Source organism: Bidens hawaiensis, unplaced genomic scaffold (genome assembly GCF_021521415.1).
Source record: "Bidens hawaiensis isolate Kalapana, Puna unplaced genomic scaffold, B.hawaiensis_p1.1 tig00007737_1, whole genome shotgun sequence".
Classification (NCBI taxonomy): Eukaryota; Viridiplantae; Streptophyta; class Magnoliopsida; order Asterales; family Asteraceae; genus Bidens; species Bidens hawaiensis.
The window spans coordinates 264,888-409,066 of NW_027491536.1; the positions used below are offsets into that span (position 1 = coordinate 264,888).

At 35.5% G+C, this 144,179-nt stretch overlaps 9 protein-coding genes and 4 pseudogenes across 12 annotated transcripts in view; 9 read left to right on the top strand and 4 right to left on the bottom strand.

Annotated features, from left to right (window-relative positions):
• Nucleotides 1–6,766: 6,766 nt before the first annotated feature.
• On the top strand, nucleotides 6,767–7,902 carry LOC143635816 (long-chain-alcohol O-fatty-acyltransferase pseudogene; annotated as a pseudogene).
• Nucleotides 7,903–19,842: 11,940 nt separating this feature from the next.
• Nucleotides 19,843–20,940, top strand: LOC143635817 (long-chain-alcohol O-fatty-acyltransferase pseudogene; annotated as a pseudogene).
• A 14,777-nt stretch (nucleotides 20,941–35,717) lies between these two features.
• On the top strand, nucleotides 35,718–36,815 carry LOC143635847 (putative long-chain-alcohol O-fatty-acyltransferase 5; annotated as a pseudogene).
• Nucleotides 36,816–39,009: 2,194 nt separating this feature from the next.
• On the top strand, nucleotides 39,010–43,745 carry LOC143635819 (V-type proton ATPase subunit e1 pseudogene; annotated as a pseudogene). Its single transcript, XR_013154130.1, has 3 exons — nucleotides 39,010–39,098; nucleotides 41,165–41,212; nucleotides 43,548–43,745. The product of XR_013154130.1 is annotated as a V-type proton ATPase subunit e1 pseudogene (transcript).
• A 1,704-nt stretch (nucleotides 43,746–45,449) lies between these two features.
• On the bottom strand, nucleotides 45,450–49,996 carry LOC143635820 (syntaxin-52-like). The gene is made up of 6 exons (XM_077103554.1): nucleotides 49,799–49,996; nucleotides 48,755–48,973; nucleotides 47,558–47,763; nucleotides 46,371–46,471; nucleotides 46,209–46,253; nucleotides 45,450–45,582 (listed from the first exon to the last, which is right to left on the bottom strand). The coding sequence occupies exons 2-6, from the start codon at nucleotides 48,967–48,969 to the stop codon at nucleotides 45,451–45,453; spliced, it is 699 nt and encodes a 232-aa protein (XP_076959669.1). The 5' UTR covers nucleotides 48,970–48,973; nucleotides 49,799–49,996; the 3' UTR covers nucleotide 45,450.
• A 6,308-nt stretch (nucleotides 49,997–56,304) lies between these two features.
• LOC143635821 (serine/threonine-protein phosphatase PP-X isozyme 2-like) lies at nucleotides 56,305–64,793 on the top strand. Of its 3 annotated transcripts, none has more exons than XM_077103555.1 (8): nucleotides 56,305–56,463; nucleotides 60,491–60,643; nucleotides 61,326–61,388; nucleotides 61,462–61,547; nucleotides 61,900–61,975; nucleotides 62,653–62,921; nucleotides 63,960–64,038; nucleotides 64,541–64,793. In XM_077103555.1, the coding sequence occupies exons 1-8, from the start codon at nucleotides 56,323–56,325 to the stop codon at nucleotides 64,589–64,591; spliced, it is 918 nt and encodes a 305-aa protein (XP_076959670.1). In that variant the 5' UTR covers nucleotides 56,305–56,322; the 3' UTR covers nucleotides 64,592–64,793. The 3 variants fall into 3 exon arrangements, with proteins under 3 accessions (XP_076959670.1, XP_076959671.1, XP_076959673.1); XM_077103556.1 differs by having other exon boundaries at nucleotides 56,308–56,463; nucleotides 60,491–60,541; XM_077103558.1 differs by lacking the exon at nucleotides 56,305–56,463 and adding an exon at nucleotides 58,240–58,269 and having other exon boundaries at nucleotides 64,541–64,792.
• Nucleotides 64,794–67,951: 3,158 nt separating this feature from the next.
• LOC143635864 (uncharacterized) lies at nucleotides 67,952–74,132 on the top strand. Its single transcript, XM_077103590.1, has 7 exons — nucleotides 67,952–68,073; nucleotides 68,252–69,112; nucleotides 70,366–70,699; nucleotides 71,340–72,316; nucleotides 72,928–73,041; nucleotides 73,264–73,418; nucleotides 73,886–74,132. Exons 2-7 carry the CDS (start codon nucleotides 68,288–68,290, stop codon nucleotides 73,932–73,934), a joined length of 2,454 nt encoding a protein of 817 aa, XP_076959705.1. The 5' UTR covers nucleotides 67,952–68,073; nucleotides 68,252–68,287; the 3' UTR covers nucleotides 73,935–74,132.
• A 1,254-nt stretch (nucleotides 74,133–75,386) lies between these two features.
• LOC143635865 (65-kDa microtubule-associated protein 1-like) lies at nucleotides 75,387–81,140 on the bottom strand. Its single transcript, XM_077103591.1, has 10 exons — nucleotides 81,035–81,140; nucleotides 79,508–79,595; nucleotides 79,180–79,383; nucleotides 78,830–79,078; nucleotides 78,532–78,747; nucleotides 78,224–78,379; nucleotides 77,189–77,500; nucleotides 76,668–76,755; nucleotides 76,420–76,568; nucleotides 75,387–75,844 (listed from the first exon to the last, which is right to left on the bottom strand). The coding sequence occupies exons 2-10, from the start codon at nucleotides 79,577–79,579 to the stop codon at nucleotides 75,554–75,556; spliced, it is 1,737 nt and encodes a 578-aa protein (XP_076959706.1). The 5' UTR covers nucleotides 79,580–79,595; nucleotides 81,035–81,140; the 3' UTR covers nucleotides 75,387–75,553.
• Nucleotides 81,141–90,348: 9,208 nt separating this feature from the next.
• On the top strand, nucleotides 90,349–97,604 carry LOC143635822 (phosphatidate cytidylyltransferase 1-like). Its single transcript, XM_077103559.1, has 11 exons — nucleotides 90,349–90,443; nucleotides 90,544–90,797; nucleotides 91,760–91,911; nucleotides 92,581–92,722; nucleotides 93,641–93,797; nucleotides 93,897–93,944; nucleotides 94,725–94,811; nucleotides 95,050–95,178; nucleotides 95,253–95,309; nucleotides 95,423–95,506; nucleotides 97,389–97,604. Exons 1-11 carry the CDS (start codon nucleotides 90,357–90,359, stop codon nucleotides 97,473–97,475), a joined length of 1,284 nt encoding a protein of 427 aa, XP_076959674.1. The 5' UTR covers nucleotides 90,349–90,356; the 3' UTR covers nucleotides 97,476–97,604.
• Nucleotides 97,605–98,931: 1,327 nt separating this feature from the next.
• On the top strand, nucleotides 98,932–100,973 carry LOC143635823 (chitinase 2-like). Its single transcript, XM_077103560.1, has 2 exons — nucleotides 98,932–99,169; nucleotides 100,108–100,973. The coding sequence occupies exons 1-2, from the start codon at nucleotides 99,103–99,105 to the stop codon at nucleotides 100,929–100,931; spliced, it is 891 nt and encodes a 296-aa protein (XP_076959675.1). The 5' UTR covers nucleotides 98,932–99,102; the 3' UTR covers nucleotides 100,932–100,973.
• A 6,666-nt stretch (nucleotides 100,974–107,639) lies between these two features.
• Nucleotides 107,640–114,348, top strand: LOC143635848 (adenylyltransferase and sulfurtransferase MOCS3-like). The gene is made up of 12 exons (XM_077103579.1): nucleotides 107,640–107,977; nucleotides 109,787–109,879; nucleotides 110,019–110,074; nucleotides 110,217–110,281; nucleotides 110,845–110,919; nucleotides 111,079–111,157; nucleotides 111,242–111,280; nucleotides 111,370–111,473; nucleotides 112,418–112,428; nucleotides 112,501–112,619; nucleotides 112,729–112,842; nucleotides 113,939–114,348. Exons 1-12 carry the CDS (start codon nucleotides 107,710–107,712, stop codon nucleotides 114,329–114,331), a joined length of 1,416 nt encoding a protein of 471 aa, XP_076959694.1. The 5' UTR covers nucleotides 107,640–107,709; the 3' UTR covers nucleotides 114,332–114,348.
• Nucleotides 114,349–115,043: 695 nt separating this feature from the next.
• On the bottom strand, nucleotides 115,044–119,941 carry LOC143635866 (GDP-L-galactose phosphorylase 1-like). The gene is made up of 7 exons (XM_077103592.1): nucleotides 119,759–119,941; nucleotides 118,690–118,793; nucleotides 118,515–118,574; nucleotides 118,161–118,403; nucleotides 117,537–117,722; nucleotides 116,596–116,844; nucleotides 115,044–115,794 (listed from the first exon to the last, which is right to left on the bottom strand). The coding sequence occupies exons 1-7, from the start codon at nucleotides 119,880–119,882 to the stop codon at nucleotides 115,444–115,446; spliced, it is 1,317 nt and encodes a 438-aa protein (XP_076959707.1). The 5' UTR covers nucleotides 119,883–119,941; the 3' UTR covers nucleotides 115,044–115,443.
• Nucleotides 119,942–133,968: 14,027 nt separating this feature from the next.
• LOC143635867 (uncharacterized) overlaps nucleotides 133,969–144,179 on the bottom strand; it is an 11,968-nt gene continuing 1,757 nt past the window's right edge. Inside the window, exons 2-9 of the mRNA XM_077103594.1 lie at nucleotides 143,608–143,679; nucleotides 142,939–143,028; nucleotides 142,607–142,649; nucleotides 141,250–141,356; nucleotides 141,050–141,145; nucleotides 140,428–140,618; nucleotides 140,252–140,321; nucleotides 133,969–134,310 (exon numbers count right to left, since the gene is read on the bottom strand). Of these exons, the coding sequence (XP_076959709.1) occupies nucleotides 134,203–134,310; nucleotides 140,252–140,321; nucleotides 140,428–140,618; nucleotides 141,050–141,145; nucleotides 141,250–141,356; nucleotides 142,607–142,649; nucleotides 142,939–143,028; nucleotides 143,608–143,679 (777 nt within the window). The 3' untranslated portion in view covers nucleotides 133,969–134,202. The remainder of the gene's footprint in view (nucleotides 134,311–140,251; nucleotides 140,322–140,427; nucleotides 140,619–141,049; nucleotides 141,146–141,249; nucleotides 141,357–142,606; nucleotides 142,650–142,938; nucleotides 143,029–143,607; nucleotides 143,680–144,179) is intronic.

Sequence of the window (144,179 nt, forward strand, 5' to 3'; positions counted from 1 at the left end):
ATCAAGATCAATGGCTAGCATAGGGTTTACATGGTTTTCTCAACTGGAGTGGATTTTTATTTTAACATTTCCATATATATATATATATGGCAAGATACTATCCTAGTTGGGAAGTTGTTCCCACGCACCATAACACAATGTAATGTGTTGTGTAAGTATGGGTGTTCTTTGGGTTTGTTTTTCAGTTTCGGGTTTCTTGGGTAGGCTTATTCGGGTTTCAAAGTTTTAAACTAAGACCTGAAACCCAACCCATTTCTCTCACGGTTTTCGGGCCGGGTTAATGGTTACGGGTATCTAAGAAAACAACAAAAATAGTAAATGAATAATAAAAAAACTATTACATTAAAACTTACCCGAAATGTTGAGGGATCCTTCGGAGTGGGTTGCCAAGTATCGACAATAGCTTGATGCGCTTCTTGGTGATTTCCCGAAGATTATTTATTAATATAAGCGTCGGGATTTTTTTTGGAACTGGAGTATTCATACCAATGTGATATTGAAGTTGCTGATGTAGTTAAAGGTAAAGCAGAAGAAGATGATTTCTTAGTGGTGTTAACTCCTGGTAAGATGTTAAGGTACAATGTTCATAACAAGAGTTTTAAAGAGTTATATAGTTACGAAGGTATTTGAATGTGTTTCTAAAACACAATCAGGTTTGTTTGTTTTTCTTTTAAGGTATTTGAATGTGTTTTAAAATGTAAGCTTATATTTGGCACTAAATTGATGATCAAACCGGAAGGTTTAGTAAAGTTTTGTGTTTGTTTAAGGAGAAATGGAAATTTGTTTACTTGCAAAATTTATATTCCGGCTTAATTGGAAAATTTTCTGTTAGTTTGTTAGAACATGTTTGTTTATTAGTTCATGTTTTGGTGGTGGCGGTGGTGGTCAGGTAGTGGAGTTCAAAAAATAAGCCGAAAGAAGAATGAAATGAAAAGAGAGAGAGAGAGATAATGAATGATTTTGATGGAATTGGATTGCTTGTGTAATCATACATTCCATAATATTGAACAACCAAACTTATAATAATCTATTTCATTCTACTTGTCATTACTGCAAATCAAACACGGTTTTATGTATTTTCTTATACAAATATTTATGGGATGTTGTACTTAATGTGATGACCAACGGGTTTTTAGGCGGCTATTGGATTAATATAGGCCACCGTGCCTATTCTCTTTTATTTCCTTCTTGATTTTTGGTTAAAATTAACTAATATAGGTGTCGATTATATTATACATGTTTTTACAGATAGCGGGGAGAAGCATTAGGTTGACTTTGCAGCATCATAAAGGTACTCTTTCTGTCCCATTAAAAGTGTCATGGTTTGAAAAACACAAAGTTTAAGGTAGATTAAATTATTACTTTTTTTGCTTATCCAATGACAATAATGCCCTTGAAAATTAGGTCCATCAACATTGTTTATTAATACTAGTTGTGTGTGTTTAAGGGTAAACTTGAAAATTGGTTAATAAATTTTGAAAGTGAACATTTGTAACGGGACAGATAAAAAAGGAAATATGGACACTTTTAATGGGACGAGAGAAGTAAATATTAACTCAGTAAAGTCAATAAAGTCACGAACCAAGCCGGAATTTTATAATTTATAAAAAATTCTTTCAGCATTTTTTTATTTTTATTATTTTAAAAAAGTAGTTCTAAAAGTGTATAAAATCTCTTCCAATTTTTTTTTAAAAAAAATATTTTTTGGTGGTTCACAAAGTTGAAACTAAAGCTAACATATTCTTCTTTACTCGTTACGTAAATAACTAAATAACATAACCCAAAAAGGGAACATATTCTTCGATTACAGTTTTATTAGCCATAAGTAATAAAGATATATAAACAATAAATAGTCAATCAACCATCACAGGTGAGATGAGAACACATGGCTTGCGTAGTGTGTTCGTGTACATACATAATAATAATATCATATTTTTAAACAAATAGTAATTTATTCGGGTTGACCCGAGATCTAGAAATCTAATCCAAGAACTAGCACAGATTACTTCATTTCGGATTCTCGAGTTCAGGTTTTTTTTTGTCATATTATTTTAGGTTTGGGTTTTCTCGGGCCGGGTTTCGGTTAAAAGTAATAGCCCTATGTGTAAGTATACATTGTGATGTTTTCTAAATACAAATAGATTTTTCGGAAGGGAGGCGAGCGAAGTGATGCCACTTTATAGTCCATAATTTCACAAATATAAATGGTTCAGCTCAATTCTAAGCCTTTAGAGGGTTAGAGGAATCATCGATGAAAGTGTTACTTTACTTACGAAGATTGACCTGATAACCTTCTACCGACAGAGTGATGGGCGCTAATGCCTTTTCTTATCCCTACTTCTTTTACGTCGGCCTCGCCCGGGGCTGGTCATTCTGTTCATTCAAGTTCATATGCTTTCCAACGTGAAAGTAAAGGGAGTTGGTAGCATTCCCCTGGCTTTCAATTTCCAAGAAATTTGGGATAAACTAGAAGACTAACTCATTCTCCTCATAGGGCTTCAATAAGGTAGTGGTAGGAAGGCTTAGTTTCTCTAGTGGAGACCCAAGTTTGATCCACACATGTGTCACTTTGGATGGATATTGATAATGAAGGATTTGAGATAAGTCGTGCAAGGTTGTCAATTTGAATCCCGAGCGCACCCGGGTTTTTATCCCAACGTGTGTTACGCCAGAGAGTTATGCTTTTGTGGCGGCACAACGATTGCCAAGTGACAGTCGACGGTATGGTTTACGGGAAACGCCCAAACCAAACTCTGAAACCAGCGTGAGCCCGGTTAAAACAACATAGTCTGACAAGAGTGAGACAACATGGTTCTCCAAATTAAAGAGTGTGGTGGTTTAAACACAAAAAAGAAAGTCATTTTCTTAAAATGATTTACTTTCTTTATAGTAATATTTTTTTAGGTTAAACGTTTCAAAGAAACTAAGCATTTGGAATGAATCAAGGAATGCGGAATGTGCAATAAAAGTATTGGAAAAGACAGCTGAAAGTACATTTTGATAGAGCTAAAGATTATCAAGATGCTGCGAGGCAAAGACACATAACCCAGAGGGACTTTCTCGAAGGGCACGGGCAACAACAATAGATGAATCGCTCTTAAATCCCAAACATATGACCCGTTTCCTTCAAAATAAACAAAATGGAGCAAAACAACCTTATGATAGTTCGCATGGAAGTCAATTTTTAGCGCAAAAGAGGCGCGCAGACGTATGAAAAATTGTTATAATCATCCAAAGATGGGTTAACCATTCAATAAACAAGAAATCCAGGGGGGATATGGAAGAACCAAATGGCAGCGAAACGTATTAGATAAGTAGTATATCAAATAGTTAGTTTAAATGGGGTTAAAATGACCCAACCCCATTCTAATAGATTAAAGGTTGAATATTAATGCTACTTTTTTAAAACAATATCTCCACATGTTGTCGAGATAGGGTGAGCAATTGCAACGACAACCGTAGCGACGTCGTCTAGACAATTTTTTTGCGAAGACAACTGTCTATACAACATGTCATCGAGATAGCCTTTACTGACGTCTTATTTTGTATGTTGTGACGCTATCGTTTGTAGATGTCGACTAAACAATTTATTAAGGGAAGATTTTCAGAATAGCCATTTCTGACCATGGGTTTCTACAAATAGCCCAAGTAAAACGATTTCTGATCCGACTGAATTTTTGTACCTTTAAAATCGCGCCACGTGTCAACGTTTTAATGGATCCGACGGGATTTCTTAAAATTCCTTTGGGTCCGACTAAATTTTAGTGGGTCTGACTGAATTCTTCAACTTCTACATCTCAAACCCTACACCTTCATAACCAACCTCCATGTCCATCTTTTTTATTTCTTCACAAAATCAAGCAAATCAATAGTGTAAATTGCTTAGTTTTTCGAAGAGAATACAACCATAATGTTCAATTTCACTCTAGAACTCAAAATCAAAAACCTCCCGAATTGAAATGTCTATGGTTCGTCGAACAAATTAAACAGTCAGATCCGACGGAAGCATGAACTTAACCGTTAGATCCGACTGTCTTTTCCTCCGACGGTTCGTCCGGCTAATCGGTCGGCCAAATCCTTAAAACATCGGATGCGACTGAACATCATACAACGTAGCGTGTTGTGACATTCGTCAATTTCGGGTCTCGTTTGTATTCGTTTTTGTATTCGTTTATCATGTAAACCGACCCATTTTGTAAACCAAAGCTTATGATATAATCAAAATGATGGATTTTATGTTACAATATTGTTTTACACTTGTTGGGTCTTGAAAACATTCTTTTTGGTCCTTAAAACTCCTTAAAATGACTTAAACCAAACTTTGGGGACTATTATTGCCATTTACCAAAAACTTGTTTGACCATTTCAACCATCACATGCATCTTTACCCTATTTGTATGAACCATACTCTTACCATTATAAAATCAAGGCTCCATACACCATTTTGGTTGTTCATCTTCTCCAAAATCTCTCTCAAATCCAAGTATTCATCTTCAACATTTTGTTATTTTGATTTCTTAAGGTCAACTAACTATAGTCTTTCATTTTAACTTGTTCATCTAATATTACTAACACTTGAATATGGTGGTACAACATATATATAATACACACCCCTTGTTTCCTTTATTTGTTACTTCACCGACTCCGGTTGGTTAAGTTTCGAATGTCATAAGGTAAGGCTTCATGGAGGACTTTGTGTTCTTGATATATATTTACACACACATAACTTATTATACATATCACTTATGACTAACTTCTAACCCTTTTTAGTTTGTTCATCTTATTTACAAGTTCCATGGTGTGGGTTTGTATAAGACTAACCTCGGTTTAACCGAAACTAGTCCAAACCGGAAACCGAACTTTTGTTTACTAGTTTTGTTAAAATAGTTGTTTAAACATGTTTATTGCTAGATTTGAGTTTCAAAAATCATTTTTACAAGTTCTTTGATATTAAGCATATGGAATCCATCTATGAACTCGTTGGGAGATGGAAACCGAACTAAACCGAAACTTTTGCTTAAAAGACTTGTAGTTAACTTTTAAGTTGTAAAATTTAAGTTTTCTTCATTTATAAACCAATATACAAGTTCTATGATATTTGGGCATGTAGAAACCATCTATGAAATATTTGTGAGATGGAGACCGAACCAAACCGAATTATACTGACTTTTACTTGCTTAAGACACACAAGTGTGTTTTTAGCTATCAAGACTTGTATATTTCTTTAAAAATAGTTTACAAACTGATTTTAATTATTTTCTTAAGTACTTGGAATTGTTGAATCCAACTTGATCTCATCACATAGTTTGGACCGACAAAACCAAACACTCGCTTAACGTGCGTTGTTAGTTCTAAACAATAGATCTACATACTTGGTTAAGTGTTAGTATATTTTAATGAGTTATCTCATAACAATTAATATGTTGGAAAGTTGACTTTGGGTTTGACCATTTGTCAAGACCCGAACCGACAACCCAAACACTCGTTAAAAACCCGTTTTAGTATCTTTGTCCCAACGGAACTTGCATTTTAGCATTTTTCCCACCTTATTACTTAACATTGGTTAAGTAAATATTAAGGTTAGATACTTTAACCCGGTTTTGAGCAAACACACATTTTTAAAGGGTTATTATTATAAATTCTTAAATAGTTACATTTTAAACCTTGAACTTTAAATTGTTTACTTTTTGCAACAATTATTTTATTTAAAGATCTTCAAGACAACCTTCTAAATCCAAGACTTTCTTTTATTTAGGCCTCATACGTTAACTCGTCGTTCCAGCAAATCTACAAATAATCAATCTTTCAAGTTTATTACTTGAATGTGAGTAATTTCATACCTCGTTTTCTATATTTTGTTTTGGGGTGACATTTCATACTTATTCAAATCAAATGATTTATACTTGAGTCTTAAACCACAAACGTTGTTGTATACTTTACTTGAATAATTGCTCGATTTGGTGTTCAATGCTTATATGCCTATGTGTTTATCGCTTTCGGTCGGTGGAATCTATAAATCCTAGACTACTTGGCATCCCCTTGTAGCAAGGTGTCGTTAACGTAATGAAATTAACGATATTCTATTAAATCCTAGACTACTTGGAAATCCCTTGTAGCTAGGTGGCGCTAACGTAATTCTATTAGCGATTGTCAATTTATCCAAGTTTATAGCTATTATTTATGGTTTTGTATACTAGTTTTGTGGCTTTTCATATTATATATCTATTGTTCAAACTTATGAATTGCTCACCAACCTTTGTGTTAACAACTTTATTTTATGAAATGTTACAGGTTTGCATCTAGGTTGATTATGGAGTTCGGTGAAGAAAATGACACAAATACCGTTAGGATATTAGCAAAAATGAACAATATTTGATTTGCTATATTTTGCTATATTTTGTTGTATTTGACTTATGAATATTTGGTTATGTGACATTTTCGATGTTGTGAAATAAAATGAGTTTGTTAAATATTGTCGCTTTAAATAGTGTCACGCGCTTATGGGCAAATCGTTACACCTCGGCATGTTCCGCCGCCTTTGGTCGGGGTGTGAAACGCGTCGTGATAGCTAGGCTACAAATTCCATCGGATCAGGTATTGTTCGGTCGGATCCAACGGAATAATGTGGTTATTTTGGGAATTAGTTTTGGTCTTGGGGCTAGAATTGGAAAAGTTTGGTCAATAATGGCTATTTTAGAAATTTTCCCACATACTAGAAGGATGCCTTAAATTTCATCTACCGCCTTCATTTCCCTCATTACAATTCCTATTTTAAAAGGACATGCTTGCATGAATTAAAGTATTGCAAGTGTACATTAACTTTCTACCAAATGGAAGACAGCATAGAACTCAAAGCCTTCATCAAAGTATGGTTTCTTGCCATCTCCTCCATCTGCTACTGCTATTTGCTTCAGGCTCGGGTCTCTCATGGCGTCCCAAGGTTACTCTTTCTTCTCCCCATCATCACCGCCTTCTTCGTCCTCCAACTATCACTCTCCACCATCCATCTAGCCTTCCCCGCGTTCTTCTTCCTCGTATGGCTTGGTAACTTCAAACTATTACTCTTTGCCTTCAACCGCGGCCCTTTATATTCCAAACCGCGTTTACCACTCCTTACTTTCATCTCCATTGCTTTGTTTCCAATCAATCCTAAACATTCCAATAATAAAATGCCAAATTCACTCCCATTTTCATTACCTAAACCGATTATTTTGGCGATTAAAGCAATGATTCTCGTTATGATTGTACATGTTTATCACTTCAAAAATAACCTCCACTGGACAGTGATGACAATTCTCCACTTTTCGCATATGTACGTTGCTTTAGAGTTGGGTTTTGCCCTCACTGCCTTTTGTGTCAAGCTTTGTCTAGGCTTTGGCTTTGAGATCGAACCACAATTCAATGAACCTTACCTGGCTACATCACTTCAGGATTTCTGGGGCCGTCGGTGGAACCTTATGGCATCCAACATCCTCAGGGCTACCGTGTACAATCCAATTCGCCAGATCATCTGGCCACAAACTCTTAGTGGCCCGATGCTGATATTTTTGTGACTTTTATGGTGTCAGGGCTCATGCATGAGCTCATGTATTTATACTTGACTCGTGTTGAACCAACATGGGAGGTGACTTGGTTTTTTGTTTTGCATGGGGTGTGTACGGCCATTGAGGTGGCTGTCAAGAAGGCAGTAAATGGTAGGTTTTTGTTACATAGAGTGGTGTCAGGGCTGCTTATGTGGGTGTTTTTGTTAGTGACTAGTAGTTGGTTTCTCTGCCCACAATTATTTAGAAATGGTGTGGATGTCAAGGTCATAAATGAAACCTCAACTTTATTAGAATTATTGGGTCTAAATGTTAGTGCAATGTGATAAGCGTGTCAAACTTGTTTTTCTTTAGAGTTATTGGTTTTTAATTAATACTTCAAATTTTTACTCATTGACTGATAACACTCTCAACTAATTTATCATGTATGAATGCCACATCAATAAAACATGTGACATCGGCAATAGCACCTAGTGTCGTAGAACTTGTCGATGATATGGTCAATATGAGAAACATGGAGTGATTATTGTCGATGATAACACTCTCAGAACCTTTGTAGGGAATGGTAACGTGAACCAGGTAACATCTGATGTCATGTGTGCAATAGCTCCTAGTGTCGTAGAACTTGTTATAGTGGGGTACTGACTAACGATCAATAGCATTTGAATTTTTATATGTACCTTTTCAAAATAATCAAAAGTAAACATAACAAATCAATGTGAGAACCAAGGTCCGGTTGCCTTTTAAAAAGAAATAAATAAAGGTTGATGATCAATTGTTAAAATAAATAAAATTATTTTTCAGTTTTATATTGTTTTTCTAATACTTTGCCTTTTATTTGTGGCTGGTGAGATCTTTGTTTTGGGCTTGGCTTCGGACCTGGTAGCTTGTCTCTGGTGGGCTGGTGTCTTAGTGGGCTTAGCTTGGAAAAGAAGTTTTGTGGTGTCGGTGGCTCTCCTTCAGTATAAATCATTGAATGTTTCCTGGTGTCTCAATACAACACACATCAAGAAAACCCTATCTCTGTTCATTCGGGTTTACAACCTCTAAATCTTTTTTATTCTCTTTGTTTGTCTTCAATCACATATTGTTGGTTGTCTTTGTTTATTAAGTTTTGTATTCTTGGATCTGGTTCAATAATAAGATCAGAATTTAAGTTTTTGACATGGCATCAGAGCTATGGCTCGGTACCTCTCGTTAATTCCGCTGCTGTGATTATTCTATTTGATTGAGGAATCTTTGCTCGTTTTGGGTTTGCTCCTCCTAAATCTGCACTATACAGATTTTGAGTTACCAGCAATCTTCTGCTCAGACTGTTAATTAGGGCATATCAATTCGTAATCTGCAAGGCGTTGTGGGCACTATCAAATCTGCTAGAGGATTGGTGGCTTTCAAAAATCCCGGTGAGATCTTTTCATATCTTTTATTTTCTGTTGGCAATAGGCTTTGATGTTGATAGGTTAGTCGGACCAGTTTATTTGTGACCTTGTTTTTCTCTGTGCGTGTTCGTGAGTGTTTGCTCGATTATTTGATCTTTTGTTTGTTAAATGGGTGATTCCGGTAGTTCTAGTGTTACCGAGATTAGTAAATTAGATGCTAGTGATCCCTTGCATCTTCACGCAAGTGATTCTAGCACATAACTGTGGTACATATCAAGTTGAAGGGATTAGAGAATTACACTGTCTGGGCAAATGCCATGCTTCTTGCCCTACAAGTTAAAAATAAAATTGGTTTTATTGATGGATCTTGTAAAAGATCAACTAATAATGAGATTCTTGCTAAACAATGGGATCGGTGTAATTCTGTGGTTCTTTCATGGATTCTTAATTCTATTTCCGAAGAGTTGTATTTAGGACAAGTTTTTTCTAAATTTGCTCGTGATGTGTGGGAAGAATTAAAGGAAACATATGATAAAGTTGATGGTTCAGTCGTGTTTAGTTTATATCAAAAAATTAATTCAGTTAATCAAAATGGTAGTACTGTGTCAGATTATTATCATAGGCTTAATACTATGTGGAAACAGTTTGATGCTATGGTTAAATTGCCTTCTTGTAGTTGCAATGCTTCTGGAAAATTCAATGATTTTAATCACCTTATAAAACTTATGCAATTTTTGATGGGCCTTGATGATACTTATCAGTTTGTTAGAACTTCTTTGTTAACTACAGATCCTTTACCTACTATTAACCTGCTTTCTCTATTGTGTCTAGGGAGGAATCCCATAGAAATTCTAGTGAGACTTCAAAAACTCAAACCCAGACCCAAAATATGGGTTTCTTTCCTAAAACTAATAAGTCTTTTGATTAAAAAAAAATCAGCAGAGGGCCCAACCCTAACCTTAAGTGCACTCATTGTAATAAGGTTGGACACACTGTTGAAAGATGTTTTGAAATTGTTGGATACCCCCAAGGACCCAGAACTAGAGGGGGTCAACCATATAGTCAATCTAATAAACCTGTTGTCTCTAATAATGTTGTTCAACATAAGAATGATCAATCAGGTGGTAGTTCAGCCACTTTTCTTACTCCTGATCAAGTGTCCAAACTGTTGAATTTGTTAAATGAAAAATCTGGAGAAGAAACTTCTGGTTCTCGTGTAGGAGGTAAACCTTTTGGGTCCTTTTCTGCTAGTAGTTTTGGTGATAGAATTTTTTTTTTTGCTAGTAAGTTTCCATCTTTGAGTAACTCTGGATGGATTGTCAATTCAGGTGCCAACCAGCACATGGTAAAATCTGATAAAAATGTGTTTGATCAATTAGACGTGTCTGAATTTAATGTAACTGTTAGACATCCAAATGGTTCAGATGCAGTAGTGACTAAAATTGGCAGTATAAAATTGAGTGAAACTGTTATTTTAACTGATGTGCTTGTGGTCCCTGAGTATCATGTGAATTTATTATCTGTTCATAAGCTTGCTAAGGATAGTAAAATTAAAGTTATATTTGATGAAAATTATTGTTATCTCAGGATTTACTCACAAGGAGAATCCTGGTGACTGGTAATCAAGTTGATGGACTGTATTTTTGTGGTGATGGTTCTAGTTCTTTTAAGGTGTGCTTAAGTAATTTTGATACATTAAATATGTGGCATACTAGACTAGGACATCCTTCTGATAATGTTTTAAATGTCTTACAAACTGATTTGAAGTTTAATTTTCAAAAAAGTGATTATCCATGTGAAGTCTATCACATGGCTAAACAGCAAAGAGAACCCCTTCCTTTGAGCGATCACCAATCTAAACATATAGGTGATCTTATACATGTGGATGTTTGGGGTCCTTATAGAGTTAAAAGTAGGGAAGGCTATATATTTTTCCTAACTATTGTTGATGATTATACAAGAGCCGTATGGATTTTCTTAATGAAAAGCAAAGATGAAGTTTTCTTTAATATTGAGACTTTTGTCAACCTGTTAAAAACTCAGTTTGATAAAACAGTTAAGATTATCAGAAGTGATAATGGATCTGAATTTGTTAATAGTCATATTCAGAATTTTATTTTTTTAGAGACAAGGGCATCATTCATCATACCTCTTGTACATATACTCCACAACAAAATGGTGTTGTGGAGAGAAAACATAGGCATTTGTTTGAATGTTGCTAGATCACTTTTGTTTCAAGGGAATGTTCCCCTTTCTTTTTGGTCTGGATGCGTTTTAACTGCTTCTTATCTTATTAACAGGACACCATCCTCAGTGTTAGAAGGCAAAACCCCCTATGAGTTTTTTTTTGGTTTTAAACCCTCGTTGTTGCATTTAAGGAACTTTGGTTGCTTATGTTTTAGTACTGTTTTAAATGTTCATGATAAATTTGATAGTAGGTCTGAAAAATGTGTTTTCATAGGTTATTCCTATCAAAAAAAAGGGCTATAAGTTATGGAGTTTAAATAATAAAAAGGTTATTTTTTCAAGAGACGTAAAGTTTTATGAAAATATTTTTCCTTTTAAAAATAGTAACTCAAAAAAAACTTTTGAAAATTATGAATCTGTTTCTGTTAACAATTTAAATTTTTTTGATCTATTTGATGAAGATGTTTCCAAATGTTCCTTAAATGATCTAAATCCCGATGATGATGCGGGGGTGCACATTGATCACTCTAGTGAGGATCAGCAACCTAGTAGCAACTCAAGGACTTTAGATGAAACTGAGACTGATGTTTCATAATCTAGTAGTTCTAGAGATGGAACTAGTGAGGTAGATCCACCTGGAGTTGAAAGTGAGAATGTCAGCTCTTCTCTTCTAAGGGTATCCCTAATCAACCTCCTCTTAGAAAATCTTCTAGGAGCTCTATGTTACCTAAAAAACTTAGTGATTTTGTTGTTGAAGGGAAATTTAAGTATGGTTTTGAAAAGGTGGTCAATTACTCTAATTTATCTGTTGAGAATTTTTCTTTTGTGTCTAGCCTCAACAAAACTGTTGAGCCTAGAAATTACTATGAAGCTTCAACAGACTCTAATTGGGTTAATGCTATGAATGATGAAATGAATGCTCTTTATACTAATAATACTTGGGAACTTGTTGAGTTGCCTAGTGACAAAAAAGCTATAGGTTGTAGATGGGTTTATAAAATAAAATACAAGTCTAATGGTGAAATTGATCGATATAAGGCTCGTTTAGTTGCTAAAGGTTACAACCAAAGAGAAGGAGTTGATTTTGATGAGACCTTCTCGCCGGTTGTTAAAATGGTTACCGTTAGGTGTGTTATAAGTTTGGATGTTGAAAATAATTGGTCTTTGTTTCAGTTAGATGTTAATAATGCTTTTCTGTATGGTGAGTTGCATGAAGATGTCTATATGAAATTACTTGATGGTTATTTTTCAAAAGATGATACTCGTGTGTGTGAGCTTGTTAAATCTCTACATGGCTTAAAACAAGCACCACGAATGTGGAATGCTAAACTTGTGTCTGCTTTGCTAAAAATGGGATTTACCCGGTCTATTTGTGACTATTCCATGTTTATTAAGTCTGAAAAATCTGTGATTGTTATCTTACTTGTTTATGTTGATGATATAGTGGTGACAGGAAATGATGTTGCTGCCATTGATGAAGTTAAACAAATGTTAAAATCAAATTTTATGATTAAAGATTTGGGTCCCCTTAAATTAAATATCTTCTAGGTATTGAAGTTGTTAAGTCAGACCAAGGGATTTGTTTGTCTCAACGAAAATATTGCATGGAGTTGTTAGCTGAGTATGGCATGAGTGCAGGCAAACCAGTTAACACTCCTATAGAACAAAATTATGTTGTCACAAATATGTGTGAAAAAGATAAGTCTTTTTTAACAAATGTCGCTGGGTATCAAAAATTAATTGGGAAATTAATATACCTTTCTCATACAAGACCTGATATTTGCTATGCTGTTCAATTTTTAAGTCAATATATGCATAAACCGTCTAATGCACATTTGCAGATAGCTTTAAGATTGTTGAGATACTTAAAGAAAGCTCCTGGTTTGGGAGTTTTATTCAAAAAAAGGGGATCTTTTAATATTACCGGGTACTCTGATTCTGATTGGGCTAAATGCCTAGATACTCGACGATCTGTAACAGGTTTTTGTATTTTCCTTGGTAGATCACTTGTGTCATGGAAAAGCAAGAAGCAGTTGGTTGTTTCTCGGTCATCCGCTGAAGCTGAGTATAGGGCTATGTGTGCTTGTACTGAAGAAATAGTTTGGATCAAGAACTTGTTAAAGGAGTTAACAGTCAATATTGATCTTCCTGTATCCTTACATTGTGATAATAATGCAGCTATATCAATAGCTGCAAATCCTGTTTTTCACAATCGAACAAAACATTTTGAGGTTGACTTGTTTTTCCTGCGTGAAAGAATATCATCTGGAGTTATTAAAACTGTATCTATAAGATCCGACAAGCAATTGGCGGACATGTTTACTAAAGGTCTTTTGGTAAGTCAGCACGCCGTTATGTTACAAAACTTGGGTTTGTTTAATATATTTGGATATAAAACTGAGGGGGGGTGTTAAAATAAATAAAATTATTTTTCAGTTTTATATTGTTTTTCTAATACTTTGCCTTTTATTTTTGGCTGGTGAGATCTTTGTTTTGGGCTTGGCTTCGGACCTGGTAGATTGTCTCTGGTGGGCTGGGCTGGGCTGGGCTGGGCTGGTGTCTTAGTGGGCTTAGCTTGGAAAAGAAGTTTTATGGTGTCGGTGGCTCTCCTTCAATATATATCATCGAATGTTTCCTGGTGTCTCAATACAACACACATCAAGAAAACCCTATCTCTGTTCATTCGGGTTTACAACCTCTGAATCTTTTTTATTCTCTTTGTTTGTCTTCAATACATATTGTTGGTTGTCTTTGTTTATTAAGTTTTGTATTCTTGGATCTGGTTCAATAATAAGATCAGAATTTAAGGTTTTGACATCAATTAATCCCAGATTTCTTACCGACTACCACCGGTTAATGGGTAGATTACCAATTAATCCTCGCCTAGATCCGATATTTACAACACTGGTAGCACACCCGAATTTGGAATCCATGACTCTATCTACTAACATGTATATGAAAGATTCTAAACAAGTCCATAAGCAGATGAAGCCCAAGTCGAATTATTGTCGAAATATGTGAATGCCAAACATTAGACATATCATGAGATCCAATAGGAAGACCGGGCCGTGTAAAAAAAGGATTAGAAACAGTTACATTCGAAGAATCTAAAGGATTAACACTTGTGTTATGAACGATATTGACTCAAGCCCAATTGAAGTAAATACCACTACAAGGGCCCCATCAAGCAATCGGGTAAAACCGCCTGATGTGCGTGTGATATATATGTTTTTATTAAATATTTTTCACACTTTGTCGGGTTTTAAAAATGGGTTTTCACTTAAACTTAATAAAACACACACAAATGGCAAGTGTACCAATCGTGTAAGTAATATAGTCGCGGTAAGAACCGAGTATCAATCCGTGGACACGTAAATTTCAATATTAAATCCTTCATTTTATAATAACCGTAAGAAATATCTTAAAAGTTTTAGTTTTTAAAAGTAATTTTTAAAGTGACTTATAACAATAATATAAAGCAAGCAAAAATATGATAATGGAAAGATTCAAGATTTAAAAGCTATCACCTTAACTTTAAATCCACTTGACTTCTTATGATGGTAAACTCAAATATATGGCAAATTCACTATTTTAATTTGTTTATGGAAAAGAGTAGTCACTAGTTATAGATAACTATTCCTTTGATTTTTTGGAAAACTAGTATGAATTATACAAACTAATCACCTCAAATCATAATTGTAAGTGAACCTTTATGTTGAAATTTAAGGATATAGATTATCATTCAATTACGAAACTCAAATCTAACAACTGTTCGGAAAGATTACATGAAAAACACCTAATCCACCTATGGTTGATTAAAGTAGAAAAAGTTCAAGTATTCCTTTAATTTATGAATTTTCAACCCAAGTGTAATATCAAAATAGTTGTGTTAACAAAATACTTATAATATTACTTAACAAGAATATCAGTTCATAACAAATATTCAATCTTTTCAAATCTAAACATGAGGATATGTGTTTAACCAATTTTCATGTTAATATGCAAGAATTATTTTAACTATTTCTAGATTAAAAGTTATAAAGTTGCAAGAACAACATTTATAAATAAATGATAAAATCAAGAGTCTTTCAACATAACAAGACATACCATTTATAATTCTTGTATATTTATTTCAATTGTTTAAACACAATATTTCATCAACGGATAACCAAGAATTAATCATTATTTCAACATAAAATTACCATATATTATTTCAAACCATCAAAAGTTATCAAGTCTCATCATAAGTTAAGGTGATATGAAGAGTTTAGCTCATGATAATAATGAAATATACATCAAAATAAAAGAACAAAACATTCATAATTGACTTTAAGATAATCTAACCCAAGAACCAAGCTAGATGATTATGTGAATGCTAGAACTCCTTCTTGATGTTGTATGGATCTTAAGAGCTTCTTACTTTCAATATTCTGGAATTATGGTGATAAGGGAGTGTTTTTGTGTATGTAATTCGGGGTGTCTAGAAGAGAACACAAAAGGCCAATTTATAGGCAAACTGTTGCAGGAGGCACAGGGTATGCCAAATTCGGCACAGCCCATGCTGGTCCCCAAATCTCTGACAGAATATCTTTTGTACTTGAAGCATGTGCACACATTTGACCATCAGGGTCTGCCAATTCAAGCACGGGTTGTGTGAACCCTTGTTGGCAGACAATAGTACTTTTTGCTTCCATCATGTAAGCATCGAGTTGTGCCAAAGTGGGCACATGGTTGTGATTGACCTTGCTAGATGACAAATTGTACTTTTCTATTTGTTAAGGTAGACATCAGGTTGTGCCTGAATGAGCGCATGGTTGTGCCTGACTATGCATTGGGCTGTGTCTTTCTGGGCATGGGGCATCCTTTGCGCTGGAAGTTCATTTCATCGCCATTTCTTCTAGAAAATTGCTCGTTTCTCTTTTATTAGCTCGTTTATCCCTGGAAATTCAAATTAAACAAGTTAAGTATCCATTCTAACTAAAATTCCCAAGAAATACCATAGATTGGAGCTTTTTTGATGTATAAAAGATGTATAATTTTGTTTACATCACCGCCCCTAAAACAAACACCTAGGCTCAAACCGGTGACCTCTAATGAAAAGTATAAGTTAAATAAATGAATAAATAAAAATAAATTTGACACTATTGTAATTTGGGGTTTAAACGTTCGACTTGTTTTGAGTTACGATAGCTTAAGCTTGGCTCGTTTTTATTTATTAATTAACTTATATACATTTTTAATTATTTTTTTATATTTTGAAGAAACTATAAACAAGCCTAAGCTCATATCAAGGTTGAATAGTACCTTAAACGAGCCGAAGCTTAGCCTGAGCTCATTTTTGTAGTGAGAAATTAATACGTAGAAGTATAAAAGAGGTAGAACATAAAAGATACACATGACTCGTTAAGGCTCGACGAGCCTTAACGAACTTCTCATATGAGACTGGAGCTCAGGCTTAACTGCTGAATGAACTTTATTTTAGGCTCATGCTCAAAAAAGCTCGGTTCGTTTCAAGCTTTATATCAAGTCGGACACGAGTAGCTCCCGAACAGCTTAGGATCATTTGCAGCCTAGGTGTTTGGTTTATGGTAATAAAGGACGAGAGAATGAAATGGATATGAGAATGAAATGAAATGGGAATGGTAATAAAGGTCAGATTATTTGCTAAATTACTAGGCTATTTTTTGTCAATAAAACATAAACAGACTAATTCCTTAAATACTAGGCTATTTTTTCCGGATTCTTTTTGACCCAGCTAAAACATAAATAGACTCTTGGCACATTTTTCAGATTTTTTTTGGGACAAGTTTACTTGATAATGTTTTCAAAATATCATATAAAGAAAAGTAAAAAAATTCACCCCACCAAAAGCGTTTGCCGTCGAGTCTAGGATGGGGTCGATCATATAGTACCAGCAACGTGAGGTAAAATCAGAGTCTTAATAAATGTGCAACATCATTAATCATATCATTATATCCAGGGACGGAACTACAGGGGGCCAGGAGGGTCCGTTGACCACCCAAGTAGTTCTTACACGGGACATCATCCATTTAGTAGATCTTTGTAATTTGACCCTTGAGATTACTAGTTAAGAGTAAGAATAGTTAAATCATCTAAAGTAAACAGGAAGATATTTAGTTCGCCGGAATTTTTTGAAGAAGGCGTAGTAGAGGAGTTTCAGGGGTTATTTGAAGACAGGGATATTATGGCCTTATCACTAGGTTAGTTTGGTTTTATCTTTTTCTTCTTCATTTAAATCCAACCAATAGAATTAAATCTAATGTCTACTGTGTGCACACAGACTTTAAAGATGTATTTCTATTAAAAAAAAACTTGATTTTCATAAGTGAGTTGTAGTTTATTTAATTTAACGTTTTCAATTAATTAAATTAATACCTTAGCTTTCTATTTGGACCGGTCATAAGATAATGCACACATATTAATATGTTTATGTTGACCCTCCATTAAAAAATTTCTGGTTCCGTCACTGATATTTATATCAAATTGTGCAGTTTCAACTCTCGAGGGAAAGGCTAGTGATTCTTTGCGTCTAGTTTTGGTGTAGCAGCTATATTTCGATTTATCCTAAGGCACCATTTGGATGTTGCTTATGCATTTGAAACCCCTGTTAGGAGAGGTAAAATCATAATTTTTGGTTTATCCATGTTATTAATATAATACATGGACCAATTAATATAAATAATTGTTTCGCTAATATATAGCATACCAAAAACAGTTGGCAAAAATAATTGTTTTGCTTATGTTACACAATTGGAAGAAGAAAAGGACCACCTAAAGCAACATGTGGAGAAGCTTGGACGAAGGCAGAGCGCGCTCAAATTTTCGACGAAACAGATAAATTTACACTATGTATAAAAATTTTCTAACAAGAACAAGTAAATTCACACTATGTTTCGTACCTGAAAATATCATTATTATGTTGTTTGAAATTTGTTTGGTTTATTTTTCTTTGATGGTGAAAGGTCAGGTGTATTTAGAGGTTAGTTGTTGACTGACATTTATTGTTTGAACTACAAATCTGTCAAACAATAAAATCTAATGAATGAAAACATATTTTTGTTGGTTTTTGTGTGTAAATCAGCAATAACCCGAAAAATATGAAAACAAATGAACATGACATATAATAATAATAATGTCTTATTAATAAAAAAGGGTGTTAAAAACTAGAGGCACTATATAAACTTCACGTCTAATAATTTAATAACATTAATTTTGTATATATGAAATGAAATGTATTACTTAAATTATAGACCCATGTTTTATAAACATAAATATGCTACATAAGCAATTCATGTTATTAAAAACAAAATGGGTTAAATACGTTAGAAAAAGGCTCGATAGAAAAAAAAAATATGTTGAAAGTTAGGACTGCCCTCATATATATCTTTAGTTGGCATTAGCGTTAATTGCTCTGAGTTTAAGTTATTAGAATCCAATTTCCTTTAATCAACTGATACCTTCTTTTCTATATTTTAGTTTTTTTTCTTTTTTCACTCAGAAATAAAATATAGAAAATAAGCATATGGAATGAATAGTAAGTTTCAATATGGACTAAAAAACAACTCATCTTTGTATTATTCTAGAGTTTTAGAGATAAAGATAAAGCTAAGAATCTAATATGAACGTCTTACCCCGTTTAAGAGGTTGTGATGTAAGATTTGTGGTTACTTTTGGGTAGCTGGTGAACATCCTTTAAATTTTGTTCCTAGCTTGCCAATTTGCTAACTCTATATGGCAGAGTATCTCTCACTGGTGTGGTTTCCTTTCGATCTATGTTTTTAGTACAAAGGACGTTTTGGAGGTGCACAAGTTTCTAAATTTTTCGAAGGATTTGGCCAAGGTAGTTAATGTGACCGTTCTTACTACTCTTTGGTGCTTATGGAAGTCTTGGAATGATTTGGTTTTCACCGACCATCCTATGGGTTCGGAATCAATCTAAGATACTCTCGATTACTTGCAGTGTCGATTCAACATCTTTGGTGGCCTAAATAATACCTAAAAACGAGGCATTGTTGTAAAAAAGTTATCTTGCTTTTACTCCAAATAATTAAGATGTTGTCATTACTTTTAGACGTAGTTACTTATATCTTTCTAGACCTAATTCGGTTTAAACGACAAATTATAAATGTATAATTAATAGTTTTGTTTTGAAATTTGGAGCCTTAAGATATGGTGACTAGCTAAAACCCTAGCTTTATGTTGCTGTCTGGCACTGATTAGTTGGGAGGATCGGTGAAACTTTAGATTATGTAATATGGGTGGGTAGTTTGGGTTCTTTATATGCTTTTAATTCTTTAAATCCACAAAAGGAAATATCCCTTGTCTATTTTGGTCAATTTTACTCTTTACTATAATAGTAACCATTTTTCAATGGGAATTGACTAAACCTACAAAGTAGTACAACTGTTGTATGTTGTATACAGATGTGAACATGCATGCCAATTAGGCTATGTGAAGGGGCTACAACACGGGACGATTTAAGTCATGTGACGCTCAGTTAATAAAGAGTGGTTTTTGTTTCAGATATGTAATGATGTTGTAGCCATATATATATATCACATATATAATAATATAATAAACATAAACACACAAATAGGCGACAAGAAATCATCGCCCCCACACATTTTGCCCCTTGTCGTTGGGGAACGGCGTTCAAAAAAAAAATCACCCCTTTTTTTCCTTATTTTGTCGCCCCACTACGGGCGCCCTTATAGCCTTAATTAAAATCCCATTTAAGAGGACTACATGCATGAATACTTTCCACCAAGTTAACAAATGGAAGACAACAAAGAACTCAAAACCTTCATCAACTTATGGTTCATTGCCATCTCCTCCATCTTGTACTGCTACTTCATTCCATCTCGGATCCCGCATGGCGTCCCGAGGTTACTCGCTCTTCTCCCCATCATCACCATCTTCTCCATCCTCCCATTCCTAATCTCCACCGTCCATTTCGCCTTCCCTGCGTTCTTCTTCCTCGTATGGCTCGGTAACTTCAAACTCTTACTCTTCGCCTTCTACCATGGCCCTTTATCTTCCAAACCACGGTTACCACTCCTCACTTTCATCTGCATTGCCCTGCTTCCGATCAATCCTAAACAGATTGATCGGAAGCAGAACAGCATCACGAATACAGTTTCATCCCATAACTGGATTACGTTGATGCTGAAAGCTATGATTCTCACGGTGGTGATCATATATGTTTATCCATACAAAGATAACCTACACTGGACGGTTATCACAGTTCTCTACTTTACACACATGCACATTGGTTTCGAGTTAGGTTTTGCCATCACTGCGTTATTAGCAAACGTTATTCTAGGATTCGGATTTGAAATTGAACCGCAGTTCAATGAACCTTTTCTGGCATCATCTCTCCAGGATTTCTGGGGCCACAAGTGGAACCTTGTGGCCTCCGGTATCCTCAGGGATACTGTGTATAACCCAGTTCGGGTTATCTCAAACCGAGCTTTTGGTACCTTTTGGAGCCAGCAATTGGCGATTATTATGACTTTTGTCGTGTCGGGAATAATGCACGAGCTGATGTTTTTCTATTTGATGCGTATTAAGCCGACGTGGGAGGTGACGTGGTTTTTGTACTGCATGGGGTGTGTGTGGCTGCTGAGGTGGCGGTCAAGAAGGCGGTTAATGGCAGGTTTCGGTTACATAGAATGGTGGCGTGGCTGCTTGGGGCGACGTTCTTGCTTGTGACTGGTGCCCGGTTGTTCTTCGCAGAACCAATTAAACACGGTTTGGATGTGAAGATTATAAACGAATCGTTCGTCTTGTTAAGATTATTCGAGTCTGGATAATCGAGTGATCGAAAATGTGATCAAGTTTATGTTTTATGTGTAATATTAATTACCCTCTTAGTAATAATCATATTAATTAAAAGCTAGAAAGAAATGTTATGGGTCTTTAATGTTTCAGTAACTGCATCTAGTTTTTGTATCATGTTTGTTGAGTACAATAAGTTGAGTAAACTACGGTGTTCGTACCGTGTTTGATCATAGTAACGATTTTAATTCATTTTTTCTACCTTGAATTAGGGGTGTGCAAAAAACCGAAAAAACTGAACCAAAATAAAAACCGACGGTTTGGTTTTATGTTTTTGAAAAAACCATACTAACGGTTCAGTTTTGGTTTTGCGTGTAAAAAAAAACCGAAAATCTGAACCGAACCGAGTTCCTAAATTTTTACTTTTTTATATTTTATATTAAGTAATTTATAAGTATTTAATGAATATTTAACTCAAATATTTTTTAATAAATGTATAATAGTCTATTATTTTACAATTAACAAAATTATTTATACCTAAATTCATTATTTTTTGCTTACTTTTTTTTTCAGCCTAAAATATTCAAGCTCAAATGGCAAAAACCGTAAAAACTTAAACGAAAACCAAAAAACCGAAACCGAACAGTTTCAAAAACTCCAAAACCCGAAGTTTTGGTTTTATCTAAAAATCACACCGAACTGCACAACGCACACCTCAACCTCGAATCTTTGTGGTTTTCGAATTTTGTTACTTTTCAGTTTAGATGATCAATTGTTAATTTTTGTTAATATTTGTCAAGGAGGGATACAATCATACAATCCCTCAAGTCATGTGGCTTTGCCTTGTCACGTCTAGTTATTGTATCGGTAGCTTTGTTTGTTCTTGAAGCAATATTGCGTGCGGTCGTTTAAATAATCGTAGGTGAAACGTCAAGAAATGGTACGGTCGAGTCACCAATCAAACAATAAGGAACGGTTTGGATGCCAAGATCATAAACGAATCTTCGATTCAGTTGAAAATATCTAGCTAGTCGGTCAAATAATAGTAGTGTAATATTGTGATCGATCAGAATGTCATGTAGTAACTAATAATCGCGAGAACTTTTTTTATTTATTGTGTGTAAATAGTTCTCTTAATGACAATTATATTAACTATATATGAACTATTGGTTTAGTGATATGATGTCTTTTATGGGTTCAAATTAATCTTTTCAAGTGTCACGTAAAGAGATGGAAATTCTGTTATTAAAAAATGTAACAATCATATTAACTAAAAGGATAAGTTAGACAAAGATTGGAAAGAACAATAAGAGTGGGTTTATATTATGTAATTGAGAGATTAAAGGATATTGTTGATAGTTTTTTTTTTTTTTACCTTTTTCAATCAAATTATTCAAAGGTGAATTTTGTGGCTGACAATCAGTGTCACACTTATCTTTGGTAGGTTGAACATATTTAATTTCTTAGTATATCTGCAACCCTTTCCATTAGATTAGTCAGATCTTAGGCCACCATATTCTTCTTATTGATTTGCATATATGGGGACCATAACTTCATAATTCTTTATTACTTAATCGGGTATACCTAGGGTTTTCAATTTATTACACGGGCTTGTTCACACGACACGACATGACACGAGTACTCTTTGAGTACACTCAACTCCCCAGTCAGCCGTTTATGGTCCACCTAACGACTTTTGCAACCTTGTTTTAAACATAATTTATTGTCTTTAAAGCTTTAAAACCCATTAAAAGATTAACACCCTAAGTTTCAAGTTTGGAAGCTAGAAGTATAACCTAGATTGATTTACCAAGTAACATAAATATAACTAAGCATTCGCGATGTTCACCTAGAAGTTTAAACGAAAACAAGTTGAGACACTATCAAGCCGTTTATCTCAAATTAGAATCCAACAAGACGAATCTAGAAAAATCTGACTTTGATGCTAGCTGTTTGAAACTCAAAATAACGCATAAAACGTTTATAACCAAAACAATGCCAGTAATTACAAACAATACACGTTAAACTAATGGCAAAAAAGCAGTTTAATACACTAACTAAACCCTATCTATCATAAGAAAATTAACCAAACATAATAACAAAGAAATTAAATACCCTCACTATCATATTTTTCATTACAAGTTACTTAGCTAAAGTTCTCATGTTTTTGTGATCTTATAGGCCCACCAGCAAGGTATTTCTATACTACTATTTTCTTTCATTTTTATATCATTTTATCTTTTTTTAGTAAGTGTCTCACCGGAAGCAACATCTCTATCCAGGGATAGAGGTAAGGTCTGTCTATATCTCACCTTTCCTGAACCGTACAAGATAGCTTTAACTATACGTGGAATATGTTGGGTATGATTGTTGTTGTATAGGCCCCCCAGCAAACCATCTTTTGGAACGATATATCATCTAGTGTTGGTAGCTCAACAACAAAAAATTAACCAGTCCCTCTAATTTTGATTGTGATGTTATGTATGCCAACTTCCTAAGAAACAAAATAATAATTGAACACCATTACTATTAATTGGACCATCAATTCACTTAATTGTTCATAAACACGTGAAAACCATTTGATGATTATTGTAGATAAGCTTTTCTTCTCATGATGATTAAGTATTTGTTTAAACTCATTTTCCGTATCCTATCAAATACCAACACAACTTAATGTGACATAATTACAATAAAGATTTTCATGCATCTCATAAATAATTAATATGTAAATACCAATACCTAAAATAAACCGATCATTCATCAACCAGTCGTGGACCTTTTGAATAGAGTTCAGAAATTGGGGATAGTAACTTATCGGCCCATAAGAACCGAAACTCTGCGTTTAGTAGGATTGGGTTTGCTATCTAAAAGGGAGTTGCGGCGTAGCTTGTTGCCCGCTTACCTGCCACTTCGTTATAAATCGTTTGGTTGTTTTTAATGAAAAATAATTTGATTTAAAATCAATTAGCCTAACGAGATAGAACCTCGTTTCATGGCTATGTGGTACGCATTCCACTCACTATTTTGCACCATTCGTCACGTCAACGTTTCCTTTATCATTCACCCCCACCACTCAGCCTACCCATCATTCTCCATTCCTCTTTTTTTTATATTTTTATAATTGTAAGAGAGAGAGAGAGAGAGAGAGAGAGAGAGAGAATGGTAGATCTGTTGAAGTCAACGTACTACCGAACCGTCTTTTAATTATATATGTGGCTTGCGGTACAAGGATGGAGTCTTGGAGTGCAAGTAAAGTTAACCGAAGGGTTATAGATAATTATCAAGCTTGGTTTATTATCTTAATTGTTTTTATTGTATTAGTCTAAACGAATATATGTTTATCTATATTTATCAATTCATGATAAGGGTTTTAATCAAGTTCCGAGTTATTTTTTTGTTTAATAGAATTCAAGAGTTTATTCCAACATGATTAATCATTTTACTCAAATACGTTTATATCCATTGATCACTATTCACTCACCACTCATTTTCATCATGCCGCGTGCGAAATGGAAAGAAGGTACGCGGAGTTACATAGTTACATTTTTTGCAACTCTGTGTCACGCAGGGCCATTTTTTTTCCACCATTATCGGATACCCGATAGCCTAATATGTTTTGAATTCTCATGAGGTGTCATTCGGGTTTCCATATTTAGTTATAAACGGATAGAAATATATCCAAGAACATGGTACATGTGACAACTGCCCAAATCCGACCCGACCCAGGTACCCGTTTTCGGATCCGTTTTTAAGATTTAAAAATTTATTATAATCTTTATATATATTACTAATAATAATTCCTTTCCGCCGTCCCGCCCCTTCTTCTCTCTTGTCGCTGTCCCGCCCCTTCTTCTCTCTTGTCGCCGTCCCGCCCCTCTGTTTAACCCTTAAGCCTTGAACCTCTTTTCTCTTAACTCTTTGCTTGTCCTTTGGTTCTTCCCGCCTAAGGATGTCTGCGCAGCTCCACGCGCCAGACTCCTTACAAGGAAGCCTGCGTGAAGACCAGCCGTTCCTGCGATTCGCGAGGCGAACTGTTCCCGCGGCGCGCTAAGAATTGTAGTTCTTCCCGCGGCGCGCTAAGGATTGTAGTTCTTCCCGCGGCGCGCTAAGGATTGAAGTTCTTCCCGCAGCGCGCGAAGGATTTTTCTGTCTGCCTTCGCCCTCGCGCACTTAAGCCTTCTCGCGCTAGACACTTAAGTCTTTTCTCCAGTTTAAGCCAGCCTGTATGCTTTTGAAATATCTTATCTTCTGTGCTATACCTGCCAAGGTATGGGCACAGTAGGCCAGATCTGACATCTGTCCGAAAAGTCACTTTCGGCGCAGCTTGCTTACCAACCCTCTTGGTTGTTAGAAAAAGTAACTGGCATAATCTTTTAAAATCTTCTTTTCCATGTCTTGAACAGTACTTTGACTGACCCCTCCCATGCTATGAACAGTAACCTGTCAGCCTTCCCCATCCCCTGCAGCTGCCACCATATCTCTTGCTTTTGATATCTTTTGCTTTGATTTGATAAGATCTTTTTCCCCAATTCAAGGGATGTGTTCCCTAGGGTTTTCCTATAAATAAAACTAATTTCTTGGATAATTAAGCACTACACTCAAACACTTAAACACTCCCCAAAATCTTTCTCCTTTACTCTCAGCCGAAGATCCTCAGCGACGCCTCCAACTCCCCTCTTTGCAATCCGTCTTCTCTTCTTTTCTGCCAGAAATCTCGGTAAATAAATATATATATATTTTTTTAGATAATTTGTTTAAGTGACTTACATATATTCAAGACATAAAAACCAATCGTTAAACCAATGACCTCTTATTTATAGGTTAACTTTCGCTTGTTTAAAAGTTGGTTCTTGCATTATCTTTCAACGCACCTTTTACAGGTGAGTAATCTCGTACCTAATCCCCTTTTATTTTTAACGTTTTGGGATGTTCATGTGTTCGTACAACTTGAGTCTTAAACTTGTTTATGAAATTATGAGCGCAAAACCCGTGTGTTATGGACGTTTACTAGTGTTGTATATTTGTATGTGTTGATCATTAACCGCTTTGATCGGCCTATTCCGAAGTTTTCATGGATCCATTAGATGAACACGGGAGACCTATTGTTACGATTTTTTTTTGGTTTGTTTGCACATACACGAATGATTATTTGTTTTTGCTCGATTTGGAGCACGCTATGAACTATGAGCTATGATCTATTTAGGCTTGATCACAATCTGTTTACACACTATGTTGAACACCAGTTATACACATGTTGCGCGCTGTGCCTTGTTATTATCTATTTATATCTATTAAACTTGATTTCTCACCGACACGCAAGTGTTGACGTTTTATTTTAACACATGTTCAGGTTTGCTGTAGCTGCTTTTGGAAACTCGAGGACACGTAGGATGTTTTCTTTTACTTTGGACCTAGTTTAAAATATAACAAGACAAATTTATGTATTTGAATATTATGAGTTATGATATGTGAATTATGTTACTTTATGGTGTGTTATGCGCATGCGCAATGAAATGTATTTATTAAATATTGACATCCAAATAGTGTCACGAGTAATGAAACAATTCGTAGCGCCCCGATGTATAATCCGCCATCGGTCGGGGTGTTACAGATTGGTATCAGAGCTCCTTGACTTTAGGATTAGGTGGTTAGACGTAACGACCTAGTATACCTAAGAGTCCCTTCTCGCGCATGAGAAAAATCTCATGATTGCGCGCTAAATTGTTAATTACTCGATATTTATAAAATATGCTTGCGCATACGCAGCACATGATTTCATGTTTTATCCGCGATCTTTCGATTTTTATTGTTAAATTTCAATTCGTTTCTTTACTTACATATTCGTTTGTTGTTGGGACTTAACATTGAAAATCCGAAAAGTCATGGTGATACATGAATAGTTGATTTTCAATCCCCATTAACTTTATGTTCTAAAATTGGAGATTTGAAAAGTCATGGTGATACATGAATTGTCAACCTCCAATATTCATTTACTCGTATATTTTAAAATTGGAGATTTGAAAAGTCATGGTGATACATGAATTGTCAACCTCCAATACTCATTTACTCGTATATTTTAAATTGAAGATTTGAAAAGTCATGGTGATGCATGAATTGTCGATTTTCAATTCGAATTCATTACTTGTATTAAGTTTGCCTTTAAATTCATATTTTACTTCAAAATTAGATAGCATTTAACTCCGCGAAACAAGCTTTACAATGATGTACTTTGCGCTAAAACGATTTCCCATACCAAGATATTAACAAAAACTAAAACTTTTATAGAATGCCTCCGCTATCAGCTCGCCGTCATCAGAGGAGAGAAGCCTCGCGCAGACGTATGCAGCGTCGTTCCCAGGAAATGGCCGCCGCAATAGCCCAAGCCTTAAATCAAAATAATACCAACCCCTCCGGATACAATATTAAGTCCTTTAATGCGGGTAACCCTCCGAAATTCACAGGGCTCGAAGGAGCCACCGTAATGCTCCAATGGCTCGAGAAAATTGAGAACACCTTCCTCCATACCCATTGCCCTCCAGACCGACGCACCTTATACGCCTCAAGTGTCCTGGAATCAAGGGCGCTTACATGGTGGAACGGAGTAGCTCACGCGCGTGGCGCTGAGGCTGCTTCTAGCATGCTCTGGGAAGAATTCAAGGATCTTTTGACTCGAGAATTCTGCCCTCCCAACGAAGTAAAGCGCCTTGAGGAGGAATTTTGGAACTTGAAACAGTACAGTGGCGAAGCGCGCGAGTACGCTACGCGTTTTCACGAACTAAGTTTGCTTGTCCCGCACCTAGTTACCCCTTCCCGCCGCGCCATCGAAAAGTTTCTTGGGGGTCTCCCCATGGAAATTCAAGATTCTGTATGGGCCAGGAACCCAGTAACCCTCTCTGACGCCATCGAGTTGGCCGCTGTGCTCAGCGACAACCATGTCAGGGCAGGAACCCTGTTCCTGCGGGGAGCCGAGAAGACCAAACTCACCAAGACTGTCCCAGAACCAACAGAAACCAAGCCAGAACCCTCAAACCGTAACAACCTCAAACGCAGGCACAAACCCAACCATCAAGCCTACGCGCTTACCAACCCGCTCATTGTCCAGCAACCCGCCTACCAACCTCCAGTACACGCTCCTAACCCACTGTCAACCTACCCAACACCCCCTGTAGTCCATAACTATGCCTTAACCAATTCCGCGCTCCCTGCCCCGTCAACTAAGAAACCTTACACAGGAAACCAACCCTTTTGCCCAACCTGTAAACTTCATCACCCAACTCAAGCCCCGTGTTGACAATGCAACCGATGTGGCCGTATTGGTCACACTGCTGAGTACTGTAGAGTCCTTCCCGCCAACCCAATCGCGCAAACACCCCCAACCTACCCGCAAAACCTACAATCAACATACCATAATCCACGACCCAGGTCGTGCTATAACTGCGGTGACCCCAGTCATTTCCGGAACGCGTGCCCGAGACTGCAAGTACAAATTACGCAAGCTAATCCGGTTAACCAAATTTCAAACCAAGTGGCGCGCGGACGAGCTTTTAATATAACCGCGCACCAAGCGCAAGCGAATAATGACGTGGTTAATGGTACATTTTTACTTAACGGACAATATGCATCTATACTTTTTGATACTGGCGCCGATAGGAGTTTTATTTCTCGCGCATTTGAACAAAAACTTGCGCGACCGCGAATAAACTTAAACGGAAACTTTACAGTTGAAATGGCTAACGGTGAAACAATTATAATAAACTCCGTGATCAAAGATTGCACGCTTAACCTTAATGAACACGATTTTCTAATCGACCTCATTCCCATGCCTCTTGGAAGTTTTGATGTTATTATTGGTATGGACTGGCTCTCGCAAAATCGCGCCGAAGTAATCTGCGCCAAGAAATTGATTCGCATTCCTCGGGAAAATGGTCAAGATCTTCATATCTACGGCGAGAAACCATCTAACGGTCTTAAACTTATGTCATGCACTGAAGCCCGAAGACTTTTACGAAAGAAATGTGTCGCGTTCTTAGCTCATGTGGTCAAACCCGATGAAGGAAAGAAGAAACTTCATGAAATCCCCATCGTGCGTGACTTTCCTGAAGTCTTTCCCGAAGATCTTTCTGGTTTACCTCCCGCTCGGGAAGTCGAGTTTCGTGTTGATCTTGTTCCTGGTGCATCCCCCGTAGCCAAATCTCCTTATCGACTTGCACCCGCTGAAATGCAAGAATTAGCAAGTCAACTTCAAGAGTTGACCGATAAAGGATTCATTCGCCCTAGCTCCTCGCCGTGGGGTGCTCCGGTTTTGTTCGTTAAAAAGAAAGATGGTTCGTTTCGCATGTGTATCGATTACCGCGAGCTGAACAAGCTCACCATTAAGAACCGGTACCCCTTACCGCGTATTGACGACCTCTTTGACCAACTCCAAGGTGCCTCTTGTTTCTCCAAAATTGATCTCCGTTCTGGCTATCACCAGTTGCGTATCCGTGAAGAAGATATTCCCAAAACTGCCTTTCGAACCCGCTACGGTCATTTTGAATTCTTGGTCATGCCCTTCGGTTTAACCAACGCACCCGCTGTCTTCATGGATCTAATGAACCGGGTGTGTAGGCCTTTCTTGGACCAATTCGTGATCGTGTTTATCGATGACGTTCTGGTATATTCCAAAACCAAGGCCGAGCATGAACAACACCTTCTGTTGGTGTTGCAAAAGCTTCGAACTGAACAACTCCATGCCAAACTCTCCAAGTGTGAGTTTTGGTCTAACGAAGTACAGTTTCTTGGTCATGTTGTAAACAAGATGGGTATTCATGTCGACCCATCCAAAATTGAAGCAATCAAGAACTGGATTACACCGACCACTCCTACCGAAATCCGTTCCTTTTTGGGCTTAGCTGGTTACTACCGGCGATTCATTTCGAACTTCTCAAAAATCGCCTTGCCTTTAACAGCATTAACGCGCAAAGGCAAACCGTATATTTGGAGCTCGAAGCAAGAAGAAGCCTTTCAAACGCTCAAGCGAAAGTTGTGCGAAGCTCCTGTTCTAACGTTACCAGAGGGTACTGACGACCTTGTCGTTTATTGTGATGCCTCCAACCAAGGTCTCGGTTGTGTACTTATGCAACGAGGCAAGGTTATCGCTTACGCGTCAAAGCAACTCAAAATTCATGAAAAGAATTATACGACTCACGACCTCGAACTTGGTGCAGTTGTATTTGCCTTAAAAATCTGGAGACACTACCTCTATGGTACTAAGTGCATCATTTACACCGACCATAAAAGCCTTCAGCACATTTTTGATCAAAAGGAACTTAACATGAGACAACGCCGATGGAACGAAATCATCAGCGATTACGATTGTGAGATCCGATATCACCCTGGAAAGGCTAATGTGGTAGCCGATGCGCTCAGCCGCAAACCCAGTCAACTCAACTGTATTTTGCCGCGCACGCAGCTTCACTTCGCGCCGATCCAAAGCAATCTTGAATCGCGCATTCGCGACGCGCAGCGCGCATCGATCAGCAAAGGCAACCTACGCGCCGAGTTAGCGTGTGGTGCGGAAGCGCATCTAGTCCCTAACCTGAATGGAACTCTCTGTTATCTCAATCGCATCTGGATTCCCAATGATGAGATTCTTCGCACTGACATACTGAGTGAAGCGCACAAAACTCGATATTCCATTCATCCTGGCGCTGACAAAATGTACAAAGATTTGCGCCTTACTTATTGGTGGCCCGGTATGAAAAAGGATATTGCTGTGTTCGTAGCTAAATGCCTAACTTGTTCTAAGGTAAAAGCTGAACATCAACGCCCATCTGGTTTGCTCGAACAACCAGAAATTCCTACGTGGAAATGGGAAAGTATAGCAATGGACTTTATCACCAAGTTACCCTCGACCGCAAGCAAACATGATAGCATTTGGGTAATAGTGGATCGATTGACCAAGTCTGCCCACTTTCTGCCCATTCGTGAAACCTACCGTGTTGAACAACTTGCGCATCTATATGTCAAAGAAATTGTCTGCCGTCATGGTACTCCCTTGAGCATCATATCCGATCGCGATGGCCGTTTTATATCTCGCTTTTGGAAATCTCTCCAATCTGCGTTAGGAACTCGTTTGGACATGAGTACTGCATATCATCCTCAGACTGACGGACAGTCTGAGTGAACCATCCAAACCCTTGAGGATATGCTTCGATCTTGTGTTCTTGATTTTGGAGGTAATTGGGATTCACACCTACCTCTGATCGAGTTCTCTTATAATAACAGCTATCATTCCAGCATCGGTATGGCCCCATTTGAAGCACTTTACGTTCGAAAGTGCCGCTCACCGATTTGTTGGAACGAAGTGGGTGAAGTTCAAATCACAGGACCCGAACTAGTTCAAGAGGCAACCGATAAAATCGCCAAGATCCGTGATCATCTGCTGACTGCCAGAAGCCGACAGAAGAGTTACGCAGATCGCAGGCGGAAGCCTCTCGAATTTCTAGTTGGTGATCTTGTTCTCCTCAAAGTGTCGCCCTGGAAGGGTGTTGTCCGCTTTGGGAAGAAAGGTAAGCTTGCACCTCGTTATGTTGGTCCGTTCAAGATTCTTGCGAGAGTGGGAAAGGTTGCCTACAAACTGGACCTGCCGCCCGCGCTCAGCAATGTGCATCCAACGTTCCATGTATCCAATCTCAAGAAATGTTTAGCTGACGAGAACCTCCACATACCACTTGATGAAGTTCAAGTTGATGAGTCTATGCATTTCGTTAAGAAGCCTGTTGAGATTATGGATCGCGAGGTGAAGCAAACCAAGCGCAGTCGCATCCCTATTGTCAAGGTTCGCTGGGAGTCCAAGCGCGGAGCCGAGTTCACTTGGGAAAGGGAAGATCAAATGAAGATCAAATACCCGCACCTTTTCTCTGCGCATCCTACTTCGAGATAAATTTCGGGACGAAATTTCTTAAAGTAGGGGAGACTGTGACAACTGCCCAAATCCGACCCGACCCAGGTACCCGTTTTCGGATCCGTTTTTAAGATTTAAAAATTTATTATAATCTTTATATATATTACTAATAATAATTCCTTTCCGCCGTCCCGCCCCTTCTTCTCTCTTGTCGCCGTCCCGCCCCTTCTTCTCTCTTGTCGCCGTCCCGCCCCTCTGTTTAACCCTTAAGCCTTGAACCTCTTTTCTCTTAACTCTTTTCTTGTCCTTTGGTTCTTCCCGCCTAAGGATGTCTGCGCAGCTCCACGCGTCAGACTCCTTACAAGGAAGCCTGCGTGAAGACCAGCCGTTCCTGCGATTCGCGAGGCGAACTGTTCCCGCGGCGCGCTAAGAATTGTAGTTCTTCCCGCGGCGCGCTAAGGATTGTAGTTCTTCCCGCGGCGCGCTAAGGATTGAAGTTCTTCCCGCGGCGCGCGAAGGATTTTTCTGTCTGCCTTCGCCCTCGCGCACTTAAGCCTTCTCGCGCTAGACACTTAAGTCTTTTCTCCAGTTTAAGCCAGCCTGTATGCTTTTGAAATATCTTATCTTCTGTGCTATACCTGCCAAGGTATGGGCACAGTAGGCCAGATCTGACATCTGTCCGAAAAGTCACTTTCGGCGCAGCTTGCTTACCAACCCTCTTGGTTGTTAGAAAAAGTAACTGGCATAATCTTTTAAAATCTTCTTTTCCATGTCTTGAACAGTACTTTGACTGACCCCTCCCATGCTATGAACAGTAACCTGTCAGCCTTCCCCATCCCCTGCAGCTGCCACCATATCTCTTGCTTTTGATATCTTTTGCTTTGATTTGATAAGATCTTTTTCCCCAATTCAAGGGATGTGTTCCCTAGGGTTTTCCTATAAATAAAACTAATTTCTTGGATAATTAAGCACTACACTCAAACACTTAAACACTCCCCAAAATCTTTCTCCTTTACTCTCAGCCGAAGATCCTCAGCGACGCCTCCAACTCCCCTCTTTGCAATCCGTCTTCTCTTCTTTTCTGCCCAGAAATCTCGGTAAATAAATATATATATTTTTTTTTAGATAATTTGTTTAAGTGACTTACATATATTCAAGACATAAAAACCAATCGTTAAACCAATGACCTCTTATTTATAGGTTAACTTTCGCTTGTTTAAAAGTTGGTTCTTGCATTATCTTTCAACGCACCTTTTACAGGTGAGTAATCTCGTACCTAATCCCCTTTTATTTTTAACGTTTTGGGATGTTCATGTGTTCGTACAACTTGAGTCTTAAACTTGTTTATGAAATTATGAGCGCAAAACCCGTGTGTTATGGACGTTTACTAGTGTTGTATATTTGTATGTGTTGATCATTAACCGCTTTGATCGGCCTATTCCGAAGTTTTCATGGATCTATTAGATGAACACGGGAGACCTATTGTTACGATTTTTTTTTGGTTTGTTTGCACATACACGAATGATTATTTGTTTTTGCTCGATTTGGAGCACGCTATGAACTATGAGCTATGATCTATTTAGGCTTGATCACAATCTGTTTACACACTATGTTGAACACCAGTTATACACATGTTGCGCGCAGTGCCTTGTTATTATCTATTTATATCTATTAAACTTGATTTCTCACCGACACGCAAGTGTTGACGTTTTATTTTAACACATGTTCAGGTTTGCTGTAGCTGCTTTTGGAAACTCGAGGACACGTAGGATGTTTTCTTTTACTTTGGACCTAGTTTAAAATATAACAAGACAAATTTATGTATTTGAATATTATGAGTTATGATATGTGAATTATGTTACTTTATGGTGTGTTATGCGCATGCGCAATGAAATGTATTTATTAAATATTGACACCCAAATAGTGTCACGAGTAATGAAACAATTCGTAGCGCCCTGATGTATAATCCGCCATCGGTCGGGGTGTTACAGTACATAATTAATGTTCTTTGAATTTAAAGAACAAAACTTAAGACTTTTCTAAAGAAGATAAAAAGACAACGATAATAAGCATCACGTCATCTCTCACATCAGCACTCAAACTATCGATTATATGATTTGTTTTCCGAAAACAAATGATTTATTAGATAATGACATTAATTGATTGACATTAATTGATTGTAGCTCTAAAATATCAGTTTGAAATTCGGAAAAAAAACTAACTAAACGGAAGGGTGTCCAAAGAGAAAAAAACATGACAAAAGGTGGGGCTGGTGACAAGAATGTTTTGATGTGGGATTATTATCGGCCGACTGGTGGAATTTGATTGCACATGTTGTGCACAAAGAACACACTTGTGCAATCAAATTGTTATCGTAAGTAGAATAGGAGATCAATATTGTAATTATGTTGAAACGGTTATGATGAAACGTTGTGCCGGTGGTAGGGTTTATATTCCCCTTCATCGATCATCGACAATCATTACAGACAAGTCATTTTAATCAAAGAATTCGTTTGTGTATCATCATTGTGTTATTGTTCCATATTCAATTGAAGATTTGTAATTTGATTGCTGATCACCAACATATTAGGTGTCCGACCACATTTAGCACATCAATCCAACTATCTCAGGTAGCTGGATCCAACTTTTTTCCCTTTAACACCACTCCGTTGCCACGTGTGGCAGCACGAGATGAGATCATGCATCTGAGATAGCTAGATTGAACTTCATATTTCCAATCATTCCAAGCTCACGGGTGTACTTGTCTCCTCTGAAGAGATTCCCGATATAAATATGATTTGAAAGCATGCAGTTGATGGAAAGAAAATCTTTTAAGCACTATACTCACTAGGGATGAGATCGGTATCGATTCCGAAAATGCAAATCTTTGATACCATTATCAAAATCTTCGGTTCGGTACCGGTTCCGGAACGGCACCGGCATTGAATGTAAAAAGTTCGGGAAATACCGATACCAAAATTCAAAACTTTAGTACCAATTCGGTACTGACGGTAGCAAATCGGTATCGATACCAATCCTTACCAAATTTATTTATCCTTAACACTCACTATTTGCATCTTCAAACAGTATCTCTTCAAATCCTTACCACGTATCTTGTGCTACCACGTGGTGGAGTGGAGTTGAAGGTAATAAACTTGGATCTAGCTGTCTGAGATAGTTGGATTGATGTGCTAAATGTGGTCTATAAAACTTTAGCCTAACCTAAACACTATAGTTTTAAATTTATAAACCTAGACTCTTCTAATGCTAGACCACTAGACAGGCAAGTGTATCTATCGACTGTAGTAAAGCCTCATGAAGTCCGAGTGTCAAACCTAGAGGAAACTAGCCACACCTAAACTAGACTCTGACAACTAACTAATTAAACTACAACCTAGACGAACTCAACGATAACCTAGACGAACTCAAAGATAAGAGAAGCACTACCTAGGTATAAAATCTTACTTGTGAATCTTGGATCTCTCTCAGCTGTGAAAACTATGACGGAACCGGGATTTAAAATACGACACCCTTAGACAACTAGTGGATCCCTAATCATTCTCTGGGTGTCACCTAAGGGCTGGTGACATATTACGATAATACTTCTAGTGCCCTGTTGACTTTCGACTTTGCCGCTTCTCCTAAAATGGGAACCCGCTAACTTTCATGATTTTATTAGGTATATCTTAATAATACTTTCAGAAACAACCTTTCGAGATCGGTTGAGCCTATCAACACACCACAAATTTAGTGTGTATTTTCTATTTTTATATGTTATATAACAATAGTGTTAGAAAACCAATCTTAAATTTTTCTATCATCATTTTAGATGATTAGCTATACCAAGATAAGTAGATAACCATAGATGTATCATACGCTCAAATAAAAGGAATTTTAGGTAATGTTTTTGAAACACATATATAAAATGGACAATACATTATATAACTTGTTAACCATCCCATTGCAATTCTTTCATAGCCAATTCCCAATAATCAAATCAAACATAACAAACTAACCATTTCAATTGCATGCAATGGCAACTAACAACTTCATCATCTACATATCATCAATAACACTATCATTATCCTATTGCTACTACATATCATCAAAAATCCCTAAAGGCATTTACAGATTCATCTCAATAATCCCCATACTCTACTTATTTACCATTTTACCCCTCCGCTTCGCCACCACCTTCCCAACCGCGGTCACCTTCGCCTTCACCACATGGCTCACAAACTTCAAACTCATTCGCTTCGCCTTCGACCTTGACCACTCTCCATTCCACCCTTCCATTTCACTCATCCAATTCATCACCTACACTTCCTTACCAATCAAAACCGGAGTTGTAAGCGTTTCGTCCCCTAAGCGATTGCGATTTCAATTAGTTTGCCAAATATTGGTTCTAGCCATCCTTGTAAAGATATTATTAACCTATGGTGATATAGTTCATTTAAGGATCACATCATTTATATATGGATGGATATTATTTTTATTAATCGAAGTTGTGGCCGCGGTGTCCAACGCTCTTTTATTCGTGTTAACGGGACTCGAACTCGAGCCATCATCCGATCATCCATACCTTGCTACATCTTTACAAAACTTTTGGGCTAGGTGGAACATGTTGGTAACAAATACATTGCGTTACACTATATACAAACCTGTTGTGTTATTATTTTGTAACTATAAGTGGGCCCCACTCGTGGGGGTATTATCGTCATTTCTTGTTTCGGGTTAATGCATGAGCTTTTTGTTTATCAGTTGTCACGTGCGGGGCCCACGTGGCAGATGACGTTGTTTTTTATGATTCATGGATTGTGTGTGGTGGTGGAGAAGGTTGTGAAGAGGGTTAATGGTGGACGGTGGCGGGCCCCGAAGGTTGTGGCGACGGTGTTGACGGTGGGGTTTGTCGTGGTCACAGGTGTTTTGTTGTTTATTCCGCCGTTTATTAAGGGTCGTGTTGATGTGAAAATGCTTCAGAAGTATAAGGCATTTTCCGGTCGTATTAAATCCAAATTAAGCTAGTGCCGCAGCTTTTTATCCATTAGTCTTTTGTATCTTAAACAGTACCTCTTTTTTAATATTTAATAGAAGATAATCTAGATATTGATATTCATTGATGTGTAATAAAATTGAGTAGATTACTGAATTTTTATTTTAATAAATAAATAAAATAATTATTTTGAGAAATTTGTATTGTTGGCTAACCTTTGATGCTTATATGTTATCTCTTACGAAATGTATCATGTATTATTTTCGTTGTGTAAGGAATTGTCTATACGTTGTTGTAACATATTAAAATAATGAAATATTTAAAAGAATAAAATAATCATATGATTAGCAACACGTTTGTGATGAAAGAACAAAATATTTATATTTTCAACCTTAAAGTTTTATTAAAGGTTTATACTTACACTCTCGTTTTAATGTTTTTTTTTTCTTTTTTAACAACACTCGTATATTGTTGAAGCAAATTCTCGTGTGGCTATCGCTATCGCTAATTGATGTAACTCAATGGTGTGGTGTCGTTTCCCCTTTTCTCGGGTCAATGTGAAATTGCAACTATAGAAAACATGTTAGACAGACCACGATGCATAAGTCGGTAATTTTATATTAATTATAAGTATATGAATATACGAGTATAAAGTGTACGTGTAGAGAAATATTTTATAGGGACTATAATGATATGATAGTCTTACTTGTGTATATACATTTCAACAGCAAAAGCTTGTTGTTGAAATGTGAACAATGTTCGGGTTTGAACATGATGAATCGGGTCTGAAAGTGGGTAAACTCTACAATCGTGATAGGTGTTATTAATTAGTAGTACTAACTATCTATCGTTCGTGTAAGTAAACACATGTTCAGTGTGTCCGTGTTGAAGTAAAGGAACAAACAATAGTATACTAATCATAGTCGAAACGAAAACAAAGAAAAATAAACGAGGAGGCTAACCTAATAATGATAAGGTGGTACTTAACTTATTATTTGTATTACATAAAATTAATCTATATGTACACATAATTATGTGAATAACATTTACCATGTTGAATAACATTTACCATAAAATTAATCACTGTTAAAATAGTCGCCAAATCTTCTATCTAAAGTTGCAATCGTCCAAATTTGGATGCAGAAATGCTATCAAGGTTCATATTTTCTTCGTGTTTGTGTTTTTTCCTCGTTATTCCTCTTATTTTTATATTTACCATGTCCGAGTAATCTCAGAATACATTCAACTTTCCAGTCAGCTGCCTACAATCCGCCTAGTGATTAGTGACTTTTGCAACCTTCTTAATCATAAAAACCAAAAGCCACCTCAGCAAATTGCTTTTGATCTAAGCTTAGAGGTGTAGAAACCGATTATTTTCAGGAACTGGAACCGAGTAGGAACTGGTTTCGGGTATGATCAACAAAAGTCAAAACTGGGTCGGGTAAGAACCGATTCCAGGTATAGTCGGGTATTTGACCGGGCTTTTTTCGGGTTTTGGGTAGGGGAGAAATCCTATACTAGGTCCTACCCGAGGTTCAAGTACGGGTAGAAACTAGTTCCGAGTCAGGTCCGAAACCGGGTATTTTGTGCACCTCTACAGCTCTACTATCTGAGCTTATCTCAAAATCTCACACACTATTTTACACTAAAGCCCAATTAAAGTTATTGGGCCATAATAACAAAACCCGTTTAATATCCATATCGGGTCGGGTATTCAAAAGGTAGTTAATAATTAGTTAAAAATCTGTTTCAACGGATCTCCGTACAACAATATTATCATCGCCGGTGACCGGATATCAGGTTCGTTATATTTCCATCAACAATATTAGTATTATTATTATTATCATCTCCATTTAATAATCCGTTAAATATATATATATATATAGGGTTTGGATCAAATACAAATGAAATTAACGTGCTAAACGTGAAAGTCAACTAGAGTAATTATATATACAAGTAGAGTAATTATGTAATTACATCATAGAGTAATTATCGTAGAGTAATTACATAATTACTCTACTTGTATATATAATTACTCTACTTGATTCTCACGTTTAGCACGTTAATTTCATTTGTACGTTAACCTTCCCCCATATATATATATATATATATATATATATATATTAAAATATTTGTTGTTCTGATTATAATTCATTTTGTGATTTGTTAGATTTATTTAACATCGGATTTGATTGGTGAGATTGATCTAACAAACCATGGGGTTTTGTAATAACAACCCTGAGTTTCGTTGCCATCGGGATCATTGCGTGTTTGTGCGCGCGAATTTGCTGCAATAAAGGACCTTATGCGAATCTGTATGTGTTATAGTTTTGGTGAATGTTTGTTGTTGTTTGGTATGCGTATATATGATTCCATTACATATTGTTATGCTTTATTATTGTTATTAGTTGTCACGAAGCCAGCGTGAGCCTGGTTAAGACAACATAGTTCTAAAAGAAAGTCGTCATCTTCAAAAAAAAAAGTTGTTGCCAATGTTGCACGGATTGGAAATGGAATTAGTGTTTGAATTTTTTCCGTTATTTATAGGAGAGAGATGAAACTGTTTTGGTTTCTAGGCAATATCCTAGCATCGTTGTAGACTATGTCAGTGTGTGTCTGGTGAGTTGGACAATTCCAGTGAGTTCCGTCATTTCAAATGGAGGAACCACTATGAAACATACAGGATCCGCCATTGTAAATGGCGGATCGTTAACGGTGCAAAGTGGTTCCTCCATTTTGAAATGGCGGGACACAGAGGAATTGTTCAGCTCATCATACATACACTCTGACATAGTCTGCAACGATGTTAGGATATCGCCTAGAAACCAAAATGATTTCATCTCTCTCCTATAAACCATTGAAGCATTTTATTATATCGTATTTTCTAAAAAAAGTCATTAGTTTTCAATCGATATATGTTCGGTTGAAATCAGAGAGTTTGATCTTGTTTTTGAGTTTTTGAAAACTTTGACATGAAATAAGGGATACTGTAGACATGTCTTAACTTACTCAAATTCTGTAGGATTGATCTATCTTCTTAGTGAAGCAAATTTCATTCTAAAAAGTTTTATATTACTATTTAATAACATATTACAGGAGTAGGGTTGTAAACGAACCGAACATTGGTGGGAAGTTCGTTTATGTTTGTTCGCTTAATAACCGAACGAACATGAACAAGTATTTTCGTTCGATCAACTAAATGAACGAACACGAACAGAACTGTGTTCGTTCATTTATGTTCGTGAACGTTCGATAATGTCTTTGGTTGTGTTCATTTACGTCATTTATGAACATTAACTTGTGCTTTTTTATTGTTGCTCATTAATTATGTGGTTAATTTATATCTGAAATTAACATATGAATATGAATGTAAGAAAAAAACACCTATGAAGAAACACTAACCGGACCCCGGGCAGATTACTGGTAACCTGGGGGGTTGGAGAGATGTTTCCCACGAGGGGTTAGACCCTTGGAAGATGGTTCTTCTGATAACCTGCAAAACAGACACCGTGAGCTCGTCACTGAGAAGGGGGGGGTTCCTCCTTGTGACCACCCTCCGGCGTGAGAATCAGACTAGATTGCTCTTTAAATATAAAAGTATATTAAGAGATTGCTAGAGCAGATATCAGGTATAATATGATGATAATGTAGTAAGGTATGATAAGATGAGATGGTCATACCATTTGGGGTATTTATAGCCGAAGGTAGGTTTCCAAGGAGGTATGGCCGGCTGCTACAGTGTTCCTGTTCATCAACAGTAGCCTACGCACGTGCCCTGCTGGTAGTTGGTGGGTAGGCAGCGGCTGATAGTGACCAGGCCTGCTGTGTACTATTCCCTTTCCACCAACTGCCGGCTACGCACGTGGTATGACAGTAGTTGGTGAGTAGGCAGCGGCTAATAGTGATACAGTACAGGAGCATGCTGCTTGCCATACTGTATCAGTGAGCTGTCGTATCTCTGATCAGATCTTTCGCCCATACCTCGTCAGGTACAGTAAAAGATCCTTCAGTATACGGACTGGCTTATTTGGGCGGGAGTATTCCCCCTCCCGCCTCTGTGCGGGATTGCTCCCGGCTTTGCTCATTCCTTCAGGTGACACTGAATGATCGAGAGCTAAGTACCTTGTGCGTGTAGCCATGCTGCGCGGGTGGCCTTCCCTCATGGCTTGTATCCGAGGCTGCGGGAACAGGCGGAGTCCTTCACCATGGGAGGCATTTCCTGCGGGAACAGCTTGCGTACTGCGCGTAAGGACGTCACGTCTCTGAGCATGGTTGGTCCTGCGGATCCAGTTGGTCTCTGCGCAGACTTCCCTGTTTAAGGTGAGTCTTGCGGGTCCAACTGGGCTCTGCTGGGACCTACCTCTTCAATAACTTTGTGCAGGTTCCACCTTACATTGGTGATTACTGCCACTATATGCTGCTGGATGATGTAAGTTTTTCTCTTTATTCTTATGCAATTTGTCATCTTAATTACATGACTAGAGGATATTCTACTTATGCTAGAAGTATGAATACATATGACCACAAGAAATAGAATAATGCGTTTTTATGCGAGTTAGAACATTGCCCAAAATTCAGTTTTTGGGATAGCTGCATATAAGGGTAATCATTTTACCGGGGTAAAAAACATCAAAGTCTCAAAAATTGACAAATATTCAATTTTGTTTACCTTACATTGAAGGCTTTGACCAATAATGAGGTGGAGGTTGACGCCTCGGTAACTTTGACCAATTTGACCTTTTGTAATGTGATTCATGGAAACAGATTTTTAACTTTGACCAATTTGACCTTTTTTAATGTCTGTAACTTTGACCATATTTACTTCTATCTGACTGAAAAGTGAAAAGCAGTTTAACTAATTAATAATTACCTTCAATTGAAGATTTTTACAGTTTAATGGATTTTCTAGGGTCAAAAAGTTGGTTGCCAATTTAAAATTTGACAAAATCTGTTATCTTTTTATGCAATTTAGAGTATATAAATTATGAAACGAACAACGCTAAACTGCATAAGAGATCAATCTTGCACCTGCATACTCCTTGGTTGAAATTTTAACATAGTTTTCTATCTTTGTTTCAAAGATACAAATGTATGATAAATCAGTCTGGGATTCAATGATATTTAAAATTTATCAAACTACACTGTGCTTATATGTATGTCCCATGTATAAGCATATAAATCTAGATACTAAATGATAATAGAATGAAACGAGTAAACTGCGGTTTTCATCCCTGTGGTTTGTCCAAATTTTCGGTTTTAGTCTAATAGTTTTAAATTTGCGATTGTCGTCCATGTGGTTTCATTTTACTTGCAATTAAACCTGACTCCGCTAACCCCGTTAAGTCTATTCGTTAAATCCATTAGCATGCCATTCACGTGAGGGGCACTTTTGCCCCCCCCCCCCCCCCACAAAAAAAAAAATACACCCCAGCCCCTCACATGATGGGGCTTGCGAATTAGGACTTAGGTTATTTGGAAAGAATAGGGACAAAATCGCCCCTCACGTGAATGGCTCGTTGATGGATTTAATGACCAGACTTAACGGGTTTAGTGGGGTCGGGTTTAACTGCAAGTAAAATGAAACCACAAGGACGAAAATTGCAAATTTGAAACCATTGGACTAAAACTGCAGATTTGGACAAACCACAGGGATGAAAACTGCAATTTACTCGAATGAACTGATTTCATAGTTTATGAATTAAACACTTCAATAATATCTGTTTTACTTTACTTCAAATAAGAAGCATTCAATACATATGCAATTTTCAGTGGAAAACTACGAGAATCGCATAATAATTTGTACGCGTTTCTTTAATCGTGATGCATAAGTCGGTTATCTAAACGCATAACCGCCTCTTTTTCTCTCTTACAACTGTTTATGCGATTCTTACTATTAGTTACTTAAAATTAGTTTTGTATTAAACGCACCTTGTGATGGTTTACTTAAAATTTGGTTACGTATATAGAGAAAAGATAGAATACAATAATTGCTTAATGTACATTAGGTACAAGTATACTTATATTCATGAAATACATCCATGAAATCACATCACAAGATCTCGAAATCGTCAATACATATCCAATCAATCATTGGTTCACCGAAATAAACAGTTTGGATCGTTAATCGATCATTTTTATACTTTTCTTCACGAAAACCGTTTTGAGCGTTTAAGTAAAAGGGTTTTTGGTTGTGTTTAAACAATTAAAATTTTAAATTGACTTACTTATTATGATTTGGGTTGTGCATAAAAAATTTGTTTATAGAAATAAGCTTAAATGCGTTTAATAGTGTTCATTTTAAACATTAAAAATACATATTTTCAAAAACATATATAAAAAAATTAAAAATTTCGGGCCTAGCGGGGCGATCGGGTTGAGGGCCGTCGACCACCCTAACCAATATCCAAGCCGACCATGTAAAGGAGGTGAGTCCCTCATTCTAGTCTTCTTTTGATTGTTATGGTTTCCATTTGTTCGTTTGAAAAATGTCGCTTCTGTTTTCACTGAACCAGCTAGCTGCGACCAGTAGGCTTTTGTTTTCACTGAACCGGGCTTTTGTTTGGCTGAGCGTTTTAGTTTTTTTGCCTTTGAGCGTTTTTTTTTTGCCTTTGAACGTGATTCACGCACCTATTGTACGTTAAGCAATTATTGTACAATAACCTCACCCGACGTATATATCTACTCTCTATATATAATTCTCTCAGACACACAATAGTCTAAATTATTATTAAGAAAAAATAATATTTTTTTGTTATTTTTGGCAGGTGGGCAATTGTTTATCTTGCACAAATGAACCCACTCATTGTTCCAATTTTGAGTGAAGAAGAATGAAGCAACATAATAAATAAAATGCAGTAACAAGTAACAACCTTGTTGGTCTTTTAGCATTTGTGAGTTAAAAGATGGGATGGATCTGAATTTATTGAAGAGTGAATTTTTTGAATTTATTTAATTCAAAGTATAAAGATTGGTATGAACTGCAAACATCTTTGCATTTTAATTCTCTTGTTATTTGTTATGAGGATTTAAATGTAGTATTCTTGTTCAGTTTTGAACTTGTGGAATAAAGGAATCTGATTTTTTGCAAGATTTTGTTATTTTGTTTTTGGTTTTTTTTTCCGCGTATTAGTAAATGAAAGATATTTTTAACTAATTAATCTAAATAGAATACTTAAAACTATAATAGGGGGGTAAACCCGTGCTTCACTACGGGTTACTCTTGTTAAGCGACTTTATCACCCGTCCTCATCGTTTTTTTATCCTAGTAGTTGGTGGGCAACCATGTATCAAGGAAAATAGAAAAAGAATAATATTTGCTTGAAATCAAAATAGAACTCAACACTGGTTTTAAAAAGAATAATATTTGCTTCTGTTTCACTTAATGGGGCTAGAATTGACTCGTGAGCTTTTGTTTTCACATAATGGGGCTATCAGGAACTTGTGGGATGATTAAGGAGGTGATTCCTCATTCTAGTCTTCATTTACTCGTTTGGGCTTCTATTTGTTCCTTTGGGCTTCTATTTGTTCGTTTGAAAAGTGTTGCTTATGTTTTTACTCAAGGGGGCTAGAAGCGACTTGTGAACTTTTATTTTCACATAACGGGGCTATCAAGAACTTGTGAGATGATTAAGGAGGTGAGTCTCTCATTCTAGTCTTCATTTACTCGTGGTTTTCATTTGTTCGTTTGGGCTTATATTTGTTCGTTTGACAAGTGTCGCTTCTGTTTTCACTTAACGGGGCTAGCAACGCCTGGTGGGCTTTTGTTTTCACTGAATGGGGCCATCTGAGACTCGTTGGATGATTAAGAAGGTGAGTCCCTCATTCTAGTCTCTTTTTTATTCGTTGTGGTTTTCAGCCGTTTGATTGGGCTTCCATTTGTTTGTTTGAAAAGTGACTTTTGTGTTTTCTCTTAACGGGGCTAACGTCAATGGGTGGACTTTTGTTTTCACTAAATGGGACGGGACTATCTGGGACTCATGAGATGATTAAGGAGGCGAGTCCCTCGTTCTAGTCTTCATTTACTCATGATTTCCACAAGTTTTCTAAATACAAAACCTATACTCTTACTTATGTCGAATAAACCAACTCAGGAAATATAAACTAAACAAGCATACATATCAACTGATACACGAACGCAACAATAAAGAAATGGTTTTTAGTGGAACGACATCGCCTCTATATACAACCAGATAAGCTTTATTAAAAACCCAGAAACGACGTCTCTCACATATGCTATACGTGTCATGAAATAAAGCTTTTCTAATTTCTTCGTTCCGTTAGTTGATTTTACATAGCAGTCTAGAAGTACACGAGGCGCTGCCTCAAGTCCCTGATGCATTTTCTTGAGCGCCGAGCACCTCAGACGCGCCTTTTTACAACTAAGGTCATTGGTAACACAAATATTTAAGATCGTTCATTAAAAGGGCTTATCTCTCTCGCAAATAATCAATTTAAATAATCGACTCGCAAACACCTACAAACATATAAACAGTTTAAAATAACCAATGCAAAGTAAGTCCGCACAAAATGTTGTTTAATTGGAACACGAGTGTTATGGTACAAAGAAAGGTCAAATGTGGAAAACAAAAGATGACGGTTTGAGAAGCTTGTCTCGGACATGACATATAGATATATATAGCAACTGTTACCTGTGTTTTTTTTATCACATCACAAGTATTTTAGAATCATATATATAGCAACGACTAGCCCAACGATCCCGATAACAGATAACAACATGCATAAGCATGAGCAGCCACCCTTGGTGCGTTTATTCAGAATCGCCAGGTTCTTCTGCAATCTCTGTTTAAAAACATAAAAAGAAACATAAAAAAGGTGAGAAAATGGACGGGTCAGTCAGGTTGTTTGAGAGGTCAAAATGGGAACCCTTTTAGGGCAGGGTCAAAATAAGTTGGGTTGGCCCGTCCAGGGCAGTCTCCGTCAATCCCTTAAAATTCAAGGCTCGGGACGAACATAAAGATGGGCACTGGTTGATGCCATGGCAACCACCAAATCCAATGCAACATACACAAATTAGGTAAAAAGGATAAAATAATAATTTACAAGTTTCAAATGCTCTTCTCTCAAGAATTTATATATTTATATTAAAAAAATATATATTATTTGTCACATAAGTTGTTGAATGGCATAAAGACCTGCAACTAGTTAACCAGCATGTTATTTGTTGCTATAATCTATAACATAATGTAAATGCACCTAATATAAAGTTGGCTGCTCATATCAAGAAAAAAGTTTATTTAGGTTTTGAACAGTCAGTTAGCCCTAACATATAACCGAACTGAGCAACTACTTTTGCAAAAAAAAACGGGGGGGGGGGGGGGGGGGGGGGGGGGGGAGGTAACATTCTAAACTGTCAATAAGACTTGTCATATTTTTCCTAATATCATGAAAGTTAACAAAAGTGTTACCTTGAGTCGAGAATTTGTGACATCCACGTGTTCATCAAGGTCATCCTGCGTAACAAAAATAGCAAAGCAAAAGTTTTTAATATCACTGATGCTGCATTCTACGAACTCTTAATAAGCGGCTTAGAGTAGCATATATGTATAGGTTTAAGAAAAGTGACGTACAATGAGCCTAGTGTGCAAATCAAGTTCCTCATTGACTGCCAGTGCAATATGTTTCGTACTTAGCACTGTCTCCTCCAGTTTTTCTAGGCCTTCATCTTGCTCTGTAACTCAAAATAACATGATTCTTACCACATAATAAAGAGGGTTGACTTTTTTAGTATATGTTTATGTGAAAACGGGCTAATTTTGGCTTCATCTTCATGCCCACGAGTCGAGCAGATGAAATTTAAAAAGTTAACTATGAGAGAAACAAGTCAAATGGATTGAGCAGGTTACTTTAAACTACACAATGACATAATCAAGTGTTTACAACCTTTGAACTTGTTTTGTTAGAGAAAATGAAACGCTGGTGTAATAATAGTGTTTACAAACATACTTAGTATAATAAGTATAAAATAAGTAAATAACAGAAATATAATAGTGGGTTGACCCACCCCATTGTAACCAGTTGTTTAACTTTCATGACCCACACGTTATGCCCTGTTTAGCTATAAGGTTATAAATCAGCCCATTTTCAATATTTCAATTGCTGTATTTACATGTAAAACAAGTTTAGAAGGGAAACGGGTTACAAGTAATCCATGACATAATAGTGTGTTTATAACCTTCGAAATTGTTATACTGAAAAAAATGAATCACTATTGTAAATTGTAATAATAGCGTTTGTAATCATATTTAGTATAAGTAATTAAAAAAGGTTCAAAAATGAAAATGTCAACCCAACCCAACCCGCTCCGGTCCGTCTCAAAACTATGCCCATTTTGCACCAAATCCTGTTTTGACATGTTATTTAACGAACCCACTTATAACAGTTGAGGTGGGTTACAAGAATCCATGACATAATGACATAATCAAGTGTTCATGACCTTTACAATTTTACCAGAAAATTGGCTCATTACTATATTAATAGAGTATAATCATATTCTGTACCATAAAACCTTAAAAAACTCAAAATTAAGACAAATATCAAGGAGCTAACCCATCCCGACCAAGTTTGACCTACCTTAAATTTATGCCGGTCTCCCACCAAACCTATTTTGAGTTTTGACCTATTATTTAGCACATATGGCCTTCCCGTTTTGCTATTGATCGCAATGAGGTTTCAAATATCACTCATATTAAATGTTTTTAACAGTTAATGTACACGTAAACCAGGTCTTCAAAAGTAATCACAAATAATAACTTGCCTCTCATAACTTGTCTTTGAAGGCTAACAATGCCAGAGTTGTCCAAACCAGTTGTCCTGCTAATCACATCAACTGGCTTAGTGTCTGGCCCGAGTAGACTGTCCCTGTTGGCAAAGTTTGACATGTTCAATGTCGAGGCCATCTGTGTAACCTTTGTTCTCATATTTGTTAGCATATCTCTACGTCGATTCATCTCTTTCTCTGTTCTGCAAATAACAGAGAAATTGTTCCCAATGTTCAGGGATAATTCTATAAGAACTACAACAAAAAGAATAACTAGTTATAGAAAATCATCTATTGAGATCTATGGTGATTATATTATCGCTCGCAAATTAGTCGATGAATGCTGGTCTAATAAGGCATAAACTTTGGATGCAATGCAATATGATTAAGCACGATGCAATGCAATATGTAACTCAAAATCAACCCTTCCCCTAGAGTATTGAACATAAATGTTCATCTGAAAAGTCAAGAGTTGATGGTTACTTTGCATGATATAATTGGAAAATGGGATTAGATTCTTTTAATTCTACTCGTTTAGTTTACCCCAGAAACTATATGTAGTGTATACTTCATAGTGTTTTCTATAAGCAATTAAACAAGCATGAGCACATCATAACATCGTTAGCTGCCAATGGTTTTATCAGGCTACAAATATAGCCAAATATAAAATAACTACACAGAACGTACTCAACGTAGGTATTAGGTGCTGCAGATTAATTAACTTAAAAGTTTCATAAAATGTATAGCAATGACAAAAAGAGAACTTCTTTCTAACCCAAGTACATGGACAAACTAGCTCATCAACCCAAGCATATCAAAAGAAGGACAATGTACAGAATTTAGATAAACTGCAAAAACTCACTAACCAGAAGACAAACTACTAAAAATCTCCATAGCTAGACATATAAAACTAAGAACTGATGAGAGGAAATAAGAGTATTTTCAACATCTCAAGTTAAACTATTGAAGTCATAACTACTTATCTAGCCAACCATACACTAATAGCATATAGCCAATTGCTTCTGAGATCACCTACTTAATTGACCCCATACAAAAGTATAAAATGGGAAATTTTCTAAATATATTACTAAGAAAACCGATGAAAGCATATACCGGGACCATGGGACATAAACATAGACGAATACACATTGTACAATGCATACAAGTAACAAGTATGAACAGTCAAATACTTACAATGGCTGTTTAGCAGGAAGCTTTGTAAGAAGAGACTGTAAGCTATCAAGCCTGGTTCCCAAAATAGTAATTTTTCTGCGTATAGCAGATGAATGGCGCTGTGCTTCAGGCCCTAAGCCATATGAGCTCCTTGCGGATATCATGCTGCTGATATCATCGGAAAGTTTACAGGCTTCATTATATTCCCTCACCCAAGGATCCGCAGATGAAGCCATTAATCTGCAAGACAAACAACAGATTGCATGACACATAATTAGGTAAAACATATCAAGTCACTCCTAAAAAATACAATCTCCTACTGATACGTTTGTGTATAACTATATATTTATATCGTTTATAATTAGTAAATTAAAATGCAAAGCAATTCTAAAATCTCAAAGAACACATCAATTAATAGGCCTGTAAACAACTGACACGAACAAGGGCATGTTCATGTGCGTTCATTAAACTTTAACCAAGCACAATCACAAACACGAACAGTTAATCGAACAAATATTTATGTTCATGTTCATTCGTTAAGAAAACGAATATGCCCGTGTTCGTTCGTTAAAATTCTAAATGAACAATTCACGAATGTATACGAACATAATTGAACAAACGTAAACATAAACGAACACACTTGAATGAACATAAACGAACAAATATAAAACATTAAGTACATGATTCATCTCCAATAAAACACATCTAGTTTCATCCATAAATCCAAAATACACATCTAAACTATAAAACTACAAAGTTAAATGAACATAAACGAACGCACATAAATTAGCAAACATAAACGAACACACATATATAAACTAATCAAAAACACATCAATTAGACAATTAATATAATTAATATGAAAATTAGTTCTATAACATTCTAACAAAAGAAACATTGTGAATTTCACAATCTACGAACTAAATCTAAAATTTAGAGAAATTAGGGCACCGATAACGTCGTTGACGAACAATTACAATCATGCATGCATCTGCTTTTATTAATAAGATCTACGATTACGAACGAGTCATAATAGTAATTAAACGAATTACTATCAGTAATTACCTCAATCGATCTGTGATTCGAACAGTGAGATTGAGATAAGTAACGAGTATTGACGAATAATAATAATAATAATAGCAGATCTAATAGCGGATTTGAAAGCTGACGATAAATAATAATAATAATAATAATAATAATAATAATAATAATAATAATTTGTGGTAGGAATACCGTTAACCGGCGAGTTTGTCGTCGTCTTCTCGTCGCCGTTGATATCACACACACACGAAATATAATAATAATAATAATAATAATAATAATAATAAAAGTTTCCAGATTAAAAGTTGGTAGTTATAAGGTGGAGTACATGTTTTAATGCAAGAGGTACAATTATTTGAGGCGTTATTGTATGGATTTTAAATTATTATGGGATAAATGTTTAAAAAAATTGGAGTCGCAAAACGACGCCGTGCTGACTGGAATGGATGGATGATTTGATGGGCGGTGCATGCGTGTCACACACCTGTTCTTTTTGGCTCTGTCCGATTTGGCGCTACCAAAATTAACAATTATGACATTTTCGCGTTTTATTAATTTAAAAGATGAAATAATAAGATCATGCGTACTAAAACCTTTAGACGTTTTATGTCATGTGGTCAGATGTTCGGTCAATTTTAAGAGTTTTATAAAAAGGTAGTGTTGTCAAAAATCTCCGTCAATAATTACTCGATTATTTATTTTCTATTTTACATTTTCTATATTTTCTAATTAAAATTAAACAAATATATAAATTTTAAGGGTTAAACTGTAAAATAGTAATATATTGGTTTTCCATATCTTCATCGTTTTGTATCTTTCCAGAAGATACTTTATTCTTCTGATTTTTTTTATGTGTTCTATATGATTGTTTCTAGATATGAAATTGTTTCCAACTCTGACGTGAACTATCTCCGGTGGCAGTGTTGCCTACATCTTCTCTGGCAGCTTCTACACCTTCTCCAACGGCTCTTTTTGAAAAGTGATTCAGGTTCAACATTGTCTACACAACGTTCACAACTAAAACTCACCTCAAAATGCGGGAGGGGTGTTCCCTAACGTTTTGGGCAAAAACACGCACCCACAACGCTGACTACGGATGGTCTAATGCAATCAAGATTTAAGTTTAATAAAATCTTTTGAAATATTGTTCTTAACAAATGATACTTGTAGAACTTAAGAAGTATAAATTACTTATTGTTCTAAGGGGGTGTTTGGGATTGTTTATTTTCATCAACTTATAACTTTTTGAAAAGTAAGTGCATTCGCATCCAATCCCCTATCTTCAAATCCAAACTTACATTAAAAATCACTATATTTTTTCTCTCATTTTTAATTAAATAATATTTTTTATACATTTATCAATATATTTTCTGTTATTTTACTCACAGTCACTTCCAATTAATATTAAAAAAATTATAGAGCGCTACATAAACTTTTCAAATATAAAAATCATTGCATTACCTCTCTTCTTCACGCACAACCTACACCACTCTCTAAATTATAAAACATCCCTCACAAAATTTGATGTATTGAATGAGAATGCTCTAATAAGGTGTTTGGGATTTTTATTGGTGTGAGACGGAAAAGTTAATAAGTTACATTTTTGTAGCTTATTAACTTAATAAAAATTTATAATTATAAGGAGTTTTAAAAAGGAATCTCAAACACCCCCCTAAATAGTATAGTGTTTCCCTTACAAAAATGAAGTAGTGGATTTAAATCCTTGCAAACTCATAATTTAAGGAACTGTAAGATGAAAATTTTGTTGTTCAACAAAAAGTAGAACTTAACAAGTGGTAATCAGAACTTATCAGGTGGTAATCATGTTGGTCGACTAAACTATGGTTATGATCTTCTACAAACGAATATATTGTATACTACCAAAAATTTGTTGTTCTTTTGTAAAATTCAAAGATCCCGTTATACAATAAAAAGATGAAGGTTCTTCATGGGATTATTATGACAGTTTGTTGGTGTGTTTAGAAGGTGAGTCACAATATCATTTTTAAAAGTAAAGAGTTTATGGCGGGTAAGGTGATCGAAGACATTAAAAGTTTGACATTTCTTTGTATAAAAAATAGATCTTCGTTTAAGTCTTTAAGTTGAATCGACTAGTATAATTTCTCTTTTTGATTGTTCTATGTTGTCGTTGTCGTGTTGGCCTAACGTCTTGCTAGTTTGTCGTGTTTAATGAAAGTTGATATTCGAAAAACAATATATATATATATATATATATGTGTGGGGGGGACGGTTCATGCGAGAAATGAAATTAGAGTGAGAAACGCGAGAAGTAGATCTCAACCATTGATGATATGTAATCAATGGTGTAAAATATAAATGGCATTTGTGTAAATACCAAGATCTCAGTATAACTTGTTTTAATATAAAAAGGGTAAAAAGGTCTTAATAATGTAGGCTAAATAATGGAAACGTTAATATTATCTTCGCCTTCCCCTTTTTGTGCCTTAATCACCAAATCGCATCTGCCAAAATCATCTTCAAAGCAACAACGATTCACGAAATCTTCAATCATTACGAGATATTCAGTAGCTAGGGTATGAATTTTTGTACTTAAATCAGGTTTTTTATTGTTCAATCGATTTAGAACTACTATTTCGTAGTATTTCGTAGACTATTACAGTACCCTACACAATGTTGTGGATGATAAATTATACTTTATAACTATTATTATGTTAATATATTTTTTTGGTGGAAGTCTCCATACACAAAACATGGAGCATGTGTAGGGTGCATCTTTGATGGCGTTTGTTAATTATAATGTCAGGTTTATACAAGGATGTATATATTTGATAATATTGGTGTTTGTTGTCTAGGGTTACTCCATTTGTTGTTATTGAATTTAACAACACATAGGAGTTAACAATTGTATATATGGGGAGATTATATATTTAGGTGTTGCATATAAAATTATAAATAATATGGGATATTCGGTGTATGCTTAGTTATTGTGTAGTTTGTTATTTGTGTAGGTTGTTGACTAGGCACTATGTATGCTTACGTAGTTAATGTGTTTACCATTTTTTTGTGGAGAGTTAATGAGCATGTTGTGTAAGTAATTTGTTTCCTATGTAGGAGTGACTGTGGTTATTGTGTATGTAGTTTGTTTACTATATACTAAGCTTCTTGTGTATGCAGTTTTTTTACTATATAGGTTTACTAAGCTTCTTGTGTATGCAATTTGTTTATTGCGTACGTTTATTTAGGTAATGTGTAGATTGTTTTTTGTGTAGGCTTGTTGTCTGGGCTTGTGGTATGTGTAGACTTTTTTTGTGTGTGTGTAGGCTTCTTGTGGTATGTGTTGGCTTGTTTTTTGTGTGCGCTTATTAGGGGTTATGTTTTTTGTGTAGGTTTGGTAATTGCAATTGAAAATGTTTTTTTGTTAATATTTATGTGTTATTGGTTATTGTGTATGAGCTTTGTATGGTGTATGGTTTGTTGTAAAGATATTGAACTTGTGTAGGCTTTATATGAATCATGTTAAAGATATAGAACTTGTGTAGGCTTTATATGAATTATGTTAAAGATATAGAACTTGTGTAGGCTTTATATGATTTATGTAGGTGTTTTTTAGAGCACGTGTACGGGTTATTATTATTATTACAGTGTAGGATGGGCTATTGAAATTATGTAGGTTTATAAAATTTGTCATGTTTTAGTATTAATATCGTTGTTTGATGTGTATGATATAATGGTTAATGTGTATGACATTTTGATTTTTTGTTACTTTGTTTTCAGGTGTAGTATATAATGTCTTTGTTGTTGTATAACGTGTTTGTTGCAATTGGAAGTGTTTTTAGTTTTCATGCCTAGCTGTGTATGTGTATGTGTATGTGTATGTGTATGTGTATGTGTATGTGTATGTGTATGTGTATGTGTATGTGTATGTGTATGTGTATGTGTATGGTTTGTGTATGTCTTTTAAGTTGTTACCTCTATAGATAATAAATGATTGTTTATTTTTATAATATATGTGTAGGATGCAATGCTTTTGTGTAGTAAATCATAAATTTTGTGTTGTATTAATTTGTTTATTGGATAATGACGTCTAGCAAGCCCAAGCGTAATGACACCAGCCCACGCCTCCTGGCCAGCTCGGTTGGTGCACCAGAACATGAAATGGGAAAACAAGTTAGGTTTAAATATGTTTATTATAATAATAAATATTCTTTAGTTAAAGTGCTAAATATTGTTACAAAAAGATTTTATTATTATAATTATAAATTATTTAATAGGCCCATATAACTCGTTACTGATAAAGAATCACACAAATTGACTCATTCATTAGTAAATGTGCCAGAAGTGCTATCTATATTTTTCAGTTTTCAATGTATTATTGCTGAAGTAAGAGTTGTTGTACTTTAATTTGGGCTACAGTGATGGAAGAAGCAGTTCACTATATGATACAAGGATCCCATTAGCAGCTAATTTACGTGGCTTGGGAGAACTCGACATATTTGTTATTAAGGTTCCGCAGGTCGATTAATCGAAACCAGTTTTGATTTGTGGACATCTTTTGTGGTTGTCGTCGCCTTGTATATTTTACTATAATTTATAAGTTGAGTTTTGTTTTTCTTTTGTGAAACTGTTATCCAATATACGAGTTATGTTCATGTAAAAGTCGTTAATAGTCTCACAGTTGACGAACTTGATTCATATATTGTAAGATATCATAAAAATTTTCAATTGAGTGTTTAAAATAATATCTTTGTTTGATAATTTGATATTACACACTTTATGTGTCACAATTGATATCAGACCTATATTAATAAAAAATAATCAATTTGATAAGTAGATTTGATTGAATTAGTTGACACAGTTGAATTCAAGAACATTATATGTATTATATATATGAAATTTAAATTACAAAAAAAATGATAATACGGATAATGACACAATTGAATTTGATAAAATAAAAAGATAAAGAATTCAATATAGTTCATCTGGACATATAGTCCAATATTGAAAACAAATAAAAAAATAAATCATTTGTAACTCCCCCATTTTTTATGATTTGCCAAATATGAATAAAATAATCTTTTACTATTATACCCTTAGCATTAAATAAATGATAAAACAAAAGAAAAAATGTGATTTGTTGGATTCATTTCTCGCACTTCTCACACTAAGAAACACTTCTGAAATGAACTTAATCCTATGTGTGTGTGTGTGTATATAATATTGCTTAAACCTATAAGATAAGATTAGAAAAGTCATTAAATTATATAAAAACCGTTAATGAACAAACAAACATTAGCAAACATAAACGAACATTAACAACACCTTATCAAGCATTCACAAACACAATTGAACGAGATCTTGTGTTCGTGTTCGCTCACTTAACAAACGAACGAATGAACATAAACTAACTTTTCACCAAACAGTTCACATAACATTCGATTCGTTTATAACACATCAGCCTAGGGATGTAAAACGAACCAAACAAAACCTTGTTCATGTTCGATTGTTAAAGAAATGAACGTGTTCACGAAGGGTTCACGAACACAGATAAAATCGACGGAGCCTAAAGATTGATGTATTAATTAATGTGAATGATGAGAAAGGAAATGTGAACAATGTAAAAACAATATGACAATATGATTTCCAATTTTATGCTAGGGAAATAGAGTAAAGAAAGATAACATAAATAAATGTAAAAAAAACTTTAATGAATAACACATACAAACAAACATGAATGAACGTTCACGAACACGATTGAACGAACATGGGCTTTGTCTGCAAACGAGCCAAACCACTCATGAGCTATTCGAGATCGGCTCGTTCAAAAGCTCGATCGATTGAGCCTAAAAGTAAGCTCGTTTAATAAACGGGCCCAAGTTTCACTTATTGAGCTATAGCCGACTCGCGAGCCTAAACGAGTCTCTTATTTATATAATTTTTAAAATACATATTTAATAATTATTAACTAATATATATAGTTACAAAAAAAATAGATAAAAATAACTATATAATATATATTATTTTATATATAAAGTTATAGTAATAGAAAAAAATATAAAAAGTAATTATAAATATTAACGAGCTAATCATGAGAATCAAATAGACTAATTATATATATAAAGTAATTATGTAATTACATTATAGAGTAATTACTTGTATATATAATTAATTTACTTAATTATCACAATTAGCACGTTAATTCATTTGTACGTTAACTTTCCCCAGAGAAAGTAAATGATATTTCATAAACGAGCCAAACTTGAGCTTTGAAAAGAGAGCTCGAGCTCAGCTCGACTCGACTCGACTCGACTCGTTTGCACCCTTAGCTAAGTTTATATTCATTTGTTTAACTACTCGAACAAAAAGAAATTTCTCACCAAACAATTAACGAACGCTGTTCAGCTCCTACTAGCGTCCACAAAAATCAGTAGTCATACAAAAATCAGAGAGCACACAGTCCACCAATCCACCATATCTGTAAATTGACTAGCGGCCAATCGGAGAACCTGCATCACCGTCACTGTACTACAAACCCTAAGTGAGTGGTCCGGTGAGTTATTAATATTAATATGTCAGAGCTAGACCGGCAAATCGAGCAGCTGAAGAAGTGCGAGGCGCTAAAGGAGTCTGAAGTGAAGGCTCTATGTTTAAAAGCTATGGAGATACTCGTTGAAGAAAGCAACGTCCAACGAGTTGATGCTCCTGTTACTGTAGGTTTATGCTTCATTTTAGTTTTGTTATATGATATGTAACTAGACGGGTGCCCGCGCGATGCTGCGAGAAACACGGCTTTGGTAATCATATTACATGTTTATGTGTGTTCGTTGTTAAGTTTAAAACTGGTCATGGTTTGATTTCACGATTGATTTTTTTCTTTAACCTTTGGCCAACCGATTTCATTTTTCAACGGGTTTTGGCTCATGGTTTAATTTAAAAGCCATTAGAAGCAAACCGCAAACACTCATACATAAAATGATATTTTTTAACTGAAAAACTATAGCAATATGATACTCAAATTAAAGATAATAAAATGCTCGTTTTTATGGTGCAATGCTTTATAAAAAATATTAACGTATAAAAAAGTTATGGTCGTTCAAATTTCGTGGGTGAAGTTGGGTTAAAAGTGATAATAAAAAGAGTATATAGATAAAAGATTAAGGTTCATAGTCGTAAGTATCATTTAAATTTACAAAAAGTGATTAAAGTTAAGGGGCAAAAATTGTAAGTATCTTTAATGAATTGAAAATGCACGTGATAATATCATTTAAAAGACAATATTGCCCTTTTCAACATGCTTTGTTAGGTTGTAACTTATGTATTAACTATTGTAATTTACTTAAAATTAAACGTCTTAATTTGCCCATGTTTGCCTCATTATATATAGGATAGATTATGTTTATCAGTTTATGTATTTAGCTGCATACAAGTTAGGGTTTATGGAATTGATTTTATTAGCTGGAACTATGTTTATTTAGGTTGATTAATAACCGAACACTTGACCGGTTGACCGAAACTGAACCGAAAATTGGTTAGTTAGTTAGTTGTGAGAAAATTAAACGAACCGAATCATTCATATTTTTTATATATTTTATATATTTCTAGCTTTATTCCGTAGCTTTATTTTTATATATTTCATACACATGTACTTAGAGCCGAGGGTCTCTCTGGAAGCCACCTCTTTATTCCTTTGGATAGAGGTACGGTGTGCCTACATCCCACCCTCCCCAGACCCTACTTATAGCTTTGCTGTCGGTGGGATTTTACTGGGCATGATTGATTGATTGATTGATTATATATTTCTAGCTTTTATACCTCCTTTTCATGTATTTATACATCCGTTTCATGTATAGATACATTCATTTCGTGTATTTCTAAGCAAAACTTTTAGCCGAACCGTTAACAGAAACTGAACAGAAAACCGACGAAACTGATCCGAAATTAAACGAAACTTGAATTAACTGAAAATTGGTTATCGGTTTATTGTGTACCCTCAGTTAACCGAAATTAATCGAAAATCGGTTAGTTAGTTGTGAGAAAATTAACCGAACCGTATAATTCATATTTTCATATATTTCTAGCTTTTATACCTCATTTTCATGTATTTATAGTTTTATGCCTCCATTTCATGTATATATACATCCATTTCGTGTATTTCTAAGCAAAAATTTTAGCCGAACAGTTAACAGAAACTGAACAGAAAACCGATGAAACCGAACCGGAATTAAACGAAAACTGAAAATTGGTTATCATTTCTGTGTATACCCTCCCCTTGGTTAGCCAAAATTAACCGAACCGAATCATTGATATTTTCATATATTTTAGCTTCTATACTTCCATTTCATGTATTTATACCTTCATTTCATGTGTATATATACCTCCATTTCATGTATTCTAAGCAAAATTTTAGGCTAGGTTTGGTTTTGGTTATTAACTAAAATTAATTAACCGAATTGATCTCGGTGGATGATTTTGCAAAAACCGAAAGCAACGCGCAACAAGTCGATGCTCCTGTTACTGTAGGTTTACGCTTAATCTATTAGTTTCTAGATTTAAGCTTGATATTTGCTGCTAAATGATATGTATGTAGCTGCATAGAAGTTAAGGTTGCTGAGTTAGGGTTTATGCAACTGTGGCAAAATTGGATGGAGTTGATAGTTCATTGATTTCATTAGCTGGAATTATGTTTATTTAGGGTGATCAATAAACGAAACCGAACCGAACCGAAATTAACTGAAGACCGATTAACCAAAAAATCGGTTATTTTTTTTTTTGTACCCTCGGTTGACCGAAATTAACCGAACTGGACCGTTCATATATTCATATAATTCTAGTTTTTATACCTCCATTTCATGTATTTCTAAGCAAAAAATTTAGGCTAGGTTTTGGTTAACCGAAATTAACCGAATCGAATTTGGTGGATGAATTTGCAACCAACTTTCGGTTTTTGGTGGAGTGGAAAAACCGAACTGATATATGTCTACTTTCTAGGTTTATGTACACCGTTTGCTATGGATTTTGTTATGTTTGATTATTGTTGCTAAATGATGTGTAATTATGTACGTAGCTGCGTAGAAGTTTGTGTAATTGAGTTATGGTTTTGTGAACTGTGTGTGCTTGATTGTGGAAGTGTGACAAAATTGGGTGGGGTTAATAGTTCATTAATTTTATTAGCTGGAATAAATGAATAATGTTTCGGATTATATGTTGAATTTACAAAGTGAAAATTTGTACTAGGGCTTTGATTCTGAAGGATACACTGGGAATTATTTGTAGCTTTGAGTCCACCAAGAATTATCAGTTTGAAAAAAATTGGGTACTGTGTGAGCTAAGAAGCAATTGTTCATCTTCTCAAATCAAGTAGGGTTTGTAGTGAAGTTAGTTACATGCTCTGTTAATGTTGACTGTTAGTTGACTTTTGACTGTGATGTTTAGGTGTCACAAATGGTTATCATTAATGTTTTAGACTGTTAGTTTACTTGACTGTATAGCTATGGCGTGCATCACAGTTATAGTGCATCAGTGAATCTACTTGTTATTTGGAAATCATGAAATGTTAGGCCAGATAGGAATATTTGTAATTGGTTAACAAACTGGGATTTAGGGTAGTTAAGTATGTGTACATATTTTACACTTATCATACGCAGAGGTATATTAGTTTCTATTAGTTTTTTGGTTCTCTAGGTGCTGACAAGAAAGATAAAACTCACACAGCTGAGTGCAGAAGGACATGTATTTCTCCAAACATAGGCGACACCTGTCATACAACCAGGGCTAAAAAATACACTAAAGTAAACTTCTATTTATAAGTTGGAATCCTATTTGATGATTATATACAGAAGAGAAACAAAATGCCATACAAAAGGAATATCTCTTGGCTCATAGATGTGTTTTCACATAGACAGCAGCCACAATGCAAGAGAGTGAAGTCACAAAGAATGACGTTCATGAGAACATTGAAGTGATAAAAAATCAAGTTGCTGATGTGGATCCAAAGGTCAATGGCAGCAGAAAGCACATGAATTTTGGGAAGTTGACGTGTCAGGGAATTTGTCGTTGAAGATTGATATAGGGTCTAAGATGAGGATAAATCATGTTAATTTCCCTCATCCCTAAAATGCCATTGAAACTTGATTAACAAATGCCCCTTATTGTGTCAGTAAGTTTACTCGAAAAGCATAGTTGCATGACATGGTAATGTAACTATTTTCTTCATCGATCATGGTTTCATATATCTAGTACTTTAAAGAGAAGACGGGGATCGAAAGTCTAGGGCTTCAAAAGACTTGTTTATTGTGTATTTCTTTATGCGCTTTGAGCCGGGGGTCTTGCTAGGAGCAGCCTCTCTATCCCATAGGATACGGGTAAGGTGTGCTTCCATTTAAACCCTTCCCAGACCCTACTCTATGAGTGGGATTTTATTGGGTTTGGTTGATTGATTTAATGTTTTTTTCGTGTTCTTCAATTGGTTGTAATACCATAAAAGTTTTGACTTATCTGCCTTTGATTGAGTTACATATATACTGATTGGTGGCAATGTTGCTGATTGCATTATTTCCCCTGAAATGAGTTGTATATTTTAGTAGTCCATAAGACCGCATGGAATGAGCTTAAAGAAGTTCAAATCACGTTATTACTCGCTACCATCTCTTGTTGCTTGTTTATATCTTTCTCAAGTTACTTTTTAACTGTTCTTAATTTTGTAATACCTGTCCAATTGTCATTTTTTTGTTTTTATAGATATGTGGGGACATACATGGACAGTTCTATGACATGAAGGAGCTATTTAAAGTAGGTGGTGATTGCCCAAAGACTAATTACCTGTTTCTTGGAGATTTTGTTGACAGAGGGTTTTACTCTGTAGAGACCTTTTTGCTTTTACTTGCCTTGAAGGTAAATTTTGTATCTTAATAAATTTCATTATCACAAAAATAGCAAATATTGCAAGATAAAAAATGTATGAGGCATGTTAGGAAGTTATATAATATTTCGTTTTACACAATGCAAAAATTGATGACGTGATGTACCTATATTTGTTCACGAGTTGTCTAAATATATGCTGCAGGCTAGTTATAATTTCTAGTGCACTTACTTTTTTTTTCGTCTCTCTCCATTTGTATCTCTGATACTACCCTTTATTTGGCTCTGATGTTTTATTAACTTCCATATATGGTTCTATTTTTATGCAAGTTTAGTATAGTCATATTACACAACTCGGTCACGCCACATACATAAATATATGTTATAAACAGAACACATTTTTATATACTTCAAAATATACATACTCTCATAACCATCAACCATCACTAACCACCTATTTTTTCTCTCCCACAAGCCTGCAACCAATGAAAAAGGTTACAGCTAATTTGTAAATAGAAGGCATGGATATTTATATCTTTCTTAAATATTAAATAAAAAGGCAGCTTATAACAATAGCTCTAAGGGTTTAGTTTTAGGTTAATAGAGCTAGGATTTAGTACTGATCTGTCTGTTCTCATTTTCTGTATGATTGCAATTTATATTTTGAAATTATATATATTTTATGCATTCTCTGACGAGGCACTGTTGTAATCAGGTAAGGTATCCTGATCGAATAACGTTGATCAGAGGAAATCATGAGAGTCGTCAGATCACACAGGTAACCTATTGGATATGATTAATGGATTAATATGTTGAATTCTTTTAAAGCTTACCGCTACTCCATATGCTAGGTATATGGTTTCTATGATGAGTGCCTGAGGAAATATGGTTCTGTCAATGTTTGGAGATATTGTACCGATATATTTGATTACCTAAGGTTTGATAATTTCTTTCAACTGTTTTCTTTTGTAATTAGAATCATGAGATTCAGTTTTCTTGAATAGAGCAATTTAGGAAGTTGTAACTAGAGTTATTTTGTCCCGACTTCTAAATTGGTACTTGTTAATTCAACTTAAATTATATTCATTTGAGTTAAAATATAACCCGAGTTGACCCTTTTTTCACACACACAAAAAAAGGGTTGCAGTTTATCTCCTTTTTCACAAACAAATCTATTGTCAGATGTCGTAGATTCCCACTCTTGTTGCTTCACTACACTTTGTAGTTAATTGATGATAATTGATAACCTTATATCACTTACATTACCTGAACTGTGACATTTTGTACAGTTTGTCTGCTTTGATTGAGAACAAAATATTTTCAGTTCATGGCGGCCTCTCTCCAAACATCAACACATTAGACCAGGTTTGAGAAACTAGTTTAATGTCCTCTGAAACATTTTGTTTTTAATCCTCTACTCTAATTTATTAAGAGGCCAATTTCATTTATATACATGCACACACATGCATATATGAATACATATATAGGGATGTGTTTGTTTCAGAACCAAGAATAACGTTGAGAACTGCAAGAACCGCATAATGCACTTGTAACTTTTGCTTTAAGTATGATACAGAAGGTGGTTATATCCCATTATTTCAATAAACCATCAATGCACTATGTACAAGTGCTTTATGCGGTTTTTGTAGTTTTAACATTGGTTACAAAAAGAACATAAATCCCCCCCCCCCAAACACACACACGTAAATGTTCAAAGTTTCACAAGCACACATATTATATCCTTCTAAAGTTTTCAAATCAAACATCATATTACCCGTTCCATAATATATAAAGTACAAACAGTTACTTATAAATGTCTATTTCATCCAACAAATATGCTTTGAAATGATTCATGGTAATACGGTTTCCTATTTGTTTATTCAGCGAAATAGACTGTTATAACTTTTATGTAACTGAGTTTATTTTATTTTTAATGGAATGAGTAAATATGATATTTTTAGTTTTGTAAAAGAGTTAATTTTGATTTATATAATTTAGAAGGTTATATATGAAATTTTGTAACAACGCTTTTTTTTTTCTAGATTCGGACAATTGATCGAAAGCAAGAAGTACCACATGACGGTGCCATGTGCGACCTTCTGTGGTCTGATCCCGAGGACATTGTGGATGGGTGGGGTTTGAGTCCCCGTGGTGCCGGTTTCTTGTTTGGTGGCAGTGTTGTTACATCTTTTAACCACACTAATAATATTGATTACATTTGTCGCGCACATCAGTTGGTAATGGAAGGTTTTAAATGGATGTTCAACAACCAAATAGTTACAGTCTGGTCAGCCCCAAATTACTGTTACAGGTGAATTTTATATTCTAGTTTACTACCATTGTTATTTGTTTGATAAAAAATCATTTTTTTCTAATCAATGGAGGTAACACGATGTATGGGTTGGGTGAAAACTAAAAACAAATCAGTTTCAGTACCAGTTAAAATCAGGGGAATGGCCGGGCCGAGCCTGAGCTCGCTGCTTGTTTCAAGCTTTATTTCTAAAGCGCAAGCTCGGCTTGGGCTTGGCTCGTTTATTATTTATCAGTTACTTTATATAGATTTTCAGTTATATTATAATATTATATACTTTTATAATTAAAAAATATATGTGTGTGTGTGTGTATATATATATAACATTAACGTAAGGTTAATGTAAAAAACAATAGTTTTGTGAGAAGAATAAGAATAGATCTAGGCCCTTAGATCTAGGATCTAGTGGTTGAGATTTGTAGTTTCTAAAAAACATATAGTTTCCTATTTACATGGTATAGTGTCCTATTTAGGTGGTGTGGTTTATTTTAAAGCCTTCTCACACTTCTCACAAAACAATTGTTTTTTATTTGAACCCTCTTCTATAACATTATATGTATTATTTGATTACTTTTATCATATTTTTATCTATAATAATAGATATTATATAAATACATAAATAGTAGGCTCGTTCAGGCTTGCAAGCCAGCTTGAGCTCGATAAGTAAAGCTCGGGCTTGTGTAAGCTTGGCGCCGTGGCTAGATTTGAGCGTTTAGTGAGCCAATATCGAGTAGCTCACGAGCGACTTGGCTCCTCTACACCCCTGGTTAAAACGGGCCAGGTTGGGGTGCAGCTGCTTTTTGCCCATTTTCTAAAATTACCAGTGTGCTAATCATGATTACAAAAACAATTTATTACAGTAATGATTTAAATGTTGGGACTAAATGATATTACGTTGGTATTTTATGTAAAAAAAGATTTATTTTTATTTTTTTGTTTGGCTCGTTTGGGATGAAAGATAACCCAAATTGGTCCGTTTATAAGTAAATGAGTTGAAATTGTCGTCTGTACTAATTAAGATTTTAATATGTGGTTCAGGTGTGGTAATGTAGCTGCCATTCTTGAGCTGGATGAGAATCTCAATAAACAGTTTCGAGTATTTAAAGCAGCTCCACAGGTTTGTTATTAAGATCTATTCCTAAATCTCTTTACTAAATTATATTGTTATCATAAAACATATATATATTTTTTTGTAACTCGTCTTTGTGGTTACTGGTTTATATGGTATTAGGTTTTCATCTATAAGTTTTTGAAATTACACCAATCGTCAGTGTAATTTCAAAAACTTAAGGGTGGAAATCGTAGTTTCATATAAAACACAGGGATATGTATGTTACACATATATATATAACATGGGGTATTTTGGTCACTAAACAAAAGGTTTAACACAATATTTAAAAGATCTTAGGCAAAAATACAAATAAAAGAATTAACTTTTGGATTAAAGTGACAATTTTGGCCAAATCACATGGAATGAACATAATATTTTCTTATTTATTTTTTTTATTTATATAATTTTTTTTCCCTCATAATTTGGTTTATTCAAATCAACTCAAATTCGAATAACCGACCCCTAAATTTTGTTGGGATGAAATAAATTTTGGCGGTTTTGAATGCAGGATTCAAGAGGAGCTCCAGCTAAAAGACCACCACCGGATTACTTTCTATGATAACGGATTCCATAAATTTACCAAGGTGAGGACTGCATACTTAACAACGACGATATATTTTGGTCATGACACCGAACAATCAAGTGGTTGATTTGCACGTTGGCTCATGGTTACGCTGCTATAGTGGGTGCACCGCGGTTCATTACAACCGTATTGGGCGCCTGTTATATCTTTCGGTCCCAGTTCTTACACTCTTGTGGTGTTCATCTCATGAGTGTTATGGTCTACATTGTTGATGTGTGTGTTAGATTGTATTGTGTAAGTAGTGCATGTACACAAGGTGTAGTTACACCATCAAACCGCCAAAAGCCGCTACAAATTGAATTTGGTGGTACCAACAACTTTAGGAGAGTGAATCTTATTAGTTGTGAAGGTGACTTGTGGATCTTATAATTGTTCTTTGTTCAAAACACTTTTTTTTTTTATTTTTTTCTAACTAGTTACTCGATTCGTCTAATTGTGTTTATGTAATGTTCAAGTTGTAAATGGCGATGAGAATCGCAAAAATGATATTTTTAGGGTCAAAATATATGTATTATATACACGCTAATAAATTGTGTATCCGATTTCATTTTATACTATAATACGTGACGTATTTTTATTTACCACGGAATTACAGTAGCTAACAATGTAAAGAGTTATTATTCGTTTAAACAACGTACAATAACAGTAACATGCCATGTTATAGTACACTACATACAGCAATTAATAAACCTGTAACAAAAGTCAAAAGAAGCACAGTTGATGATTTCCTGGGCATTTGGTAACACCATTCAATTGTAATATTATTACCTAAAATAAATAAATCATGATCATAGAATCTCGATAGCTATATTAATAAACCTAAAATGTATTATTACACCTAAAAGAAGAAATCACATTCAGAGACCCAAAAAACAATTTTAGGTTTGTGATTTAGGTATCTAATTTCATCTATAACCTCTAATACTAAGTTGTATTTTAAGTTTTAAAACTTTTATTTTTCAACATTTTCTTTTCTCTCTTTTATATGTATTATATATAGTAACACACACACATATATATATATATATATTATATTTTTTATTATATATATATATATTTCTTTCTTCTAGAAACGCGTTTACTATGACGTACTTGGTACGCAAATATGTAAAGAATTCTTCATAACATGAACATATTACTTGGTCTCTCTCTTTATATATATGTTGGTATACATGTGAACCATCCTATATCTCTTTATATATATCCACACGTCCTCTTGTCTACCTCACTCTTGTCTACCCTTGCTAATTAACTTAACATGAGGTTTTTAATATTTCTAGTGTTGTTTTTAAATTTCACCCAAATAATCCAAGTCCGCAGTCCTGTATTTGAACATCCCAACCGTTACCTTGATGGTAACTTCTCAAGAAACAACATCTACGGGTGTAGTGTGTGTTAGATTGTATTGTGTAAGTAGCTTACTTGTGCATGTACACAAGGTGTAATTACACCATCAAACCGCCAAAAGCCGCTACAAATTGAATTTGGTGGTACCAAAAACTTTAGGAGAGTGAATCTTAGTTGTGAAGGTGACTTATGGATCTTATAATTGTTCTTTGTTCAAATCACTTTTTTATTTTTTTTTTCTAACTATTTACTCGATTCGTCTAATTGTGTTCACGTAATGTTCAAGTTGTAAATTAAGACGAAAAAGGGTCAAAAAGTATATGTGTTATATACTCGCTAATAAATTGTGTATCTGATTTCATTTTATTCTATTAAACGTGACATATTATTTATTTATTCATGTATAGTTGTATACACATTTTCGTTTATCAAGTTTCATTTGTTTTTTATATTTTATTAAAAATGAGTTAGATTTGTAAATTTCGTAATATTTTTTTAGTGAAGTAGAAACGTCTCAACACATAAAAATATTATTTAAAATGGTTAGATTAGGAACTTGTATGATTAATTGCTTTTTCAACAATTTTCTACTAAATATATTAATTTTTAATGTTTTAGGCTTTTTTAGCAATTTAACAATAGATCAAATGAATTTAGTTGTGGGTGACGATAGGGCTCAAACTTCATCATAAAAATAATATAGGCGAAGCAGGTGACTTAAATTTGAAATGATGGCTGCAAAGTGTATCTATCAATTGAGTATATAAGTGCTAAAAGTACTTAACTCGTTTTGAGTTGTTTATATGATTTCTTTGAACAAAGTTTTGAGCTACCATCGATACATGAGTGACTCTTCCTGAGATAGGATGTCAGTCATTTATATTGATTTTAACGTTTCATGACACATCTAGAAACACCATCAAAGAAAAAAAAAACACCAATGTGAAAAAAAAACCATTGAATTAAGTTTCAAACAAACAACCATAAGATCTCAAACAATCACACTAGAAAGCCAATATCATTAAAAAGAACATATATAATGGTTGTAAAGGTAAATATAATACAAATAAGTTAACTAAATTAAAAATAATAAATTACGTAACACACACAATACGTAAATAATTAAACAATAACCATCTATTTTTACTGTAGTATAGTGGTATGAAGCATAATAAGTTATTAAATGGAGAACTCATAATCATGTTTGATCCTCACGGACAATAATTTGGGGAGTGGATAGGTGGTTTAAATGTTTAATGAAGTAAGACCGAGATCTTTGTGATCTCAGATTCAATCCTAAGGGCGTCCAGATTTTATCACCAGAGTGTCTTCGGGTGAGTGGGTTTTCCAGGAACATGAGATAACTTGGAGCAGTGACGTAGCTTTGTTGGGGCCAGGGGTGGCCCCGGCCCCCTCCGTTTTTTCGCTCGGTAGTTTAAAGTTATTCTTTTTCGGTCGAAATTTTTTATACATAGTGTAAATTTACCCGTTTCTGACCGAAATTTTGAGCCCTGCCCCCTCCGTTTTTAGCTCGGTAGTGTAAATGTATTCTTTTTTTGCCTGAAAATTATTATACATAGTGAAAATTTACCCGTTTTCGACTGAAATTTTGAGCCCGGCCTTCGTTTTTTCGCTTGACAGTGTAAATTTATCTTTTTTCACCCGAAAATTTTTATACATGGTTTAAATTCACCCGTTTTCGACCAAAATTTTGAGGCCGCCCCCCTCTAGTGTATGAATTTTTTTATACATATTAAGTCCGCCCCTCCCTCGACGTTTATGTCCAAGCTTCGCCACTAACTTGGAGACACTTAATGACTCCTCCGTATGTCTGGATTCTGCCAGCTAGCAATGATCCTTTACCATTTAGTCACCCTGTTTAAAGTACCTCGGCAATTATCTGTTCGTCAGCCCTGTTAAAAAAATATAAAAAAAATGAACAATAATCAAAATTTATTATTAAATTAAACGAAAAATATAACCCCTCTTGAATTTGTGGCTCCACAATACATCTCTCTTCCGTTCATCCATCACCTGTACTCATAAGTTTTCTTTTATATTTAGCCCCAAAACACCTGCCCCGAAGACCCGACTATCAAACCCGATAATAGGTATATTATTATTATTAATTATTATTATTATTATTATTATTATTATTATTATTTCTAATTCTAATTCTATATCATTTAATCAATCATTCTTTCTTCCAAAACCCTTCGTCACCTACTCGCTAGGGTTTCGTTCTTCGTTAACCGTTCTAATGGCGTCTAATCTCCACCGTTTGTACAGGTTTTCAACCGCGAATCGAAGCTTCGTACGCAGCCGATGGACGATTCGGTTGTTTCGGACCGTCCGGATGGATCAGATAGTTTACGCGAGAAGCAGCCGTTACAGAACGGTGATTTTGTTGATAGTTTGAGTCGTAATTCGGTTGTTTCGGACTGTCTGGATCGGTCGGATACCGAGAGCTTACGTGAGAAGCTGCTGTTGGAGACCGGTGATTTGGTTGATAGTTTGAGTCGTAATTCGGTTGTTTCGGACTGTCCGGATCAGCCGGTTACGAGATCCGAGAGTGAGAGTTTGTGCGAGAAGTGGTTGTTAGAGAATGGTGAGTTTGTTGATAATTTGAGTCATAATTCGGTTGTTTCGGACCGTGTGGATCGATCCGATACCAAGAGTTTATGTGAGAAGCGGCCGTTGGAGAACGGTGATTTGGTGGATAATCGTAATTCGGTTGTTTTGGACGGTCCAGATCGATCGGAGAGTTTACGCGAGAAGCGGTCGTTAGAGAATGGATTTGATGATAATTTGAGTCATAATTTGAGTAATAAGAAGGTGAAAACTGGTAATGAGGATGTGAAATTGGCGAGTGAGGTGAAGAGAGTGGCGGAGATAGTGTTGGTGTTGGCGACGCTTGGGAAGATGAGAGGCGGACGGAAGCCGAGTGCGGTAGAGGTGGAGATGATGGCGGAGGCGAGGGAGAAGTTGGCGGATGTGTCTAAGGAGTTTGCGCCGAAGGATGTGTTTCCGAGGGAGGCGTTCGGGACGGTTATGGAGGAGTTAGGGTTGAGTAGGTTGAAGGAGCAGAAGTTAGGGATTCGGTCGCAGAAGTTGTCGATTGTTGAAAGGTTGCAGGCTGCAAAGCAAAAGGTGAGGGTTTAATGTAATTATTAATTTAATGCATTTGCAGGTTGTTAATTGTTGGATTTAGGAGGTTATTGAAGTCATTTTACCTGTATTGGTGCATTTCATAGGTCATATTTTGGCAAGTTAAGAATGATTAGGGTTGTTACTATGTGCAAGCTACCTCTAAAATATAAGAATATACATGTTTATAGCCTTCTTTTTATATATACTTATTTACTGTGATAATTCCATAGCCCATAGGTCATATTTTTGGTAAGGTTAGAATCATTAGGGATGCTTTTGGGACGGTTATTGAGGGTCTAGGTTTAGTAGGTTGAGGGACCAGGTCTCAGAAGTTGTCTTATGTTGAGAGATTGTAGGCTACAAAGCAGTAAGGGTTTAATATAGCAATCAGAATCAGTAGTTCAGTTGAATTTGCAGGTTTCTAATTGTTGGATTTAGGAGGTTGTTGAAGTCATTTTACCTGTTTTGATGTGTTTCAGTTGATGTGAATATTCATGAATTGAATTGTTAATTTTATGCGTGAAACTTTGGATTCTGCTTTATACGTTAGGGTTTTTGCTATGTGAGAGCTACCTTCGAAACATAAGAATTAACATTAGCTACGTCTTGAACATAAGAATTAGCATGTTTCTTGTTTTATTACTATGTATGCCTATTTGCAGTGTAATTTCATGGTCATATTTTAGGTAAGTTTAGAATCATTAGAGATGCTTTTGGGACGTTTATTGATGATCTAGGGTTGAGTAGGTTGAGAGATCAGAAGTTAGAGATTCGGTCGGAGAAGTTATCGATTGTTGAGAGGTTTTAGACTGCAAAGAAGAAGACGGGGGGTTTGATATAGCAGTCAGCGGTTTAGTTGAATTTGCAGTTTTTTAGTTGTTGGATTTAGGAGGTTGTTAGTTTCATGTTTGGATTTCAAGTGTTAGTTTTTTGGCTGGATTCCTGCTTCTACTTTAATATTTTTTTAAAAGTATATCAATATATTATTCAATAGTATACACCACCTCGGCCTCAATCATTAGGGTTGTTACCATGTTAGGGCTACCTTAAAAACATTAGAGTTAACATGTTTATTGCTGTATCTGTATATTTCCTTATTTGCACTGATAATTCTATAGGTCAAATGGCCAATTAGATGAAAATTTTTGAGGTGTTTCATATTATTTTATGTTTCGATTTTTGCTTTTTACAGGCAGTTTCCATTGCATGTTTTTTTACTTATAAATACTAATTTGTTTTGGATTTTCACTCAGATGGAAAAGGCTGAGGTACTTCATGGTAATATGTATACACCACCTCCACTGCAATCAAACTTAACTGGGCCCACAGAAAGCCGTGGGCCTTCCAGTGCTGGTCGTATATTTCCATCAGATAAAGCAAATCGTGCACCAGTATCTTCTGGAACTTTCCAGAACCCTTCAAATGTGGCTCATGCTTCTGCTACCAACTCAAGAACTTTACCTTATCAGTTACCCACGAGTGAGGTAAGACCTGGGGTGTCAAGTACCTTACCTGCGTCTCGGGCTGATAGATCACATTTCAGAATAGATGGTGGAGCGAATGGTTCTTATACATCACATTCCCAAGGTACTGTTTTTTTTAATATAACTTTGGTGATATGTAGGATTGTGTATGGGGCGGTCCCATCCCAAATTTGCCTTTGACTGGAAACCATTACAAGCTCGGTGTTTTGTTGTTTTGATGTTGAGAAGTTTGAATAAAAAAACAGCACTGCCTCATCCTCAATAAATAAAAGCTTTTAGAAAAAAAACTTGTTTGGTGCCAATTTTGTGAAAAAAAAAACTGTGTTGAGAACCAACTTGAAAACCAGTTTATCATTTTCTTTTCTTTTATATATGTAATGGGAGATTCTTCTTTTTTCATTTTAAGTTTGATTTGATGCTCTCCCTGCTCCATAAATTATTGTCGTCAAACAGCTACAGGATGCCATATTTATCCTTAATGCATTTAAGATATCATTGATCATATGACTCATTTACTTGACTTTAAAGATAAGATTTTTCAAGAGTAAAATGGACTATTAGTATTTAATATACCAATTTTGAACATGAACAGTTATTTTGGCACACTTTAAAACTGAATTTTTTACTATAATTTTGGGACGGGAGAGTATTTTTTATTGCTTGCATGTTATAAACGATAATAGGAGTTTGCTTTTGCTTTTGCTTTTGCTTTATCTTTATTTATATCCACCCACAAAATGCAGGAAATTTGGCTGGAGACGCAGGGAAAACTCCAGCATGGTCTATGCAGCCTCAATCTAAACCATCTATTAAACCTGATGTTTCATCTAAAGCACCACATAATCCTACAAATATAAGTCAACACCGTATGAACTACAGTCAACCTCCTGCTGTTGACACCCACACAGAAATCAGTAAAATTGTTCACAAGTTACTACATCCGCATGCATTAGACCGCCCCACATGGACCCCACCTTCTAGGGATTACATGAACAAACCTTTGGCTTGTCAACTCTGCAAAGTTATCATGACTGAGGTGGATGCTGCACTTGTTTGTGATGCATGTGAACGAGGGTATCATCTAAAATGTTTAAATTGTAACCCTAAAGCTATCCCACGAGGCGAATGGCAAGAATGGCATTGTGCAAAGTGTTTGACTATAAGTAATGGAAAGCCGTTACCCCCTAAATATGGTCGCGTTATGAGAAACATAAACACACCAAAATTATCTTCTAGCCCCGTCAAGGTTCAACCATCTTTAGACAAGAAACCTATGCCATCGGATGTGATTGCAAACGGTAACTCCTTTTCACAAAGTGGGTCTGGTGGGACCACAAGTAATGATAGTAAATTGACGGAAACACCCCTTAATGAAAACCAACAATATGGAACGGGCAACTTGGTTGAAAATAGGATTTTATCTAATGTTTCTGAAGCTTCTTCCAATGAGAAAACGTTAGATGCTGGTGTTAATGGTGTAATTACGGAGGACGGACAAAGTGAAACTGTAAAAAAGGGTGAAATTTCAAATGAGGTTGGTGAGCATGTGGGTCCTACATCAAGTAGCATGAATGAAGTTGAGTGGGTTGGAGGTGCAATAAAAGAAATTGATGGGAAAACATATTACGATTCTTGCCGTGTTAATGGAAATGCATATAAAGTGAAGGATTATGCTGTTTTTAGCTATTTTGGCAACAGATATCTTCCAAATAAACTACAGGTAAGCAACTATACCATTTTTAATTTTTTATTCATACCGTAGTACTCTAATTCTTGAGATTTTAGCTAGTTAAAAAACATTTTTTATATAATCAGTTCTGTTTGACAATGGTGGTATTTAGTTTTGTAAACGAATCAAACGTTCAGTGAACTGTTTGGCAGGAAGTTCGTTTATGCACGTTCATGTAGCAAACAAACATGAACATAACTTTTTGTTTATTTAATTAAACGAACGAACATGAACACGTCTTGTTTGTTCATTTACGTTCGTTTATGTCTGTCAATTTATATCCATTCATTTATGTTCTAGTTCGTTTAAGTAGTGGTTCAAATATATATATTATTAAATTAATAAATTATTATTAATCCAATTTGAAATTCATATCTGAAATACCCTAATGTACCTTTGAACTAGCATGTAAAATGTAATGGTATATTAGACTTTAACTTGGGAATACGTTTACTTTTGGTAGGCGTTCGTTTATGTTTATGTTAACGAACGAACATGAACAAGTTAATCTGTTCGTATAAGTGTTCGATTGTTCGTGTTCGTTTTTGTTTTATTAGAGTTTATAGGCCCAGTGGTATTTATATAAGAATGGTTTGCTGCAGGCAATGTGGGAAGATAGCAAGACAAAAGAGAAGTGGGTTACTGTCACTCGCTGTTTTTTTCCTGATGATTTACCTGAGGGCGTTGGTCGTCCGTGTGCCCCTGAAAGCAGTGAGGTAATATTTTTCTAATAAGATTCAATTTAATTTTTTCTTGAAAATGTAAGTGATATTAATATCAGATAAAAACGGTGACATGGGATAAGTTTTTCGATGACCTATGGCACCATTTTTACATGGTATAGAACATCACTTACGCACAATAGTAAACTTATCTCAACTGTCGAGTAATTTTCATTCTTTATTTAAAAAAAAATTTGTTTATGTTGCTTGTTGTAGGTGTATGACTCCAATCATGAAACCACACTAGTGGCTGGCTTGATTCACGGCCCATGTGAAGTTCTTCCTCCAAGCAAGTTCGTTGAAGAAAGTGACCTGCGAAATCGGTCGACGTCAAAAGCCGGTGAAAGCCCAAAACCACTTTTTCTTTGCAAGTATGTTTCATTTATCTTTATTCTAATCGCTCTATTAGACCGCTCGATTATATACCCTAAACATCGACACTATTTAGTCAAAAAAAGCATCTTCCATATTCTTGGAATATGCTTTCAACTTACATTGAAAGTTAAAACTATTAATACCAAGTAATATATACTTACACATCTATTTTTATTTTTGAACTAATATATTATATTTAAACAATTAAATAATAATATTTTACTTCTTTTAGTACTTTTGGTTTTTTAAAGTTTATTACTTTGATTAACCTAATAACAATTATAAGTGAACAAAAAACATTAGGAAACATAATCAACATGGTAGTCATTTAAAGATCCCAACGTGATTTTTTTGTCCGTTTTATAAATTAGTTTTTACTTTTGAATATTCGATAAACATGTAATCTTTCAAAAATTTCGTATGATGAATATAGTGTTCTTAATAAACATATTTGTTTCTGCAGGTGGTTTTATGATGAAACAAAACGTTTATTTCGTGACGTTACCTGCTAATGTAACTCATAGGGACCCGCTGACCCGGAAATTTTTTTTGCTGGTTGGAAGTTACTTATTTTTATAAGAAAAATTACGGGTCTGTTTTTTTTGGCTTATTTTTTTTAATTGATATGTTTTTAAGTACATTGATAGATATGTATCGTGTTATAAATCATCTAATGCTCTGGAAATTGAATATTTGTGTGTTTCATCTGTAGCGTGTTTGTTTAGTTGCAATTATGGTAAATTTAGAATTTTAGTAGCCGATAGAATTTGATCTATAATTAATTGTCGATTTTAGTTGTCAAGTTACGTGTTATTATTACGAAGTATTTTTTAGTTGTTGATGTGGCATCTTCGTTAATTTAATTCAATACCGGTTTTGGCTCTGGGTTATTAACTGGTTTTAGCTTCCGAGCCTGTTTTTTTCTCTCTTTTTTCTGCTTTTGAAACTGGTATCAAAAACCTTTACTCTCACTGAGAAGGAAAATATTAGTGTTAGTTAAGTACGTATATGCATATATCATGTTAGTCAATTACAAATATATAACTTTGATAAAAGAAGCGCGTGTTGTAAATTTCTCGCCTTCCGCCTTAAGACAACTGTTGCCGCATTTAGAATTTGTTTCATATTCATTCCTTCATGACTGAACTGAAGTCTATGTGTTGGTACTTGTGTTGAATATTAGAAGCGGTAAAACATATGAGGGTGTTGTGCAACATCAAAACGGGTTCATGACGAACAACAGGTTCTTAAAATAGAGATCAAATGGGGTTGGATCAATATAAGTTCACATGTAATAAATAGTGGCAATAGGGTACACAAATTGGTGGCAGTCGTAGCAGCAATGATGGTGATACTGTCCTAAGTCGTAGCAGCAATGATGATGATAGTGTTCTAATTGTGACGCATGAATTTAGGTGTGCAAAATGAGCTGAGCTGAGCTTATCGCGAGCTCCGATCGATAAAAAGCTATGAGAAACTCATTTAGACTTGTCGAGCATTAACAAGGCTCCTTGTGTATGTTCAAGCCTTACCTCTTTTTAACTTCTATGTATTAGTTACACATTGTACAAGTTGAGATTTAGTTTGTTCAAGGTATAGTACACGAGCATGAGCTTAGCATAGGCTCGTTTAAGGTTTCTCTCAAAATATATAAAAACAATTAAAATAATATATACTAAATAAGCCATGTTCGAGCTTGGAAAAACCACTCACGAGCCGAGCTTGAGCTTTAGAAAAAGAGCTCGAAATGAGTTGAGCTCAAGCCTGGTCAAGATCGGGCTCGAGATGGCTTGTTTGCACCCCTAGGCATGAGTGTCGATGGATCAACCAAAGACCACTTAAATTTTATACAAACGAATTAACGAGTCGAAAACTCTCTTTTAAGTTATTTTAGGGTATCTGGGTTGCTTAATAAAACTAATTACTTTCGGTTACAACCCGACATTAAGCAAATAATCGTTTTAATAAGCAATCCCAAACACCCCGATTAAGCAAAACGATAAAACAAATAGCACAACAGCAATTACTAGAAACTAATATAATGCAACCAAGGTATAGCATTTTTAATCTAGTTACATGAAATCACGAGTATAACCCTAAAGACATTTTTTTTACACGTACCCGGTTCACCTCAAGGTGTAACGGGCGCCGGCTCAGTACCCGACACACGTGAAGCAGCATCCTCTTTTGATATGGCCACGTAGTTGGAAGGTGCAATCGGTCTAGCATTGTCCCGTTTTCCTGACCTAGCTCCAGTTTGGTTCATAGTCAATCGTCGGTTAGGGGTTCCATTTGCTGCACCACCGTTAACACGTGGTCCCACCGCTTTCTTTGTGCTGCTAAGAGGTCGAGCCGGGTTTGGTTTTGACCCGAAGATGGCTTCTTGTTCTGTGTTTAGTTGTTCGTTGAACTTCTTTTGGTCCTGTAAAGATAAAAACGATAAAGCCAGTTTAACGGTTCGTGTAGTGTAAAACGTAGGGGTGTACGTGGTGTGGTTCGGTGCAGTTTTCAGCCAAAACTAAACCGAAAGCCAAAGCTTCGGTTTTGGAGTTTTTGAAACCGTCAGTTTTGGTTTTTCAGTTTCGGTTTTCGGTTTTGTTTCGGTTCGGTTTTTTCGGTTTTTGCCATTTTGAGCTTGAAAATTTTAGGCCGAAAATAAATTTGGCAAAAAATAATAAATTTAGGTATAAATAATTATGTTAATTGTAAAATAATAGACTATTATACATTTGACCAAAAATATTTGAGTTACATATTTACTAAATTCTTATAAATTACTTAATATAAAAATATAAAAAGCACAAAAATTTAGGAATTCGGTTCGGTTCGTTTTTTCAGTTTTTATTACAGGCAAAACCAAAACCGAACCGTTAGTTCGGTTTTTACAAAAACAACCAAATCGTCAGTTTTTGTTTTGGTTCGGTTTTTTCGGTTTGGATTTTTCGGTTTCGGATCGTTTTCCCTAGTAAAAGGTAAACATGAATAGATTTTTCAAACCTTCATCCTTCGTTTCTCTTCTTCTCTTTCGTGTCTGAGCAACGCATACTCGTCCAGCATGGCAAGAAGTGGAACACCATCGTATTCGAAAGTAAGTCCGTGTTCTTCTTCCCATACTCGAGTTTTAGCAACCAATGAGTCAACAAGAGCTGCATATACATTTTAAAAAATTGTGTCATCAATAATACATATAAATTTAGTACAAATCAATTACATGTTTCCAAAATCTGAAAATATTGCGTATTTACCTGGAATTTTGTTGACCAAAATTCTGGCTTTCTCGGCCCGTTTGAGATTCAAGTGTGCACCTCTGCTTGCATTATACCTGTTGTTATCCTGTCGTAAAAAAGTCAAAACTTTGAACATAACTAACAAAATAATTCTATGAAAAACATGCAATTCTGATTAAAAAAACAAAACTAATATTTTGGAAGGTATATGATTTGCAATGTAGCATAATTTTAGCTATCATGCCATACTAAACTAATGGTTTTTAATATGAGTCAACATGGAATGGTTTAGGCACCAAAAATGAAAATTTTGGTTTCTCCATTTCATTAAACTAATAAGGTCGGGTTTCTTTGTTCTCGGTTTTTTGGGCTCGGGCCATTTTAACTCAACAAGAAAAAATTCAAATTTATGGGCTCGGGGATTAATGACATATATATAGAAAAAACAATTATTTATTTTAAAAGGAAAATAAGTACGAAAGCCTTAAAAATAATTAGCTAATTTAGATATGGAGAGAGAGAGAGAGAGAGACTAGTACCCGACTGTAATCGTCAAGCCAACTTTCTTCTTCACATGCTGACATCCATTTTTCAACTTTATCCAAAATATCTTTCCTACTAATTGCCTCTTCTTTTGCTTTAATAATCTGATTATCCATGCCAGCTAACAGTTCAGAAGGCTCAACAGTCCCAGAATCAATAAGGGCCAAAATTTTCTCCCTAGCAGCCTCTGTGTCGATTTCTATGTGGGCCCGTGCAAATATTTCTTCAAGCTCGCCTTGTCTCTTAAACGCGATCTCTTTCATTCTGCTACCTTTAAGCTTATCTAGCCTTTCAACTTCCAGTTTAGCCTAGAAACACACGAACACATGACAAGTGTTCAATGTGATTACAAAACTGTGTTCTTACAAAAATAACATAAATTAAAATTAAAAAAAACTGTTTGCATTAGTGCATGCACTAAAAATACGCTTTTGGTGATTTTTGACCCATCTGATGTGTTTTAGCTAAATTTGTTATTTTACCCTTTTCACGCACAAGACATAAAATGGTTTGGGGTGTAAAATAGCAGAGCTGAGCACAAGCTCGACTAGGCTTGAGCTCAGCTCGTTTTGACTTACTAGAGCTCGAGCTTGGCACGTTTCAAGCTCTTTTTATAAAGCTTGAGCTTGGCTCGTGAGTTATTATTTCAAGCACAGGATCGGCTCGTTTATAATTTATTAATTAATTTATATACTTTTTTTTATTATTTTAATATATTTGAGAAAATCCTTAAACAAGCCAAAGCTCGGCTTGAGTTTGGTTGTGCAATGTACCTTAAACGAGCCAAAGCTCTGTGCAATGTAAAATTAATACATAAAAGTCCAAAAAAAGTAAAACTTAAAAATACACAAGGCTTGACGTGCCTAAACGAGCTTCCCATAGAAGGCTCGAACTCGAGCTCAATAACTAAACGAGCTTTATTTGAGGCTCGAGCTCTACTCGTTTCAAGTATCTTATTGATTAGAGCTCGAGTAGCTCGCGAGTGGCTCAAAATTTCCACAATATATATTCTAAATTAGTGCATATGATACCTGTTCAATTAAATCTAAAGCAAGAGCCCCTGGGACAGTTACTTCATCCACCGAAGCCGATATGTTACACGTAACATGATCAAAACAGCTACGCTCTTCTTTAGAAGTATCCATCAAGTTCCAAAGATCAATCAACTGAGTTGCCAACTCTTGAAGCTGCAGAATTGGAAAACAATTAGAATACATAAACAAGATGCTACAAAACACCTACATATAGTTAAATAAATTCACTAAGTTGTAATGTTATGATAAAAACTATAAATTTCTGCTTAGATTTTCTTAAAAGAAAAAAAAAGTGAATGTTTTACCTTCTTTAAACGTTTATTTTTATCTTCTTCTAAAGCTTCAACAGTCTTAGCAAGAGTAGCTAGAGTGTCGTTGCTTATGCTTTTAGACTGCATACCAGTTGCATCATTTAAGCTTGGATGAACTTCAGTCACCGTGCTGTAGAAATCAATTCCAAGAACCGCACATAAATCATGTATAGTGCTAACAAATTCCAAAACCTTATCCAATCTATCACTCTGCCAAATAAAACAACAAATCAACCAACATTAGTGTTTTCTTCAATTAATTGGTTGTTAAAATATATAGGTCAAACTGTACTTTCTCTTTTTGGAGTTCTTGCAGCCGGTCATTATACTCATCCAGTTTCTTCAACGATAAGTCAGACTCATCAACTTTTGGGCTTCCTGATTGTTGATTACCACCTGCAATTTCTCCACTTATTTTTTGGATGTTTGTTTGAACATTTATAAACTCTTTTATCCTTTCTTCCTTTTGCCTCAATAATTGTTCCAATGCTGGTGCAATTGCAGCAAGCTGTTTCTTTATTGTTCCTGATGTCTTCTGAGGCTGCATATCAAACCAATTATAATTAACAGTTCATTTTTATAGTTGCAAAAAACTAAAAAATAAAAATAGTGCGTCTCTAGTGAAGGTCACGAGTAACTTACTACTCCAACAAATGTTTTCTCTCCAAGGGATGCAAGAAGAGTTGATAGTTCACGTTTAGCATCTGCCAGTGCCTGAATAAGATGTGACCTTGACTTTGCAGCTTGGTCAACTTTCCTCTTATACACGTCTAAACATTCTTGTTCTAGCTGAAGAAGCATCTTATCTCTTTCCTCATCGTTTTCGCCTACTTCGTCCCAAATTTTCTGAATTAACATGGAAAAGTTAAGCATTATATAAAGTTAAAAACATTATCAGTCACTTCACTCTAATTCAGATTATGTGAGTGAAAGCGTAATCTGTGAAACTACATTTGGAATTATATATCACCTGTAACTGATGCAGTAACATCCCACAGTTTGTTTCTCCAATAAAAGGATTTTGTACATCCAGCTCTGCCATTTGGTGTCAATCCAACCTAGCCCAAGTCAACAGTTAGCAATCAAAATTTATTTAAACTATCAATGTAAATAATGCTTAACTTATTGACTGTAAATAATTTACAGTTGCATGGCATTCATTCTATATGACTGTCTAGTATTATAACAATGTGTAATTCTCTTCAAAAGCTTAGAGCTGTGTAAATCACTTGATTAGTACACAAACACAGTGGATAGACAACATAAATATCTACAAAACTGTCATATTCGCATTGCCCAAGCTCAACTAGAAAAAACCGCTAGAATAAAAATTTTCAAAACATTCACAGTATTACATTTTAAAAAAATGCAGGACATCAATTTCTAGTCATATGAACCATAAAAACAATTCATTAAACCCTGTTTCATTGAAAGAAAATCAAAAGTTCATTTCGAATCAAAACAATCTCCATTGCAGAAAGAAAAAAGATCAAGTATTTCAACAATCTAGATCTCAGTTAACTGATTAAGTGCAAAATAACATAGAGTTTCAATAATCCAATCCCTTACCTAAGCCTGTATAATACACAAATGCACACCAATTTATAACTAACAGAGAATAAATTTGAAAACTATAGTTACTTTTAAGTTTCAACGGTCACGGATCTCAAACAAACGAACACTAGATTAGGTTATAACTAACACACAACAAATTCAAGAACTACAATTACGTTTCAACTTCAAAAGTCACAAATCTCAAACGAACCCCAATTACTCTTCGACGCAACAAAGAACAGTGCTTACTCGATGCATATCAAATGTGAAATGTGCAAAATAATAACACCTGCATTTATAAAATTGATAGTAAATTCTTACAGAAATTGAACACTAGATTAGGTTATAACTAACACAGTAACACACAACAAATTTGAAAACTACAGTTACTCCTTAACTTCTAGGTCACAGATCTCGGAACAAACACCGATTTCACGTCGAGTCACAGTGCACTCAATGCATATCAAATGTGTATAATAATAATAATAACTGCATTAATGAAATTAATAACAAATTCTAACAGAAATTGAACACTAGGTAAGGTTACTTCTTAATTTATAGTTCATAGATCTCGAACAAACACCGGTTACACTAATTCACGTCCAGTCACAGTGCACTGAATGTATATCAATTGCATACAAAAACAAGTGCATTTGTAAGCATTTGTAAAATTAATAACAAATTCTTATAGAAACTGAACACTAGATTAGGTTATAACTAACACGCAACAAATTCGAGTCACAGTGCACTCAATGCGTATCAAATGTGTACAATTAGTCAATTACAGCTGCACTTATGAAATTAATGACATATACTTACGGAAATCGAACAAAATTGAAGAGTAGATTAGGTTACAACACCGATTTCACGTAATGTATCAATCAAATGCGTATAATAATAATAATGATAAGTGCGTTAATGAAATTGATAAACGAATACTTACAGAGATTGAATAGTTAATTAGGTTATGATGAAGCTTTTGTTCGTCTGGTTCGTATTGTGTGTGTGTAGATGAAGATGATGACTGAGTACTGACTGACTGACGGTGTTTAATGATATTATTATTATTATGAAAAATTCCCAAAATGTACTCTTTTTATTTTTATTGAAAGATTCTAAATATCTACTCCACAATTAAAATTTCCTTTTTTTGTCCATTTACTAACTTGTTTTCGGCTCTACATTAGACGTCATGTTTCTTAACTCGTCGTCTCCCCTTCATATTAGATCATAATTCGTCGTCTCCCCTTCATATTAGATCATAATTCGTCGTCTCCCCGTCATATTTAGCTCAAAACTCATGGCCTTCACTCCATGTTAGCTCAATACTCATTGCATCCACCTTGTGTTAGCTAAAAGAAAAATTATACCTTATTATTACTAAAGACATGGATTCAAAACTTAATTTAAAAATATTTGAATATTTTAAATTTTATTGGTTTTTAAGTTCTTGTATTTTGGATTTTGGATAATAATATGATTTAGAAAAGTCATGCATACCATCAAATTATTTTATGTGTACCTTTCTTAGATATATATTTATAAATAACAAAATATATTAGATTTATTTTTTTAGTTAACACAGTGGGGAAGCGACGAGTTTTGAGCTAACACGGAGGGGAGAAGGTGCATTTTGAGCTAACATGATGGGGAGTCAACGGGTTATGAACTAATATGGAAGGAGACGGCGAGTTAAGAAACATATCTTCTTGATTTTCTAACATATACCTGAATACGAGTTAATAAAAGGAAAAAGGAGGTATTTGAATTTTGAAGAGACGTATTTAGAATCTATTTAAAAATAAGACATTTTGGGAATTTTTTCTATTATTATTGTTATTATTATTATTATTTGTTATTATATTGTTTGTTATTATATGTGCACCCGTGTTTTCTGGATTATTTACGAAAGTGATATTGCAGAGTGTGGTGAAATGACTTTTTTGCCCTTGAGGGGAAGAGTTGTGGACTTTTATTGACGTCCGTGATTGCCGGTGTGGATAAGAAATATAACCGGAAACTAATAAGCAATAATGGCATAGGTTTTTCTAAAGGTATGGTGACAATGTGACATATTTAACGTGTTTAAAAGTGGGTGTAATTGGGTTGACGTGTTTAATTAAGCGGGTAATGTTTGGGTTGATATATTTATAGAGGTGCATAAATCGGGTTTTTCTAATACCCTTATCAGGTTCGGGTCCGAGTATTGTCTCTAAAAACCTACTCTATGCACCTGATTCGGGTCGGTATAGATACGAGTACTCTAAAACCGGGTATCTGAATACCCAATTTCCAAGTATGAAAAACACTATTTTCAGGGTTTTTTTTGGGATAGATTGAGTTTTATAAAGGGTTGCACTTTTTAGGGTGTTTTTCGGGTATTTTTAAGGAATTTCGCATAATTTTGGGTATTAATTGGGTATTTCAAAAACCTAATTTCAGGTATTGGAAAAACTTGGTTCCGAGTATGGAACCGGTTCTAATTTTCAGGTATTAGTGGGTATAAATCGGGTTCGGTCCCATATGTGTGTTTTGGTACTGAAATGCATACCCTTTTTGTACCCTGCGGGAGGGTGGGGTACGAATTCGGGTAGTAAAACCCGGGTATAAAAAACCCAGTTTTAGGTTTTTTTTCAAACCCCGATTCCGGATTCAGGTTTTTTTGCACCTCTAGTTAAATATGTCGAACCACTAATCCATTTATGGCATTTTCAACATGTTTTTACAACCTTCTAACCCTCTCAGGGCTGGCCTAGACATCCCAGGACACAAATTTTATATTTTTAGTATATATATGTACAAACTTTTTTAAAACATTAACAAGTGAATCTGGAACAAAAAACTTGTAAAAACATAACTAATAAATTAACAATTACTATGTTTATGTTTGATTGGGCTAAAAATATATATAAAAGCTGGTGTAGTAATTTAGTAATTAGTCTGTTTATGTTTAATTGACTCAAAAATTTTGAAATCGTTTTTTTTATACATAAGGATCATTAATCATACTTGTACTGGGCATCGAAATCTCAAGAGCGGTCTTGAGCCCGATTAACAAAGTTATGACTGATAGCCCATTAACCTATGAATCGTTTGTTACGTTAGCTAAATAGGTTATATGAGCCGTGTGTTGTTACATTATTTTAGACTTTTAGATAGTCTTGATTTAAATATTGTGTCTAGTTTGTCTATTACGTTTCCATCATTGTAATAATAGTCGCCACAAACCATAAGAATGTTTTGCTTTTGCGTAAAAATTATTAAAAATTAATAAATATTTTGTTTGACACCTTGTATTAGTAAAAAATATAAAATCATTGTGTAGTGATTGGATGCGGGGACACAACTAGATTTAGGGGCAAAAGTCTTATTATTATAAACTTTTTATATGGCAAAGATTCACATGCTCAATCATACCTTTTAAATAGTTTTAATTATGAATTATTCTATAAAAGAGTAATCAAATTTTAAGATTGTTTTAATCTAGTAATTCATAAATTATTTGTTTCAATTAGGTCACTAAAGTTTCTTTATTTTTTAACTAATCCTATATATTTTAATTGAATAACAGGTTTTGTAGGGTTTTTAAAATTTATTTTTAAATAGTTTAACACTCAAAATACTTTTTTAAAAATTGACAGAATTGGTAAGAATTGAGAAAAAACCTTAATTGTGGAAAAATGTAAAAAAAAAAGTTAAAAAAAATTGATTTTTTTTTGGCAATTTTTTTTGCACTTTTCCGTTATTATTATTTTTTTGCATTTTACACAATTTAAAAATTATTTTTCTCAATTTTCAAAAAAAAATTTTTGCAATGTCAAACTATTTAAAAAAAAACCTACATGTAGGGGTGAGCAAGATAAGGGTCGGACTCTTGAAACCTGGTTACCCGACTCGCAAAACCCTTAATTAGACCCAAATATATAATATGGGTCGAGTAAAGGGTATTTAAATTTCACCTTAAAGGGTAAAAGGGTTTCAAGGGTCCGACCCTTTTTCAAACCATTGACCCTTTTACTAGTTTCTAGATAGATACACTTGAGATTCGCGATTAATCTGAAATTTATGAGAGATTTGTATTTCATATATGATTTATCCGAAATTTCCCAATTACTAAGAAAAATAAAAATAGAGGGTCATACTACTGATTGGAAACATATATATGGGAATCACTGAATTGTTCTCTATATGTAATTTGTAAATGTGAATATTATATGCAAAAGTTCAAATTCAAATGGATGATTAACTTTCAAACTTTAAAGTTAGACTTTACTATGTTATTAAATGAAAGTATAATTGTTCTAAGATTCATATATTAAAGTCATAAATGAGATATGATTACTGCCTAAAAGGGTAAAGGGTACGGGTAGGGTATTAAGTAAAAGGGTAGGGTCTTACCCTTTGAACAACCCTACCTACATGACATGCTATACAGGTAAAATATCTATGATTAGAACAAAAAGAAAATTTTAGTAATCTGATTTGAACAAAATATTTTATGAGTATCCCTTTTAATTAATACATTATATATTTCCCTTAAAAATTTATAGCTCGTAAATGAAGATGGAAGAAAAAAAAAACAAATCTCACTTAATTTTAGGACTGAATGTGTTTCTTGGGAAAAACGATTATAACCAATGTTTTCACAACCAAATCAATCATCAAATCCACCGTTTGATAATTCACTTGCTCGTCATTCCGACCAATAATCTAGACTCAAAAGGTCTCATGTTTAAATTTGACAACTAAAAACCCTTACAAAAGTTAGCAAAAAAATATATATTTGAAATTTGTCCAACTGCTGAACCGCTGGTTGGTTAGGTTCCTGATCCACAAGGACGAAGCCATAGAGGGGTCAAGAGGGTCTCCTGACCGACTGACCCCCGACCATAATAATGTATTGGATTTCTTATATATATAATCTATAATTTTTCTAAAAAAGCAGGTATTTCATGTTAACCTATCGAAAAAAGTTCTGATTCCGTCACTGTTAATCCAAAAATGAATAAACATTGGTCGGGACTTGGGACCATGTATATATTTTCTTAAAAGGAATAACTAAAAGTGAAATAAGTATTAAAATAAAACAGAAGAAAGACAAAAACATGACAAGAGTCGAAAGCTAATATATCGACTAACATTCTTCCTAAATCCTTAACCGGAGTTTAACTAGAGTTAAAGTGAGCCTGTTTCATTTGCATGTAGCCAATCCAGTGGGACATGTCGTACAGATGTTCATCACATGCAATCTGGACTCATTCTCATAATCATCAATCATTTAATCATAAACCTATGTCATATCCATCCATGCAATAATATATTAATTGCTGTATATATAAAAAAGTCCTTTTGTTTAAAAAAGTAGACAAATTACATTATAGTTTATCAAGTTTCTTTTTAATTTATCATTCTTAACAACTATTCACAATTAACAACACATATTTATATAAAAATGTATGTTAATAATTCAAAACGGGTCATCAGGCATTAACTACGTGAACGTCGGAGTGGCCGGACTCAATCCGTATAAACATTTTCATAAACCAGGGTGACCGGCTCAAATATTTAGGACAAAAACGAGTTATTTACACTACATAACAAATTTTCAGAAGAAAACGCATAAATCTACACTGCTTAGCAAAAAAAACGGGGGTGAGCGAAGCTACCCCGGGCCGCAAGCTTCCTCCTTGAGTCTACGTCAGTATACCTAAGACCAAGACTTATGACGAAACGTCTATAGGCTCCCACACATCATTTTTGTGTGTAGCGAAGTTGATGCTTCTTCTAGACATATATGTGCATGCTCGTGCCCGTCATGTCATGTCAAACAAGATTATAAATATTGTTTTGAACATTTTGTTTATTTTGTATGTGATTGCATGTGTGGAGGGTCATCTCCATTAGGAGTGTAACCAAGCTGAGACGAGTCTCATAATTTTTAGGTGATATCTACAAAATGATCATGGGGTTGAGTTTTGTAAAACAATATTAATCACAAAATTCAGAGATGTCACTGGTTTAAAACTAGTGGGATCTCGGCAAAAAAAAAGCTCCTGTGAATTTCTTGTAGGAACTTGAAGAGATATCTACTCTCCGACTAGCATACGTTCTTATGTTTGAATGGGCAGGGGGGGCACGCTTGTATAGACCTTACTAGAGTTTCCCCTTTGTCGGGCTTAGGGATACTGGGTTTGTTGTTAGGCAGGTTATGTTCAAGACGCATCAGGAAAAAATGCTAAGCATGAGAAAACATATGCCGAGAATCAACACGTCTTCATTCTCTTTGCTTTTGCTGCATTTGGGCCCCTTGCCCCGAAGCTATTACGTTTCTTAAAAGATTTCAACTGGTCATGCACAGTATCGACGCTTTGTTTTCAATATGATCGGATTTGTCATTCAAAAAGGGGTGGCAGCGCAACTTGTTACCTACTTACCTACCTCTCTATTATAATTGGATAATTTTGTTTAATATATGAACCATACGTTACATAGGTGATTTCTCCTCTTAACTCTTATCTAAAATAAATATTTTACTAGATAGCATTTTAATATTATATTATTATCAAAAGAGGCATAAATCTACGGCCACATTTAACCTTGTGATCATGTTTTCTTTTGGAAATAGATGATACGATTATAACGTGATACCAACTCGTACTTTTTTATCAAAAAAGAACATTATAAATTTAATGCCAACTCACGTTATATTTATATATTTGCCCCTTTTAATGGTACGTTCATGCTTCTAATGTGTTCTTGTATATCCTAACAAAGATGGAAAAATTCAGCATCCGTTTTATATACTCCCTCCGTCCCATTTTAAGTGTCCTAATTTGAATTTTCAATTCTTTCTTGTTTAACTTTGACCGACAATATATTTGGTTGTGTTATATAATACTTGATGAAAATTATATCAATGTAAAATACATTTAAACCCAATCCATTCATATATTTTACATCAAGTATTATATAACAAACAAAAATATTGTCGGTCAAAGTTAAACAAGAAAGACTTGAAAAATTAAATTATGACACTTAAAATGGGACGGAGGGAGTAATTCTTTTGTTCCAATAATGGTATGTTTAAAATACGGGAAAATCTTCAAATAGTCTAGTTTGACTCAAAATTTTCAGAAATAGCCCATGTTTTACAAAAATCCTCAAAATAGGCTAAAAATCATGTCGGATTGGTATAGCCTATCAAATGTTGACATGTATTCAAATTCTCCGGTGGATCCGACTTTTTTTTTAAGTTATTCGACGGATTCGTATTCTAGGCAACGTAATAATAAACAGTCGGATCCGACGGTTCAGTTCATGCTTCCGTCAGATCTGACTGGTTAATTTGTCCGTCGAATCCTAGATTTTCAATTAATTTGAAGGTTTTTTATTTTGAGTTCTAGAGTGAAATACAACACTATGGTTGTGTTCTCCTCGAAAAACTAAACGATTTACGCTATAGATTTGTTCGATTTTGTGATCATATAAGAAAGATAAAGATGGAGGTTGATTATGGAGGGTTAGTGTTTAAAAGGTAGAAAGTGAAGAAGGACGGTGTTGAAATTCCTTTGGAACCGAGGGATTTTCAGGCCATTTTGGGAATTTTTATAGAGCATTGGCTATTTATGAAAATTTTAGGTCATATTAGACTATGTTAGGGATTTTCCTAGGCGTGTTATGGTCTTAAGCACGTCGTCTTTTAGTATCAACGCATGCTTATATCTCAATCTCTTAACTTTCATATAAACAAAGGTTATAGTCTTATAGACTTATAGTTCTTAAATTTTCTTTTATAATTAGTCTTACACCATTTATATATGTTGATCGCTAGTATTGTTATCATTTCTCATAACGTATTTTACTTTACTCAGTTCCACATCCATTTTTAAACGTGTTCTATGTCGACTAAGTTATCCCTTTGACGTATTTCTTTTTCAACCTTCTTTCGTCAAAGACATATATGCTTACTCGATAATATAAAGCATCCTACAATCTTCGTAACATGCTAACTGATGCCAGATTGCTAAATCATCAAACTATCAAACTCGAATCATGTAATTCTCAGATTGGACTAACCAACATAATTGTTTTGGTTGGTTTGTTTCAAAGATTTATGAACATACCTTAAGTTTTAATTCACTTATGGTTTATGAGTCATTTGTATTACAAGTTAAAGACTTGTACTCTTTAACCAGAGACAGATTGAGTAGGTAAAGGAACAATATGCCACGAATCTTGGGACTTTTGTTTACTTCCATCAAATTTATATATGTAGCTGGATAACATATTTTCTTAAATAATTGAAATTAGGTTAGACTCCATCATTCTTCATTATTGGTACATGAAACTTAAAACTGCGTTATAGTCATAAATATAAAATAGTTAGACGAGTTATATTCATGTATGACACTTGTATTAAGCGCGCAATTTATAACCTGTTAAACACATTAAGACATGAATTGTCAGCCAGGGGGAGGGGGGGGGGGGTTGATCATTAGAACCGAGGAACACGATTTTCTAGTCAAAAGATGAACCACGGTTGTGGACACGCGTGTCTAAATTAGGAGCCATGACCGTAGCATATCATGAAGGAACAAATTAGGAGAACAAAAATAGATTAACGAATACAAACCCACACTTAAATGAATCACATCCATGGTCTAGTAAAAAAACATGTATCCACAACCGATGAGTTCTCGAATTCTCTCATTATGAAGCAGTGGCGAAGCTTGGACAAGAACGCCTGAGGGAAAAGGACTCAAAATGTATTAAAAAAATCATAACCGGGGGGGGGGGGGGGGGGGGTCAGACTCAAATTTTCGGTCTAAAACGAGTAAACTTACACTATATATGTATAAAGATTTTCAGGCGTAAAATGGTAAATTTACACCAATGCACAAAGAAATAGGAGGGGCCCGCCCATGTTAAGACATGAGTTTTCTCGTGATCACACCTTTAACATTGTGTTTAAATGTGTTATAATATATAGTTAAAAACTTTATGCTTGGCCATCAACACAATGACAAATAATGACGAAAACCTATACTACTTTATGTATCATAAATTTATTACCATTAATGACATATGAATTTAAATCAAGGCTCATATTATTCAAAAAACATACGTACGTAGAGATTGAAGCGGTTAGGGTTAATTTGCATGCATATGCTCGTCATCTTGTTCTTGAATTCATGAGTAAGATCTCTTATATATTTCATTAATAACTTTTTACAGGATATTTATGTTTTTCCTCAAAATTGGATCAATGTAACGTTTAATTTCTTCATAACCCGAAGCATATATCCGTGATCGTTAATATCAGTGTAGGTTTTATGTTTTCGTGTTAAATAATATTCATCAAACAATTTCAATTTATTATTCGTTAATACAAACAAATATTATTGTTGAATACGTACATGCAATATTTTCACAAATTTGCTTGTTTACCATTTGATAGAGTTTAACTATTAATCCCAGTAAATGTTGTAATATTGTGAATATTATATAGCTTTAGGGTTTTGTATCTTTGGGCGCCATCGGGATTATCGATCAAGAAGAAAGATTGATGGGTTTGTTGAGATCAACGACGATGGGGAGATTATGATTAACACGTGTTAGGCTCTGATACCATAAAAGTGTGTATGGTATTATAATTTTGATGATATATAGTTGTGTACCATTAAAAAGAAACAAATATGCAAAACCCTGAAGCAAATTACATTGGGCTTAATGTTAAGTGCACTAACATTGCAACTTGCTTTCGCATTTTTTATCGTACATGTTCACATATATATATCGGTTATAGAAGGTTAGTTACACGAGGATGAAAAATAGATAATCTTACATGTGATAGAAGAGAACAATGTCCTTCGTTTTGTAACACCAAGGTACAATAAGTTACATTATAGTGCATCGGCTATGGACAAGAGAGACGAGTATCCATATAAAATGCCCTAACTAAAATATCACCAACACATATTGGATGTGTTGAATGTGGATCCCCGCCCCGCCGGGGGGGGGGGGGGGGTTATAATTTTCATCACATTAATGAAAGTTCATTTTATAAACCATAGTGTTTATAATTTACTTGTTGTCTTGCTTTATGAAAGTATGCAGTATATATGTTTGAAGCCTTGAACTTGCTTATATACATCCCTAGACTTAACCTTAACAAGAAGCTCATTTCCATTTTTAACATTTTTCTTGTATGCTTCTTAAGGTGCCACAAACATTTGATTTCTGCATCAAAGTAACATTCAGCAAAAATGAACGTAAAATTAATGGACAAAAGTCTTCAAAGCCCTCGATCACCTTCAACTATCCGATCTCGGCATAGGAAAAAATCAACTGAGGTTTGTTCATGATAAATATGCATAATAATATATCCAAACCATATACACTTATATGACTTGCATATATTTACTTTGTTTTCTTTTGGGATGATATATATAGGCTTTTCCAAATGTAGTGAAGTTAAGTGACAATAATTTGCTCCTCAATGACCAAAACAAATACAAATCGATGTGGGTTCGAACATATTCGTCCGTTTGGATGCTTTTGTGCTTCATGTTGGTTGTCTACTTGGGTCATATTTATCTATGGGGTATGATCGTCGTTATCCAAATATTAATGACGAGCGAGCTATTTAACTTGCTTAGACGAGCCCACGAAGCTAAGCAGCTTCCGGGATTCAGACTTCTCAACTGGTAACAATGCTAACTATATTGGATTATCATATGGAGTTTTAATCACTTCAATGGGATGTTTTAACTTTTACGTTGCTTATTAAAAAGTTTATCTGCAATAAAAAAGGATCTAGCAGTGCAACTTGTTGCCCGTTTGCCTTCTATTTCGATGTGTGTATGTGTGTGTGTGTATGTATATATATATATATTATGCTTACAATTTAATATTTCACATGTGCATTGCAGCATTGGTTTTTATTAATCGCAACTATCATCTTTTGGTCGTTGTCAGTCCCAACTAACGAATTGGCAAATAAAGATCCCACCTTTTATTGTCTGCGACTAACAGAATTCCAACGTAGTTAGTTGCAGGTCGCCTGAAAAACGTTTTTGCCCTGAAAACTTACATTTTTTCCTAAAAACTCAAAATTTACGTCTCAAACATCTTTGTAACCCTTGGATTGGACCTTTAGTAACCTTTTTCTAGTAAAAGCCCCAGTTATTGAGGTCGCCGGAACTCTAGAACCGTCATCGGAATCGGTTGGTGTGTGCTCAAGCGGTGGTGGTTGGTTGGTGGTGAGTCACTTGGGGGTGGTGGTGGTGTTCTGGTTGTGTTCTTGTTGAATTTTCCGGCAAAAAAAATGACTTTTCCAACCAAAAGTGTTTTTCCAGCGACCTGCAACTCTGCAAGTAACGCACTAGGATTCTGTTAGTCGCGAACTGTTGGGAACAAATATGTTAAAAGATGGGACTGACAACAACCAAAAGATAATAGTTGGGATTAATAAAAACCAAAATACCTATTTCAAAGTCTAAACTGATTATTCATGGTATACTAAAATTACAAGTTTACCCTTACAATGAAATAGTCGTTTTTCGATAAGTTGTTTAAATAAGCAATCCCAAAAACGTTGTGAATGTAAAGTTGGGTCGTGTTTAGTTTTTGCTGTCGTGGATAATGAAATAGCAATGTGGTGTCACAGGCACTTCTTCTTCACCGCAATGTTGTTCGTGTACGGTCGCATGCTTGGTCAACAGTTAATGCATGCTGTAACTCCTGATAAATTCTTCTACAAGCTCGCAATGCGTTTTATGAAGTATCAAATGGTTATCTGTTATTTCTTATATATTGCAGGTACATTTCAAGTAGTAATATATTCATTGTTTACACCTCTATTATGTATTGTTGTTAAATTATCAATGTTTTGAAGTATATATATATATACATGGACTAGTTTGATAATGTAGTTACAAGCAATCTCATTAGAGAAAAAAATGGCACATAAGTGAGAAACCGACCGCCATCATGTGTGGGCCTTTGGTGAACTGTTCGTGAATGGTTCGGCGGGCAGTTCGTTTATTTAATAAAGGAACGAGCATGAACAAAAAAATTGTGTTTGTTTAATTAAACGAACGATCATGAACACATGTACACTCATTTATTTATGTTCGTTTATGTCTGTTTTTTATATTTGTTTTAATAGAAAACAATTAATTATTGTCTAGATAAGTCATCTACTTAAAGGTTTTATATTTGTTAATTTGTGTTCATTTAAGTGTTTTCATTTATGTTCGTTTGTGTTCATTTACATTTGTTCATATATGTTCATTTAGATTTTAAACAAACGTATATAAACGAACACAAAGTTCATTGTTTAAATAAACGAACATGAACATAAATATTTATTCGATTAACTGTTCTTGTTCGTTCGATTCGTTTACAGGCTTTCATTATTCACATTGATGAATACATCGGTCTCAAAGTGTTTTTATACGCTAATATGATATTGTCTATTCATTACAGGGTTCATGTGGTTCATTCTGACACTAAAGAAAAAAATGTACAAGTATCAGTTTAGTCAGTATGCATGGACTCACATGATTTTGATAGTAGTATTTACACAGTCTTCCTTCACTGCTGCCAATATCTTTGAAGGGTTATTCTGGTAAATATGATTCATCAATTTATTCAAATTTATATATTTAATATTGTTTTTAAAGGTAAAATATTTTTATGCAGATTTATATTATAGGTAAGAAACTTTGTTAATAACCATACAAATTACAAATATTTACTAGTGAACTTTTCAAGTAAAATGATTTAAGGGAATCTGACCCGGGTACGTTGTCAAAGTGAGAGTTGGCAGGCGATGCGCTAGTAACTTTGACCATGTTGACTTTTCTTTCTGATGTAGCGATGATTTGGCCTATAGAAACCAATTAATTAACAATATTACCTTCAGTAATCTTTTTTTTTAAGTTCATTACATTTCTTATATTTATAGATCATGGTGATGATAATAATAATAATAATAATAATAATAATAATAATAATAATAATAAAGTATGTTACCTAAAACTAGGGCTGGCAAAATGTGACCCGTTGGGTTGTATTAAAATGTATATAATGGCTCAGAATTGGTCAAACTAAAAAAAGAAAATGACTGAAACGGATCAAAACGGGTTGACATTTCTCGAGTTTTTTTTTTAATATGGAACGAAAAAAACGGAGTAAACTTTTTAGTACTTTTACTTTTTTTAGTTTTTGATTAATATTTCAAGTTGTGATTTTTTTATTATTTTTTTTGAATTTTTTAATGAGGTGTTTTGAAATGGGTCAAAATGGGTTGAGATTTCAGAAACCCCTCGTTAACATAATAAAAAAAATAATTAAAAAATTATAACTCGAAATATAAATCAAAAACTTAAAAAGTAAAAATACCAAAAAATTTCTCCGTTTTTCTCGTTCCATTAAAATTTGCCATATGAAAATTCCCTCAGCTGGTTTATGACTTATGTTTTTTATCTTATTTTTTTCCAAATTTTTATTTGCATGTTTATATATATATTGAATGTTCATGCAGGTTTCTCCTCCCGGCATCGCTTATTTCAACTAACGATGTAGCCGCGTATTTCTTTGGATTTTTCTTTGGGAGGACACCTCTTATCAAGATTTCTCCTAGGAAAACATGGGAAGGCTTTATAGGAGCGTCCGTTACGACAGTTATTGCAGCATTTTTTGTAAGATTATATTTCAACTTAAAAGTCAAGTTCATTATTTTTAAGATCAGAAGTTATTACTTTGTTATTCTAAAGATTTAATATAAATTTTTTATGTAGCTTGCAAATGTTTTGGGTCATTACCAGTGGATGACATGCCCAAGAAGAGTAAGTTTATATACTTCGTGTTATGTTTTTATCGCACAACGGTCAAACAAGTTAAACGGGACAAATAGGCTGTTCATAGATAGTTTTTTACTGAAATACTTTAGTTTTTGTAAACAATATTTGCAGGGCCGTCTCCAAAAATCGTTAAAATTTTTTGGGCCGAAGGCGAAAATTTTTTGGGCCTCATATAAGCTGAGAAATTGGGCTTAAACAAATATATTTTCTTTCATAGATATATATATATATAATAAATATTTCAATAAAAAAATTTGGGGGGTGTCGGGCCAGGGGCCCTGCATATTTGACAGACTAACTGCTGATAAAAAAAAGTTTAAAAAATATTTAACAAAAAGTTTTCGGGTCAACTCGACCTCGCCCGGCCCATTTTGTCACCTATATTACAGTAGGTTGTTCATAGATGGATTTTTTACTGAAATAGTTTAGTTTTTATAAATCATATTTGCAGGGCCGTCTCCAAGAATCGTTATAATTTTTTGGGCCGAAGGTGGAAAAAAACTGGGCCTTATATGAGTTGAGTAATTGGGCTTAAACATTAAGAACATATTTTTTTCATAAAAATAAACAATTAATATTTTATAAAAAGTTCAGGGGCTGTCGGGCTGGGGGCCGTCAACCACCCGGCCCTGCATATTTGACAAACTAATTGCTGATAAAAAAGTTTAAAAAAACATTGAACAAAAAGTTTGCGGGTCAACTTGACCTGGCCCGGCCCATTTTGCCACCTAAATTACAGTATCTTATTATGAGGCTGCTATGCAGGATTTTTCAACAGGTTGGCTTGAATGTGATCCAGGCCCATATTTTAAGCCAGAAATATTTGAGTTACCCAAAGAGATATCTCAAGTGGTATGTGTTAAATCCCTCATAATAATAATAATAATAATAATAATAATAAAATAACAACTAGATGCAAATAATATGGTAACTTGTTTTAATATTATTATATTATTATTATTATATATCTCAAGTGGTATGTGTTAAATCCCTCATATTTTAAAAAATAAATAATAAATAATAATAATAAAATAACAACTAGATGCAAATAATATGGTAACTTTTATTAAAACATTGCATATGCATGCAGCTACCATGGAAAGAAATAACAGTTTTACCAGTGCAGTGGCATGCTTTATGCCTTGGTTTATTTGCATCGGTTATAGCACCATTCGGAGGCTTTTTCGCAAGCGGGTTCAAACGAGCCTTTAAAATTAAGGTGTGTGTCGGTTTTCATCGTTTAAATTAAAAAAAATCATTTTTTTGTATTAATATGCTGTTATTTTTTTTAAGGATTTTGGTGGCAGTATTCCAGGACATGGTGGATTTACCGACCGAATGGACTGTCAGGTAATGTAGTTACTAGTGAGTTGATTTCGATCATATTTTATTTCAAACGAGTTGAAATAAAAATATATAAAATGCATAACTCGTTTTTTTTTTTTTTTAAATAATGCTTGCAGATGGTTATGGCTGTTTTTGCTTACATCTACCATCAGTCTTTTGTTATTCCACAATATTATCCGGTTGAGATTCTTTTCGAACAGGTATGTTATTTTCCGTGTGTAAGATACTACTTGAATTGCTCATTTAATATTTTCATTTGCGAATTCCGCTTAGTTATTTCAATAGAAAAAAAATTATATGATTTTAATTTCTAAGTTGTGTTTTTTTTGGGGGGGTGGGGGGGGGGGGGTTAAAGTTAAAAATACTACCGTTTGAATATGTAATATTTCTGAAGTTTCAAAAACAAAGAAATAGCGATACAAGAAACGGGTCAAACATGTTGAAATTGTCATGCATAATCTGTTTAACAGACGGAAACACAAAAATGATTTTTTTATGCATAAAACGTACGAAATCATATTATCAAAATTAATTAACTTTTATATATAATCATATCAAACACTAACACTAACCACTTGCAATGAATTAAGACATAAGTGTTGATGTTAACCATTTTTAAAAATTAATACCAACTATCCTGACCGACCCCTTATTTAAAAAAGCGCGCCTTATGCGAGCCATCACTCCAACAATGTGACTATGTGAGGCGCAATGTAAATACTTGAGCCTCGCGTACGTGATATGTGATTTTTAATAATAATACTGACCTGTATGACTGTAAATGAACTGAACGTTTGGTGAATTGTTCGTGAACCATTCAACGGGAAGTTCGTTTATGTTCGTTTATTTATTAAACGAACGAACATGAACACATGTTTCGTTCGTTCATTTATGCTCATGAACGTTTGTTTATGTCTGTTTATTTATCTGGAAAATAATTAAATATTATCTGCATAAGTCATCTACTTAAAAGTTTTATATTCGTTAATGTGTTCATTTAAATGTTTTCATTTATGTTCGTTTATGTTTGTTTGTGTTCATTTACATTTGTTCATATATGTTCATTTAAATCCTCTTATCTTTGTTCAGCTATGTTCGTTTAGATTTTAAACAAAAGAACATAAACAAACACAAATGTTCATTTTTTTAAGGAAAATTGGTTTTTATTGGTCCCAACTATTTTATTTTTGTCGGCGCTGGTCCCAACTATCATTTTGGCTGGCAACGGTCCCAACTTTCACATACGTTGAATCCACCAGTCCGCGACTAACGGAGTACTAACTCCGTTAGGTAAAATCTGATGTGTCGTCCTAGTTGTTAAAAGCCTGATGACATGGGCATCCTACGTGGACCGCCTGTGTATTATAACCAACGTTTTATACTTAAACATTATACAAACATAAATTCCGTTAGTCGAGAATTTGGGGATATAGGGTTGTATAATCTGGGAATTTATGTTTGTATAATGTTTAAGTATAAAACGTTGGTTATAATACACAGCCGGTTCACGTAGGATGCCCATGCCATCAGGCTTTGACAACTAGGACGACACATCAGATTTTACCTAACGGAGTTAGTACTCCGTTAGTCGCGGACTGGTGGATTCAACGTATGTGAAAGTTGGGACCGTTGCCAGCCAAAATGATAGTTGGGACCAACGCCGGCAAAAATAAAATAGTTGGGATCAATAAAAACCAATTTTCCTTTTTTTAAATAAACGAACATGAGCAATAAATAAATATTTGTTCAATTAAGTGTTCGTGTTTGTTTAAAGTTAAATGAACGAACCCGAACATGCCCTTGTTCGTGTTCGTTCAATTCATTTACAGTCTTTCATTATTCACATTGATGAATACATGAGTCTCAATCTCTAGGCTCTGCCAATTTTATTTGTGTTCGTGAATCATTAATGAACACATTTATTTCCTTAATGAACAAACATGAGCATAAAATCTCGTACGTTCGTGAACACGAAAAAGGCCTTATTCATGTTCGTTCGGTTCGTTTACAGCCCTACTCACCCGTCTAATGGATTTTATTGTTAACTTAATATTAATATACCAATTATGTTTTATGCAATAGATATTAAGAAGTCTTAATTTGGAGGATCAAGAGTTACTTGTCACAAAACTGAAGGAAGTAATGGATGCAAGAAACCTCCAACACTAATTAATATATTGGTTATGTGAAGCATCAACTCAACAAACAATTTATACATTAATAGTTATACTATTTGTTCATTCTTTTATTAATTTTGTCTTTTATTATAGATTTGTAATTGGTGTAGATTGCAACATTGTTACACCCTAATCATATTTAGGGTCACATTAAAACTTTTATATATCGTCACAATTATATTATTGTGAGATAATGCTGGTGATTGAAAAGCTAGAACAATTAATGATATGTTTTGATTAATACGTCTTTTCAAGAAAACTGTTTTTAGTAGGGTTTTCGAATCGATCATGTAACGTTTTAAGGTCGTATCGAGCCAATACCCACCACCCTATATTGGTTTTAAATAATCTCAATTATGTCTTATTGGCAAATATTTCAATTTAACACTTGGCCGATGGTGGTCCCAACTAAAGGTGTATTTGTTTACAACAGTTCGCGACTAACAGAACCCTAACACCTTTAGTTGCAAATCTCCAGAAAAACGATTTTGTTGGAAAACTTGCATTTTTCGTTGGAAAACTCAACTTGAACACCACCACAACCAACTGAGTCAACACTAACCAATTGCCGCCACCACTTGAACACCACCAAGTGACTCTGACGTTGGTTTTATGGTTTCGACGACCTCAATAACTAAGACTTTTACTAGAAAAATATTCATAAAGGTCCGATCTAAGGTTACAATGAGGTTTCGGTTGAAACGATTATAATTTTCCGACAAAAAATGTGTTTTTTTTTGCCAAAAACGTTTTTCCAGTGATATGCAAGTAACGGTGTTAGGGTTCTGTTAGTCAAGGACCGTTGTAAACAAATACACCTTTAGTTGAGACCACCACCAAACTATTATTTGCCAATAAGGCATAATTGTGATTATTTAAAACTAATTTTCCAAAAAAATAATATGCATTAAAACTGAGTCTAAACTTGTGTGTATTGTTGACGGTGATAATTAACTTGATTACAAATAACTTCTATTTATATCACTTTAATCCTTAACCAATACAAATCCATATTAGACCTAAACTAAAAGAAAAATTAACTCAAAAAACTCTAGGTTTATTAGTAAAACATTTATTTACACAAGACTTACTATTACACATTAGTCCTCTTATCTCATTTTACCATAAAGTCTACATTAAAATTTATGAATATGTTATTGTTTATGTATATAAAAATGTATGATGCATCATTCTAAAATCTAATATTTTTTATCAAGTTAAAAAAAATGTAACCAAAACATCACTTGGATTCCTCTTTGCCGTCCAACAGATTCATTGCAAGTAATGATATTATTACTATTTTAATAAGTTACAAAATCTTGAAATTAAAATACTTGTTTGATTCATAAAACTGTATCTATCATAAGTTAAACAGTCCATTCATAATGGTTAAAAACTTAAAATTGTTTCTCTTGAAACATGATGTATCCAAAGTTTAAACTCTATGATTTTGTCACAACTAGGCTTTTAACTTAGACAATAAATACAGTTTTTTAATTCTTTGTGATTGTCAAAAAAACTTTCATTGTAATAATCTAATTTTCATATATAAGTATTTGGTGATTAATGTTACATATTATCCCATCAACCATCTTTCATTAGTATTGATAGAACATAAAATGGCTATGGTTGTTCGCGGGTTTTCCGTTTACGTCATCGCTATCGTACTCTCTTTACAACTTTGTGGTAAGTTATAGTGATAAGCAAATAGTACCGGTATCTTTCCAAATTTTTGCCTTCAGTACTGGTACCGAACTGATATCGTAACAAATATTTCCGGTACCGGTATCCATATTTGAGGATTTTCGATACCGGTATTTTCCATACATGTACCAGTATCGAGCTCATCCATAACAATAAGTTACATGTTTTCACAAATACACCTCTAACTTTCTTCTAATTGAGTTTAATAGTTTCAATATTGTTGTGAACTTGTTCACAATAAATAAAAATTTAAAGTGTCCAAAATATAGCAACTATAAACATTGTTACTATTTAGTGATTATTGTTTTCTTCCATCATAAATCAATCATCATAATTCAAAACAAATTTAGAAAATTGAAATAACATAAACACATGTATCTATTATTTTGTGATACAATCCATCCCGTGTGGCGTAGTGGTAGAAGGTTAGATTCGTCAGTGGAGACCAAAATTCGATCATCACTTGTGTTACTTTTGATGGATTATGGGCTTATGGCCATGGGCGAAGCTTCTTTAGGGCCCTGGTAGCCCCAGCCCCCTTTTTTTCGCAGTAGTGTAAATTGACCATTTTTCGCCCGAAAATTTTGTATACGTAGTGTAAATTTACCCGTTTTTTGCCCAAAATTTGGGCCCGGCTCCCCTCGTTTATGGTTTTTTTACATTTTGAGTCCCCCCTCCCACACACACACGAACTCGTCCAAGCTTCGCCACTGCTTATGGCAGTATGGAGCTGAGCTAGGCCTTGTGCAAGACTGTCAGGTCAAATCCCGAGACCACCAGGATGTTCGTCCCACCGTGTGTTATGCCAGAGAGTTATGCTCTAGTGGCGGCACAACGACTTAAGCGTTTTATCTTCATGTGGCGGCACAAAAACTGTTTACATAACTAGTGTGATACTATGATATGCATTTTTCTTGTAGATGGAAAGGTGATGATGGAATACATCGACGCAACCGGAAAACCGGTTACTTTCGACGAGGTTCCAATCGAAGACGGCGTCGATTTTCACTTTATTCTCAGTTTCGCTATAGACGCCGACGACGTTGGAACCCCCCAAAACGGCATTTTCAAGCCGTACTGGTCCTCGGGCTTAACCGCGGACTCAGTCACAGCAATAAAATCAAAACACCCTAATGTAAAAGCACTAGCAAGCCTCTCGGGTTGGAGTCTCGGGTCCACCACACTCCGTTGGTACAACCCGAAAAACAACGACTTATGGGTCTCAAACGCGTTCACTTCGCCCAAAAAAATAATCGAAACATATCACCTAGACGGAATTGATATCGACTACGAGAATTTCCCTAAACATAACGAGAGTTTTAGTTATTGCGTCGGCGAACTCATCACTTACTTAAAAAACCAAAGTGTAATAACCGTCGCAACGATTGCACCATACCGGTTAACAACTATACCTTATGTACAACTATTTAACACGTATGGCAATGTGATCGATTACGTTAATCATCAATTTTATACGGATAAAGTACGAACAACGAAAGCTTACATAGAGGATTTTCGACTAAGGACGACGCAGTTTGACAACGTGAAGGTGTTACCGAGCTATGAAATCGACGGTAGAGGCATTCAGGGAGACGCATTTTTTGACGCGTTACGAATTTTGGTGGAAAATGGATTTGATATCAATGGAATAATGTTGTATTCTGCTGATGCATCTGCTTGTACTAATTCTACTAGTAGGTTTTATTATGAGCAAAAATCACAAGAGTTCTTGTTGAATTTATGATATCTTTTAAGTTTTTATATCTTTGTTGTATGTTCATTTAAATATATTATTATTATTACTACTACTACGATATATAAATAAGAGCTTTGGTGTCACAATGCCCTGTCAGACCAATTGGTGGCACTATATTAGTTCGTGAAATTTGGCCTTTCTTTAGTTTTTGTTTTATTTAGTTAAGTTACCATAACAAACGTAATTGAAACCAGCCAAACGTCAATTTTTGTTTAAGTTCCAGTACCATAACGAAGCCAACGGAATTCGCATAGACTCGTCGCCTTAACGCTCGGATTTTACCAATACATAAGTTTACCGACCCCCCTCCCAAATTGGCCATTGATCCACCTCATTTTTGTCTTTTTTTTTGTTTTTAAGCTCCGGTTCCATAACAAACGTAATCGAAACCGGCCGAATTCATGTCGAGTTACCGCCTCAATGCCTAACTGCTAACGTTTGGATTTTACCACTGCACGGGTTTGCAGACCAAATAAACATCATTTAAATACTTTGTTTCTTTATATGACAATCTTTTTATATGTTAATTTGACAAATTAAGTTTTTGGGTGTTAACGCTCAAATTTAATAACAATGCCTATACCGTCACGAACGTAACCGATACCGATCGAATCCACATCGACTCACCGTCATAAAGCTCGGATTTACCAACGCCTGTCTCATATGAAAAAACTAGTTATGTAACATAATTATGTATCACAGTAAAAGGATACACATCCCATTGGTGCACTATATCTGGTATACTAGGCTTGCTAAGGTATGTTCTTTGTTAATATGTTGTGTTATAAATTCAGTTTTAAGTTATTATTAGAGTAGGAAATACTTGTAGCACCCCACCTCGGAAGGGTGACGTGTCAGTGTCACTATCATATATATCGAAACATAAGACATAAGTTTAACGTTAATAGTACAGAGCCTTAGGGTTACTTATTTATTACACTTTTAATGGTTTTTAGTATATTCTACTTGTTTTAGTTTCATATTTTTATTTATAGGTTTCAAAAAACAGCGAGCTAAAATAATTAAGTAATCAAGTCTCATGATGTTTATATATGCTATTATTTGTATTATTTTTATTTTTATTTTAATTGTGTTAAATATAATAGATAGAAGATAAAAGAAAATTAATAATAGTAAGAAAATAAATATCAAGAATAACTCCTTGGAATTGTAACTCACATTGTAATTAACTTTATTATTTGTAATACTCCTTTTAGACGAAATACAAATTTTGTCTTTTAAACATACATGATTTACGGATCGGGTCATTTAAAATGTTTACTTTCAGGCGGTGTTCTTTACATGCTATGTTTATTTAATTTTCGTTTTTTAGGCTAACTGTCATCCAATTACTCCGTTAAGTTGATGCACGTGAGTAATATGCAAACATGTTAAAGACATTTGGGTATGATTGATCTGGTGTTTTATCGTGGTCTGAGAGAGAGAGAGAGAGAGGGAGGGAGGGAGGGAGAATTGACATGTTAAAAGACCAGAAAGCCCTAACATGTTACTCACGTGCATCAACTTATCGAATGAATGAGATGTTAGCTTAAATGACGAAAATCAAATAAACATAGCATATAAAGAACGTCGTTTGAAAATAAACAATTTAGAAGACCTGATCCGTAAATCATATAGTTTAAAGGACAAAATTTGTATTTTATTCTTCTTTTTAAGGTAATAAATATCATCTCAAGAATAAATGTGCACACATGCAAGAAAAAAAAGAATAGAGATTTAGGTGGGCCTTTGGACGCACGGCAAATCAAAGAAAAAATAATTTTTTATTATATAAAGACAATGCCAAATGGTTCTAAATGAGGTTAAGGGTTTGACAATAATATTATTTTGATGGCAGCAGCAGTTTTATTGGGACGGCTGCTGTTCAAGGTTTGGAGGCATCGAAAGAGAGTTTATGAGAGGCTGTTGACACAAAATAATTGTGTGGGCAAGAGATTGAAGGTTTGGAACGTTAAACGAGTCGCATAACTGTTATCGCGAGTTTTGCTATTGGAATTAACTGTGTTTCGTTTATGATTATAAGTAGCTAAATCAATTGAACTATCTACTGTATTTTGTTGAACAATGATTGATTCACGAGTGTTTCGGGTTGATTAATGAGCATATGATTGAATTTTTATTGTCAATATTATATTTTTGTGATTTTATTTTGTGAATGTTATTGTGATTGTATGTGAATTGATGACTCGTGTGATATTGTTTTGCATGAATTTGTTTCGTGTCTCTTAGGGTTGTGTGTTAAACCGTTAACTTTGTGATTTCGGTTTATGGTCATAGTTAGCCATATGATTCATTGTATAGTTATGTTTATCCTAGTGGTTCATCTCCTTTTAGTCAGACTAAGACATTAGCAGTCGGTTTATCTTGTTGGCCTTGATAATTTAGTTGACCGCCTTTTTACCTTGATCGGTTGTCTAGTTTTGATTAGGTTAATTTGTAAAGCGAGTTATATATCATAATTAAAATTGAATTGCCCCTTGTTCCCTAGGTTTGTTAGGATTACGAAGCCTTAAAGGAGTTTGTGATATTGAGACTAAGTAATTTATCATTAGGGTACTTAGGAATTCCATCATAATCATCTACTACTTTCTAGTTGTTTTAGGGGCTTTTAGTGATACTACCATGGAAATCTAGTTGCCCTTAGTTGTGTTTAGATAGTATATCTATAGAACCCTGTTTTATGTGTCCGTTGTTACCCGAGTCTTGTTAATTTTCATTAGGGTACCCTAGCTAGACGGTTCGTCTTTGTCATTGTGAGAGTTTCATTAGTTCCATTAAGTTTTCATTTTAAATTAATTTTGTCATTTTAGAAACTAATATTTAAATAAACAACAATTAAATTATTTAGTTAAGACTTGGAAGAGGTTTAATAACCCGAGCCACCACACGTGTCCTTTGTACACAAGTTGTCACGTAATTCCTTAATCGTTGATTTGACATATGATCTAACAACTAACTAGAAAAAGTACAATACAAAGAAAATAAAAGTACATGTGTCCTATGGTACCACATAACCTTTTAATGATCTACTTTATCATCAATCTTTTAATAATCTACTTTATCATCAATGGCTTTGAGTTCATGTTACTACATGAACCAACCTTTTGATGATCTACTTTATCATCAATGCCTTTAAGTTCATGTTTTTAGTGATTTGATTTCTTACTAGTGACAATTTATATATGATAAACTGCAAAGAATAAATTGCGAATATTGTACATTGGTTTGTTCGAAATTGCTATTTTGAACTTTACGGTTTAAATTTTACGATTTCAACCCATAATCTTTTATTTTCGTTGCAACCAACTCTACCTTATATTTGTAGTAAAAAAACAACTTAAAATTATAGCTTTGACACCCTCCAAATTTTAAAACTAAAAACACTTAATCATGTACACACATGCAATGTCCAGATACAAAATCACAAACCAAAGTATAATAATTATTATAATATACATTTACATTCCTATTTCCATAAAGTACTATCAAGCTTTATCAAGCTTCATACATGACAAAAAAATAAATAAAATAAAAGTTATTCAAGTTATTCATTTTGTGTTTTTAAAATCTCCTTTTAAAATCTCCGGTCTTACCACCATCACCGTCGTCGGAACCCTTCTTGAAACTCTCTTTGACGGACTTGACGTCGCCTTTGCCCGTTGCTGATTCCATGAAACCATCTTCCGCCTTATCCACCGCCTGGCTAGCGACTCCTTCATTCGCCTTTTCTTCCAGCTTTCTGAATTCTTCTAAAGTTGAGGGTGCTCTCTCGTGATTTATCGACTCGTCGACATGGTTTTCGTGGCTTGTTTCATGGCTGTATCCCTTACATCATATTCAATACATCTCATTAGCTTGTAATTTCAATACTAGCATAAAACAACACTGTATTACCAAATTATGAACTTTGTACATGATTAAGATTAATAATAATAGAATGTTTACAAAAACTACACTCGTTTTAATCAAAGAGAGCTAAACGTAGAATAATAATTAAAGATCCAAGAATATAAGATAAAAAGTTATGATTAGATTAACTTGTTTTATTTATTATTTAAAGTTAAATAACTTTAGATTTATTTTAAAAACACATATCACGTAACTATTTGCGTGTGTCGAATTTTGAGTTTAATATAAACGGGTTGACACGATTCGATTTTGTCATGCAATTATTATTATTATCTATGTGTGATGAACTTTTAAGTTTAATAGAATCGGGTTGACACGAGTTTGTCATCCAAAATACATGTGCTCATAACTTCATATTGTTGACTTAATTGTATTTTGTTTCTATAGCGCCTTTAAAAGTCTATTCAAAGATCCAAACCTAGGCTTGGTGCGCATGGGCGTCGCACAACTTAGTTAGGGCCGGATGGGCCCACCCCTTAGTTTTTTTTGCTTGTGTAAATTTATAATTTTTCGATCGAAAATTTGATACATGGTGTAAATTTACTTGTTTTGTATTTGAAAACAAAATTTTAAGCTCAACACCTCTCGTTCATAATTATTTTGAGTCTGGCCCCTTGACTATATATTCAAGCTCCGCCACTGTTAAAGCACAAGGTTTATATATCCAAGCTTCACCAACAGTGGCGAAGTGGTTTTGGACACCGCTTTAGTTTGGGACACAAATTTTTTAAAATATTTTTTCTTATATATAACAAACCTAATAATAAAATGTTAAACCACAAAATCAGGTAAAAAAATATCAAAAGAAAAGTCATATAGTAATTTAGCAATTAGTCTATAGTTTATGTGTAATTAGATAAAAAAAAAGTTAGAAATAAAATCTCTGTCTCTACCTTCTAATAAAAAACTACAAGTAATTGATAAAAAACTACAAGTTTTATCACTTGTAGCTCTCAAGTTAAACCTCACATTCTTTAACAAATTTATAATAGTAAAATAATAGTTACAATTTTTAAAATTTATGTTTCAAAATTTGTTAATTGAATATTTACTTCCTATTTTTATTCAAAAAATTGCGGTGTTACTTTAAAATTGTTTTAAAGACTATTATACAACGGCTGTATTAATAGTGTTTAGCGGGTTTATTATTTATTGTATAGTGATTATTTATTATTAAATATTAAAGAACTAGCCGTGTTATACACGGATCTCAAACTAGTAAATTTATATAAGGCTCATTTCTCATTTCTTATTATCGTCATGGGGCACTAGAAACCTCGAAGACGACTGACTAGATCATAATATGATGATGGAATTACCTTACGAAAAAGAGAGCGCGGAGGTGGCGCCACCAAGTAAGGCGTGGCAGCCGGCGGCCGAACCGAGGAGGTGTAGAGAAGGTAGAGAAGGTGGCGACGTCCCATGCCGGAGAAGTGAGATAACAACGTACGGTGGTCGGACTATTATTTATGGAAGCTTCAAAGGCTGCGCATATCATGAAGAGTAGTGGGCAGTTGACACGTCACCTTTGTTAAACCATGTGTATAACCCTATTTGGTCACACGTAGCAGTCACATCTTTATGTTCACAACTTCACACTGAAAAAAATGAGCATATTATTCATATATATGATATATCATATCATTTATCCCTTCAAATGGCAATACCTTATTTTTTTTTTCAAAGATTAGAAAATATTCTAATTTTTGCTAAAAGGCATACAATATAAATTGTTATAGGCAGTGATGATGATGAGTTTGATCTTTTACTTGATATAGACTAGGTAAAACTGGTAAAACTCGCCGCGTTGTGGTGACATGAGTTTAATTGATATATGTTAAGCTTGTTATGAGTTATGACCTCGCACTAAATTCAAAAAGTAAATATGTAACGCCAATAATAGTATCGGCACACATACAACTTATTATCAAAGAGGCACGAATTCAATTGGTTCGTTATAGTATTTGCACGGAAGCCAAAACAATATTTAAAACAAAATGATAACAAAGAAAATACATCTTTAAGATCAAGAACATATTTGGGATTTAGTTTAAAAAATATTTATTAGCTTATTCAAAAAGCCTTTTTGAAAAAACAGGATTTAGGGCTTTTAAAAAACTGTTTTTTAACGCTTTTCAAAAAGTTAAAATAAAAAAGATTTTTATGATTGTAAAACACATTTTAACTTATTGAGTCTTTTAAAACACCAATAAGCCAATAAAAATTTTCCAAACCCAAACCCAAACCCAAACCCAAACATGCTCCAATCCATGGGAAAAACATACTGGATCCGTCACTGATTCCGCCCCCCACTGTCACTCCGTCCGCTATAACAAATCCCGATAAGAGTGCACAAAATACCTAGTTTCGGACCCGACCCGGAACTGGTTTCTACCTGTACCCAACCCGGTATTAGATTTCTCCCTGGAGCCGTACCTGGAACTGGAACCGAAAATACCCGGTCAAAACCGGATCCTACCTGAAACCCGAATAAAAGCCGGTCAAGTACCTGACTATATCCGACCTGATTTTGACTTTTATTGACCATACCTAGAACCGGTTTCTATCCAGTTCCGAGTGAAAAAACCCAATTTGTGCACCTTATCACCGAGAGTTCGGTTGGTTAAACAGCGTTACAAAAACCGGAAAGACACGGTTCATGCATTTTAGCAAAAGGCGCCAAGAGACGATATTATTAAAAAATATAGTTAAAAAAATAAATTATAACTTTTCTAAATTAGGGTTTATGAGTTTATCATCATCATATTATTAATATTATTCAACTCTGCCGCCAAAACCCCCAAATTCTCTCACACTCATAATCAAACTCAACCAAATGGAATCCAACGGAGAAATTGCTGCTGCTGGTGACGTATTACTCCGTGAACTGGAGTCGTTAAAGCACTCCAAACGAGACATCGAGGCTCGAATATCCGCCATCGAAGCTCAGCTTAAACAAATACAATCAAAATCGGAAAATAATAATAAAGAAGATGATGAATCTTCATCTGCTGCCGTTAGTGTTAACGGAGGTCATGGTTTGACTCCGGATAATATTTATAGATACAGCCGTCAGCTGTTACTACCGTCCTTTGGTGTTCAAGGTTTGCTTATATATATTGTGGTTCACAATTTATATTATATTGTCGTTATAGGCTAAGAAGTTAATGCGGAAAGCTATCGGATAATTCAGTACATACTCCGTCCTACTCTTAACAAATTAACCTTCTGAAATTTGCAAAACACTAACGGTCTTAGCAAGTACTAACTGATTAAGACTTAAAACACTAATATCGTATATATTGGTCAAATATCGATCCAGTTTCGGTCAATATCAATACGCTGATATTATTAGTACCGATATTAAGACCGATGTTTTACCAAGGGATAGATAACTGATATATCGGCGATATTGACTGCATAGGTTATAGGAGTTCGTGTTTGTTTGTTTAACTTTAAACGAACACGAACACTTATCGAAAACATATTTTGTGTTCGTTTTTGTTTATTTAAAGAATGGGCATGTTTGTTTATGTTCATTTGTTTAAATTATAAACGAACAATTCACGAACATAACTAAACAAAAATAAACAAACATAAATGAACATATATGAACAAATGTAAATAAACACAAACAAACATAAACGAACATATATAAACACGCTTAAATGAACATAAATGAACAGATATAAAACCATTAAGTCATTAATTAGATGACTCTTTAAGATACTATTTAATTATTTTTTATTAATATGTAAACGAACATAAATAAGCGGACATAAATGAAAATAAATGAACGAGCAAAACATGCGTTCTTGTTCGTTTGTTTAATTAAACGAACACAAATACTTGTTCATGTTTGTTCGTTTATTAAATAAATGAACATATATGAAATTCCCGCCGAACGGTTTACCGGATGTTTGGTTCGTTTACAAGCCTAGTTATAGCAGTGTGTAAAATCATTGGATTTATGCGTTTACTTATGTGGTTTTATTGTTAAAGTTCATCATATTCACATTAACTAGGTAACGAAACTACCGAGACGCGAATTTGGTTGGTATCAGTTAAGTTTGTAACGGCACCAATACCAAACAGTTAAAATAATTCTCTAGAAGCCCAAAACAGTGTCGACTCATTGCTCATGATTAAAGCAATACGAATTCGGTTGAAATCGGTTAGGTTTGTTACGGTATTGGCAGTAAGCCCAAAAATAAATTAGTAAACCCAGATAGAAGTAGTGGCACTCGTATAGCCTGTAATAATAAAAAACATTTTAAAGAACGGTTATTCGGTTGGTTAAACTTGGGCGTTGCGGCGGCGAGTCGACACGAATTTGGTCGGTATCGGTTAGGTTTGTAACGGTAGTTCGGTATCAACACTAAATCAAAAAAATAAATTTGTAAATGCCCAAAAAAGTATGACACGTGTGCAACATATGATCAGAGCAACATGAATTCAGTTGGGTATCGGTTAGGTTCGTTATGGGACTGGCATTAAATAAAAAAATGAATTTGTAAACGCCCAAAACAATATGACACATGTACTATAACTTATGATCAAGGCAATACAAATTTGGTCGGTATTGGTTAGGCTCATTATGGTACTAAAACTAAACTTAAAAGGGTAAATTAGTAAAAACCTAGAATAGTAGTGACACACGCGCGTATAGCCTAATGTTAAAGAAAAAAACATATTTAAAACCACCTTTATTCGCTCGGTAAGCTCGGCGTTGCGGCGGCGAGTTGACACAAATTTAGTCGGTATTGGTTTAAGTTTGTAACAATACAGAAACTAAACCTACAAAATAATCACATCAAGTTAATATATTTGAAACAAAAAAACTAATAAAATATACAAAAATTGGATTGTGGCACCGACATCACCTTATAAACTTATGTATAATTTGTTTGCAGGACAGTCGAATCTCATAAAATCGTCGATTTTAGTAATTGGAGCTGGTGGTTTGGGATCACCTGCTCTGTTATATCTAGCAGCCTGTGGTGTAGGTGAGATATCTGTTTTTATTTTTAATTGATTTCAATCTATAGAGTTTATTGATACCAATGACAACGGATATATGTGTGGAAATAAAAACAATTTAGGCTATTGGATAGTTAGATTAATAATTTAGTTAAATCTTGACAGGTAGGCTTGGTATGGTGGATCATGATGTTGTTGAGCTAAATAATCTGCACAGGCAGGTATGTTAATACTACTTTCTCCATTACATTTGTTAGTACCATTGTTCCTTATTAGTGGTGTACATCGTCTTTTAGACGCGTGTTCTTTGTATTGTGCTACCAAACATGATGTCACTTTACTAAATTTGTTAAAGTATTTCAGATTATTCATGGTGAAGCATACATAGGTCGGTCTAAAGTAGAATCTGCTGCTGCAACCTGCCGTTTGTATGTTCTTTCTTTCTTTGCGGTTTTCGTCCTTGTGGTTTGTCCAAATATGCGGTTTTAGTCAAATGGTTTCAAATTTGCGATTTTCGTCCCTGTAGTTTCATTTCACTTGCAATTAAACTCGATCCCACTAACCCTGTTAAGTCTGGTCGTAAAACCCGTCAGCGTGCCCCTCACGTGAGGGGCAGTTTTGTCTTTTTTCAACCCAAATAAACCCTCGTCCTAATTGGCAAGAACCCTCACGTGAGGGGCTGGGGTGTATTTAGGGGGAAAAAAGGACAAAACTACCCCTAATTTGAAGGTCACGTTGATGGTCTAACGACCAGACTTAACGGGGTTAGTGGGATTGGGTTTAATTGCAAGTGAAATGAAACCACAGGGATGAAAATCACAAATTTGAAACTACTGGACTAAAATCGCAGATTTGGACAAACCACAAGGACCAAAACCGCAGTTTATTCATTTTTTTTATTATTTTCATTTCTTGTTAAATATAGCCAAGAATATAGGCTGTGTGAGGCTAGTTATTAATGTTTTGCATGTATTGTAAATTTATGTATCAGAATTAATTCCACGATTGAAATAGTGGAACACAAAGAGGCTTTACGCACATCAAATGCTTTAGAGATTGTCAGCAAGTAAGTATCCTTCTTACACGGAGCTAACAAAATGCAATATATTTGTGTTTAAGTTCTTTAACGTTCCGATTAAAAAAAAATCTTTAATATTACTTTCACCTTTTATTAATCTTTTATCGCGTAACTCTTTAATGAATTCCATAACCGTTAATCTTTTAGATACGACATTGTAATAGACGCCACCGATAATGCTCCCAGCCGATATTTGATCAGTGATTGCTGTGTTTTACTGGGAAAGGTGTGTACTTTCAAGGTTCAATACATTCAAAGTCACATTATTTGAAAAATATTTAATGTTAATGTGCAATGATTATTTGTGCAGCCGCTTGTATCAGGTGCTGCACTCGGTTTGGAAGGACAGGTACAAAGTACATAATATTTGAAATATTGATACTTGTTTTATGTTTGTATATATAACTGCATCTGTATATTTTTTTAACTGATTTGTAGCTTGCGGTTTATAATTACAATGGATGTCCGTGTTATCGATGCCTTTTTCCAACTCCACCGCCTACAACAGCGTGTCAAAGGTGCTCCGACAGTGGTGTTCTTAGGTAAGCTAAAATTCTGGCTGAGCTGTTTTTGAGGATCATAAGTTGTTACATTTTTTCGTTTTGTCTCAAAAAAGTTGCCCGCTTTTAAATATGGACCAGTGTTTCTCTTAATCGTCCTTTAGTTATAAATGGATCAATTTGGTTTTGTCTATTATAAATATATCAAAACCGTTGGATCTAGTTAAAGTGGAAACGAGGCAAATGGGTTGAAGTTTATTATTTAATCCATACAGCCTCGTAAGCTGTTGATGGAAGATTAATATTGTAAAATTGCATAAAAATGGTAACCAAATTCTGTACAATTTTTATATTTGCTCACAAAAAGCTTAAACTTTTAAACCCTTATAACGAAACACTTCAAACTTTCGAAATTTTGATTTGATGTATGCTCACCGGTTACCTGGTCAACACGATGACTAGTCAGCTGACGTGGCACTTGAAATCTGGTGAAAATGACAAAAGCTCTTTACTTTCTTTCCATATGTGAACTGGCTCTTATTGTAAATAGAGGTGCACAAACCGGTTCAAAACTCAAAATCGGTTTTGGTTAAAACCGTTTGGTTTGGTCAACAAAAGTCGAAACCGGTTTATGATCGGTTTCGGTTCGGTTTGAAACCGGTTTCTTACTATGTTACGATTGGTTTCGGTTTGGGTTTTGACTGGTTTTTGCCCGGTTCAGTTCGGTTAACCGGTTTTGGTGGAGAAAATTACAAACCGGTTCCGAACCTGCGGTTTTGATCGGTTCCAAACCGGTTTCTACATAATCGGTTCAGTTTCGGTTCGATTAACCGGTTGTTTGTCCACCTCTAATGTAAACACTGTTTTGTAATCACAACATGGTCATAATTTATAGTAAAACACAAATAATATGTTTACCGAAAACAACTTAAAATATAATCAAGAGATGATATTTCCAGTCTTTTATCATGTTATCTTTACTTTAGATTGCATTTTAGTTTGCTTTTTTATTTTTAAAATATCACTTGATTTGCATATAATAATCTTGCTACCCTCCATATCCTCACAGTTCCTGGTGTTATTGGTTGTCTTCAAGCCCTCGAGGCTATCAAGTTGGCAAGCTTAGTTGGCGAGCCACTTTCTGGAAGGATGCTTCTTTTTGATGCACTATCAGCCAGAATCCGCATTGTAAGTTATCTTCGCAGTTACAAATACTATTCTTTAATTATCTTGTACATCTGAATATCCGATGAGAAGGGGTTTAACTTTTCTAATTGGTAGTTTGTTACTTTTTTAGGTAAAGATTAGGGGACGGTCATTACAGTGTGAAGCTTGTGGAGAAAGTCCAATGACGCGAGAGCAGTTTCAACAGTTTGATTATGAGAAATTCACTCAGTCACCGTTAACTGTGGTTTGTTTTCTTATCCCATAAATCTTCCTAATTGTTTTGGTTCATATTACAACCACTAAACAAGTAGTTCAAATATATAAAAGTGTTTTCAATTTATAAAATCCCGGAAGATCATTCTATTAAAAAATTCGAGATTTTTTTTTTATAAATATAAACTTTCATATATTAAATAAAAGGATCCAATTACAATAGAGAGGTGGATAAGCGGGCAACAAGCTGCGCTGCCACCCTCTTTTGAATGGCAAACCCGATCATACTGAAAACAAAGTTATAGTTCTTTGGCATTGATAAGTTACTGTGCACAAGCATTTAACTTTCTTCATTACGGCCATTGGGTTACTGAAACTACTTTATAGGCCACCCGTATATGTCTTTAGGTTCATTTGTCGTATCAATATTGGTCAAAATGCATGGACGAAAATACCCTTAAAATCCTGGGAAAGATTAAAAATATCTCTGATAGTGATAACATTTATCCTTTTGAAATAATGTCATTTCTGCTATCATACATGACAAGATTAATTGTTTATATAAAACGGGATTACTCTATAGAATAGTAACCAAGTTTTGAAACTGTTCCAATCATGTCATTCATAAAATGTTTTGTTCCAATTAGGTCACTAAAGTTTCCTTTTTGTTCTAATTTTAAATATTTGACCCGGATAGCAGATTATGTAGGTTTTTTTATTTCTAAATAGTTTGACATTGCAAATTATTTTTAAAAAAATTGAGAAAAATAATTTTTAAATTGCGAAAAAAATTAAAAAATTGCAAAAAAAGAAACTGATGTTTTTTGCAATTTTTTTTCTCAATTTATACTAATTTTGTCAATTTTTTTAAAATATTTTGCAATGTCAACTATTTAATAATAAAAAAACCTACATAACCTGCTATCCAGGTAAAATATCTATGATTGAGACCTTATTGGAACAGTTTCAAAACTTTGTTACTATTTTATAGAGTAATCAAAAAACAAATTATTATTTTTTTCGCATAAAAACGTAATTTCTGTCAGCCCAACCCAACCCGACCCGTTTCTATCTGCAACCATGACTCTTTTATCTTGTATATATTATATAACTCAAATTATTTACAGGCTCCTTTAAAGTTGAAACTGCTAACACCAGACTCTAGAATAAGCAGCAAGGAATACGACGAGGTTATTAAAAAAGGCTCACCACACGTGCTAATCGACGTACGACCATCTCACCACTACAAGATCATTTCCCTTCCCAAATCCATAAACATACCACTTGCAAATTTGGAGTCTCGGTTACCCGAGGTCACATCTGAATTGAAATTTGTGCAAGAAAGCAATGGGACCGTTGATGGTTTGGATGCCGGTTTGTATGTAGTATGCAGAAGAGGTAATGATTCACAAAGAGCTGTTCAGTTGCTGCATAATAAGGGGTTTACTTTTGCGAAGGATATTGTTGGCGGGTTGGAAGCATGGGCGCGTGACGTGGATCAGAAGTTTCCGACTTATTAATATGTTTGTAACATGGTGTGACAGAATACGTTTTTGTGTGCTTACTGTGAGTTAGATCTTGGTTGAAGTGTGTTTTGGCTGACTCATTTAGATAAACAAGTAAGATGGGTTTTGTCACCGAATCTGGAATACAATTACCATCTCTCTTCGCCTTAAAAGTGCGCCATAGGCAAACGTAGGGGTGCAAACGAGCCGAGTCCGAGCTCGGCTTGTTTAACTTACACAGAGCCCGAGCTCGAGCTCGGCTCGTTTCGAGCTCTATTTTCAAAGCTTGAGCCCTCCTAGTCATCGAGGCCTGGCGCTTGCCTTGACGGCCGGGTGAGTTGTTACACACTCCTTAGCGAGTCCGGGCACGACGGGGCTCTCACCCTCTGTGGCGCCCCCTTCCAGGGGACTTGGGCCCGGTACTACAATTCGAACGACGAAGCCGTCCGATTTTCAAGCTGGGTTGTTCCCGGTTCGCTTGAGCTCGGCTCGTTTGCTATTTATCAATTATTTTTTATATATTTACAATTATTTTTATATATTTTTTTCTATTATAATTTTATGTACAAAACAATATATATTATTTAGTTATTTTTATTTATTAATTTTCATAACATAATATATATTATTATTAAATGTATGTTTTAAAAATTATATAAATAACATGCTTGTTTAGGCTCGTGAGCTGACTCGAGCTCGATAAGTGAAGCACGGGATCGCTTATTAAACGAGCTAAGTTTTAGGCCAAATCGAGCTTTTTAACAAGCCGATCTCGAGCAACTCAGCTTGTTTGCACCCCTAGGCAAAAGCGATGAATTGCGTCACTTACCCATTGAAACGTTTTTCTCGTTGCGTAATTTGTCACACAAGTTTTTTCTTTTACAACCATATTACCGAATCTGGGTATACTGATGTACTTTGTTAAACATGCTCTTTTCATTTAAAAAATACATTATAAAACATAATCAAAATAAAGAATAAAACATCAAATCTTTAGCACAATCACACAAGTATTTTACAAAACATAACACAAGCTCCAATCAACACACGAAACGTGTTGTTATTTAAGGAGTTATACATAAACTTTACGACACGAAACACTCGTTTTCAAAATACCTAAACTACCCCTAGTGCTGAACCAGACATTCTTGCTTCCCGGCAACAATGGCCGTCTGGTGGGGTCCGTTCTTAAGCGCATCAACGTCTTCAATATCTTGTTCATCTTCATCACACAAGCTCACATTCTCGGTAACAACACACGAGATGGCTTCAAAGATGATGGCTAGCACTTCCTGGAACCGGGCCTCAGAGAGTGACACCTCAACAAGAAGACGCCACGCGTTGTCCTCGCTGGCGCCGTCGTAGTCTTGTTTACGTTTCAACACCATGTGTCCGCTGATCTCCCAAACCGCAGGGTTCACTTGCGTGTCTAGAAGCTCGGGACTTACTTCTCCTAAAGCTTGTTTCTCGGCATAGCACTGCATGCCAATTATTTACAATAAAACATTAGAAAATTTGGAAACACACAAGAGTTGGCAAGAGTCGGGCGGTTGGGTAACAGGTATGGGTCGAAACGGGCTGGTTTGACACACAAACACTCTTTTGTCCATTTTAAATATATTTATGGATAAGTAATTCATTAATAGTGTAGGGAGGTCAATCGTGTCGGGGTTGGCGGGTTAAATTGTGGAACCTAAATGTGACCCATATTTTTATTCGGGTCAAATACTCGGACAAACATAAGTTGTGTCAGGCCAATCACGACTCGTTTAACTGAAATATTATGATTTTTTTTAACCCAAAAAAGCGAGCAAACACTTTGGTAGTAATTAAAAGAAAAAAAATAAAAGTTTTGGTGACAAATCATTTTTCAAGGTAAACCGAAAAATCTTAGTCGTTTATGAAAAAAAAAATTTCTTTTTGAAAAAGTAAAAAATAAAAAAATTCGCAATGTAAAGTGGTTAATGGGACCACACGTTTTTTATACGGGTCAACCTAAACACGACCCCTTTTTCAACACGTTACATCTACCAACCTAAAACTGATAGTTTTCATGTCGTGTTCGGGTCGTTTAACACATGGGTTAGGGTCAAAGGACATAATGTGATAGAGTTTTTAAACGTAAAGGATGTTTTCTGTCATTTCTTTTGCTAAAGGATGTCCACTGAAAAAACGATTAAACATAAAGGACGTCTTTTGCCATTTTGTCTTCTTTTTATTTTAACCGTTAAAAATGAAAATTGACCCGTTAATAAGTAGTGGATGCCAAGTGTATCTACCTGAGGTAATAGAAACATGCGGGTCCCAGAATCTGAGATGAGAAGATTATAAGGTATATTGTTGTCTTGGAGGCAAATGCAGGAATCACTGACGGCATTTGATAGCTCTTCAAGTGAGTATCCGCCTTCGAAGACGAGGCCTCTAACAGGGTACTTGAGAATCTCGGAAATTACAACCCCGCCTTTGAAGTCGGTAATCTTTCTAGTGGGAGCTTTCTCGATTGGAAACGGGACAGCAAGATAATAAGCCTGAAATGTGGAAACATAGCATAAATATAAAATATATTTTGAGGGCGTTTTCATTTAGCTTTAAACGAACACGAATGCTTAATCAAACGAATATTTAAGCTTTTGTTCGTTTATGTTCGTTTAACATAATTGAACAAAGATAAATGAACATAAATGAACAAATGTAAATGAACACAAATTAACAAATACAAAACTTTTAAGTAGATAACTTATCCAAAAAAAAAAAATTAATTATTTTCTATTAACACATAAACGAACATTCATGAACATAAATGAACGAACGGAAGATGTGTTCATGTTTGTTCGTTTAATTAAACGAACACAAATTTTTTGTTCGTGTTCGTTTGTTTATTAAATAAACGAACTTTCCGCCAAACGGTTCACGAACAGTTCACTGAACGTTCGGTTCGTTTACAGGCCTACTTGAGATACATGTAAGGCTATGGAACTTTATAAAATATATTTAGAGGGTGTTTTGGCAGTGTTGTAGAACTCGTTAGGCGCTAGTGAGCCAACAGGGTACTGACTAGCAATCAATCGGGATTAAACATATAAAAACATAAAAACTGTCATACTGATTAATCCCGATTTTACAACACTGTGTTTTGGATTGCTTATTAAACAGCTTCTCTACATTTAGAGTTTAAACACTCAAAATACACATGAAAATGAAGATCAAAATAGAGTTGAACCTGAAAATGAAGATGATTGATGGTAGCAAAAGCACCGAGACTATTGTAACCCAAACGGAAGTATGGATTCCCAGCTTCTGATGCCATGTAAAGCGCAAGCAACAAACTTTCATGGTCAATTCTTTGAGGCAGACACTCGAGAATCTGAGGAATCAAAAGCACGTGTCCGTATTCAATTGGACTCACCTATAAATTACAAAAAAAGAAAAATTAAAATTAAAACAATTATTCAACAAATAACATCAACATGTGGCGCACATAGGGGTGGCAAATGTGACCCATTGAGTTGTATTAAAATGTATATAATGGGTCAGAATGGGTCAAACTAAAAATGAATATTATTGAAACGGATTGACAATTCTTCAAGGTTTTTTTTTATTGAAACGAGAAAAACGGAAAAAAAAATTAGTATTTTTACATTTTTAGTTTTTGATTTATATTTCAAGTTATAATTTTTTAGTTATTTTTTTTGAATTTTTTAATGAGGGGTTTTTGAAATGGGTCAAAAAAATTTAACCCATTTTGACCCATTATATACATTTTAATACAACCCATGGGTCACATTTGCCACCCCTAAGCGCACATGAATCTACTTTAATGTATAACATGATTAAGAAAATTTACATTAATGGCAACGACACTCGGGGAGCTTTCAACATCAACAGGAGCATTTGGATAGAACTCAACTTCACCGTCTTTGCTTGCTTCAAACTGAAACAAAATCTCTTCTTGTCCAACTTTAGTGAAGTTGAACTTGCTCCCATCAAACGGCTGAAGAACTTTATCCACTCGGAACTCAGTTGGACGCTTTTTGAGGTGGCGGCCCTCATTTAACTGAGCGATAAATCCATAATCTCCTGGAATCACCTGTTCATTCATACGTTAACTAGCTAATTAATAACTAATATGCAACAAAATTTAGCATGTTTGATTATTTCCGCAATCCTATTATCAAAGATTCAAGAAATTGATATCTACCTTAGTAGAGCAGGCGGTAACATCATAGCGAAACAGGCCCCTCTCGGCACGATCCTCCCACTTTAAATATAAAAACAAGAAACAATATCATTAGCTTAACGCGATAGTCGAATAATCGAATTATTAAGACAGAAGCTGATTTTGAATAATAATAATAATAATAATAATATATTACCTCTCCAAGGAGAAGAGAATCCAAGAAAGCAAAAGGCGGATCCTTTTTGTCACTGGATTCAACCTTGTCATATTTTTGAAAAGCATACAGAGGTAGCTTTGCACCTGTATCAAAACAATTAAACAAACCGCATCAAGACCAATAAACAATTCACATCAAAACGCATATTTAGGGGTGAGTATAAACCGAACTAACCAAACTGAAACCGAATTAACTGAAAAAACGGAACCGACGAAATAACCGATGGTTAATTTTTTGTTTTTGAAAATTAAAACTGAATTTTCGGTTAGATATATATCTGTAACTGAAAATAACCAAACCGAAGCAATAACCGGCAGTTAATTTTTTGACGCTTTGGAAAATCGATTTTTTGGTTAGCCATATATCTATAACCGAAAATAACCAAATCGAAGCAATAACCAACAGTTAATTTTTTGATTTTACAAAAAATTCATTTTTCAGTTCTGTTTCGGTTAAACATATATCATCTATAGGCAACAGTTAATTTTTTGGTCCGGTTTCGGTTAAACATATATCTATAACCGATAAAATCAAGCCAAGGCAATAACTGACAGTTAACTTTTTGAATCTTTGAAAAACCGATTATTTTCTTTGTTTTCGGTTAACCATATATCTATAACCAAAAATAACTAGATCAAAGCAATAACCAACACTTCATTTTTTGATTTTTTGAAAAATTCATTTTTCAGTTCGGTTTCGGTTAAACATATATCTATAACCAAGTAACCAAGAGTTAACCTTTTGATTTTTTGGAAATCATTTTTCGGTTTGGTTCGGTTAACCATATACCTATAACCGATAAAACCAAGCCGAACCAATAACCTATAGTTAACCTTCTGATTTTTTTCTAAAAACCGATTTTCTGTTCGTTTTCGGTTAACCATATATCTATAACCAAACCGAACGGATAACCAAAAACCGATTGGTTCGTAAACTAGATTAACCCGATAACTTTGGTTTCGGTTAAAACTAACCTAACCCAACCATGCACACCCCTAAGAATTAAAAAAAAAACTGAAAATAAAAGGTAAGGCATTTTAATAAACACCTGGTAGGCAACAATCTCTCATACAATTCCGCCCACACCCAACCACAACACCACCGCCTTCCTCCGTCTCTTCCTTCTGGTAATTCGAAACAACAGTAGGAACCCTTTTAATTCTCAGCATCATTTTCACTCACTCACAAATCACAACACTACCAAATTTTTTTTTATATATATCTATAATAATAATAATAATAATAATAATAATAATAATAATAATAATAATAATCTAAAACCACCTATGCTACAACGAGAACGAAAGGAAAACACCACCGGCAAGAAAGAGGAGATCAGATGGACACCCGCCTTCAGACGGCAAAGCTCCACGTCCGCCGTGCGTACAAGGGTTGCTTTCAATTGTTGTTGTTATAGCAGCAACGCCACCCTTGCCACGGACATGTACGAACGGTGATCTGTGTATAGCCGTGATGTCTACAACTTGTTGGACAAGGGTTTTACCCCAAACAAACTACGTGCAATGTAATGTAAGATTATTTGACGATGGGATTAATATGAGTGGTGTTGGTGTGAATTCGTTTGCAATTTAAGGATCACAACAATGTGTATACGTCGTTTTCGGAGATATATGTATAACGATTCTTGAATTGGTTTTTAGTTAAAGCAAAAGGGATAGTTATTTACGGTGTATTAATAATTCTATATAGTTTCTATGGGCTATACAAGGGAGGCTTGGAGGGTGTGTGAGCCGCATAATCGGTCAAAGCACATAAGTTTCGGGGGCACAAACTTTTTTATTCATATCACATATATATGTTTTTTGGTGTTAAAAACAAAGTTATTTGCAATTGTTTATGATATAATTACATGCTCAGAATGGTTTCTGCTTATAATAAATTGGTCGATAATTAGCAATGTTGTAAAAGTAGCATTACAAGGCCGAGTACTCTCCGAGTACTCGCTACAATGTATGTCACCGAGGCGAGTTTCTGTATATCCGCATAGTTACTAAGAATCAGTCAAATGTGTCAACCTCAGCCAGAATCACATCTTATCGGTGAACTTGGACCGATTTTGACTCAAAAAAATAAAACATAATTGTTATTTCAATAATATTAAAAAACAAATATCATTTTTTTAATTAATGATTAGTAATTTTTAGAATATTTTATATTTAAGAATGTATTTATTTAATTTATATTGATATTCACCTATTTTGTTATAAATATTAGTAAACTTATGATATTTGATATATATATATATATAGTAACCAAATATTAGTTTTCTTTATATTTACCATGTCCGATTACTCCCCGAGTACTCCGAGTACTCCCTCCAAGGGGGTCGGCCGCCTAGGGACCGCCTGGCGACTTTTGCAACATTGATAATTAGCGAATAAAACTTATTCATTAAGGCCTACGGACCTTTTTATTTTGGCTCGGCCGAGGTATATAAATTCTCGGAGATGGCCCTAGGCTATACGAGTCGTATAGTCCTCACATGACTAACTAATCATGTACGAAGGATAGCTTTTTCAGTCTATACGGGTTGTATAGCCCCTATACGAGCCGTATAAGTTTCAAACACCTGACACTCTCCAACATAGAATGACAAAATGTTGCAACTATACGAGTCGTATAGGCGCATATGGTGTTCAAATAACCTATATGGCGTGAGAATAATCTATGCCTAAAAAAATATAGTTTTATACAATAGTACTAAGAATTTGGTTTATTGATAAGAGGTAGGTTCTCTATAAGTGAAGGCGTAGACAATTCCTATTTAGACAAATTTGAAGGATATATGGGTGTAAGAACAAGGATGAATCAGGGCTTTAATCTCAGGTTCAAACCCGACAGAGGTGATGGTATACGGATTCCATCTGGTTCCCGTGCATTAGGAGGGTACGGCCTCACGGCGATCGATAAGTCGGCCTTGGACATAGCCCCAAAAGGTTAGGTTTACAGGTGATGTTTTCTTCCGTTCAAGGAAAAAAATAATGCAAATATAATAATTATGGAGGAGAAATGAATATCTGGGATGGAGGCTTGTTTGGTCTCAAGTGTGAATCCGATCCAAACCGGGTTTTACTATAGTATGACTTTAAGTAATGGGTTTCCTTGAAACACGAGATGGTAGTCTTGAGCTACCAAATACTATTTATGATGGCGAGCATATAAAGTCACCTTTTGTCATTAACTTATCACATATATCCTAGTTTTAGTTATAAAAAAAACTTGTTAATTATTCAAGTGTAGTCTTATAGACTTGTCTAGATGATGTTTAAGATAAGGTTATACATATAAAAATGAGAAAGTGTATATTTATATATTGTTTTAAATTTAATACATATTTTTCCTCTCTCTCACTATATACAATTTTCTTCATAGATTTTATATATATATATATAAGTGTTATATAAATTATTTGGTTCTATATTAACCGCCTTAGTATTGTCTTCTTATTCATATTTAACTTTGTCACGTTTTATAAATTATTTTACGTGTATTTTAAGTATATTTATAACTTACAAGAGATATATATCACATTCATATTCAATTATTATTATTATATATATTAGACTAAGTTGTAATTAACTTTTTTACAAAGAAATAAAGAAGTCTAAAAAAAATGATAAGATATTTCATTATAAAAAAATAAAAAAAGAACATCGTATATAAAATTAGCATTAATGAAACACGTTTTTGTATTAGAGTTTCAAAAGAGATGGATGAAAACTCTATGAATCCTTGAAGGTTTGATGAATATGTGAGAATAAATTACTATTCATAATTTTTTCTTGGCTTTATCATCTTAGACCTATAAATATCGTTTATTGAATTTTACAGCTTCTACACTCAAAAGTGTATATAAGTTGATTTAATAAAAAACGTATTTCATAAAAGATATAAATATAAATACCCGTATTTTATATTTGTTGACCGTTCATAAAGAAAAAGTTATTTGATTAAGATGGATAAATATGTTTTTATTACACTTATATACATATATTTTAATTAAAAATTTTAATTTATTAGAATAAATAAATTGGATATCTACCTATCCAGTAATTCCATCCTCGTGTATTTTTATTCTTTCAAATAAAGATGTGGCCTATAATACTTCATATTTTCTTGAAGTTTAATAGTGATGGGCACATCCAATTGAAAAGTTGGCTCTCATATATGGAGACTAGAGAGAAGCTTCATAGTTCATACATGTATATTTTTAAACTTAAACTATAATAACTATAATAACCACACAAATGCGAAGAAAACTGACACAATTCGCATAGACTCAATGTCTTAACGTCCGATACCGACAACCCTTGGTTTTATCAACGCTCGAGTTTACCGACCGACACCACCTCACTGGTCCACTTAGTTTTTATATATTTTGTTTCCCTTTTTAGCTTCGGTACCATAACGAACGTAGCCGAAACTGTCCAAATTCATGTCTAGTTACCGCCTCAATGTCCGGGTTTACTGACTGAAGAGGTAGGTCCCAGCAGAGCCCAGTTGGACCCGCAAGACTCACCTTAAACAGGGACGTCTGCGCAGAAACCAACTGGATCCGCAGGACCAACCATGCTCAGAGACGTGACGTCCTTACGCGCAGTACGCAAGCTGGTCCCGCAGGAAATGCCTCCCAATGGTGAAGGACTCCGCCTGTCCCCGCAACCTCGGATACAAGCCATTAGGGAAGGCCACCCGCGCAGCAAGGCTACACGCACAAGGCACTTAGCTCTCAATCGTTCAGTGTCACCTGAAGGAATGAGCGAAGCCGGGAACAATCCCGCACAAGGGCGGGAGGGGGAATACTCCCGCCCAAATAAGCCAGTCCGTACGATACGGGAAGATATTCTGTACTGTACCTGACGAGGTATGGGAAAAAGATCTGACTAAAGATACGACAGCTTATAGACAACAGTATGGCGAGCAGCATGCTCCTACACTGTATGTCACTAGTAGCCGCTGCCTACTCACCAACTCTTGTCATACCACGTGCGTAGCTGGCAGTTGGTGGAAAAGGAATAGTATACAGCAGGCCTGGTCGCTATCAGCCGCTACCTACCCACCAACTACCAGCAGGGCACGTGCGTAGGCTACTGTTGGTGGAACAGGAACACTGTTGCAGCCGGCCATACCTCCTTGGAAACCTACCTTCGGCTATAAATACCACAAATGGTATGACCATCTCATCTTATCATATCTTATCACATTATCATCATATTATACCTGATATCTGCTCTAGCAATCTCTTAATATACTTTTATATTTAAAGAGCAATCTAGTCTGATTCTCACGCCGGAGGGTGGTCACAAGGAGGAACCCCCCCCTTCTCAGTGACGAGCTCACGGTGTCTGTTTTGCAGGTTATCAGAAGAACCATCTTCAAAGGGTCTAACCCCTCGTGGGAAACATCTATCTAACCCCCAGGTTATCAGTAATCTGTCCGGGGTCCGGTTAGTGTTTCTTCATTGGCGTCATCCGTGCATAAAGCTAGAACTTCATTTTTCTCCAGTTTTTTCAAACTTCTACAAAGATGGTTAGAGAAATTCCGGTAACCACAACCCCAGCTACTGGGGGGAATACCGGTAACACAGTTTTTACAAACACTACCCCGGTTACCCAAGCCGGGGCAAGTGAAGTAAATTTTACGAACACTACCCCAGTTACTCATGCTGGGGCAAGTGCAGTAAATGATCGCCTACTGGGATCCACTGATATCCAGGTTGAGAAACGAATACTCCCCCGCCAAACTCTCGATGAAGTCAAGGCATGGGCGGAGGCACGACAAAAGGAATTCCAGGCCGAGTTGAACGAACGCTTGCGTTCCGTACAACAGGCCGACGAATTCGAATACTGGGAGGATGACTCGGAGGAATCCGACTCCGACGCGAACCCTCGCCATAGGGCAAAAGGGAAGCGTAAGGAAATGGAATCCCAACCGAAAAGGCATTTTGGACAAGCCTTCAAACCAAAAAGCACAGGTGGAAGTCCACGAGACTTCTCCAAAACGTTCAGACCAAACATTGCAAATGCAGGAACGTCCAAGTTTGCAAGGGACATTGCGGAAGCAATCGCCCCAAAGAGTGCCAAACAAATGCCTAACATAGGCACATATGACGGTATATCTGATCCAGACGATCATTTGAACAGGTTCATAGCGGGAAGCCGGATGAGGTGTCAAAGTTTACCCTTGACTGCCAAATGCCTAGCTTCCGCTTTTTATTTAATCGGGCGGTGAGGACGTTGTCTTCTCTCGTCTTCTGAGTGTAGAGGTTTGTGCTCTGTGGGAGATCTCTACCCAGTTGCTTCTCCGTTTCCGCATAGCGTTTTGCTGCTGTCATGATGGCATCCCATGTGGATGGCATGCCATCTTTACCCGTTAGGGTGCGGATGAGCTCTGGGTCATGCGCGCCCTGGATGAAGGCAGCGCGAACAAGATCTTCGCTGATATTGCCCAAACTTAGCTTCTTTGAGTTGAAGCGAGTGATGAAGTTTGGCAGAGATTCATCTTCTTCTCGTATGCATTTTAGGATTGTCCATTGCTCCTCGGTATACTTCCGTTGCTGGCTGAAGTGTTGGCTAAACTTCTGCTGGAAGTCTGCCCAGTCGTAGATGTGGTTGACCGGTAGACGATCAAACCAAGCTCTAGTAGCCCCAACAAGCGTCATTTGGAACATGTAACACCACGTGGGTTCCGTCCTTCACATACCTAGCACCCGCAGGGAATTGAAGCCAAATATTCCTCGGCAACCAAGTAACTATAAGACGGGTGCGGGCACAGTGTAAAGGCAAAACCCTTCACATACCTAGCACCCGCAGGGAATTGACGCCAGGAATACCTTGGAAGTAAAGTAACCGTAAGACGAGCGCTGGTACAGTGTCAAGGCAAAACCCTTCACAAACCTAGCGCTCCGCTGGGAATTGAAACCAAGAAGGATCTTCTGGGCAATGCTTGCGGAAACGGAAATAACATCCCCGCATAGCGGGAACGTCGAGAACTACGTTGTTTGAAGCTCCAGGATGGAATTGGTGGTTTTAACATAATTGATCACTATGTTCAAAACTACCAAAACCTCATGGAGAGTCCACACAAGTGGGACTCAACGCTCCTGACTTGCGAGGAGGTTACAGACCTACCCGCATCATACCCAAAGACCAAGCAGGAAACTCGGGAATTTCTGCAAGTGACAAGGACTTCCGCGGGAAGAATCCCCATGGAAAACCTTAAAAAACCCTTTTCAAAACCCTTTGCTTAAGTCCAAAAGTTCACCTCACTTTATTAAACACGCATGAGAAGAACATTGGACTGGGGGGACTTGAAGAGGTAGGTCCCAGCAGAGCCCAGTTGGACCCGCAAGACTCACCTTAAACAGGGACGTCTGCGCAGAAACCAACTGGATCCGCAGGACCAACCATGCTCAGAGACGTGACGTCCTTACGCGCAGTACGCAAGCTGGTCCCGCAGGAAATGCCTCCCAATGGTGAAGGACTCCGCCTGTCCCCGCAGCCTCGGATACAAGCCATTAGGGAAGGCCACCCGCGCAGCAAGGCTACACGCACAAGGCACTTAGCTCTCAATCGTTCAGTGTCACCTGAAGGAATGAGCGAAGCCGGGAACAATCCCGCACAAGGGCGGGAGGGGGAATACTCCCGCCCAAATAAGCCAGTCCGTACGATACGGGAAGATATTCTTTACTGTACCTGACGAGGTATGGGAAAAAGATCTGACTAAAGATACGACAGCTTATAGACAACAGTATGGCGAGCAGCATGCTCCTACACTGTATGTCACTAGTAGCCGCTGCCTACTCACCAACTCTTGTCATACCACGTGCGTAGCTGGCAGTTGGTGGAAAAGGAATAGTATACAGCAGGCCTGGTCGCTATCAGCCGCTACCTACCCACCAACTACCAGCAGGGCACGTGCGTAGGCTACTGTTGGTGGAACAGGAACACTGTTGCAGCCGGCCATACCTCCTTGGAAACCTACCTTCGGCTATAAATACCACAAATGGTATGACCATCTCATCTTATCATATCTTATCACATTATCATCATATTATACCTGATATCTGCTCTAGCAATCTCTTAATATACTTTTATATTTAAAGAGCAATCTAGTCTGATTCTCACGCCGGAGGGTGGTCACAAGGAGGAACCCCCCCCCCCCCTTCTCAGTGACGAGCTCACGGTGTCTGTTTTGCAGGTTATCAGAAGAACCATCTTCAAAGGGTCTAACCCCTCGTGGGAAACATCTATCTAACCCCCAGGTTATCAGTAATCTGTCCGGGGTCCGGTTAGTGTTTCTTCATTGGCGTCATCCGTGCATAAAGCTAGAACTTCATTTTTCTCCAGTTTTTTCAAACTTCTACAAAGATGGTTAGAGAAATTCCGGTAACCACAACCCCAGCTACTGGGGGGAATACCGGTAACACAGTTTTTACAAACACTACCCCGGTTACCCAAGCCGGGGCAAGTGAAGTAAATTTTACGAACACTACCCCAGTTACTCATGCTGGGGCAAGTGCAGTAAATGATCGCCTACTGGGATCCACTGATATCCAGGTTGAGAAACGAAGACTCCCCCGCCAAACTCTCGATGAAGTCAAGGCATGGGCGGAGGCACGACAAAAGGAATTCCAGGCCGAGTTGAACGAACGCTTGCGTTCCGTACAACAGGCCGACGAATTCGAATACTGGGAGGATGACTCGGAGGAATCCGACTCCGACGCGAACCCTCGCCATAGGGCAAAAGGGAAGCGTAAGGAAATGGAATCCCAACCGAAAAGGCATTTTGGACAAGCCTTCAAACCAAAAAGCACAGGTGGAAGTCCACGAGACTTCTCCAAAACGTTCAGACCAAACATTGCAAATGCAGGAACGTCCAAGTTTGCAAGGGACATTGCGGAAGCAATCGCCCCAAAGAGTGCCAAACAAATGCCTAACATAGGCACATATGACGGTATATCTGATCCAGACGATCATTTGAACAGGTTCATAGCGGGAAGCCGGATGAGGTGTCAAAGTTTACCCTTGACTGCCAAATGCCTAGCTTCCGCTTTTTATTTAATCGGGCGGTGAGGACGTTGTCTTCTCTCGTCTTCTGAGTGTAGAGGTTTGTGCTCTGTGGGAGATCTCTACCCAGTTGCTTCTCCGTTTCCGCATAGCGTTTTGCTGCTGTCATGATGGCATCCCATGTGGATGGCATGCCATCTTTACCCGTTAGGGTGCGGATGAGCTCTGGGTCATGCGCGCCCTGGATGAAGGCAGCGCGAACAAGATCTTCGCTGATATTGCTCAAACTTAGCTTCTTTGAGTTGAAGCGAGTGATGAAGTTTGGCAGAGATTCATCTTCTTCTCGTATGCATTTTAGGATTGTCCATTGCTCCTCGGTATACTTCCGTTGCTGGCTGAAGTGTTGGCTAAACTTCTGCTGGAAGTCTGCCCAGTCGTAGATGTGGTTGACCGGTAGACGATCAAACCAAGCTCTAGTAGCCCCAACAAGCGTCATTTGGAACATGTAACACCACGTGGGTTCCGTCCTTCACATACCTAGCACCCGCAGGGAATTGAAGCCAAATATTCCTCGGCAACCAAGTAACTATAAGACGGGTGCGGGCACAGTGTAAAGGCAAAACCCTTCACATACCTAGCACCCGCAGGGAATTGACGCCAGGAATACCTTGGAAGTAAAGTAACCGTAAGACGAGCGCTGGTACAGTGTCAAGGCAAAACCCTTCACAAACCTAGCGCTCCGCTGGGAATTGAAACCAAGAAGGATCTTCTGGGCAATGCTTGCGGAAACGGAAATAACATCCCCGCATAGCGGGAACGTCGAGAACTACGTTGTTTGAAGCTCCAGGATGGAATTGGTGGTTTTAACATAATTGATCACTATGTTCAAAACTACCAAAACCTCATGGAGAGTCCACACAAGTGGGACTCAACGCTCCTGACTTGCGAGGAGGTTACAGACCTACCCGCATCATACCCAAAGACCAAGCAGGAAACTCGGGAATTTCTGCAAGTGACAAGGACTTCCGCGGGAAGAATCCCCATGGAAAACCTTAAAAAACCCTTTTCAAAACCCTTTGCTTAAGTCCAAAAGTTCACCTCACTTTATTAAACACGCATGAGAAGAACATTGGACTGGGGGGACTTGAAGAGGTAGGTCCCAGCAGAGCCCAGTTGGACCCGCAAGACTCACCTTAAACAGGGACGTCTGCGCAGAAACCAACTGGATCCGCAGGACCAACCATGCTCAGAGACGTGACGTCCTTACGCGCAGTACGCAAGCTGGTCCCGCAGGAAATGCCTCCCAATGGTGAAGGACTCCGCCTGTCCCCGCAGCCTCGGATACAAGCCATTAGGGAAGGCCACCCGCGCAGCAAGGCTACACGCACAAGGCACTTAGCTCTCAATCGTTCAGTGTCACCTGAAGGAATGAGCGAAGCCGGGAACAATCCCGCACAAGGGCGGGAGGGGGAATACTCCCGCCCAAATAAGCCAGTCCGTACGATACGGGAAGATATTCTGTACTGTACCTGACGAGGTATGGGAAAAAGATCTGACTAAAGATACGACAGCTTATAGACAACAGTATGGCGAGCAGCATGCTCCTACACTGTATGTCACTAGTAGCCGCTGCCTACTCACCAACTCTTGTCATACCACGTGCGTAGCTGGCAGTTGGTGGAAAAGGAATAGTATACAGCAGGCCTGGTCGCTATCAGCCGCTACCTACCCACCAACTACCAGCAGGGCACGTGCGTAGGCTACTGTTGGTGGAACAGGAACACTGTTGCAGCCGGCCATACCTCCTTGGAAACCTACCTTCGGCTATAAATACCACAAATGGTATGACCATCTCATCTTATCATATCTTATCACATTATCATCATATTATACCTGATATCTGCTCTAGCAATCTCTTAATATACTTTTATATTTAAAGAGCAATCTAGTCTGATTCTCACGCCGGAGGGTGGTCACAAGGAGGAACCCCCCCCCCCCTTCTCAGTGACGAGCTCACGGTGTCTGTTTTGCAGGTTATCAGAAGAACCATCTTCAAAGGGTCTAACCCCTCGTGGGAAACATCTATCTAACCCCCAGGTTATCAGTAATCTGTCCGGGGTCCGGTTAGTGTTTCTTCACTGACCAAACAAACTTCTTTTTAAATAATTTATTTTTTTATATGTTAATTTGACGAATATATATATATATATATATTGGACGCTAAGGTTTTACCAATGGAATCTATACTGTAAAGAACGTAAACGATACTAACTAAATTCACGAACGCTCAGGTTTTACCAACACCTAGAATTCAACGTTGATTTTATCAGTTGCCGGATGAAAATCTAGTTTATAATAAAATGTGGTGTGACGTGGCTACAGGTTCATAGGTTAGCTTACGGTGGCTCTTCGGGTTCGGGTGCAGGTAAATATGTGACCTAGTTATATATAGAGCCATAGCCCACATATTTTCATCTTGATTTTGGACCATTGGACCCTCACAAGTCACACCCTTTTAAATTGCGTTGATACATTTGTATGTCACCAATATTTAAATTATATTCTACGCATATTCCATTCTTTGTGCACCACACAATATCATGCCAAAAATGTCATGCAATTTATTTCACTTTTCTAAATTTGAAATCTGTCCCACAAATCCAAAATATAAACCAAAACTTTTTAATGTATTTTGGACTACACGAAAATTTCAAGTATTTATGAGGCCAAATTTTTCAGATTTCATATATCTGTTTCACTTATTTTATGGTTATGGATTTATGGTCCGTAACAATAACTTATGGACATGGATTTTTTGTACTTTGAATGAAGGCTTTGTTGCCTATGTACATATGATAGATATTTGGACACGTAGTATATGACTATAAATGGAAAACTAAAGGGGTGAGTTTTAGTGAGCTTTTAAAAACTGCTTATTTACGTATTTGATTTTTAAAAAATAAAAGTTTTCTGGTAAGCTTCAGCTTTTCAGTTTAAAGCCTGAAAAGCTTCAAAATATAATTTTCATAGTTATTTTTCTTTTTCAAAAAGCAAATAAGCAACTTTAAAAAGCTCAGTCAAATACCCCAAATGTATTGTCATCTTCATATTGTATTATGTGTTACAAGCTTACAACAAGTGTTTTAAATTTAATTTCCACTTTGTTTTCAACTTTGGTTCAATTATAAATTAAGTTTGTTTCGTATTTAAACTATCAAGACGTCTAGTCCAGTTAGTAAGACGCTATGTTATCGACCCAGAGGACGGACTTGGGTTGTAATTCTTTCATTTTATGTATTGTCCACACATATATTTACATATGATACTCTACAACTTTCATTTAGTTACATATAACTAATATTATAACTTTGAGGTTTAGTTAATTACCTACTTAACCCCGTAACCTTTTTATATGGTAACACACAAGTTTCATTAAGTTACATAAACAATCCCACAAGTTTTTAATATGACAACTCAAGTTTTTTGCATGATACCGATGCATTACCAACCTAAGTTCCACCGCATTGTGACCGCTATGCGTGGGTAATTTTCTTTCACTCTACATATACAAAAGATCTGAACCGATATTAATACTGACTGAGTTTCGTCACGTTCTCGTTGTAACACGTAGGTTTTATATGAAGCTAAATATTATAACTTTAAAAATCAAGCACATCTAAGCCTATATCCTAAAACTTAGTATATGTTGATATTTTCTGATTCTACTGACCAAATATATAAAATAATAATCAAAGTTATATGTTATTATTAATGTCCCAAATAAGGTTGTTCACATGTTCTAGTCCGGACTGATGGCAGAGAATTGGGAAAAATGTTGGCCCACCATTACGTGATTGGGTCCATAACACAATCCTAATTTGGGATGTTTGGTTGGACGGTATCCAGGTTCGAGTGTTTGACCATTTTTTTTTTTTTTGGTTTTAATTTTTTTTTATTAAAAGTAACTGTTTAGATCGAAATCAAAGACAAACAGACAATAAGGTGTGTCGTTAGCCCTTTTTGGATAACAAAACTATTCATGACACGTTAGACACGATTAAGTAGCTCCACAGTTTGTCAGTCTCAGAGACTATGAAACAAAAAGTATAAAACAAATAGTAAAAAAGCGTGTCAGTTGTCAAGACATGCTTTTTTTTCACTTTGTATGAAGCATTTTTAACGATAGCATTCTTTTTTTTTATTTTTATTTTTAATTTACATGGTAATCAATTAATCATAACCCTCTTGTTAGCAATCGGATGGAGGCTTTGGTCATGTCGAAATGATAAAAAGAATTCAATAACAAAGGGGTATCAAGCTTCAAGATTAGGCATGTAAACGAATCAAATATTCAGTGAAATGTTCGTAAACCGTTTGACGGGAAGTTCGTTAATTTAATAAGCAAACATGTACAAGAAATTGTGTCCGTTTAATTAAACGAACGAACATGAACACGTGTTTCATTCGTTCATTCATGTTCATGAACGTCCGTTTATGGTTGGTTATTTATGTTCGTTTATGCATTAATAAAAAATAATTAAATATTATCTAGATGATGTTAGAGAATATTCTAGATAATATTATTAGAGTTTTAGTATTATAGTGTTATCATAATCAGGAGACTGTATTTGATTATGTTTTCTTGTGTTTAACTCATTGTACTCATCTATATATAGTTGATCAATAATACATTAAACCTTACGGGGTTTTCATTATTCTACATAATATCAAAGCCTTAAGGTTCTGGCATGTTTCTTTTTCTTCTTCTCATTCTCGTCCTGCCCCGGGGACGTTTGTACATACATAATATATTACTTTCTTGCTGCCGTTCTATATCATATTTACGCGCCTACAGGCCAAAGTAACCAACACCGCTGCAGCCATATTTTTTTTTCGTTCAAATTACGAGTAGAATCCTTTATTAGTTGGAGCTGCCTGCATGTGCTCATTTCGTTCAAGTCCTATCACAATCACAAACCTTCTAATATATGCAATTCTTATTTAATATTTGTTTGTATTTCTTTTAATATTTTTTTTTCTCGTTACACATAAAAAAAGTAGTTATTATTTTTTATTTACTTTTTATTATTATGCCGCCATTGTGCCGCCAAGTCGTTGCTTCGGCCGACTCAGTTTTAGCTCCTGCCGTTGCAGTCGAAGCTCCTATCATCAAACCTAGTCGTCATCTGGCCACGCTCAAGACACCGATGATCTTCGTAGATCCTATAACCGATCGAGTTTCTGCTCTACGTGACAGCCGATCGAGCATCTTCACAAACTTTGCACTCCAGTCTGAGCGTCCGATTTCCTACCGCTCTGACTGCGGGGGAATGTTAGAGAATATTCTAGATAATATTATTAGAGTTTTAGTATTATAGTGTTATCATAATTAGGAGACTGTATTTGATTATGTTTCCTTGTATTTATCTCATTGTACTCATCTATATATAGTTGATCAATAATACATTACACCTTACGGGGTTTTCATTATTCTACAGATGAGTCATCTACTTAAATGTTTTTTATGTTTGTTTTTGTTCATTTATGTTCGTTTATCTTTGTTCAGTTACATTCATTTAGATTTTAAACAAACACAAATGTTCATTTTTTAAATCAACGAACATGAACATAAATATTTGTCTGATTAAGTGTTCCTGTTCGTTTAAGTTAAATGAACGAACACGCCATTGTTTGAGTTCGTTCGATTCGTTTACATGCTTTCATTATTCACATTGATGAATACATCGGCCTCAATCTCTAGACTCTTTCGATTTTATTAGTGTTCGTGAACACATTCATTTCCTTATGAATGAACACAAACACAAAATATTATTCAGTAATCTTCTGTGAACCGTTCATAAACACATTATTTTCTTAACAAATAAAAATGAACAAGGCCTTATTCGTGTTCGTTAAGTTCGTGTACGGCCTTATTCGTGTTCGTTTGAGTCGTTTACGGCCCTATTCAAGATGGTGGAAGGTATATAGGAAAAGCTATTTTTATGAGTGAAACAAAGATTAAAGTTTAGTTTAGATTCTAAGTTTGATATAGTGTTTTTCACATATATCAAATCAATGACACACAATCATAACAAGTGAGGCATATAAAGATGTTTTGTTAAAAGATAAAAAGTAATGTAAAGTGAACTATATCATTTCATTAAACTTCGATACCGGTTTAAAGGTTCGTTGAACTGAACACAAACAAATACCGCAACAAACATCTAAATTTGGAAATAAAAAAGCATTGTGATTTGAGAGATTTTGTTTCATATACACATAACACAGACTGCGGAACACATCCTTCACCAAGTTAACAGGCCCGAAACAAACTAGCTAGAATATAAGCAGGTTAACACATAACCGACACCTTTAGAAACAGTCCTGAGTCTCTACTAATAAAGATAAAAGCAGTTGTAAATTACCTAACTTCTTTTAGTTAAACCGTTTGTGGAATACATATTCAGTTGACCATCAGGTGGTCAAACGCTCCGGCTCCCTGAAGAGCAACCCGAGGTCCTTGAACGTTATGAACCAGCTGCTGAAGCCACCTTCTTGTTGTCGGATCCTCCTGTATTATATTTATATAAATAAATTACAAAACAACTGCTACCGAAAAAAACCTTAATGACAAATTTTATTTCCGATTCCCATGAATCAAATGTGCAATGCTTAAAAATTGTTAAAGAAAAATGGAAAAGTAACCGAAAGCGTATTCTGATGAAATCGATTATTTATAACGAGTCAAAAGTAGAAAAATAGCATAAAATAAAACAGGTAGCAATCAAATGTGCAATGCTTAAAAGTTAAAACCTCTTATTGTTAAATAAAAACTAAATTGTTATTTTTATTCAAAGTAGGGGTGTGCACACAACCGAAAAAACCGAATCGAAACAGAAAAAAACCAAAAAAACAAACCGAAAAAACCAAACTGTATTAGAAATATTAAACCAATATTATGATATATATGTAAATGATTTGTTTCTGTTATTATATGTAATTGTCCTATATATAGGACCTCCTACTGTAATATTATTATTATTCAATATACAATTACAATTTCACAATACGTATTATATGGTATCACAGCCTCCGATCTCACAACCCTAATAACAGCCGCCACCCTCCTCCTTTGTTATTTTTTTCCTTTCTGCCTGACATATCACCTACCCAACCAGCCAACAATGGCCCTTACATCCTTCACCACAGTGGAGAAAACCAGCCACAATTCTCACAAGTTTGGTTTTACCCTAAGTCCCACTAATTATGGTTATTGGAAAACCATGATCAAACCCTTTCTCATCACCAATGGTCTGTATGTTTACAAAGATGGATCCATTCCATGTCCATCACAGACCATCGATACTATTGTTACCACGGCTGCCAAAGATTCAGCGCCATCGGTTACACAACAACCGAATCCCGACTATCTTACATGGGTCTCCAATGATGCCCATGTTCGCATGCTACTGTTGTCAACGATCTCTGAGGTCTCATTCAAGCATGTTCAAGGTGATACTTCTCGTGACCTATGGCTTTCCTTGGAACGCGCCTATGCACCACACACATCCTCACGAGAATATACGTTGAGAACACAACTTCTCAAGATGACCATGCAGCCCCATGAAGCATCTGCTGACTATATCAACCGAGCACAAGAATACAACGATGCTTTAGCCAATATTGGAGCAGCTATGCTAGAAAAAGATGTTGTCATGCTGATTATTTCAGGCCTTCGGGAGGAGTACAACAACTTGAAGCCCACACTAGTTGCACGACACCCTCCAGTTACCTACCTACTGGAATTACCTGGCAGATAGCTGATCATGAATACATGACAAAGAAAGAAGATCCCACTCTTGGTGCTGCTACGCAAGCCTTCACGGCTACCACCACCCGTGACTCAGCATCGCCGAACAGCCTGCAACTACCACCTGACACCGTGCAGTCCCTTACACAACTAATGACACAGCTAGGCTTCAATGTGCAACCTGCACAACAGCAAAATCAAGTCTATTACAGTGCTCGTGGACAATCGAATCGTGACCGCGGTTCATATAATCGCCGTGGACGAGGCAACTACAACAACCACCGAAACACAGGCTCCTCTTCAGGTAACAACTCCAGATTTGCTTGGGCCTCTAATCAGAATACCGTCTATGGTTCTTGCAACAAGTGTGGCATTGGGCACGTTCCATCACAATGTCCAAATCGTGATCCAGCAACAATTCGTCCACCAAGACAGGCTCCCACAAGCGAATTTTGCTGATCATCGCTCACAGGCATCATCAGTTTGGCTGCCAGACACCGGTGCAAACAGTCACGTGTCATCCACGTGTCATCTGATGTCAACGTTTTTGACAATTCTGAGCCGTATTTTGGTAAGGACACACTTCTTGTTGGTAATGGCAATGGTTTACCTATTCTTCATATTGCCTCCACCACCTTCAATTCACCAAACAAAACCTTTTCTGTAAATGAAATCCTACACGTTCCACAAATTAAACGAAACCTTCTTCCTGTACAACGTTTTTGTCAAGATAATAATGTCTTCTTTGAGTTTCACTCTACCTTTTTTTGTGTGAAGGATTCGGTTACCCGCACTATCCTCCTCATGGGTCCAAGTAAAGACGGTCTCTACTCCTTTCATCCACCAAAGATTCATGCTCTCCCAAATGTTGCCTTTTCCACCGTTCGAGCTTCTCCAACAACTTGGCACCAAAGACTCGGACATCCTCATTCGCAACTTTTACAAACTATGATTTCTAAGAATTGTCTTCCTCTTATTAAAAACTCTGTTTTTCCTTTTTGTAGTTCATGTCCCATGGGGAAGTCATCAAAACTACATTTGTCTTTTAATAATTATAGAAGCACCCATGTATTGGATTTAGTTTTTTGTGATGTTTGGGTCCAGCTCCTGTTGCTTCTTTTTATGGTGATCGTTATTTTTTACTTTGCGTTGATCATTACACTAGATACATGTGGATATTTCCAATTAAACAAAAATCTGATGTATTTAGTGTCTTCAAACAGTTTCACACAATGGCCGAAAGACAATTTAAAACACAACTTAAATCGGTTCAAACAGATTGGGGGGGGAGAGTTTCGAAACTTATCCTCCTTCTTTAAGACACTCGGTATGTTACACCGCCTATCTTGTCCTCATACAAGCGAACAAAATGGCTTTGTTGAGAGACGACACCGTCATGTAGTCGAAACCGGCCTCACCCTCTTAGCACAATCTGGTGTTCCAATGCATTTTTGGAACTTTGCCTTTCAAACCGCCACATACCTCATAAACCGCATGCCCTCTCGTACTTCATCCCATATCTCTCCCTTCGAGAATCTTCTCAATCGGAAACCCGATCTTTCCTTCTTACGAGTTTTCGGTTGCCAATGTTTTCCTCACCTCCGTCCATACAATCCACACAAAATGGATTTCCATTCATTACCATGTGGCTTTCTAGGGTATAGCCCCTCTCATCACGGATATCAATGCCTAGATCCTACCAACAACCGCATTTACATCGCGCGACATGTACGATTTAATGAAACACACTTTCCGTTTCTTAAATCATCCTCTTCTACACCTACCCCACCTTCTCCCGATCCATACGTCTCATCTTATCCTTCTCCTACCACACATGACCAACCCTCGCCTTTCACAAATGACCAATCACATAACCCACCCTCCCCCAACCGAACTGAACCAAATCCCAACTCAGCCCACACCAATTCTGTACAACCGAATCCAACACCTAATACCGAACCATCTCCCTTGGCCCCACCAAACAACTCACTACCAGCCGATCCACCTACTACCACCTACTCCCGTCATTCTCAAACAACAAATCCAGCCTGTCAAACCTATCAACATTCAGCTCAAACGAACCCACCACCTACTATCCCTCCTGTTCCTCAACCACTCAGCCCACTGTTCAAACCCAGCCTGCTTTAATTCCCAACACAACCGCCACACAAACACGTACCAGACCACCACATCTTCGACAAAAACCGAAGCAAACACCTCCCTACAATCCTTCTGCCTTTCACACTTCCGTTAACCCCTCCTTAACCGAACCACCCACCTTTGTCATTGCTAACAAAAGCCCTCAATGGCGTGCTGCCATGACAGAGGAGTTCAACGCCTTAATGAAAAATGGTACATGGACTTTAGTACCACCAGTTCCTACCGCTAATATTGTTGATTGTAAGTGGGTTTACAGGTTGAAACATGATGAAAATGGGAATATAAAACGTCATAAAGCTCGTTTGGTGGCAAAAGGGTTCAACCAACAACCAGGAATTGACTATCACGAGACATTTAGTCCGGTTGTTAAATCCACAACGGTTCGCGTGGTTTTGTCGCTTGCGGTTACAAGGCGATGGCCTCTTCGACAATTAGATGTACAAAACGCCTTTCTTCACGGTGATCTCAAGGAAACCGTGTATTTGCGACAACCACAGGGCTTTACTGATCCACAAAAGCCAAATCATGTATGTCTTCTTCACAAGTCTCTGTATGGCCTCAAACAAGCTCCACGGGCCTGGTTCACTCGCCTTTCAGGTGTCTTATTGCAACTTGGTTTTCAAGGGTCCAAAACAGATCCTTCACTATTTATTTATGCCCACAATGGTCACTTATTATATATGCTTGTTTATGTGGATGACATAATTCTCACCGGCAACAATTCCCGGCTCATTGACCACATCATTCAACGGCTGAGCACTACCTTTGCGATCCAAGACATGGGTCGGTTGTCATATTTCTTGGGTATTGAGGTACTCTTTAAAGGTAATGACGTGCATATCTCATAGAAGAAATACATTTCTGACATCATTCAAAAAGCAGGTCTCTCTCATGCAAAACCAGTTGACTCACCTATGGTCCCTAATTCTAACTTGGCACTCCAAGATAGCCCACAATTTGACGATCCAGTCAAGTTTAGACAAATTGTTGGAGCATTACAGTACCTAAATCTTACCAGACCTGACATAACCTTTGCGGTCAACAAGGTTTGTCAATTTATGCACTCACCTACAGAATATCATTGGTCTGCGGTTAAGAGAATTCTTCGATATCTCCAAGGAACATCTCATCTTGGCTTACTGATTCAACAACAATCAGCCTCCGTCATTCATGCTTACACTGATGCCCATAATCGGTCCCTCACAGCCTACTCCGATGCTGGTTGGGCAGGCTCCCTCGATGACCGTCGTTCCACAGGGGGATATGCCATCTATCTTGGATCGAATCTCATTTCATGGCGTGCTCGTAAACAACAAACTGTCTCTCGGTCATCTACAGAATCCGAATACAAAGCCCTAGCTGACACTGTTGCTGAATTAAAGTGGCTTGAAGCACTTCTTAAGGAGCTTCACGTATCTATGACATTGGCACCTATCTTGTGGTGTGATAATCTAGGTGCTACTTATTTGTCAGCCAATCCGGTTTTTCACGCGCGCACAAAACATGTGGAGATTGACTTTCATTTTGTGTGAGAAAGGGTCGCTCAAAAAAAGGTATCAATACAGTTTATCAAGACAGATGATCAAATTGCAGATGTATTTACAAAGCCTCTATCCTCACAACGGTTTCTGCTTCTCAGATCCAAGCTAAAGGTCGCTCCCCGGCCTTAGCTTGAGGGGGAATATTAAACCAATATTATGATATATATGTAAATGATTTGTTTCTGTTATTATATGTAATTGTCCTATATATAGGACCTCCTACTGTAATATTATTATTATTCAATATACAATTACAATTTCACAATACGTATTATAGAAACCGGCAGTTCGGTTTTGAACTTTTAAGAAAAACCGAAATATTGGTTTTGGTTCGGTTTTGTATTTTGTTAAGAACCGAAAAAACCAAACCGAACCGAAATTACCAAAAATTGAAATAACCATAATATCTTAACCGTAAGTCCGTAACCATTAAAGCAAAATCTACCGATGACTATTTGTTTAGTTTTAACATATGATTAATAACAAATATATTTGGTTTCTAGATATGGTTAATAACTAATAGTACTAGGTTTTGATTTTAAATGTATCTTTTATTAGCTTTTAATATTTGAAGTCCAAATATTTAATATTCTATTAATCATTAGTTTTATAAAAAAAATATCATGCCCAATTTCAATATCTTGGGTTTTTTGGCCAAAAAGTTTTGGCTCGATTAGCAAAACCAAAAAAACCGCATCCAAAACCGAACCGAACCGAAAAAACCGAAACCGAATGGTTTAAAAAATCATAAAACAGAAAGTTTAGTTTTTGGTTCGGTTTTAGTCAAAAACCGCACTGAACCGCACCACGCACATCCCTAATTCAAGGTAGAAATTTTAAACAGTTTATGCAGAAAGCATGTGAGTTCAGGTTGTATATTATTGATAACAGGTCAAAAGCGAAAAATTAGATAGAAATAAAACAGGTGAATGCAGGTTGTATTTTATCCATTACCCGACCCTGCCCCATTTTGCCACATGTAACTAATGCATAATGCTTACACGAAGACAGCCGCTGAAGGTAGCATCTCGTAGCATATCTGGAAGACAACTCCTCAAAGCATCACACGCCCTGTTACACTCAAAACATTTAAAGTTTATATCATAAATATACAACCGTATACAAAACCAGATGTCTTTTTCATAGGTAATGATAATAGTATCAACGATCAACTAACCTAGGATTATCAGACAAACGAAGGTAGCATCGGATAATGTGTTTCAAAAGCCGTGAAGACGGTTGTTCAGCAAGTGCAGCCACCATATTCCCCAAAACCCTACCCACCGCAAAAAACCGTTCCGCGGTTGTGCAAATGTAGTCCAACCCAACATCGTCCAACAAGATCTTTTGAACAATAAATGTGGCTACCTAGAAAAATCAAAGCTTTGATCAGACTTCTAGAAACCAAAGAAGTAGCAATTTCATGCCTGTTTACTTATAAAATGGGTCGTTTGGCCTTTGGGTCGTGTTTACAACACTTAGCTAAAAGCGAAATGTGTCAAATCAATCAAACGGGTTGAAAGGTGCAGAAAGATTTAAGTTTGGTTAGATATTTAGATTATTATTGTAAGATATTGTTTATGTAATCATAATTAACACACTAGCTATTTATAAAAAGATGGACAAAAAGTTTTGAAAAACAGCCCATGTAAGAAAAAACTTCTTCAACCCGAATCTGTTTCGACCCGTAACCCAATCCGCCAACCCATCTTGACACTTATGGCGGAATGGCTAAGGCAAAAAGAATATAACATTGGATCAATATTTCTGTATATAAAAAGTAAAAGCTAAAACTCAACTGTTTTTGACAACTCACTGCCCATTTCCATTGTGCGTAAGCACAGAGGGATTATTTCTGTTGAAAGCAGAAAACTGATAACTTCCGTGTCATCAACCTGGTAAATAAAACAATAAGGTTTCAAGTTAAGACACACCAGCAAGAGAAAAAAAAACATAAAAAGCATGTTGACATGAAAACATAGTAAAAGAGATAAACTACCTTCACGAGGGCACCGATGACACCTAAGCTAGTAAGCCTCAGATATTCAAATGGCCTTGATTTGCTTGTTGTGTTGAGAAAAGGGTATAAATATAAAGGAATATGAGCTGCAAAGAAGTTTTTCGTAAATGTTCTAAATCTTATATAATTTGTTTTCGCAAGACAAATAAGAAATAAAAGTAAACTAGAAGTCATTTAAGTTTCTATTCTGTCGGTGGGAGACTGGGAGAAACACAAGAACATCTTAAGTAACAAAGAAAAGAAAGAAAACTAAAGCCAACTTACAAATTTCAATATGATACTATTTTCACTTGCGACTGGTATTGTTCTTTTTATCGGGTCATAAAGATATGAAACAAGGATACAAATAAATTTATTAGCAATGAAATAGTAAAAGATTAATTTGTATCCAATTCTAATTATAACTAAATTAGGTGATACCGTGATAGCAAATTAGCAATATGTCTTAAATACAAAACAAGAAACTGAAAAATATTGCACTCTATTATGCTTGCATATATGTATTCTTCTCACTTCTCAACATTGTTGGCACACTAAATTCAAAACAAAAACGAAATATCGCACAGAGGTTTTCTTGGGGGAAACTATTCCCGACTCTTTACTATTACTGATATGCCAAAAATTTTGGATACCAATTAAAAACCCTAGATCCCTATTTGTTAATAAATTAATGACAAGTTTCCTATTCCTATATTTGGAAACTGTTTTCTTGTTTTAATCCTTGTTATATACTAAATAATACCAGCTAAAAGACACCATACCAGAAACTGATGATAATAAACTCACAATTAAAAGCTAAACGGACTCCAAATTGGACAACCCCAAACATTGATCCGTGACAAATTTGTCCACAAACCATGATCAGGGTGTTGAACGATGGTTCTAATCATCTTTGTATTCATGGGTCAAAAGTGTCACAGGTCAATGCTGGGTCAGTCCAGTTTGGAGTTTGCTTAGTTTTTATATGCTTAGGTATATTATTATTAGCTTTTGCTATGGTGACTTTCAATTTGGTGGTATCCAGTATATGGCAAGGAATTAAAATAAAAAATTAGGTTCCAAAGAATTAAGATACTTGGTCATTAATACTAACTTATTCGAAATAGGGGTCATAGGGTTTTGTAACTGGTGTGCAATATTTTTGGTTTATCAATAATATCAAAGAGTCTGGAGCAGTCGCTTTGGAAAAAATAACCTCTGTGTGATCTTCCTTTCTTTTCTGTTTTGAAATAATTGTGCCGGACAGGCGGACACTGTCCTCATAAAGTCCTAATTTTAGTGATTTAAACATTGACACTCAAATTCGATACACAAAGTATAAAAATTTAGAAGTTACCATTCAAGAACAGCATTCGTGTGTCTGGATGAGAAGCTACACACTGCGTAAAAAAAACAACTTATGCATTAGTCTATGATCAGACCGAAATGTCAATTACCTAAGTTATAACTAGGTATGACTCATCGAATCAGTATGATTATAATTGGATATTTGGATTGCTGAATGGTGATTGGTGACAGAAAATCTTCATGCAATAGACGACTTCACCAACATACAAGAACAATATGACACATCTATAGCATTTATCATACAATCAAGATGATCAAGATATAAAAGTCTTAAATGCAAATATGCAATACAACTGTTTAAAGTGATTTCAGAAGGTTCACCTGAAGAAGAGCAAGTGCATTGCAAACTCTGTTTGATTGAGCTGGTGTCAAATTGGGTGGTGACAGAAAGGGGTATATTGAAACAATTTCCTGCAAGTATGCAATAGTTGATGTCAGTTGCATTGTAAATGATGAAAAAATGAATTATGCAAACTATATACTCGACAACAAAATACAAAAAACGCCATGCATCAAGGCGATGATGATAAAACTTTTGTTGACTACAGATCAAAAAACTCTTGTTTTTGTCAATATTAGAAATAGAAGATTCACAACAGCTGTCGCAACACAAAGAAACGACAGACAACTAAAGCAAACATAAGACAGGAATCTTTGATAGAAAGATAATGGAAAAAACACGAATACGATTTGTATTGGCTAAAGACCGGAAGTGGGAACTGTTGCTAAAAACTGTGTTCAATTCATTAAGATTTTGGTCAAACTACATTAGGTTCCTTTTTCTTTTCAACCATTTGTTTGTTTACTGAAATCTCTAAAAGATCATAGTACAATATATTTACTTTGTAGAAGATTAAAAAATAGCAGTGCATAACAACTGCTTGCATATGAAGATGAACCTTGCAATTTACATGAAGATACACAAAATTGATAACTATAGTAAGACAGACACAAGGCTAATCATAAATATCTATACTGTGCATAAAGTACCTGTAATAGAGCTGCAATGGTACCAAAGGAATTCCACAATAATGGAGCCAAATCTTGAAACAGTTCTCTTTTCTAAAGAAGAAACAAATACACCAAATAATCAATTAGGCATAACGAAATGAGCACAGCAATTGAACCAACAGAATCCCAACCGAATATAAAAAAAAATTCTGAAATTATTTCCATTGTAATCACAAAACCTATTTGTTTCTGAGTTTCTGAAATTGGTTAACTTAATGTTCTTTGATGTTCATTCCAATTAAAGAGAGACAGTCACTGATGTGATATTGTGGACAAGAAAAGCTACACGTACAATTCATATCCACAGAAGATCAGAAGATCAAAGCACAAACTTCTTTACAAAGTCGCTATCGTTAGCAACACATAGGTTTATGATCTTACACTCCAAGCTACAGGTTGTTCCCCAGCCTTAGTTTGCAGGGGAATATTAAACACAACGCAATTAACACATATTAGAAGTAGTTAGGGGTGTAAAGGGGCCGAGCCAATCCCGAGCTTAACTAGGCTCGAGCTCGGCTCGTTTTAACTTACGACAGCTCAAGCTCGGTTTG

Bases quoted from the DNA above. Each gene is read 5' to 3' on its own strand.
- LOC143635820 (XM_077103554.1), bottom strand. From the start codon at position 48,969: ATGGCTTCATCTGCGGATCCTTGGGTGAGGGAATATAATGAAGCCTGT. The intron at 46,472-47,557 runs GCAAGTTATTAT...TTTGAGTTACAG, and splicing joins TCAAAGACAAGTTATGAGAG to AGCAAGATGAAGGCCTAGAA. The intron at 45,583-46,208 runs GTAACACTTTTG...GTTTTTAAACAG, and splicing joins TCACAAATTCTCGACTCAAG to AGATTGCAGAAGAACCTGGC.
- LOC143635821 (XM_077103555.1), top strand. From the start codon at position 56,323: ATGTCAGAGCTAGACCGGCAAATCGAGCAGCTGAAGAAGTGCGAGGCG. The intron at 61,389-61,461 runs GTAACCTATTGG...TCCATATGCTAG, and splicing joins AGAGTCGTCAGATCACACAG to GTATATGGTTTCTATGATGA. The intron at 61,548-61,899 runs GTTTGATAATTT...CATTTTGTACAG, and splicing joins GATATATTTGATTACCTAAG to TTTGTCTGCTTTGATTGAGA.
- LOC143635864 (XM_077103590.1), top strand. From the start codon at position 68,288: ATGGACGATTCGGTTGTTTCGGACCGTCCGGATGGATCAGATAGTTTA. The intron at 70,700-71,339 runs GTACTGTTTTTT...CACAAAATGCAG, and splicing joins TTATACATCACATTCCCAAG to GAAATTTGGCTGGAGACGCA. The intron at 72,317-72,927 runs GTAAGCAACTAT...GGTTTGCTGCAG, and splicing joins ATCTTCCAAATAAACTACAG to GCAATGTGGGAAGATAGCAA.
- LOC143635865 (XM_077103591.1), bottom strand. From the start codon at position 79,579: ATGGCAGAGCTGGATGTACAAAATCCTTTTATTGGAGAAACAAACTGT. The intron at 78,380-78,531 runs GTAAAACATTCA...CCAATTCTGCAG, and splicing joins AAAATAAACGTTTAAAGAAG to CTTCAAGAGTTGGCAACTCA. The intron at 76,756-77,188 runs GTACTAGTCTCT...TTTTTACGACAG, and splicing joins GGCTTGACGATTACAGTCGG to GATAACAACAGGTATAATGC.
- LOC143635822 (XM_077103559.1), top strand. From the start codon at position 90,357: ATGAACGTAAAATTAATGGACAAAAGTCTTCAAAGCCCTCGATCACCT. The intron at 90,444-90,543 runs GTTTGTTCATGA...TGATATATATAG, and splicing joins ATAGGAAAAAATCAACTGAG to GCTTTTCCAAATGTAGTGAA. The intron at 90,798-91,759 runs GTAACAATGCTA...GTGGTGTCACAG, and splicing joins GGATTCAGACTTCTCAACTG to GCACTTCTTCTTCACCGCAA.
- LOC143635823 (XM_077103560.1), top strand. From the start codon at position 99,103: ATGGCTATGGTTGTTCGCGGGTTTTCCGTTTACGTCATCGCTATCGTA. The intron at 99,170-100,107 runs GTAAGTTATAGT...TTTTTCTTGTAG, and splicing joins ACTCTCTTTACAACTTTGTG to ATGGAAAGGTGATGATGGAA.
- LOC143635848 (XM_077103579.1), top strand. From the start codon at position 107,710: ATGGAATCCAACGGAGAAATTGCTGCTGCTGGTGACGTATTACTCCGT. The intron at 110,075-110,216 runs GTATGTTAATAC...AAAGTATTTCAG, and splicing joins TAAATAATCTGCACAGGCAG to ATTATTCATGGTGAAGCATA. The intron at 112,843-113,938 runs GTTTGTTTTCTT...AATTATTTACAG, and splicing joins CTCAGTCACCGTTAACTGTG to GCTCCTTTAAAGTTGAAACT.
- LOC143635866 (XM_077103592.1), bottom strand. From the start codon at position 119,882: ATGATGCTGAGAATTAAAAGGGTTCCTACTGTTGTTTCGAATTACCAG. The intron at 118,794-119,758 runs GTGTTTATTAAA...GTTTTGATACAG, and splicing joins GAGAGATTGTTGCCTACCAG to GTGCAAAGCTACCTCTGTAT. The intron at 115,795-116,595 runs GTAGATACACTT...ATTGGCATGCAG, and splicing joins GCATGTTTCTATTACCTCAG to TGCTATGCCGAGAAACAAGC.